At 45.1% G+C, this 121,896-nt stretch overlaps 1 protein-coding gene and 1 pseudogene across 2 annotated transcripts; both read right to left on the bottom strand.

Annotated features, from left to right (window-relative positions):
* Nucleotides 1–14,326: 14,326 nt before the first annotated feature.
* LOC125444644 (signal transducer and activator of transcription 5B) lies at nucleotides 14,327–102,017 on the bottom strand. Of its 2 annotated transcripts, XM_048517173.1 has the most exons (17): nucleotides 101,773–102,017; nucleotides 44,865–45,002; nucleotides 43,275–43,431; nucleotides 43,046–43,135; nucleotides 42,297–42,471; nucleotides 40,211–40,341; nucleotides 39,172–39,323; nucleotides 35,551–35,706; nucleotides 31,062–31,241; nucleotides 29,189–29,276; nucleotides 28,051–28,473; nucleotides 25,819–25,913; nucleotides 25,606–25,736; nucleotides 23,312–23,467; nucleotides 19,429–19,480; nucleotides 18,936–19,043; nucleotides 14,327–17,512 (listed from the first exon to the last, which is right to left on the bottom strand). In XM_048517173.1, exons 2-17 carry the CDS (start codon nucleotides 44,990–44,992, stop codon nucleotides 17,386–17,388), a joined length of 2,349 nt encoding a protein of 782 aa, XP_048373130.1. In that variant the 5' UTR covers nucleotides 44,993–45,002; nucleotides 101,773–102,017; the 3' UTR covers nucleotides 14,327–17,385. The 2 variants fall into 2 exon arrangements, with proteins under 2 accessions (XP_048373130.1, XP_048373131.1); XM_048517174.1 differs by lacking the exon at nucleotides 101,773–102,017 and having other exon boundaries at nucleotides 44,861–44,920.
* LOC125445365 lies at nucleotides 20,156–20,336 on the bottom strand (annotated as a pseudogene).
* Nucleotides 102,018–121,896: the final 19,879 nt, after the last annotated feature.

The following is a 121,896-nucleotide window of genomic DNA, read 5'->3' as shown; positions in this document are numbered from 1 at the left end:
CCCTCTGGGTACCATGGACACTGAGCCAATCTCCTCAACCAATTTCGCGCAGCTCCCTTCCTTTCTGAGGGGACCCTGCCGCATTTAAGCTAAACCGCTTTCAGTTAGATCCCAGCGTGCTTGTCATAAGCCCTGCTTTTGCAAGCTCCATACTCACCGGTGTTCCGACCGGATGAAGAGTGTCCTGGGGCCAGCGTGTCTCTGGATCTTGTGATCAGAGGACAGAAGCGATACGGCGCCGGTGGTCCCTGGATGCGCCGATCCAGCGGACTTCGGTATCGCGGCCCTTCCCCAGGCGACGGTGAGCAGGGTGGAGGTTCGAGGATTCCCGGGTTTCGGCACCAGCTTGTAGTCGACCCAGTGCTTTATCTCCTGACCTGGAGTATTCAGAAGGGTTGCACAGTACAGCCTCCAATTGGCTAGAATAAATGTATTGCCGAAGGCTTTTATGGCCGGATTCAACTGGTTGTTGTGGGTTTTCTGTGTGGCCATGGTCTGGTAGATCTTGTTCCTAATGTTTCTCCTGCATCTGTGGCTGGCATCTTCCAGGGTGTATCACCTCTGTGATACACCTCTGAAGATGCCAGCCATGGATGCAGGCGAAACGTTAGGAACAAGATCTACCAGACCACAGCCACACAACCTGGAAAATCCACAACAACTGGCTAGAATAAAGCTTTTTCTGTGAGGACTGGGAACTTGCTGAAAGGAAAGAAGAAATATAACTGGAAAAGAGAAAGCTTTTTAGGAAGAAAAGCAGCAATGCAAATATTGGTAGATGTTTCTTTTTGGCCATTTGTGCACTTGTGGTGTAGTCGACCCACGCGGTCAGCGTAGAGAACGGTGAGGCAGACGCCGGAGATTACACATCTGGTGTGGAGATCGCCAGCAGCGGAGACGGAGGCCTCCGTGTTCAGCTAAGTCTCCCGTCTCGTCGGTTCCTGGCACAACACATTGTTATTCTATTGAAGCGTGGTAGGAGGGAGGACCGGGGAGTTCAGGGAGAGCGGGAGGTCGGGAGGATCATCATGTGGATGCATGGAGCTCAATCTGGCTCACGTCTTGGAGAGGAGCGTGGCTGTCTGAGCCTTCCAATCCTCACCACAAGAGGCTGAGACCATTGTCCCTGCGCCCGGTGATTGAGCCAGGCAGTTCATGACCCGTGACTCATGGGGGGATGAGGAGTGGGGGTGCGGTGCGACCAGCAAGGCCGTAGGTCCGTTGGCGTCCCAACGTTCTACCACGGTGCTGCTGGGTCAGCAGTGCATCACTACATTGTGGTCTGTTTTGCATTCAGAATATGTTCCATTTGGGTTGCATTCTCTGCAATATACACGTTTCCTCCTCTTCCGAACTCACTGCACCTCAGATCAAAGAATCTCCACAATTTTTGAAACCTCTGAAAGTGTGATGTTTCCCTCAGTTCACAGGGAAAGCAAAGGGAGGCAGCATAGGTTTGACTAATACTGGGTTTTCCCGCTCTTCCTCTCCTTCCCCGGTCCACCCAACAGTAGTTCTTCCCTCTCTTCGAAGCAGCAATTCTCAACGATTGGAAGAGGCTTCTTTCTTTTTTTAAATTTTAAAATGGCAGTGCTCGTCTATTATTGGAGCAATATACCGGTGAAAGCTACATGAAATTTACATGGCAAAATAATGCTAGATCCAAGATGGTACACACACATATGAAAATAAAGTAGAGCATCCTCCCAGAGGGTGGTTGCATGAAGAGAACAGGTGGGTAAAATGGCAACTCGGCTCAGCTGGGGACACTTCTCAGCAGGAAAATCCTGTTTAAACCAAAAAAAGCGGGAAAAATCCACTGTGAAGATAACAACCGCATCTTAAGCACTGCATGCATAAAGGGCCTTTCTTTCTTCTCACCCGCAATAGCTTCGTTCTATAGAGTAGCTCGCTGGTACGATTCTGGCTACCCCTCAAGTCTGCCTCCCAGCCTGCCCCATAGCTTCACATTTCACATTTTTGATCAGCAGTTGTCCCCGCTGCTGCTTTCCTCAGCAGGAAGGCCTAGTCTCTCTGCCCAAAGCCAGCATGGGTCCACAAAAAGCCAGCTGGTCATGAAAATGCCTCCACATCCAAAAGGGCTTCAACAGGAACCCGAGTTTTATGCTGCTCAGGAAATTATTTTAAAAATTCAAAACGGCAAATCGGCTTCCAATCACAAAAATCTCTTAATGGGGATTAGAGGAGATTCAGTCATGGCCGCCACACATGACTCTTTTTTTTAATTTTAGAGCAAAAAAAAGATAATCCTGCTTTCTTTGCCTTCATCTTTTAAGCATACCCACACGTTTTTCTTAAATGTGTTTGGCAGTTGGAGCGGTTGATTCTGAAAAGAGAGACAGAGCAGCGAAGGGAGAGCAACAGTTCTCCAACATGGGGTCCAGGGGCACCACCACTGGCTGATGTGTTTTCTGGCACTCGCTTGTTTTTGAAGTCTGTTGGAGATAAAATCCAAATGATTTGAATAAAACAGGAGAAAAAACCCCAGGCCTTTCAGGTGGGTGGTGCATTTGAATTGCATGCCCTCAGCTTGGCCACAAATGCAGACCCTGTTTAGTCCTTCGAGCTTGGAAACCTCTCTCTGCAGCTGAGCACAGAGCAAACCTTTCTTTGGAAACCGCTGCTGGAATTTCCAGCCTTGCTTTGCATGCAGCAGCAGCAAGAGCAGCATGGAATTCTGGGAAGCTGCAGTTAAAATCCATTGGTAGTGTTCTGTTCCCTCACACACTGTCTGAGACTGCCTGACTGACTAACTAAGAGAAAAGATGTGCTCTGTGCTCTGTATACCACTGTGAACCAAATGATATAGAAATGTGCTCTGACTAAAAGATATTGTAACACAACCAAACTGTAACAAACCATGAGCTGTGCGTGTAACTGCCATTTGTGATACTGTGTATATAATGTATATCTCTCAGGTTAAATAAAGTTCTGCTTAAGCTTTAATGAACTTCTGAGGTAAAAAGGCTGGTCTTTTGACAGATGACTATTCTAATTTGACGTGCCGCACAATCCACATTTCCGCCCGCAACTTTGCTTGACAGGATTATATATACCAAATATATCTGTTGCCCTTCAACCGCAACCACACAGCAACATTTCCTCAAAAGCAAAGAGTCGGTTCTCATCTTCTCTGGCCTCCCAAACGCAACGGGTGGTTCAGGAATGACCACATCACCTTTGCATCTGCAGAGAGAACCCATTCAGAACCTCTCAATGTTTTGTGATCATCTGTGCTCCATGGCAGCCATTTTGTGAATATTCTTGCCTGCATGGCCACCATTTTGTGATAGCCCTCATGAATCAAAGTTTCTGTAGGCCCTTGTTAAAAGCATTGGACAAGGACATGGGGAGACCAAGGTTTAATCCTCTAGTCTGCCATGAAGCTAACTGAGTCTCTTTGGACCAAATGTGGAACTCCGTGGAATAAATGTTTTAGTTCCTGCCTCAAAACATTTTAAAGAGTTTGTGCGGAAAGGACCACTGCCTGTCAGGTTGATTTACCCCACAAGGTGTCTGTGAGGATAAAATGGAGAAAGGGAGACCCACATATGCTGCTGTTGAGGGTGGGATGGGATAGAAATATGAAGGAAATGTGCAGGAAATATATATGTATAAGAAGAATGGATGCCAGGGGTCAAACTACTGACCTGGAAACCCTCAGTGGAATAGCAAGGGGGGAAAGCGTTGGTGCGTCATCTGCCCCCGTCCTGCCCCAGAACGCCCCTGCCCCGCCCTGGAATGCCCCACCCCCAGAAACACCCTTGCCACACCCCCACAGGGGTGCATGCCCGGTGCATCGCGCACCCCCTTCCCCTTGGAGCTATGCCTCTGGAAGCCCTAAAACTCAACATGTGGGCTCTGATTGTGGTTCTTGAAGAAACATTTTGCACATTCAATAGTTCTGGAGAAAAGTGTTCTTTTTCTTTAATACAGGCTTAATGGTATGTTATTTACCAGGAGCTATTATTTACTCCATTAAAAAAAGTCACCTTCCTCATTTCACACATTAAGACTATATTAAAGGGACAGGACATTTTTCTCCAGGCATGTTGGCAACCCTGTCTGACTGGCAGATTTCTTTTTCTGGCATTGGTTCTCAGAGTAATAGGTAGATGTCCAAGAGTTGAAGCTGCTCCTTTCTACCTGGCCTATTTATTTGCATATTTATGACCAGCTTTACTCCCCAATGGAAACCCAAAGCAGTTTACAACATCATTTTTCTCTTTTCTAATTTATCTTCACAACAAGCACCCTGTGAAGTAGGTTAGGTTGATAAACCATAACTGGTCCAAGGTCATTCTCTGAGCTGCCATGACAGAGCAGGGATTTGAAGTTGGGTCTCTCAAATCCTAGACCAGCTCTCTGATTGAAAATGTTGAATGGTGACTTTATGCATCAACATCCTCCAAGACGTTCTCTCAGCCTTGCTCAGGTCTTGCCATAGCTTCCTTTACAGAATCAATGCATTTCATGTTGGGCTTTCCTCTTTTCCTGCTGCCTTCAACCCTTCCTAGCATTATTGTCTTTTCCAGCGATTCTTGTCCTCTGTTTATGTGATCAAAGTATGGTTGCCTCAATTCAGTCATTCTAGCTTCTAGGGACATTTCAGGCTTGATTTGATCTAGAACCCACTGATCTGGGGTTTTTTGTTCCTATTATAGGTGTCAAACACCTTTGGACTTTCCCTTTGTGTCCATTCATGTCAACAACTGAATGTCCTTTCGGCTTTAGTACATTAAGAATCATGCTACCTGTCCTCCATCATGTCCTCCACTCTTCCCCGGTAGCTGATTGCAATCAGATCTAGGAACTAAGATACGAGCCATCCTAGGCTTCAAGCACTGTATCTTTTTGTTTAGGATTTCAAGGTGAGGGTTGGTCAGAAGTGGTTTACCATTGCCTTCTTCTGTGCAGTACTAATGTCAGGGGGATTGTATCTAAATGATTGAGATGCATTCCTAGCTCAATGTAACTGCTACAAGATATATGTAACCAGCCTGCTATATGTTTTCAGTGGCGTTCTGGGACATTTTTTTCCTTGATTTTTGCTTTATGGCTTCACAAACTGGTAGATAACTAGGCTTTCCCCTGACACTTTGATCTCATGGGAACCAGGATTCTTTCCGTTATCCTGTGGGGGCAAGATGCCAGGTGGCTCTATCTCTCTCTATCGCCGACCTTGAAGTGCCTTAGCTCCAAACTAACTCTTTCTCACATTTCTTAGGAAAATGGGAGGGGGGGATTAACATTGGAATAAAGGAGGTAGCAAAAGCCAGGTTCACCTGAATTGACCTTGTCCAGCTGAGTGCTTCGATGCCTATCAATAAACTCTGCTGATCAACAATACAGAGTCCGTTTATTGCTTCAAGGTTCGAGACCTAACAACTGGACTATTGTAAAGGATTCAATGGTGTTGATGGTGAGGTAACCTTGAGTGGACTCCAGCCCGGCGATGGGCCAGATGCATCGGCGGAGACTTTATCTTTGCGCGGGAGATGAAGCCTCTGTTCCCATGGGAAGCAGGAAGGGGGGATGGGGTGACTGGTATTATAACCTGTGCTTCTACGGAAGTGTCATTCCTGCCACCGCGCGGTAATTTTGAGCTTCTAAGATGTCTTAATAAAATGGACTTTACTCCCAAAGCCTTTTATTTCTGCTGCCTATGGAATTCCTACATTGTGGCAGGAATCTTAATTCATCTATATTCCTGTGCAGTGGACCTCTTTGTCTTGGCGATGGAGAGGTTGAATTTGCTGGCGGAAGGTGCGGTAGTTCCCCCAAAGAGGGTTCGAATCTTCCCTGATCTGGAGGAACCAGCAGGAGAACGCGGCCTCGCTGGTAGTTTTTTCCGCCCTCGTATCAGCACGGTCTTCCTTTACTCCGCTTGGAACGAGGGATCGGACGGCCTACTCATGGGACTTATGAGTCGCTTGGGGCGCTGTTCCGCGGATCGAGCGCCTGTGGATCGGATCTCTACCTCGCTTTCATGTGGATTACAAACCTCAGATGCAACCTGTCATGGAGGAGACGGCTTGACCACCTTTCATAGCGTGGGCAACCCAGGGAATCCATTGAACGCATTCCTCGGACTCGATTTTGGTGATGCTCCCAAAGAACCACCGCGGGTACAGCACTGGGGCCCTCATTCAGCGACACCGACTAAACCTGGAATTGAGGCATCCCCGTATCGGCCTCCCCCCAATCGACCCCCCTAATCCCGGCCAGCTTAATCGCGACTCGAGGTGCCTCGGGAGCCACCGCTGCTACGTAAGTTCCCGCCGATAATTTTCCAGACGCATTTAAGAGTCCTAAGAAAGTTCGCCTTCCCAGCCGATCGCTTCTCTCTCCCATCGAAAGAGGACTGATGAGGAAGTGGGACGACTGGGCGCAGAGGCCCAAGCTGCTTGGAACCGCGGAATTCAGCTGTGGGAGGAGGAACGGGCATTGCTGCAACAAGAGCGTGAAACCCGCAGAGGGACCGGGAACAGCAACGCGAAGAAGTCCAGCTCGAAGTTGACCGCAAGCAAAAGACGCCAGCCCAACGCATACAATAATATGCCCAGAATCGTCAGTCCATGATAAAGTCCTGGAACAGTCCAGACTGGATTTTACAACGGCAACGCGAAGTTGCCCAGGTTCATGACGCAAAGTGAGTCTACCGGAAGCCCCCTTAAACGGGACCTAACTGGCTAAAATTGGAACGGTAGAAAAGCTGCTTTGCATGCCACTCCAGATGCATTGACTCGCATGAGGGATCTGGCTGGCGCTTGAGAGGGAACTAAGGAGGCAGCAGACTGGGAGGCCCCAAGTTGGAGTTTATGCTGTTACTGATCATGCCGGTGCCAGGGGCCACGCATTCGGGTCCTGCTACCCAACGCCAGCCAGCCTCGACTCTGCTCCGCATAACAGCTGCCTTCGCCCAGCCTGCTCAACCCACAAGAACTACCTCCCCAGCAGGCACCAAGAGCCGAACGGGCTACTATCACCGACACAGCCCGCTTCTTTGATGGGACCGCCTAAACTTCCTAACATCTTGCAACTCAATGCCCACTTGAAGACTATGATCTATACCGTCTGAACGCTGAAAAAATAAGGGACATCGCTCAGTCCTGATGGGGCAGCAGCCACTGGTTCGTGACTGTTTTGATTTGCAGGATGAGGGACTCTCGTTATTGCGCCCGCATTCCTCCGCTTTAAGAGCTGCTGCCGTGATCCAGGCCGAGAATGAAGCTATCCTCAAGCACTCATCAAAACCATCCAGCAAGGCAAATCCGCCTCGCTTGCAGGTAATTTGTCCGCGGAATTCGCGGCGCGGTTGCCTCGACTTCCTCCCGAGTGGCCTGAACGCATGAAATGCTAATACTCTCAGATGCTGTGGACAACAAACTACGGAACGTGTTTTAATTCGGTTCCTCGCATTCATTGCGGATTGGATCCAGTTGGGGTCTCTGGCATGCCTCGCTTTGAATACGCTGCCAAGGAGGCCGCTTCACTCTAAAACCACTACTGTGTCCACCAAATCAAGCTCCAGCCGCCCTAACGAAATCCACTGGAACGCCAGCCGCCGAATTAAGGTGTCTTTACCGCGGAGGGCCAGGTCATTCAGCTTCAGCCAACTGTCCTAAGAAGCAAAACTAACCGCCTTGTGCTCCGCTGCGACTGGCCTTCCGCTGCAAACCACCACCACGCGGTCGGGGTCAGCTTCCCACTGGCTCTCGCCCAAAAGCGGTGACCCATACACCCAGAGTGAGGAAGCAGCTACTTGCCTTCTTCAGTCCTTCATGGACATGGGCTCCTACTCCTGACGCTGTGAGTGAAGGCAGCCCCATTACTGTTCAAGCATTCCTGGCCAACCCCGCTTAAACACAATACCCTCGCATTATAGCCCTCGCCCTTGTGGATCTCGCTGCCCCACTGCTTAATGCGACCCCAGGTGGCAGAGGAGCTAGGTCTGGACCTAATTCCCTGGCTAAGCCTATACCATTCACCCAAATGGACGGGTAGCCCTCGAAATCCAAGGACCGCCCAGTTTAAAAAACACAGCCGTTCTCTCACCATTGAGAAAAATTATTTCATTTTGGCCAGTGGCCAAACACTCCATAGTTTTGGGCATGCCTTGGTTATTGTTACATGAACCAAAATTCATTTGCAAAAGAAAGGATCCTAGAATTAATTGACCCTCCCTGCGAACACATGAATTGGGAAGAAAACCCAACGCCTCTGACACATCCCTCTGGCTTCTCAGTGATTGCCCTCGATTCTATTGGCATCCCACCCGGGTATTATCAGGATCTAGCCAGAGTTTTTCAGGAGCAGGAATGTTACCAGTTGATACCCCACAGAGACACTGACTGTGTAAAATTGTCATACAACCAGGGGCGAACTACCCAAGGGTAGAATCAATCAAGATGAGTCCTAATGAGGAGAAGGAACTCCTCGCCTTCTTAGACAAGAACCTTGCTCGGTTTCATACGGCTACCAAACACACGCGACGCTGCTCCCGCTTTTGTTTTACCAAAAGAAAGATGGGTCTTTACGGCTTTTCAGTAATAGATTATCGAGGTCTCAATGCTGTCTCCCTGTCCAATAAATATCCTTTGCCTTGGATCAAAGACCTTTAGATGCACTCGCAAAGGACTTATTTTTACTAAATTGGACTTGAGAGAAGCTTACTACAGAGTCAGAATTGCTGAAGGCTATGAACACCTGATCATGCTTAACACAAAGTTTGGACAGTTTGAATATTTAATAATGCCATTCGTTAAGTGGGGCCCCGAGCTTTTATGGCCCTTATCAACTAAGTTCTCCATGATTTACTGTACAAAGGGAGTTGTTGTATACTTAGATGACGCTTTAATTTACTCACGTAAAACCATAGAAGAGCATGAAATGTTGGTTCGAGAGGTATTGAACGCTTTGCTTGACAACTCTCTTTGCCAAACTCTCCAAATGCTGTTTCCATCAGACCTCCATTGACTATTTGTTACCGATCTCACCGAGGGCTTAAAATGATCCTGCTAAAATTGACGCTGTCCTCCAATGGTCTGCCCCCCCACCAACCGCAGAACCCAGCCTTCTGGTTTTGCTAATTTCTATCGGACTTTTATAACCCCCCCACCATGAACTGACTCTCCCTCTCACAGACCTTCTTACTTAATTAAGGGTAAGGATCCACTGTCCTCACAAGGCCTCGGCCCGCCCCTTTCCTGGTCTGAGGGAATGCCAAACAGCCTTTCTTAACCCGTTAAAATCTGCTTTTACTTCACTCGGAATTTAGTCCTAAAGCACCCTGACCCAGGATTCTCCCGCTTGTGTTCACGCGGGATGCCTCGGACAAAGCACTTGGGCAGCCCTGCTGCAGAAAAAAAAATAAAGATGGTAGACTGGTCTCGCGGTGCTTATTTGTCTAAAAAGTCTTCTCTGCGCCAACTCAACTGGACTGTGGGAGACAAAGAGACCGCGCCATCAAAGTAGCACTTCCACTTACGCCACTGGCTGGAGGCTAAGCACCCTTCAAGTTTGGTCGGATCATAAAACCTGGCAGCTCTTTCCACCCTCAAGATGTCCGCGAAAACAACTTCAAGCAATGATTTTCTCGCCGCTTTCTTTTACAGTCCATTTTTTCCCAGGAAACCAATTGGCTGACGCGCTCGCTTCTACCCGGAGGGTATTTACGCGACATTCCACGCGACTGTTCTCCCTCCAGTTAAGGTTGGCTGTCACCGACCAAACGCCCGCTTCCTCCACCCCCCATTCCCAGTCTCGCCTCCTTTCCCGCGGAACTGGAGGAGGCGGCCGCAACGGTTCCAGCACGGCGGAGACTCCCACCGGCGCTTGAGAATGGAGTCGGCGAGGGGAATGTTACCTGCCCGCAGCAGGTTCTTGAGGTTTTGCCACGATGCCCGCTTCGGGCTGACATTTTGGCTTTTGAAAACTCTGCATTAGCCCGCAGCCTTGTGGCGCCGCACGCAAAGACATTGAGGCTTACATTAAAGGCTGCTCGGTTTGTGCAGAAGCCAAGACCATTCGAAAAGCCCCATGGACTGTTGAAACCTTCTCCGTAGCCTCACTTTGGGAGGTCATCTCTATGGACTTTATTGGCAGACTTGCCCGAAAGTCATGGCAACACAGTTTTATGGGTGGTGGTGGACTTATTCCCTCAAGCAAGCTCCATTTTATTCCATGCTTCCATTCCTCCGCCTGTTGGCACGGCTGTTTATTCAACATGTTTACCGGCCTCCATCTTTCGGCCTTCGCTAAGGTGGTCTCCCACCGCCGCCCCCAATTCATCTCAAAAGTCTAAAAGCGCTTTTAAGAAAGCAATGCCTCTCGCCGCTCGCCAGCCGCTTCTACCACGCTCAAAGTGACGGCGGTAGACGGAGAGAACGAACAGAACCCTAGAGCAGTATTTACGCAGTTACACCAACTACCACCAAGACAATTGCGCGAAGCCTATTCCGCTTATGGAGTACTCTATAACAATGCGTTCATAGTAGTACAAAAGAAAACCCTGAAATTCGTGTCTGGTCGCCCTTTCCCCGCCAAGGTTACAACTACCGCGAGCTGCTTTGGACCCCCCCAGAATTAACAATGGATTTCATCCCTAGCCGAGGGATGGAAGTCGTCCGTAGACCGCTTACAGCAAGCAAAGGACTCCCAAAACTGCGTACGGATAAACACCGGGCCGATTTTCTCTGCGCGGTGGGCTCCTGGGTGTATTTATCTACAAAAATCCTTCAGGGACGCATAGATATTCCAAACTTGGCAAGAGATTTGTGGGACCTTTTCTTTCAGATTACTAAAGTGATTAATGATGTCACTGCCCAGGATTTGTCAACTCTCTTAGTAACATCATCCAGCATCCTGTCTTCCATTCCAGCTTGCTCCGCTGAGGCTCCTTCCGGGATGCCTGGCACGACCCGGCCGAGAGTGGCCCCCACCGACTCATTATTGATGGCCACAAACACTACGGTAGATTGACGCTATCCTGGACTTTAATCGCAAACGCTGTACAGCCGGGTTTCTTGGGTGGGATATTCCTCTGGGTATAATCAATGGGTTTATTCCAAAACATTGAAGCCCCCACCCTTTATTGCTGCTTTCCACCGCTCAAGACAAAACCGGGGAAGGGTCTTCAGGGAGGCAGAGTGTAAAGGATTCAATGGTGTTGATGGTGAGGTAACCTTTGAGTGCATTCCTACAGCCCGGCGAGCAATAGATGCATCGGGCGGAGACTTTATCTTCATGATGAAGTCTCCGTTCCCATGGGAAGCAGGAAGGGGGGATGGGGTGACTGGTATTATAACCTGTGCTTCTGGCGGGAAGTGTCATTCCTGCCACTGCGTGTACTTGAGCTTTCTAAGATGTCTTAATAAATGGACTTTTACTCCCAAAGCCTTTTATTTCTGCGTCTATGGAATTCCTTACAACTATGTCTGTCACTAGCTATGTCTGTGAAAGATCCCCTACCACCTTCCATTACTGCTGCAGCCCAGTAGCTAACCTACAAGAATTTCTCCGCCCCCCCCCCCCCATCACCATTAGAACTGTCTGTTCTCATCTGGTGATATGACCATTGATCGCTGGAGGGGATGGAGGCATCTTTGTCCAGTATTTCAGCTGTGACCATTCCATCTGGAATGACTCTGCAAAGGGTTTAGCCTCTTGACAGAGCCTAGACCTCTTATGGTATTGCTCCCAGGTTTGCTGTTGCACTATGTTAAGGTGTATGTCCATGCTGCTAAAGAGTCATAAGCCTGCAGGGACCTCTTTAAGATAGTCTCCCAAAGAAACCAGGAGGGCAGAGTTTCCCTGTCAGTTTCACATTGTCACCAGATCCTGAGGAGGGCTGCAGAGAGCTCTGTCATCTCCCAGAGGGCAGACCTCCTTGGGTCAATACTGTGTCAAATGCCAACAGAAAAAGGGTCAAAAACTTAACCTTGGGCCTTTTAAAATGGAAACTGCTATGTAGCAAAAATAAAAAGGCGTTTATTCAAATTAAAATCAAAACTTCATAATAAAAGGCCCTAAATAGGCTTCCAAACATACATCAGTGTAAAAAACTTCTCCCTGTGATACACCTCTGAGGATGCCAGCCACAGAGGCAGGCAAAATGTTAGGAACAAGATCTACCAGACCACGGCCACTCAGCCCGGAAAGCCCGCAACAACCAGATACATCAGTGAAAATCACAGCATAACACATAAAGTTTTATGCAACACTTTTAGACCCAAATGCATTTCAGCCCCTTGGCCTTCTTCAGTGGTCAAAAATAATGTTACAAAATATTACAATCTGACTAATTGTCCTTGTCTCTATACTGTATCACTTGATACCTTTCATATTAACATGAGTTAATATTAAGACTTCCTGTCTGCAAGTTGCTTTGGAAATGTTCAGAGTTGAAAAGCAGCTACTCCCCCCCCCCTTACTCACAACTCCACAACTATGTTAAATAAATAAATCCTCCCAGGGAAAAAGCACCAGTTTTTCACTGTCATGCCAGGGTTTCAGAACCCTGATTCTCCTTATAAATAACCCTTCTTCCTCTTAGAATATTTATTTTCTTTTTTTACTTGAACTTCCCACCCTTCCTTTAAAGAAGCCAGTGTACATGACCCTCTGCCCAGTCCTAGCCCAACACTGTAACCACCGGTGGCCAAAATAATCTCTTTTTTTTTTCAAATATGAGCAACATATAATTTTTCAAATATGAGCAACAAAAATTATAAAACAGAGACCGCCATCTGGTGGACATAGACAGATCCACTCATTCTGTGGAGTTTAGTGGGAGAATTTTTGAAAGGGAGGCCTATGTAGGACTATTACTGTAAATATGGATGGTCAGGGAGTTGCTGCAGTCAACTGCAGCAGCTGAGGCATGTTTGTTTGTTTGCCAAAGGATGTGGATACCTGAAGCAAGTGCAAGTTGGTTGCTCTCTTGGAAGTGAAGGTTCAGCAATTTGAAGCACAAGTATAGACTCTTCAGGGCATTAAGAAAAATGAGGGCTTCCTGGACAGAGTGGAGCAGAATGGAGAACATGCTGGGGAGTTCTCTGAGGAGATGGGCAGCTCTCAAACACAGGAGGTGGGCATTTAGAGGAATGTGACATGTAGAGATAAAGAGACCGGGGAGCATTCTGGGAGTTAGAAGCTACAGGGTTGATTTGAAGTTCTTTACTTTGTCAGTGAGGACAAAGAACAGGCACAGGAGCAACAGAGAATGTCTTTGGAGAATGTGCAAGTGACAGAAGGTTCAGCCCATGGAATGGTCCCTGCAAAACCCCAAAGAAGATTTGCGGTGGTGGTAAAGGACTCCCTGCTGAGGGGAACAGAAATGGTGATTTGCAGGTCTGATGTCTCAAGGGGTGTGCCGTCTCCCTGGGACGAAAATCCATGATGTCACAGAGCAGTTAACAAGATTTGTCAAACCCACCCATCGTTATCCCTTCCTTTTGATCCATGTGGGAACAAATGGAACTGCAAGATGTAGCTTTCAGGACATCACAAGGGATTTTGAGGTTCTGGGAAGGAAGCTGAAGGATTTAGATGCACAGGTTGTTGTTTCATCTCTACTCCCAGTTGAAGGACACGGTCCAGGGAGGGAAAGAAGACTAGTGGAGGTGAACAACTAGCTCTGCAAGTGGTGCCGCCAGGAACATTTTGGCTTTTTGGACCATGGTCTGTGGTTTCATGAAAATGGACCACTAGCAATGGATGGGTTGTACCGCATAGCTGTAGGTAGGAACATTTTTGCTAGGAGGCTCGCGAACCTGATCAAGAGGGCTTTAAACTGTGTTTTGAGGGGCAGGGAGACAGTCTTCAAGCTGGCAGGAGTTAGAATGCTAGAGATAATGTTCCAAAGGTTATAGAGAGAAGTGAGCTACTAGTTCAGGAACCCAACAGTGGGAAGGAAAAACCTTAAATGAACAGCCAGGGTGAATGAACTTGTCTGCAGATGGGTGCCAGTGTTGCTAAAATTCCTCCTTTACTGTGTTGCTCCTGCTGCCCCATTTTTTAATAGGGAATATCCAACTTGATGAAGAATTCTGTGTAACCTGGAAGTTTGCTGTTTTGTGTTATTGTGGTGGGTCCTAATAGAACATTATTACACAAGTATTGTTTTTTGGAATGTTTCTGGGGCCCAGTATGGCTGAAGCTTTGTCCTAAGTGTGACAAAGAAACAATAGTCATTCTTCTTTTGAAAATACAACTATTAACAGTTTTTAAAATTTGTTGGAATGCAAAGGTCTCTTGGAAAGCAGAGATGAAAGTTTTTTTTAAAAAAATCAAAACAACGGTGCAGGGGGGTGGTTATTTATTTTAAAAAATGCAGACAATATTTTATTGTGTACAGACATCTTCCAACTCATTACTGTTTCATCAAAACCAAGTTTTCTTCTCTTTTGTTCTAAAGAAAATCTAAACACTGTTTGTACATTCTGTCCCCGGTGGTTCTCTCTTTTTCCAAATTAAGGACAAAAAATATATTTTGCTCCATAAAAAAGCTATTGTATTTCAGTAGAAAACTTAAGTTTTAATATACCATGGAAACTCGTTAATAGTTTTGGCAATATGTTTTGGCTAAAATAGTGCAATATCTGCAGTGTTTTGATCATGATCCCTGCCCCAGTGGCATAGGCATAATTCATGACGGATCTCTTGTGCACGATTATGAATGAAAGAGTTGTTCCTTTACATCAACCCCGTCCATATTGACAGGACCGCCAAAGGGTATTTCCCTGGTGAACATGCAGTGCTTTGCAAAATGATGCCACCACGTTCTAGTCTGTGACAGGCATTCAAAACTCTGTTTCCATCCCAGGCTGAGTCTGGGCAGAAATTTGATGTTCCTGCAGCAGAATTTGTCTGATTTCAGACTCCCCCCAGAGATTATAACACACTTATTCTCTCCTCACAGCAGAATAAACTTTACTTTGAGTCTCACGGTTTTGTTACTGACAGATCACCCTTGATCCATGCGCTGGCCCAAAACCTAACCTGTGACCTTGGGGCCACTTATTCTCATAGCCTAAGACACGTCACAGGATTACAGTGATGGTAAAATAGGAAAGGGAAAACCATGTACAGGTCTCTAAACTCCTTGGGAGGAATGGCAGGACAAAACCTTCATAGACAGAGGAGGGCTGATCTGTAGGCCTCAACAAATCCCCTGCCCCTGGCAACTAGTCCTTGTTTACACAAGACCATCTCCTCTCGCTTTCCTGGACCTGGGCGACAGAGGCGGAATTTCCTGAGTGCTTGTCATACTTTAGGTTACTGCAAAGAGTGTTCAGCCATCCCCTGTCTTGTTTGAGGTTGACTGATCTTGTGGTTAAGAGCTGTGGACTCCAATCTGGAGAACCAGGTTTGATTCCCCACTTCTCCACATGAGAGGCAGACTCTGATCTGGAAAACTGGGTGTGACTTCCCCATCCTCCATAAGAAGCCTGCTGGGCTACCTTGTGCCAGAGTTTTCTGAGAACTCTTTCAGCCACACCAATCTCACAAGCTCTCCGTTGTGAGGAGAGGAAGGGGCGGATTTAGTAAGCCTGTTTGAAACTCCTCATGGTTGAGAAAAAAGGGGTATAAATCCAAACTCTTCTTCAATGAACAACAAGCTAGTGGGAACTAATTCTTCGGCAGGGAGGTTTTGAAGGGCAAAGAGCAGGCATGGCCTTGGCATCCAGGGACATTGATCGCACCCCTGTGTAATAACAGCTATAAAAGAACACTCTTCAAAAAGGGAAGATGACGCACAACATAACCGAGGCCTGATCCTTGATTAGGATGGCAGCAGAAAGGGACACACTGTCTAAATCACAGCATCACGCCACACGAAGTGGCAGAGGCACCATGCGTGGGTGTGTGTCAGGAAAAGTTTGGCCTTAGCACTGCGTCTCCTCACTATTCAGTCTCCACTGCTTTGCAGACAGGAATCTGGACTCCAAAGCTTCACTGTTAGATTGCGGCGGGTGCAAATAGTACAGACAGATTCAAAAACTACCTCTTGAACTCCCATGTATCCCCCCACTGGACTGGAGCAGGAAAACTGAATGCTACAACTCGTCGGGATCAGTGGTGGAATAGGTTGCCGCATATCTGTTTTCTGACACACACAAACACACACCCCTACAAAACACAACGCAGGTTGGGCTGAAGGACGGAGCACTCAGCTGAACAAATACATATATGTATGTGTGTGTGAGAGAGAAACCCACTGTTTTGTGTTAAAATAGTCTGAACTTTATTGACTGGCAAGTATAAAAATAATGATTGGAGGGAGCAGTTCTTTTCCGGCCAGAGTGAGAAAGAGAGAAAGAGAAGACAAGCAAACCTGGCAGGATTTGTCTGCTCTACTTCTGCGCCCAAAGCACCCACCCTGTTCCTTTTAAACCTAGCAAGGAAACTCTGGAACTGATTGCTGGAGCCACCCCAGCCTCACACAAGAGAAACATTATTTCAGATTGGAGTTTTGAACTTGACTTTCAAATGGTACTTGTGTTTTTTTTTAAAGAGAGACAAGAAAGAAAAAACCACCTCCCTCTCAATTTGTGGAACTTGGGCTTACTAGGGAGTGAAACGTTGGATAACAACAAAAGCCAGAGTTGCCAGCGTCAGGGGTTAAGAGGCTAGCCATTATTTTGTGACAAGGCAAAGCAAGAGAGATATGGGGATGACAACAAAAGAGAACTTGGGGTGGGGCTGTCACTCCAGATGATCTGGGACAACCAGGCATGTCTACAGTAACCAACTAAAAGCAGGTCTCTCACAGAGTCAGTGACTTCTGCACACACCACACAAGCGCTTGCGTGCAGGAAACACAAGCGGTATGTGGGCAACACACACTGTTTATCCTGGGTGCAGCTGAGGGGAAAAAAAGAAACATCAGACACGGAAGAAAAGTTTACCACAAAAAAATATACTTCAAATAAAGCCTACATCTCTTGCACAGCTCGGCCCCTCCCCTCCCCAAAGGCTTCTGGGTAAAGTATGGCAGTGTGTTGAAATTCTAGGCATAGGAGGGGAGAAAATGATTCTCAACACAAATGTACGTCAAAAAACAGTAGCTTGGCAGTAGCTTGTGGTGTGCTGAAGCAGAAGGCCCGAGGGGAAGGCTTCTCAGAAGAGCAGATGGGAAAACCAAGCAATACACTTCACTGCTTTTTGTACATAGGCGAGTGGAGAGATGACATCCACTCGACCTTCAGACGCTCCCTCAGACAGAGCAGGCCGAGCCTGCCCCCCCCATGGGGCGAGGTAATGCTCTCCCTGCGGTGGCTTTGCTCCCAATTGGAAGTGCCCCGCCTACCCCGTGTTTCACAGTCTCTGTATGGTCTCTCCAGGGGAGGAGGGGAAAGGTCATGACTGCGCATGTGAGATCCACTGGCTGTCAATGGGGCGCCTCAGAAGTTCCTCCACATGTCGTGCCACGTCCATCGAGTCTTCTAGATCATACTCCCCTTCGGTATCCAGTATGGGGTCATGGCTGGAGGGAGAGGGAAAGGAAAGGCATGAATCAGTCGGTGTACAATCTGAGGATAGGTGGAGGACAAACCTCTTCTCCATTAGCAAAACCAGGGCCATTGTTTGTGAACGGACCACGGCACTCGACAAGGAGCAGCAGTGGCAGTGGCTAAGAATAGGTGTACTCTAATCTGGAGAGCTGGGTTTGATTCCCCGATCTGCCACTAGAGTTGTGGAGGCTTATCTGGGGAACTACATTAGCTTGTGCACTCCAACACACACCAGCTCAGTAACCTTGTGCTAGTCACAGTTCTTCGGAGCTCTCTCAGCCCCACCTACCTCACAGGGTGTTTGTTGGGGGGGGGGGAGGGAAAGGAGATTGTAAACCCCTTTGAGTCTGAGGGAAGGGTTAGGGAGGGTACGGAAATACCCGATGTAGCTCCGGAATGGAGCTGTGCACAGCACACAAGGCAGATCAGGGGAATTAGAAGAGTCAGGATTCATACCCTGCTTTTTTCAACCAGAAGGAGCCTCAAAGCAGCGTATTAACTCCTTCCCTTCCTCTCCCCACAACAGATACCTTGTGAGGTAGGTGAGTTCTAAGAGAATTGTGACTAACCCAAAATCACCCAGCAGGTTTCATGTTTAAGAGTGGGGAAACAAACCTGGTTCTCCAGATTAGAGTCCACATGCTCTTAACCACTACACTGCACCACTTCCAACTGATATTGAGGGAGGGTATTTGTTTTCAATTTCCCCTTGCACAAGCAGTCTCGCTGCATGCTGAAAACTAGTAGGAAGCCCTCACCCCAGGGGCTAGTTTCCTATATGCAGGGTGCATTAAAAATTGAGGAGTACTAAAAACTACACAGTTCATTCTAACCATCTCAGAACCTGTAACACTTTATTCCCACTTTATGTTTTGTACTAGGCTGTGAGTTTCCTGATGCGAAATGACAGCGAGGACGCCCCTGAAACACCTGGAGAACATTCGAGCAAGACCTGAAGGCACTGAATATTGCATGGGAAGAGGCTGAAACACTCACTCAAGACAGGAAATGCTGGAGAACACTGGTTGCCCGATATGCTGCTTAGCATGAGAGGATCTAACAAACTAACTAACTAGGTGGTGCAACAATAACAAGGAAGAGGGATGCGGGAGGCAGAAGGGACTGGATTGCTTGTAATGCTTTGCCCTATGAATTGTCAGGTCAGTTAACCAGATGGCTTGAAAGCTGAGAACTTCGAGTTCAAATCCAATGGAGCCGAAGGAGAGAGAGTTGGGAAGGAATATGGCCTTAATAGCGAGTTTGTTTGAGAATGGGAAAGGGGAAGCCACTGAAAGATGAGTGCGGGAGAGACCAGGCCCAGTTCCCTCTCAGTTATAAAGCCTGACCCCCGGTAACAGCCAAGGCAGAGGGTCAAGAACAGCCCCCCTTACTTACTTCTGTGGATATAAGTTGTAGTGGGAGGAGGAGCCGACAGCTGGGGATGGAGCTTGTTCCATGAAAGTGGGCCCTCCACTTGAGGAGTCTCCAAAAGTGGTTAGAAATCTGCAACAGAGAAATACAGCAGAAGGGTTAGGGCAGGGGTCTGCAACCTGTGGCTCTCCAGATGTCCATGGACTACTCATTCCAACCATCCCTTCTCTCTCAGGATGGAGCTGCCAATATGTGGATTTAAATACCTTGAGTTTGCCTCAAGTTTCTAAAACTGTGAATCCTAATGCAGATTCTTGAGGAATCTCAGCTCAACCTCACCCTGCAGTTGCCGGCCCCTTTCCTCAGGGTGGGGGGCAGAACAAATGGCTGAACAGAAAGGGCAAACTCTTGAAGGAAGGACTGGGAGGGCAGCCCCGCCTGATAAAACATCTTCCCTGCCCCGACTACCACTGATAGCCCCCTCCCTATGAACCCCTACTCCAGCCACAACACTCACTCTGGCACAATTTGCTTGATTTGTGGCTTCACGTATCCATCCACGGCCTTTGCTGCAAACAGAGACAGACAAAAAAAATATTCAGAGTTCTCGTAGAGGGCTAGGTGGGCTCTTTGGTGCTCCAGATTCACAGTACCTCTAAAGAATCAGAATCCCCGTGATTGTGGCATTCAGATGAACTGTCGCTGGATGCATCTGAGATTGAGCTGTCTGTTTATCGTATTTTTTATCCTACAGTTTCCTTACTCCATGTTGTCTTCACAATAGCTTTGAGTGGGCTGCCGGTCAAGATTGCTACATAAATTTCACGGCTGACTGGGAGTTGAGCCCATTTTCCTAGTCGTACTCTGATACACTAAACATTACACCACATTGGCTTACCAAGGCCCACTATCTCCACGCGTGCGCACTTCTTTTGCAGTGCAATCCTATGCAGAATTACTCCAGTCTAATTCTAATGAAAAAGAGAAGAAGCGTTTGGATTTATGTCCCGCTTTTCTCAATTGTAAGGAGCCTCAAAAGTGGCTTACAAACTTCTTCCCTTCCTTTCATCACAACAGGCACCTTGTGAGGTAGGTGGGGCTGAAAGAGTTCTGAGAAAACTGTGACTAGCTCAAGGTAACCTGACAGGCTTCATGTGGAGGAGTGGGGAAACAAATCTGGTTCACCTGATCAGAGTCTGCCGTTCATGCAGAGGAGTGGGGACTCAAACCCAGCTGTCCAGATCAAAGTGCACCTCTCTTAACCACTACACCACACTGGCTCACAAATTATGCAGTCGAGTTTCCCACATTTGGGGAAATCGCAGGGGTCAGCACACCCAGAGTGCCATGGATGAGCCTCACCCTGGAGAAACATCCTTTGTGGTAATGAAGAAGAGTTTGGATTTATACCCCTCATGTAAGGAGACTCAAGGTGGCTTACAAGCTCCTCTCCCTTCCTCTCCCCACCACAGACACTATGTGAGGCAGGTGGGGCTGAGAGAGTTTTGAGAGAACTGTGACTAGCCCAAGGTCATCCAGCAGGAATGTAGGAGTACGGAAACACATGTGGTTCACCAGAGAAGCCTCAGCCACTCAGGTGGAGGAGTGGGGAATCAAATCCAGTTCTCCAGATTAGAATTCACCTGCTCTTAACCATTACACCATGCTGATCAAGGTCTCTCCCCTGCCAGGTAAATATGAAATGAATAGGCTTAAACTGGAGCAACTCTTCCTAGGATTGCACTGTTAGGCTGCATACAGGTGTATGCATCTTGAGCACTGAGTCCACCACGGGCCCACACTCATCCCCTTCATGCACAGGGATGCAAAGTGAACTGAGCCCAGGAGAAAACAATCCTTTCTGTATCTAGTAAGGGTCCAAAGCGCAGAAAGACACTGGCTGATCCCCACGGCAGTCATAAAGTCACGTCCCTCAGACGGTACATAACTCCTGAAACGATCAAGAAGATGACTAAACAAAGTCATGGTCTCTGCTGGAGATGTCAAGAAGAAGTTTGGTCCTTTTTCCATATGTGGTGGACTTGCAAAAAAATTAGGAAGTATTGGATAAAAGTATATATGAAAATGCAAACAATAACTAAACAAAAACTTCCCTTTACTGCCAAAACAATGCTCCTGGGCATCTTGATGGAAAATCTTCCTAAGAAGTTCAATGAACTATGTTGGCACTTACTAACAGCAGCAAGAGTAATAATTGCATCTCCCTGGAAAACTGAAAAAGATCTTTCAGAAGATAAAATTAGAGAATATGCTATAATGGCTAACTAACAAACCTGGCAAATGGATGGTCAAAACAAAAATTTGATGAGAAATGGGAACTTTATTTCTTATTTGAGGGTGAATTAACCATGTAAGAAGAATAATAACAGCAAGAATATTAATCTGATAATTATTAAAAGAAATTGTCTAGTTATGATGCTCTAGAGAGCCAATGGACAGAAAGTAGTGAATTTTAAAACTGTGCAACATTCTCTCTGATAATATTACCGGTAGTTTTGTAATCTTGAGATTCAATGTGTTAAAGCTAATATTCCTACAGTCTTTGGGTAGCTGTATTATCTTTTTCTGTTTCGTCTTTGTTTTTTTCTTTTTTTCTGCATCATACTTTCTGTCTGTTGCCATACTAAGAAAATTTAAAAAATATTTAAAAAAACCTAGCAGGGCCCGGCCACGCGTTGCTGTGGCAATTGTCCTTCTCATCACAATCCGCAACCCACACAGATGTCCATGCAGATCCAATGATCCACAGCATAGCCTTTTGGGGTGGTCAAATGGAATCCCTCTTTCCCTTTTCAATGCACATCGTTATATGGTGGTGTCTTGTTTTTTTAGTATAAGGTAACCCTTTCCATTCCACAACGGAACTGTTCAGAGAGTGAATCCCGCTGTCCATGAGGCTAGTTGACACGCACAGTCCTGGCAGAACTGGGGCAAGCAGGCTATCCCAGTCAGGCAGCAGAGGCAGGGTGGTGAGGCGTTCAGATTGAGGCCAGCTCCCTGGGTTCTTAAAGGGCCACGTGCAAAAGAAGCGGAGCCACTAGTGTTGGTTAAGCCCCCATGCAGTGAGATTTCCTTAGAAAGAGCAAAATAGGCAAACTCCAGCTCGCTTTTAGTAAAAGAGAGCTGTGGCGAATATGGGTGAGGAAGTGGGTACGTGGTGGTTGGATGTGAGGGAGGGCAGAGTGAGGTGTGTGAGGTGTGTGAGGATGAGCTGGATGTGTATGAGAGTTGTGTGGTAGCAGTGGGTGAGGCACAGAGAGTGAAAGTTACCTGTGTGTGGGGGGGGGGACCCCACCTGACGTCTCACACGGCAAAGTGTGTATGTGTTTCACTTCCACTTGTATTAGCTACCAGTATTATCTATTTGCTGTTTGCAATGCTCATCTCTGCCCATCTGAGCAAACATTCTAAGCCCTCAGGCCATAGACAGACAGGCTGCATGAACATTCTAAGGGTGACAGTTAAACACAGCCAGCTTCATGGCCTGGTGCGCCAGGAAAAAGATGTTTTACCTGGCTCAGGTATGGACTTTCGGCGATTTGAATGTCCGATTACCTGCCCGCAACAGGGGGGAATGTCATGTGAAAATTTGGGGGCGATCCGTCCAGCCGTTTCGGTGTTAGGGCATCAGTAACAAAAACACTGTTAGCCTTTTATATATATAGATGAAGCTTAGCTACTCAGAGCAATGCTTTAAGTTTACAACACAAATATCCCCAAAAACTTGAAATCAGGCATCTAAAAAATCTTAAACAGGAACACTTCTTAGGCACCTGGGGAAAAAAACGATTTTAGAAAACCAAAAGCCTGGCAAAAGTATGTAAAGGAGATGAAAATATGTGCAGCAGTCTCAGCTGGGTAAGCGAGGTAGTAGAGGAGCAAAGGGCAGGAGAAGCAGATTCACCATTTGGCACAAAGTTTGCGTCTGCTCGTGGATAATGGGTTATGGCTGTATGTTCCATTATTTTGGTCATATTCAGTCATTGCACTGCTGTTATGGTTTAAAGTGGAGATTAGAGTAAGCCCCATCTGCACTGTTCCCAGCTGGTTTTATTCTACTCATTTTAAAGCTTTCCTCTGCGGTGGCAGCTTGTCTATTTTCACTGGGGAAATGGAACAAAACAAACCATTTCTGACCTATTACGTGCATGTTCCATCTACTGTTTAAATGATCTGATGCTCTTCATACATTCTGAAGAAACACTGCATTTCTGGCAGTACAACTAAGAAAACGGGAATGCCAATGATGATGAATTCACATATCAATCTAACTTTGTACGCAAGACCCCTCTCCTGGAAGATCAATACGAAAATTAAATGTAACCCGATAAAAGGGAGAACGGGCAACAGTTTAAAAAGTCTTGGTGTTGGAGACTCACCGAGGACTGGTGTATAGTATTTGGAGAAGACCTCTTCCTTGGGACGTTCAGGGTACACAAACTGGAGGTAAGTGAGGTCTCCTAGGCGGTCTGCCAGGGAGCGGATGGAGAAGTCACGCGTGGTGAAGGGCATAAGGTTCCAGAACATCCTTTCAGCTGTAAAATCCAACAGCATCACAATGTCAAAGTCAATAACAACAAGGAGATCCCATCAATCAGAGAATGAGACACACTTCAACATCAATGAATGATGCTGGTCCAGACTGCATGCAGAGCATTACATTTTGGGACTGCTATGACAGCTGAGAGCCAGCGTAGTACAGTGGCTAAGGTGTCGGTCTGGGAGACCCAGATCTGGGAGACCCAGGTTCAAATCCCCACTTTTCCATGGAAACATGGTCGGTGACCACTGACCAGTCTCATGCTCTCAGCCTTGACCCGGGCAAGTATTTGGATGGGAGATCCTCCAAGGAAAAGAAGGGGCATGATATAAACCACAGGCTGCATGCAAAGCATCACATTTTGGGACTGCTATGGCAGCTGAGAGCCAGCGTGGTACAGTGGCTTCCAAAAGGTGTCCAGAACAATAATAGCCAAACCCATTCATACATCAAAGAAGCTTTCTACAGCCGTGAAGTGGCGAACTTCTTTGGCACTCCAGATGTTACATGGACTACAATTCCCATCAATAATTAATACCATGCATGGCCAAGCTGATAAGAATTTATCGAATCTATCTGGAGATATAAGAACCGCCATAACTACAGCATCACCATAGGTCAGCTATGACTTGGAGGCACAAATAAAATGGCAGATCAGTTGTAACATGTCACATGAAGAGCCTGTGAGGGAACGCGTAGGAGAGAAAGAGAAGCTGCCTGTGTTTCCTAAACCAACCTTGTGGTCCAGAAGGGCGAAATGACATTTGGTACGTACCCAAGAAGGGTCCTCTTCCTCTAAGCACTACCATGACATCTTGTGGGTGATTCCCACTGTCCAATCGGGGAGGAAGGAAATGATTCTTTTTTCCTCTTCCTGTTTGGAGTGGGATCGCCTGTTTGGAGCAGGGGATGATCCCACTCCAAACAGGAAGAGGTAAAATGAATCATTTTCTGCCTCCCCAACTGGAGGGTGGGAATCACCCACAAGATGTCCTCCAGCTTTGGGAGAAACGAATGTACAATGTGATGTCCCAACCCCACTTTGCGTCTGCACCCACAGAGCAGTTTTGGTATCCTGATTTTAAATAATAATAAACAGCTGCATGGACACAGATACAAATAAATGCTAGTGCAGTGTTTTAAAAACATTACTTTTAAAAAAGAAAGGGTAGACCTCTTATGGAAGTTGCGGGGCTGGGAGGGATACAAGTGTGAAGGTGGGGCAACCCATTGCAAGTCTTATTTCAAGGTGTAAAGCTGTAGGACCCTGAGAAGATGGCAAGGCTTTAGGTAAGGTACACAGCAGGGATGCCCAAGTCATTAATGGGATTAGGTCTGTAAGGAGCCAAGAAATGTAGCCATGTGATCCTACAAGGTAACTTCAATTATTACTTTCCCCTCTGTGCAATACTGCTGCAATTCCTTCATATAGCTGACTATTTTTAATTCCCACAGAGAAAGCTATATAAACAGAACAGTCAACCACCAGTTTTCCTGAAGGGTCACTCCTACCCTGACTAAACACTGCTGGTTAGAAGGTTGTGTCGCCCGGTTTCTCTTCAACCTCTTCCCTTCCAATCTAGAAATGGGGAGGGAGAGAAAGAAGCAGACGGCACCTCTCAGCAGGCCAATTTTATCCTTAGACCTGAAGTTGTTGATTGCTGATACAGCCTGATGAAAGGACTTCCCTGATGCCAATTTACTAAGATAGGAAGTGAACCTGGCAAATCACCCACGCCCACCAAAAGAGAAGTTCTGAGCAGCCTTCAAGAGGAAATAGGACCTTTTGGGTCTAAAGGGCTGCCACACTTGAATGTGGCAGTGGGAATAGTTCAGGTTATCAAAAAAAAACCCTCTACTTTGGTTAAAACATAACAGCCACGGGATGAGGGGGACAAGAATACATAAGAGCTGGAAGGGATCTCAATGGTCATCTTGTCCAACCTTTTGCACAATGTAGGAAATACACATCTCTCTCCCTCCATTCTCCCTGTGACCCCTCCCCCTCCTCTGCCCCCGGGTGGGCAGGCCACAACCAGTAGCCAGGGCCCCTCCCCTTCCTCCAGGGTGGGTGGGTCATGACCAGGTACTGGGGCCCCTCCCCCTCCTCCAAGAGGAAGGCAAAAAACTCACCATTATCAAACTTCCAGGCGATTGTGATGCCCCCAATTTCAGAGTCACTAAATCTTAACAGGAAGGTCCCATTTGGCTTATTGATCAACAAATCGTGGGCCTGCTGTTTATTGACAAAACCTAGGATTGCCCTAGAGGGAGAGAAAAGGAAGAGAGTTAAGGCAAGGCTCACGGCTTGGGGAAGCTCAGAATGCAAAGTAGGGGAGCTGTTACCCGTCGTTCCAATGCGGCTTCAAGTGTTTCTTCAGGACTTCCATCACCCCGTCAAACCACTGCCAGAATGTGTAATTTCGCCCCGGAAGATTCTCCTAATGGGACAGAGAGAAAGCCAAATGTTTGCTCCTGCACAGAAGGTCTTGCCAATGCAGCCAGATAGCAAACAAATCCTTCAATCCTATGCTGAAGGTTTATGGGAAGCCCCCATGGACAAAGTTCACAGGCATACTTGTTAATCAAAAGAAGAAGAAGAAGAAGAATTTGGATTTATATCCCTCCCCCTTCTCTCCTTTAAGGAGACCCAAAAGGGCTTACAAACTCCTTTCCCTCCCCCCCCTCCACAACAAACACCCTGAGAGGTGGGTGGAGCTGAGAGAGTTCCAAAGAACTGTGACTAGCCCAAGGTCACCCAGCTGGCATGTGTTGGAGTGCACAAGTTAATCTGGTTCCCCAGATAAGCCTCCACAGCTCAAGTGGCAGAGCAGGGAATCACACCCGGTTCTCCAGATTAGAGTGCACCTCCTCTTAGCCACTACACCATGCTGGCTCTCCAGCATAACATGTGTACATCTCTTTAAGTGGAGATGCCTGCCAACTGAACAGAGCTGACTTGCTGGAACGATCTACAGGCCACTGTGGATTTGAAGAATTTGTTGAAGGTTTGTTTTCCAAGGAACATGTCATCTGTGTATGCAAACAGGGCAAAATCACACTGGGAAGAAACGAAGGAGAGAAGCCACATTTTCAATCTAAGTCCTGAATTTACTTGCCATGGAAAAGCTATGCAAGCAGCTGCAAGCCCAGTGCAAGTTTTGCAAGCAGGCTGTCATGCTATTTTGAGGTTTTTCATAGCATGCAAAACAGGAGCACAAATTCCAGGTGAACTGCTCACCTAGCCAATTCTTCACAAGCCTATCTTGCACCTGCACTAAACGCCACCAGCCTGCAAAGGATTTTAAGAACTGGTGTGGGGTAGTGATTAAGAAAACCATCTAGGAAGTCCCAGCTAGGGAGTCCAACAATTCAATGCTCCATTTCTCCTGGCTTCCACTTGACCAAACTGTTGTTTTTTAAAAAAATCTGTATACAAAAACCCAAATCTGTATCAGTCATTGGACTGGAACTCTTAACCTGCAAGCTGGTCTTGTTTGACAGCTACAACCAGTTGTGGGATTCTATTAATTTATCTAATTTATCCCCCCATTGGCCCCCATTGGCCATTTACCTGGTTACTGCAGGGGAACGTGGCCGGCGGGCGGGCAGGCGGAGGTGAAGGAAGGTGGCAGCTGGCCACTCCGGGTCTCTAAAAGGCTCGTCGCTCGCCCTCCCCTGGGGTGGTGGGATTCAGTCAGTTAGCTACCGGTTCGGATGAACTGGTGTGAATCAGCTGAATCCCACCACTGGCTACAAGGCTCTCATTTTTTTTGCAAATGTAAAATTTTCACATGGCCCTGACTACAGTCTGCAACCTTATCAATTCTTTCCTAGTCTCCCTACTCTGAGTGGGTAGTAACTGCTTGGTCCCAGAGAAGTCTGACTCCCAGGGTATTGCTGCTGGGGCTTACCAGTTGCTCAGCTAAGCCCTTTCTTTTGCACAAGAAATAAAGAAAGAAATAGTGAGCTGAGGATACCAGGGGGCAGCGGGGGGGGGGGGGGGGGCATGTGAAGTTTGTAGCCCGTGGATCCAACTATCAGCCAAATAGTGCTCCAGTTTTCCTTGAACTTTAGTGGCTCTTCCTCCAAAGGAAAAGCCATTTAAATTGGATGACAGTTCCTTAGGCTAGTGGGAGGCCTCAAACTTGGGTTGTATAGATCCAACCCAGACAATGCCAGACAGGGGAGAAGGTTGTAGGAAATCTGCAATGATCTTTATTATTATTTGTATCCCACTCTTCTCTTCAGCGGGGACCCAAAGCAGCTCATACCATTCTCCCCTCCTCCAATTTACCTTCACAAAAACCACCCTTTGTGAAGGCAGCTGGGCTGAGGGGGAGTGACGGCCCCAAGGAAACTTTGTGAGCTTCCATGGCAGGACCAGGGATTTGTGCCCAGTTGTCGCAAACCCTGGCGGGAACAGTGACCACTACATCACACCAGTGATGGGGGTTAGGAAAGGTTTGGAGGCTCCATTCCTTCACACCAGGCTCTCAGAATGGAACTCCGCCCTGTCTAGTTGCTAACAGATTGATTCCCAAAGTTGCTAACAGACTGATTCCCTGGCCTCCTTACTCGATTGAACTGGGCCCAGGAGACGCCCATGCTGTTGTACTCCTCGAGGTGGTTAATGTTGCTGTTGAAGAGCTTCTGGGCCAGGAAGAGGAGGTTGTCCTTGGTGAGCCCTCGGCTGCTCTGGACTTCGGCCTTGAACTTCATGTTGAGGGCCTCGCACAGCTGGGACCACATGACCTTGTCTGGCACGGCGAAGGGCACACGGCCTGGCTCGGCAAACGCGTTGTCCCACAGCACCGTGGCGGTAGCGTTATTATCTTGGCTGCCGTGCACGATCACCACGACGGGGAGGGACAGGGTCTTCACCTGGAAGACCAGCTCATTGCCGCCAACGCTGAACTGGGACTCAAAGAGGATGGTGAACTTCTCCTCCGTCACCGACTCTGCGCCGCGCCGGTCTGAACGTTTAATCCGCTTCAGTGACTGCGCGGTGAGATGGGATGAGGACGACAGGCACGGGGAGGGGGAGAGATGGACAAAGGCCAGGAAGAAATATTAAGTACTTGGGGACAGGTGGGGGGACGGCATGCAAAGGGAGACTGGATACGTTTGAACTCAAATATTTGGTTAGGCCAGTTTGCAGGAGGAAAATGTAGATTGCTCACTTTGGTCTGACTGGAGATTTAGGGTGCAAATTTCAAGGATTCCCATTAAAGGTTGGGGGATGGAAGGAACCATATACAACACTGATGGAAGAGCAGAGGAAAGGGGAAGGGAACATTGAAAAAGATACAAGGGGCTCCCCTCACAACTCGCTAGGGGCTCCACCCAGCCTTTCAGAGATGCTCCTTGACTCCCATACACAACCAAGCTTTTATCTTCAGAGGGCAGCCATGCTGGTCTGAAGTAGAACAGCCAGATTCAAGTCCAGACCAACAAGATTTTTGGCGCTATAAACTTTCCAAAAGGCTCCCTTTATCAGATACAAGTTCCAACTCTATCTGACAAATGGAGATTTGACACTAAAATGCTAATACTGCCCCCACCCCTTTTGTTGCTCTTTAGGGTGCAACTGGACTCAGTTCTAAATGTTCTAACCAGAACAGCTAACCAGAATATGCTTTTCAGCAGGAAAAAAGAGAAGAATGTGAAACTGGAAGACAAGAGTAGGAATTGTTGTTGGCATCCCATCTCTCACCATGTTCCGGAAGTGGGCACTCAGCGTTCCAGTCGCTTGGTGATATTCCATTACGCAGCAGTTGTTCAAGATATCGCCGCTGCTCTCGCTGCAAAAGGAAAGCAATAGAAGCTAGCAGAATATAAGCAAGTTTACCATGGGAGCCAGTTCATCAACTGTTCTAACCAAAGAAATATATACAAATACACAGACTACAAATTTCTTTCTTTCTTTCTTTCTTTCTTTCTTTCTTTCTTTCTTTCTTTCTTTCTTTCTTTCTTTCTTTCTTTCTTTCTTTCTTTCTTTCTTTCTTTCTTTCTTTCTTTCTTTCTTTCTTTCTTTCTTTCTTTCTCTCTCTCTTTCTCTCTCTCTCCCTCCCTCCCTCCCTCCCTCCCTCCCTGAGGGTGTTGAAGGCAAAACAAAGGCAACATGCACCCAATGGAGATTCTGGCTTCACTTATTAATTTTCAGTTCACCAACTATTCTAACCAAAGAAACATACAAATACACAAATTGGGTTTCTCTCTGTCTCTCTCCCTTCCTCCAACAAAGTTTGGGATAAGAGACAGCAATGGAACGTTCACCAATACTAATTCCTTATGAGAAAGTTGACACATCAGGGGTCCTCAGAATCATGCCTCTGGGCATCATGATGCCCACCAACCAGAAGCGGAGAGAGGGGAAACTCCGCCCGGGGTGTGAGTGCGCCCCATGCCCCTGCTGTGGCGCCATCCACCCAACCACGCCCCAGCCACGCCCCTGCTATGTCACGCGCCAGGGGCGTTGTGTCTTACCTGGCCCCATTGGCACTACGCCTCTGCCACCAACACCTTTTCTGGTGCCCACCAACCGGGGCGGAGTGAGGGGGAACTCTGCCCGGGGTGTGGTGCGCCCCGTGCCCCTGCTGCGGCGCCGTCCATCCCTGCCACGCCCCAGCCACACCCCTGCTACGTCACGCGCCCGGGGCGTTGCATCCTATCCGGCCCCATTGGCACTACGCCTCTGCCACCAACACCTTTTCTGGTGGCTGCCAAGTCTTTTTAAAAGTGAGTAGGGCTAGGTAGGGCTTTTGCCCAGCCAGGCTTCTGACTGGCTGTGCAGATTTTTTTGAATGTTGTTTCAGCAGTAGCTGACACCACAACACAAGGATCTTCACAGTGTTATTGACATTAAGCTGAAGCAATCACTTGTGACTGGCTTTGCCTCCTGCAGCCACCATTCTGTTGATGCTCACCACGCTGTGCCAGAATTCCAAATGTGGCTGCAGTCTGAAAAAGGTTTGGGACCTCTGGGATAGACTGCGCAACTGTTGTAAAGACTGTTAAAAGTCAGCTTCCGAAGAAGGAAAATTCACATGGGCTAGGTTACAGCTACTTGCTGTAACCAGGAAGTGACAGTCTCCAAAGCAATCTTTGGGAACTGTAGAGAGCAACTCCTTACAGTGAAAAAAAGTTTTCAAGCTCCTTGTTTCCTTCAACACTTGCACAAAAAGCTGAACATACTCATCTATGGCTCCCAGGAGGATATTGCCCCCTAAATATGAATGTAGTTACTTTCTCCTTCTAAGTTAACAGAATTAGACTGACTCCTTATTTTGCTATTTAGTTCTCACAGGCCGATTATCCACGGCAGCCTGTCCCCCGCCCTTCCCCCGCTCTGGCACAAAAAGTCACACCAGAAGTGAGGAAAGCAGGTCGGGACAAGAAATCTTGCCCTGATGCGCCTCTTCTCTTGGCATGCCACAAAGAGGAGATACATCAGCACAAGATTTCTTGCTGTGATGTGCTTCTGGTCCCACCGCACATCCTAGTGCCACAGTCTTCTCTGGTTCAGTCACTCATCTTCCCTGCCACATGAACTACACGGTGGGGGTGGGGTGGGGTGAATAACATACTTGCGGGTGCTCTCGTTCTTGAGCAGGGCTTTGGCCTGCTGCTCGCTGATGATGGTAGCCTTCACTTGAGGGGGGTTCATGTGCACATTTAACTTCCCACCGACCAGAAGCCGAACGGTGGCTGCAAACTTGGTTTGGGTTTTCAGCACCTGGGGAGGCTGCTTTTCAATAATGAAAGTGCTATTGGGGTAAGTGGGAGAGAAAACACAATGAACAGTTAGCACACAAGCAGTACTGGAAACAATACCCAGACATTAGGTGTTAACACTCAGAATTCCTGACCGCTCTCATGGTTCTAGTAAGAGTGTTCAAGTTCACCAGGACTCCTTTGCATGAGACAGGAAACAAAAGACTGCTGGTCAGAGGCGTAGCTACCACAGGGACATGTGGAAACAAAGGTCCCGGGCCCCCACAATTTGATCACCGGGGGGGGGGGGGATTTGGGTTTGTTTGTATTTTTTAAATATTTTAGTGTTTTTACTTTGTCAGCCAGCAGGGAGTGCACTTTTTAGGCTAGCAGCACCACAATTTCAGGCCATCATCAGGTGACACTCCTGATTATATCAGCCAGGTTTGGTAAAGTTTGGTTCAGGAAGTCCAAAGTTATGGACCCCCAAATGGGGTGCCCCATCTCCATTGTTTCCAATGGAAGCTAATAGTAGATGGGGCTACCCTTTTGAGGGTCCAGAACTTTGGACCCCCTGAACCAAACTTCACTAAACCTAGGTGGTATCATCAGGATAGTCTCCTGATGTGGTATTAGAAGGAGAGTCTCCTGAAGATAGCCTGACATTTTGGTACTGCTAACTTAAACATTGCTCCCCTGACAGCCACCCTCAAATTTCCCCCAGATTCTCCCTTTAAATCCACCCTTTGGGGTGGATTTACAGAGAGAATCTGGGCTCCCTAGATTAAAAAACACTGAAAGTATTGTTGCAGACTTTCACAGCTGGATTCAACTGGTTGTTGTGGGTTTTCAGGGCTGTGTGGCCATGGTCTGATAGATCTTGTTCCTAACATTTCGCCTGCATCTGTGGCTGGAATCTTCAGAGGTGTATCACAGAGAGAAGTCTGTTATAAGAGAAGTCTGGACACAGTGTGCAACAGACTTCTCTCTGTGATACACCTCTGAAGATGCCAGCCACAGATGCAGGCAAAACATTAGGAACAAGATCTACAAGACCATGGCCACACAGCCCGGAAAACTCACAACAACCAACATTGAATTGATACTGTTTGGAGGGTGGGTGGGGAATCTACCCAGAAAACGCATCATTTTCAGTGTTGTTTAAACTAGGGAGCCCAGATTCATCCTTTAAGGTGGATTTAAAAGGAGAATCTGGGTTCTCTAGGAAAATCTGGGCTCTCTAGACCAGGGGTCGGGAACCTTTTCCCCTCAAAGAGCCATTTGGCTCACCCTCCCCCGCTCACCCCCCACTCGCTCGCCCCCCCTCCGCTCCCCCGCCCACTTGCTTGCGCCCCCCCGCCCGCTCACACACACCCCGCCCGCTCACACCCGCCCCCCGCCTGCAGGCGTAGATGGGCCCAGCGGCTAGGCCTGGCCGGCCGCGGGCGAGTGATGCGCCCGCCCTGCTACTTGCAGGGCGGGGTGGGAAAGCAGGCCCGGCGGCTTTAGCCTGAAAGCGGCCGCCGGGCGACTGATGCGCCCGCCCTGCTGCTTGCAGGGCGGGCAAAGATGGGCCCGGCGGCTCGGCCTGGCCGGCCTCCTGATACGCCCGCCCTGCTGCTTGCAGGCGGTGCAAAGATCGACCCGGCGGCACCGGCCTGGCGGCCTCCCTGATCGCCAGCCTGCTACTTGCCAGGGCGGTGGAGAATCAAACCTGGCGGCCACAGGCGAAAAATGCACCCACCCTGCTGCTTGCAGGGCGGGCGAAGATGAGCCTGGCGGCCGCAGGCGAAAAATGCACCCACCCTGCTGCTTGCAGGGTGGGTTGAAGATGGGCCCGGCGGCTCGGCCTGGCCGGCCACCGGACGACTGATGCGCCCGCCCTGCTGCTTGCAGGGTGGGCAAAGATAGGCCCGGCGGCTCGGCCTGGCCGGCCTCCTGATACGCCCGCCCTGAGGCTTGCAGGGCGGGTTGAAGATGGGCCCGGCGGCTCGGCCTGACCGGCCGCCGGGCGACTGATGCGCCCGCCCTGCTACTTGCAGGGCGGGCGAAGATGGGCCTGGCGGCCGCGGGCAAAAAATGCACCCACCCTGCTGCTTGCAGGGGCCCGGGGTGAATGAATGGGCCCAACGGACTCATCAGGCTCATGGAGCCATGGGAACAGCGGCGGAAAGAGCAGCATCGCTGACTCAGCATGCGAGCCGCGGGTTCCCGACCCCTGCTCTAGACTAAACAACATTGAAAGTGATGCTGTTTCAGGGTGGATTCCCCCCACCCCACCCCCCAAACAGCATCATTTACAATATTGTTTAGACTAGAAAGCCCAGATTCTCCTTTTCAATCCACCTTGAAAGGAGAATCTGGGCTCCCTAGTTTAAACAACATTAAAAGTGATGCTGTTTCAGGGTGGACACCCCAAATCAGCATCACTTGAAATGTTTTTTAAACTAGGGAGCCCTGGGTGTGTTCAGATTTTGTTATTGTTGGGGCATGTTATATAATGTGATGGTGACTTTGAGATTAACTGGTGCAAAAAGTCATTTTTTTGTTGGGAGGGGGGCGGTCGCCCATACCTGGAGGGGGGGGGGGAGGGGTTGAGGAGGCATGGAAAACTCAGATTTTGTCCCGGGCTCCATTTTCCCCAGCTACACCTCTGCTGCTGGTCATCAAGTGTAACACTACGACATTAGAATGTGGCTTGGAATGAGGTCAGTGCGCACTACACAACCTCTGCCCTGAAGAAGCTTACTCTTGTATTAGCACTTCCTTTTGCACAAGAGTGATGGTTTCCAGTAAGCCCTTGCACAAACAGAAGAGCTGGCAGAAGAGAAAGGCAGCTCCATGGCAGACATTGGCATTTTTTGCACAACCCAACTAAAGTGTTTTGAGGCAGGTAATGAAACGTTTCCACAGTTTCCTGGAATTCCGCATGGTTTTTAGACTGAAACGTTTTCTTTCTTGCCTGATAAAGTTTTGTTTGCATGCTATTCCCAAGCGATTGTTTTTTGAAAACAGTTTTTTGGAAACGTTTCTTTTATGGAACCATTTTCATTTGCTGTGCAGATCTCTTTAAAACATTTCCCATGTCACTCTGCAATTCCTGGACTTTCTCATTGAAGCCATTTTCTGAGCTCGTGCTGGCCAACTCGTGCTGTATTTCTGTATTTTTTAAAAAAATGGGGAGGGGGGTTGTCTCCTTAGCTACATAGACACGACCCCTAGAGAATTGCAGCACAAGGCTTTGGAGCCTCTCAGCATCAGGATCTGTTTAAAAAAAATAGAAAGACCACAAAATGGCAGCCAGGAAGCATTTTTGAGGGCGTGAGTGTTTTTCTGAAAACATTTTCAGGGGCTTGTGTGGAAAGGGCCATTGTCCAGTCACTTGGAACTTCTCCTAAGATCTAATCTGAACCAGGTTTGTTTCCCCGCTCCTCCACATGAGGTCTGCTGGGTGACCTTGGCCTACTCACAGTTCTCACAGAACTCTCTCAGCCCCACCTACCTCACAAGGTGTCTGTTGTGGAGAGAGGAAGGGAAGGAGTTTGTAAGCTGCTTTGAGACTCCTTACGGTTGAGAAAAGTGGGGTATAAATCCAAATGCCTTCTAAGCCTTCTAAGCACGGACACCCCATAATGGGTCAAAATACTTGATTAATGAAACACTGCATGTCATTCTGGCTTAAACAGACTCGGACTTCCTCAGTCAGTACAATCACTAATAGCTCTACAGGAAACCTTATTGGAAATTTTAATTGGTTGTTCTTGACGTGTTTTATCAAACTATAAAGCTGGAACCAACATCAGTTAATTTTCACTTTTAAAATATCTGTTTACCTGTTGGAACCTCAGTGCTGACTCACCATCCAGTATGTGTAAAATTCAGTAAGACTAGATGCAAATTTGTCCATTTCACATCAGCTCCTCCATTTCCTCCTTCAATTTAAGATTTACACTTGAAAAGCTCATCATTTAGTTCACACCAAGCCTCAACTCTCCTGCCTTAACCTGCACCATAAAAATTTCCCTGTACAAATTTCCCTAACATCTTTAGTTGACCAAGTTGGTTGTGACCCAACTGAAATAAATGTTGTCAGTCTCTTAAGGTGCCACCAGATCTTGGCCCTGTTAACATACCTGGTCTGTCCAGGTTTGTAAGTGTGAAGCGTTGGTGCAAAATTACAAGTGAGAAGTCAGAACTGTATGCTACTGATTGCATATCTGTTTTCCAATACATGCCTTCCTGTTTGTGGACAGCTGGACAGCGCACAGGTTTGTTAGACCTGAACAAACTACAAGCTATCTACCCACAGACTCTTTCCAGAAAAGCTCTTTCCACAGGATACTTCACCCCTGGACGGATTACCTAGTGACCAGGGCAGAAATGATGTCAGTGATTGTGCTGTTGAGCTCTGCCAGCATCTCCTCAATAGGACCTGGAATGGGTAGCTGTTGGCACAGGTGTTCGGCACGGCGCACTTGCTGCCGGTTTTGGCAGATGATCTCAGCCAGCTTCTCACACCTGGGGAGAGGAGAGGTAGTTAGGAAGTTACAAAGGAGAGGTGGCCAGCGCAGAAGGCATCTCCCAGGTTTGCTCAGGGAGCTTCCAAAACATTCTTGCCACACCCTTGCTTTGGATAAAGGTTACATGTGCAAAGGGGAACTACAAACAAAAAGGTTGGATAAGAGGAACTGCTTCTGACTACCACTGCAATCTAGATTCCTAGGGTTAGTGCTGGAGCACTACGAGGCTGTGAACCCTGGTGCATGCCAGCAGAGGCAAAGCAAGGGGAAACTGTGTCTGGGGTGCACGTGCGCCCCGCGCCCCTGCCACAACGCCGTCTGCCCCGGCCATGCCCCTTCTGCTGCTCCGCCCGGGGCGTTGCGCCCCACCCAGTCCCATTGGTGCTACCCCACTGCATGCCAGCCCCCAAAGTATTGGGGGTTTCTTTCTTACCTCACAATCCTTTGTCTCCAAAAATCACTATTGACGTAATATTGTCTGGATTTAGGGGTGGTTCCACACAGTGATGTAGGCATAGAATTTTAATGGGGGGGTTTCGGGGGTGGGGCCACGCCTCCCCAAGCCCCACCCCGGCCTCAGTGCTTATAAAAGCAGCTCTCCAAGACCAGGGACGGCAGACTCCCCTCCCCCCCACCGGCTGGGCTCCCAACCGGCAGTCCCTTCTGCCCTCCCCTCTGGGCAGAGGCATAGCTAGGGGAAATGGAGCCCGGTGCAAAATCTGAGTTTTGCGGAGGGGCCCTCCACCATGGGTGGCCACTGTGATGCTGGAATCCACCCCCAAACAGCATCACTTTCAATGGTGTTTAAACAAGGGAGCCCAGATTCTCCCTTTAAATCCAACTTAAAGGGAGAAACTAGGGTCCCCAGTTAAAACAACTTTGAAAGTGATGCTGTTTTGGGGTGGATTCTCCCCCACCCTGAAACAGCATCACTTTCAATGTTTAAACTGGGGACCTCAGATTCTCCCTTTAAATCCATGCCAAAGGGGGTGGATTTAAAAGGAGAATCTGGGGAAATTTGGGGGGTGCCTGCTGTCAGGGGTGCAATTGTTAAGCTAGCAGCATCAAACTTTCAGGCTAACTTTAGGAGACTCTCCTGATGATACCACCCAGGTTTGGTGAAGTTTGGTTCAGGGGGTCCAAAGTTATGGACCCTCAAATGTGTAGCCATCTTCTATTAGCTCCCATTGGAAACAAAGGGGGATGGGGGCACCACCTTTGGGATTCCATAACTTTGGACCCGCTGAACCAAACCTCACCAAATCTGGGTGGTTTCATCAGGAGAGTCTCCCAACAAATCCCGGAAATTGTGGTGCTGCTAGTCTAAAAACTGCACCCCCTGCAGGCCAAAAACCAAAAACCCTCTAAAAAAGTACCAAAAAACCACAAACAGGGGGCGGAGCTTCAGACCTGTAATGGGGGTGGGGTTTGAACCTGAGAAACCCCCCCTACATCCTACATCCTTGGTTCCACATAAGCCAAAAATTTTAGGATGGATCTGCCAAAATTAATCCAGGGAGAATCCAAATTACACTGTAGTTAGTTCATGACATGGCAGTATTTTCTATATTGTGCTTCCATCTTGTTTTGTTTTTTTGGACAAAATAAAACTGCAGCACCAGCCTGTCCCATGAAGTCATTCAAAATGCTGCTGAGGTTTCATAGGCTCCTGTCCTCTCCTACTGGCTTAATTAACAACTTCTGACTCTTTGGGGCATTTAGAAAATAAATTATAGATTACCTGCTCTGTATGGTTTTGCGCTTTCTAGTCAGTGCAAACCATTAACATTCAAAAGAAATTGGAATAGTTAATTTGTATCATAAAGTGGAGAAGAGGTGGATATTGTAAGCCATCCTGAGGAGAAAAGTGTGATGTAAATACAAAGTAAATACAAAGTAAATAAAAGAGATTATGAGTAATGATTTTGGTTGACTACAAAGTAAAAATCAATGTTTCAACTTGTTTATTAATGAGTGCCAAGAGAATCAGCCAGCTGGGAGAAAAGAAGTAGTACCGGTAATCAGACTGAAAACAAAGATAAAACACAAGGAGAAACAGGATCTCTGCAGAAGGGAACTTATTTAACTATTAGGAATGGGCGTATGCAGATACGTTTAAAAAAAACAGAAAACAAATGTTGGGGAGCCCTGGAAAAACTCCTATATACTTTTTCTTTTGGAATTAACAAAATGTGCTAAGATTTAACAAACAATTAACAAAATGATTGAGAGGCAGGCAGTTCTCTCTCACACACACTTTTGTACCTGGTGTATTTGTACTATTGCTTGTAGAAAACTAACAATCCCATCTGAATTACACCCATCTAAGTCCACTGACTTTTATGCACTTAGAAGGGTGTAAATCTAATCCAGATGATGCTGTAAAGCATTCCCTTTTGTAAAAATTACACAAATATGCATATTAAAATGATTGCTAACAGCTATAAATTATGCATTTTCTGTTGTTAATGCAAATAAACAGATTTAAGTTTGTTTGTTTTCCCCATGCTACAAAAGTTTCTGGAAATTGTTCACTTCTTAGTGCAGTGACCTTTCCCAGTTCTGATGAAAGTAGGAAAAGGGATTCTTTAAGCAATGCAAAATGTTGCAATGGGGTAGCACCCCAGGAACCAACTGGGCTCACACATCCACCCGCCAGTTAGGAAAGGATACTAGGAGAGCTGCACCTCAGGGCTGTCTTGTAATAATGCTATAAAAATAACAGTAACAGTGTTACAGTAATAGAAGCCTTTCAAATTATTTTATATATTAACTGCATGCCACTGCATAATTGTGCTTTTATTTAATTACCTGATGCGATTGTAGTTTATTTTTACGGGCGATGCTGTAAAGGCCAACTGCTGAATCACCAATCTACGTAACCTGAATCTGAGTTAACGCTGGGATTGCAGTACAGAAAACAAGACAGCGACAGAGGCTGCTATACCAAGCACAAAACTCTGCGGCCTTATAGACAGAATGATCATGACAACACACAAGATGGAAGTCTGCAGTTCTTCACAGGAAACATCTGAGAAGGCAGAATTGGGATTGGTTCAGTAAATTCTACTGTGTTATCAAGTGAGCTCTGACTCACAAAAGCCCATAATGGCACAAAGTGACACCGTTTTCCTTGGTTCAGACACAGCTTTCTTTTAAGACTGACACTGCTGAAACTTGTACACTACATATGATTATAGGCACTTTTGCGTATATTCATGATATGTTTTGTAACATTGAGCAGGAGTGTCTGAACTCAATAATACTGTATTTGCTTTGGGTTTCACAAAAAGGATGTAAGAAATTTTGGCTAATTTACTTAGCCTCAAGGCAGTTTTCTTTGATTATCTGATGTGTTCCGTATTGCCAGTTCTTTTTGGTGGTTTGGACACAAAATGTGTAGGTAAGTTAGGAGAAACCATCCCTTCTTTTTATTCCCTCTCCCCATACCATGGCTACCTACCAAGCTTGCAGGCCATCTAAAGGGCCCTCAGGGGGGCCCCCGTTCCCCGCTAGCTGCTGCCGCCTTTTCCACTGGATCAGCTCATCATCAAGGATAATCGTCTGCTGTTTGCGGAGCAGGGTCAGGGTCTGTTGGTGCTTTTCAGCCAGCTCCTGAAGGAGGAAGAAGAAGAGTTTGGATTTATATCCCCCTTTCTCTCCTGTAAGGAGACTCAAAAGGGCTTACAAACTCCTTTCCCTCCCCCACACAACAAACATCCTGCGAGGTGGGTGGGGCTGAGAAGGCTCCAAAGAACTGTGACTAGCCCAAGGTCATCCAGCTAGTGCGCATTGGAGTGCCAAGCAAATCTGGTTCCCCAGATAAGCCTCCACAACTCAAATGCCAGAGCGGGAATAAAACCTGGTTCTCCAGATTAGAGTGCACTGTCATGATATATAAAACAAAGGTTCACAAGGTCATCTTCTAGGCAGTAAATGGTTTGCCCAGCAACAAGGACCAGGAGCCAGGAAGTCTGGGGGCACAGTTGACCTTTAATGTGATTGGTGCATTCAACTGTGACTCTGGTCCAATGGGAGACTGTTGCCGAAAAAAGTACCTGGCTTGAATGAATAAGAAAGCTGTGCATTGTATATATGCATTATTCTCTTCTATTCTAGTCCTCTAGTCTGTTCTAGCTTAGTGTTATAGTATTGCTGAAGTGTTCTGTGTAGCCTTGTAGTCTTATCTAGTATAGTGTAACCTTGAAACTGCTAAGTAAAAGCCTTCCTGATTGGAAAGAACATCTTGTGTGGGCAGTTTTTCCCCCCTAAGAGATAGGATGCTGCAGTGAGTACAGGAAGACTACTAGACCTTCTTCTCTACTCTAAGTAGCTCTGCTTTAAGTCTGTTGATATGCACCTGCCCTTAACCACTACACCATGCTGGCACTTAGCACTTTATTAGTACTTTAGCACTTTTAGATTAGCACTTTAGAGGGCAAGGGCAAGAGGCTGAATGGGAGAAGGAAAGGGAACAGAGAGTCAGGAGCGGCAGTGCTCACCACTCGATACTGCTGTAGCGTCTGGGCCTCGCGGTGCAACCACGTTTCCAACGATGCCTTTTTCTGCTGCAAAGTGGGCTCCCGGGACATGCGCTCCTGGGGGCTCAGCTGAGAAAGTTGAGTAAACTGGGCTGGGAGGGGGAAGGAGAAAGAATCAAGCTCTGCCTTCTCAGATGCCTCTTACTCCCAGGATGCCTTCCAGCCACTCTTCAGCTGCTTGTCAGAATATCTGAAGAGACTAATATAGCTAGAATCATAGAATCTTAGAGTTGGAAGAGACCCCAAGGGCCATCAAGTCCAACCCCCTGCAATGAGGGAACACACAATCAAAGCACTACTGTCATCCAGCCTCTTTAAAAACTCCAAAGAAGGAGATGCCACCACACTCCAAGGTAGTTCATTCCACTGTCAAAAAGCCCTAACTCAGGAAGTTTTTTCTGATGTTTAGGTGGAATCTCTTTTCCTTCACCTTGAACCCATGACTTCTGGTCCTAGTCTCTGGAGCCACAGAGAGCAAGCTTGCCTCCCTTACCAGCAGGACAGTCCTTCAAATATCTAAAGAGGGCTATCATGTCACCTCTTAACCTTCTGGCTAAGGCTGGAACACATTTAGGAAATCGGTATGCCCCTGCTACAGATCTGCTGGAGGCCAGTTTACAACTACAACGATCAGACAAAACTGATCAGGACAAGAAAACAAATCAACAGAACGAACTACGACAATAAAATAAAAACAGATCTGCTCATCAACAATGAGTGGATGCAAGCAGACCTTTCTCCAAATCATTTGGACTAAATGAAAAAGAAGGTAGGATTTGTCACCACAACAGAAACTTGGGCAAAAGCTTCTTGTAAAAACTTGTATTATGTTTGTAGGCTTCCGAGAGGCACCTGTTTGGCCACTGTGTGAACACACTGCTGGACTTGAAGGCCCTTGGTCTGAACCAGCAGAGCTTTTCATATGTTCTTATAATTTTATAATATAGTGGATTATTTAAAGTATAATAAACTGGGGTGTAGTGTGGTTTCTGGGCTGTATGGCTATGTTCTAGAAGCATTTTCTACCGACGTTTCGCCTGCATCTGTGGCTCAGATGCAGGTGAAACGTCAGGAGAAAATGCTTCTAGAACACGGCCATACAGCCCGGAAACCACATGACACCCCAGTGATTCCAGCCATGAAAGCCTTCAACAATACATATAATAAACTGTTTTGTTTCGGGGAAAATAATCCACAAAAGCAACCCTGGCCAACTAAAAAAGCCAAATCAAGATAGTCTAAAATAATATTGGTAAAATTGTCCTCAGGCTAGGAGCAGACCATGAAACTTCCGAAATGAGACCCATTAGTCAAAAGCCTGGGTAAAGAGAAGAGTTGGTTTTTTAACACCTGCCTTTTCTCTGCCCTAAGGAGTCTCAAGGTGGCTTACAAACTCTTTCCCTTCTTCTCCCCACAACAGACACTTTGTGAGATGGGTGAGGCTGAGAGAGTTTGGAGAAAACTGTGATTAGCCCAAGGTCGCCCAGCAGGAGAGGAGCAGGGAAACAACCCTGGCTCTCCAGATTATAATCCACTGCTCTTAACCACAATGCCATGCTGGCTCTTATAAAGGAACATAACGGAGTTGCAGGTGATTCTTAGGGGGAGGGTATTCAAAGGAGAGATAAAAGGTAAAATATGCTACTGAATTGCAAACCACTCATGGCGACCTCATGAAATTCCAAAACTCATGGGGTTTCCAAAGCAAGAGATAAGCAGAGGTGGTTGCCATTGCCTTCCTGGGAACAGTTCCAGTGTTCTTTACCAGAAGATTTACTCCAGTCTTCCTCCAAGTACTAAGCCTGTTTAGCTTCTGAGCGCTGATGAGATTAGGTTAGTCTGGACTATCAGAGCTGCTGGAGAAGAGATGCCGCCATGGAAAGACCCAACCTCTGGTCATTATGTGGTTTGCTTTTGAAGGTGAAGGCACAGAGAGCAGGGACTGGAGAAAAGGACCTTAGCTGGCATGCTTGTGCAATACAGGAAGAGGACTACTGAGCACTATCCCCCTTGTCCCCCCCCTTCCCCCCCCCCCCCCAACACACACCTTGTAGGCGAAGGCTCTCTTGGTACTGAATAATGAAGTATTCCTGTGTCTGTTGAAGCTTTTTCAGCTGGCTCTCAGTATCCTGAGTGACCAAGCGCAGCTCCTCAAACGTCTGGTTGATCTGCAGGTGCTTCTGGGAGAGGGCGTCGGCTGGACTGCTAACTTGGGAGAGGCTCTGAGAAAACGGGCAAAAAGGAAGGACAGTAAGACGGTGGAATTGTCAAGTGAAGGGGACAAGTCGCCCCAGAGCCACTTTTGGCACACCAGCCAAGAAGAAGAAGAGTTTGGATTCATACCCCCCTTTCTCTCCTGTAAGAAGACTCAAAGGGGATTACAATCTCCTTCCCCTTCCCCACCCCCCCACAACAAACACCCTGAGGTGGGTGGGGCTAAGAGAACACCGAAGAGCTGTGACCAGAGGCTGCAATGGGGACATCTGGGAAGCTTGCCCTGGGTACCACCGTTGCAGTCACGTGTTGGGGGCGGGGGTGGGAGGGGAAGCGCAGGCAGTTCATGCCCTGGGCACAGCCCCCCCCCCTTTCGTCACTGGCTGTGACTAGCCCAAGGTCACCCAGCTGTATTGGAATGCACAGGCTAATCTAGTTCTCCAGATAAGCCTCCACAGCTCTCAAGTGGCAGAGCAGGGAATCAAACCCGGTTCTCCAGATTAGAGTGCACCTGTTCTTAACCACTACACCACTGCTGCTCTGACAGCTTACAGGAAACAGAAAAACATTCTCCATACTCACATCTGTAGCCTCTCGCACCAGGCGCTGCTCATGATAGAGGATGTGTCGGATACAGCGAACCAGCTCCATAGGGCAACGCTCGTATGTGTTCTGTGCAGAAAGGAAGACTGAATGACATGAGACTCTGGGATAGGAAAAGCAGGGAGGGAGGAGCCACTGTATTAACCACCTGAATGACATCCATCCACTGTCCCCAAAATGTATCTTCTTCCCCGCCGCTGGCACCTACCTGCAGCTGAGTGGCATAGTGGCCTAGCTTGATCTTCAGAAGGAAGCCGTCCTCGCCCACCTGGTGGTCTGCCTTCTTCTGCAACTCTTGGATCAGCCCCTCTAGCAGCTGTGTGGCTTTGGTGCCCTCCTGGGGGTTGTCCATGTCAATGGAGTCCCTGTCAGTTGATGACACAGAGCAAGAGCATGTGTGTGAGTTCCCACCTCTGCCCATGTACCCAAAAGAAGAAGGCAACTGTGGCAAGGTTTGCCACCTTTTGGATGGACGTAGCCAAGTTCTACTGCCTGTATAGATGTATCAACAAAATGACCATGATGGCCTCCCTTGGATGCCATAAATGAAAATGTCCCATGTATTGTGCCCACCTGCCCAACAGCAAAGGGGCACATGGCCAGGCTTCTCAAGCTGATCTGTAAATCTGGTTCTTATTGGCAGAGGCAGCTGGTTCCTGAAAGTGTTCAGAGATAGAGGGCTCTTTCCATGAAGCCTTAGAGAGCCAGTAAAGTCTAACTCTGGTGGAAAAGAATATTCCCCAAGAAGGCATATGCTATCTAACACCGCCAAAAATCAAAAATCAAAAGGAAAGCTTAAGAACGTAAGAAAAGCCCTAATGGATCAGAAATCCAACAAAGTAAGGCAAACCACAAATTAATTAAGGAAGAATTGTTCTGAAAGCAAAGGATTATGGTATGCTACAGCATGTTTGCAGCAGTCTGCTGAAGTTTCCAAAATTCACCTAGGAGTGCGATCGGGATCCTGGATGCAGCTGGAGACGGTGCTGCTGCTGCTGCTGCGCCACCCCACTGTCTCCAGGGGGCCTCAGATGGTACGGGGAGGCAGAAGGAACACAAAGCATCCTCAGCTGCCCCGAAAACCCTCCATAAGGAGTTACACCAAAGTTTGTCCTCCCTGCTGCCGACATTCCTGGAGTGAAAGCCTTGTGGGAGACAACCACCACCTCCCGGAATGCCCTCCAGGATGCCCCAGTTGCACTGGCCTACCAGTTAGGTCAATGCAACTCTGGACGTGGCTTCCTGTTTGCCCTCCCAGCTGGCATAAGTGCCACTTACTCTGGTCAGGAGGGCAAACACAGTGGTGCAAGCCGGCGCCGTCTTCTATGGACATTCAGAGCCCCCCCCCCCCCCCAAATCTGGGTCACTTTTTGAAGTCATAGCATCTAGTCCAGAATCATGTGTTGCAATAATGACCAACTCAACAACAGGGCACAGCAGCCAAGGTCTTCTCCTGTGTTGTCTCCTGGCACTGGCATTTCAAGAATTAAAGAACAAGCAGGCATTGATAATGGTCTCCAATGGCCAAATGTCACAATTGCAGGAGGTTCCAGAAGCAGCCTGATGGACCTGGGAGGAATCATGGACACGCCCTCAAAAATCTGGGTCAGACAAGAGACAACTTGGACGGCACACCAAGCAGGTAGGCGCCCTGACAAGAAAGCCAGGGCAGCTTGGGAGCAGGAGAGACACTGAACAAAGGACTTGAAGAGTTTATATCCTGTCTGTGACCTCCATTCCACCCTACCTATGGCAAGGATGAAGGCAACCTTGGATGCCAACCTGTAAGCTCACCTACCATGGTTGGCTCTCTATCCACTGTGAAAGGTAATGGCGGACCTCAATGGGAAAGTGTTGTCCGTAAAGGGCTTGCATCTGCCGCAGGGCATCCCCCTGCAGCTGCTGCGCTTGGATCCACACTGCCATGGCTCCGGACCTGCGGAGGGACAGAGAGAGACTCGTTGAAAGGTGGTGATTCGATCAGCATGCAGACACGTTCTCAGCCTATGTACAGGTTTTAATGGAGCAACGAATTCCCACTCAGGTCAGACCTGATGTATTTACAGCGCCTTCCCCAAATAACACGTTTGATAAACTTCAATGGCAGACCCATAGAGATACCTGGATTTCTCGAGTACACTAGATTATGTTTTATCTTGTCTTTCCCCTTCCCCCATTTCACACACACAAAACATCAAATAAGAAGGAATGAACAGGAAGAACAGATGCAGAAAGAAACTTGAGGCTGTGGATGACCTGCAAAAAGTCACTTCAGTGAACTTTAGAAACATCAATAGGCTGCTGTGAACATGCTGTAGCATACCAGAATCCTTTGCTTTCAGAACAACTGTTTGCCCTACTTCACTGGACTTCTGGTTGGTGCATGAGGCTGGAATATCCAACTCCCTCCTCATCCGTCAAGCACAGCAACAACATGAACCATTCAATGCTCTATCACAGACAGCCACACCTGATTTATGCTTTCAGATCTCTCTTTGCTCAAACCCAACCTTCCCCTTGCTTCAGTAATGGTCACCATTAAACACAAAGACAATCTTTTTCTTTCACTGCATCTGAGGAAGTCAGTTCTGACTCATTCCGGAATAAAAACTGTTGTTCTTAAAGAGCCACTTTTTTTGTTTTGTTACGACGGACCAGCGTGGTTGCACCTCTGAAAAGCTGGACAGATTTATGATCCCTGGAGTTGTGTGATTTGAAGAAGAGGCATGGGATTACAGGGGAATCTTGTAATGGCAAACCACCCCAAAACAGAGTTTGCAAATGTCGTGATGTGACATCACCCCATGGGCCAGTAATGACCTGGTTCTTGCACAGGGGACTATCTTCACCTTTTTCTAAAGCAATGCACATGCTCTACTTGGCGCTCCAGAGTGGACTTGGTCAGTAAAATGAGTACGCAGCTTGCTGAGGGTAAAGTATAGATGACTGGGGAAGGCAGTGGCAAACCACCTTGCAAACAGAGTCTGCCTAGTAAACGTCATGATGCGATGTCACTCCATGGGCAGCAATAACCTCGTGCCTGCACAGACTACCTTTACCTTTTAAGATGTGATAATGTTACTAGTGGTGTAAAGTGCCAAGAAGTCATAACAAACTTCTGGCAAACCTATACATTTTTCAAGAAAAAAAGATAAGCAGAGGTGGTTTGCCATTGCCTGCCTCTCCACAGTGACCCTGGACTTCTGTGACAATCTCCCATCCAAGTATTAACCAAGGTTTCAGAGAGAGATCCTGATGAGGATCATAAATGGCTAGCCCACCGGTCCATCCAGGTCCAGATGGAATAACGGTATCACATCATCCCTACAAAAAAAAAAGAATTTTTTCCATGGCAAGAGATTAGAGGTGCCTTACATTTCCAGTGTTCTATGAACACAGCCTGCGACTTCTTTATTAAAATCAACATGATGTCTTGCAGAAGTGTATAACCTGCCCGCATTTCAGGAAAAAAAATCCGATTAAAAATGACTGTATTCCAGCCCTTGAGAAATACTGCTGAGAATTGCTGTATGGCAGCTGCCAGCATATTTCTGAACTCCCAAAACTTCCCTTCAGTTTCTCTTCCTGCCAATTTAGATTGCATTCAAAATTTGAAGCGTATTCCGGGAATCTGACCTTCCCTAGTTTGATAAAAAAAAATCTGTTGTGTATTTCTGAAGTTATGAGATTTCAAAACTTCAGCGTTTGGAAGAAAATCATTTACTGGCAGATTGCACAATACCTATCGCTCAGGGTGACCGAGGTCAGATATCTGAGAAGGAAGAGATGGCAAATGCCTGCTTGAACCTACCATAGTAGAGTCTCCTTTCAGTAGTAAAATGGCTGCTGTCAAACTCAACATCCTGGCAGAAGTTGATGAGAGGGATGGAAAAGACAGAGGTTTATTTATTGGTGGAGAGGAGGCTCTGCTTACCTTTGCATTTGTGTAAGAGAGTAAGATGCTACTCATAATGCATGTGTGTTAGCATGCATATTTTATGTGCTTGTGGAAGAGGAAGGAAACGTATTACTGAACTGCAGATATATAGTTGTGTATTACAGGGCAGTACAGCTGGTAGGCTATAGTAGTTAAAGTGTTGGGTTTGAATCCCCACTCTGCCACGGAAACGTACTGGGTGATATTGAACCAATCACTCAGCCCTGCAAAGCATTTGGATAGGAGACCTCCAAGGAATACCAGGGGTGTGGTGCAGAGGCAGCCAATGAACATCACTTGCCTTGAAATCGCTACAGGGATGCCATAAATCAGCTGTGACGTGACAGCAAAAAAAAAAAAAAAAGGCTGGCTAATCAGGTTAGCCTGATCTCATTAGATCTCAGAAGGTAAGCAGGGTTAGGGAATTCCAGGGTTGCTATGCTGAGGAAAGCAATGGCAAAACACCTCTGTTAGCCTCTTGCTTTGAAAACCCTACTGGGTTGCCATAAGTTGGCTGCAACGGCACTTCACACTCTCACACACACACACACACACACACACACACACACACACACACACACACACACACACACACACACACACACACACACACACACACACACACACACACACACTCACTCACTCACTCACTCACTCACTCACTCACTCACTCACTCACTCAGGTTAATAAGTAATCAAGCTAGGACCAGAATATTCTACTCTTTTATTTATTTATTTATTTATTTATTCATTCATTCATTCATTCATTCATTCATTCATTCATTCATTCATTCATTCATTCATTCGATTTTAGTATACCACCCCATCCCCAGGGGGCTCTCTGGGCGGTGTACAACATAGTCGTCATGCAGTACAATAACAAAAGGGGCAATTAAACAACAACCAATTAATACCTAATATTAACTAAAACAGTATAAGCTAATGGATTAAGCCCCATAGACTTTAAAAACTAATTTAAAACAGTGATTAATATATAAGAACAGCGCTCTGCAAAACCCTACCTAAAAATCTCCCGAACATAGTTGACATAATTAACTCCATAAATGTAAAGAAGCAATGAAATGCAATGTGAATAGTGGAAATATAGTATATATAGAGAAAATGATTCATACTTGTAGGTGTTAGTATTGTGATATTTGTGTAGAAAGATGGCAGAAATTTATAATCTGATAACATTTAAAATTTTTGGAAAAATATTTAGAATACAGTAATAATTATGATTGGATACCAGTTGGACATTATATGCCCCTATAGATCATCATTTGTGTAACTTTACTCTATCTTTACATTCAGAATTGTAATTAAGCAAAATTTCGTTCTTAGTTTCTATTTTTTGTTTGTTTAATTGGTTCTATAATGTTGTTATGTTTTTATATATGTGTGTATGTGTGTGTATATATATGTGTGTGTGTGTATGCATGTATGTATGTATATATGTATATGTATGTGTGTGTGTATGTGTGTATTTATTTATATATATATAAAATACAGTTAATATAAATAACTTAACTGCAATTATTTTTAGCATCAAGTAACAATGGAAGTGTTCACATCTGGGTTTTTGATTACTTGACGGCACTTAACAAACACACAAATGCACGACTTGGTTTCATTTTCCCCAGATAGGAAAAGGGACAGTAAGGGTACAGAGTGGTTCAGCAGACAGGAACCTGACAGGAACACCATTTAATCAGGAAAATATACTAATGTTTCCACCATAAAGGACATCTCATCTGTTTTCTACGCACATCAAATCTACTTCTCCATCAAGCCTTTGATAGCCCTGAGTGGAGTTTTCTGATTTTATGCGAGCGTGGGTCTTTTATGTGAGGATGGGAACTGAAATTATCAAATTCAGGGATTCCCAACCTTTTAAGCCCGTGGGCATATTTGGAATTTGGACACGGCATGATGGGTGAAGAAAAAAAAAGGTCGCCATAACATGTTTGCTGTAGGAAGTGGAGCCAGCTGCAAAAGGATTGCCACAAATTCAATTCAGTAACGTGGTATTGATCCTTGTGTTGTGCAGCCAGCTGTTGAACAAAGCAACATTTTAAAAAATCTGCACAACCAACCAAATCTCCAACAGACACTCAGAAGAGGTGTTCAACGTATTGTCGAAGACTTTCACAGCCAGACTCAACTGGTTGTGGTGGGTTTTCCGGGCTGTGTGGCTGTGGTCTGGTAGATCTTGTTCCTTTCACCTGCATCTGTGGCTGGCATCTTCAGAGGTGTATCACAGAGATCAAGGAACAAGATCTACCAGACCTCGGCCACACAGCCCAGAAAGCCCACAACAATCAGACACCCAGAAGCCCTGCTAAGCAAAAATCCAATCTTGCCCTACCCATTTCTTAAAAACACTTGGTAGGTGCCAGAACAGGAGTGGGCAAGTTCTATGGCATGATGTTGGGGACCACTGATCAAATTAATTCATTTAAAAAAGAGGGAACCTTTTTGCAATAGCCGGTCATGTGCAGGTTTATTTATAAACACAGGACAAACCCAGATCCTCTTTCCTTTTACTGACCTGTGTGTCATTACACAGTGAATGGAGACACAGGCCTCCTGTGCCTCCCAGCCCCCGATCTTGCATCCCTCTCTGCATCTTCCATCTAACCACTCTGTGCCCAATTCCAAACACGGTTATCGCTCCAAATACAACCCAATGGTGTTTCAGTGTTGCACAAACCCAGAGAGGAAACAGACTGGAGCTGAAAGTCCAAAGTTAGTATGGGTACATATAGGTCAATGGCAAAACGACAGGCCCACCCACATTTTTTTAATGGGTAAACAGCATCTATGGAACCCTTTAATTCCCTATCAGCAGTTCCATTTTCCTGACCTTAAACAACTCCCTAGAATTGCTATTTGTCCTGTTAAAAGAAAATAGACAGTTCGCTTAAGTTTTCCCCAGCGAGGCAAACAAGCAGCTCTGCAGATGTTTCTTGCGAAAAAGCGCTGAGAGGGGAATGTGTTAAACACTCCACACTCTCCCTGCCTCACATCACAACCCCAGTTCGAATCCTGCCCCCAGTTATAGATCTTCCAACATCTTTTCTAGTTTGACCTCAAGTTTTAAGCAAATTCTCCATGTGAAAGTTTGGAATGTACTGATTGCTTACATTGGGCAGACTGTAAGGGAAGTGATGAACTTAACACTTTCCATGCTTTTTCAGCCGGGTGAGTGCATGTGTAAGCCCCACAATGCCTCTCTTTAATCAAAGTCTTTTTGATCTTGGTATAAGATTCTCCACAATGGACAGAAAAAATAAGATTTGCCCACTTTTCATTGTATCAGAACTAGGGGCATATTGCCTGGAAAATGACTGTTACTAAACTCAAAGACTAAGAAAAAGGCAGAATTCTTAAAATACACATAATTAACTTGTGAAATTTGCTACCACAAGGTGCCACCAGTTCAGACAGCTTTTTGAAAAGGGATTATGCAAAACAGTGGCGGAGGATATTCCCCATGCTGTGCACGGAGGCGGTATAGCCCTGAATATCAGATACTGGGAATGAACAGCGCAAGAAGAGCAGTCAGCTTTTTGCCTTGTGTTGTGAGATTCCCAGGGGCATCTGGCCAGTGACAACTCTGTCTGATCTAGCAAGGTAATTCTTATTGGATCTCGGGAACATGCACCGAGTCAGACACTGAAGCCACCATCAAAACAAACAAACAAACAAACAAACAAATACATGTGATGAGAGGTTCAATTGAACGTTGCTATTCTTAGGGGCAGTAAGATTCTTCAACGGCCACAAGTAGGTGCCAGCTTCTATTTGGGCCCCAGGCGACACTCAAGCTCGGCAGTTTATTTTAGGCCACTGAGTATTTGAATTGGCACTCGCTGCAGCAGGCACAACAGACGCAAGGGCTGGGAGGACAGACGGAGGCAAAAGCCCTATAAAAAGCAGACCTTTGCCTTGTCACGTTCAGGACTTCAGGCTTAACAGAGTCGATTCAGGGGCCAGAATCCTCAGTGGTGATGCAATGACAGCCCAACAGAAGTTGAACTGCGGAGGAAGAGGAGATGCCGGCAGTCATCGCTAGTTCAGAAATAAATCTGTGGCAAGCATCTGTGGTGCCAAAGCAACCTTAGCAGGGCAGCCTCAGAAAGTCTCTGCTGGATTGCTGAAAGGACAAGTGTGCTTCTGTTGCATTGGGTACATGGAAATGGTAGAGAATCCAAACTTCTCTGTGTGGTGATGCCCTCCCAGTGTAAGGCTGGACACACTCAGACAAAGTTAACTTAAACAGAGAAACTTTATTGAATTGCGTAGCCCGAGCTCCACGGTGCTGGAACTGAGGATCTCCCCTCAGCCCCAGCATTTAAGGCCAGTTCGTAACAATGCGCCACCCAATCGCTACGATCCTTTCTCCCACCTCTGGTTCCCATTCGTGGCAGTTTCCCACTTCGGCGGCCCCCCGTGGGGACTGTTGCATGTTGGGACTTGTAGTCCTGACACCCAGTACTGTGCACATTCAACATGCTGCTTAACTGCACTGGAAGGAACTCATTTTGCACAATCCAAGCTTTTCAGTCTCAGTCATGGATTGCCTGGAAAATAAGTCTTTAAAATTACCAGTCCATCTGGACACTTCAACTAATCTAGAATGCTGTGGCTCAACTATCAGCAGGAGCTAGATGGAGCATGCACATTACTCCTATTCTGTCGATGCTCCATTGGTTGTCCATTAGTCACTATGATGAGAGGGAGGGTCATTGGTGTCCTTAAGACTTCCCACTGACTTATGCCCTGAGGAGCTTTTCCCATCAAAATGCTAATGGTTAATTATGTTCTGACTGAGCTGCCTTTTTGTCAGTATGCAATGCAGTAGCGTGAATGTGGTAATGTAGACTTTGTGTATACACTTTGCATTTCCCCACTTTTACAAATTAAATTAAACAATAAGAATAGTCTTTAGTTGTTCAACCGGGGCACTTCACAAACAGGAAGATTAGCATCTCTGTAGGGACTCCAAAGTAATCTTTTCCTTTATGTCAGAAAAAAACAATGAACTGGCACCAGAGGATTGTAATGTTTAAACAAAAAATCAATTTTTTTTATTTAGAAGAAATAAATCAGGAAGTTTTTCTGGCAATGGATAAAATTGAAATTACAAGAAGCTGGTTTCTTAGAGGTTACCATTTTACAAGTTGTTTCGGTATCTTTTTACAGTTGATATAAGGTTCACACAGGTTACTAACTTTAGTGTCTTCAAGGTTTTACAGTCTCTTAAATACTCCATAAACAAAGGACCCATCAGGATAAGTGTCCAGTTTTCTGTTTGGCTCTCTAGTTAATGTGCTAACAAAACCTTAATTTCTACCCTCAGGTAAGAATGATCTACACAGTCCCTCAAACATTAAGACAGTCTCTCCTCTAGAGTGTCTATCTCACACAGTGCTTATCAGAGAAGGCCTTGGAGATTTCCTCCAGGAAACCCAATCTACCAACTTACCAACTAAACCACCTTCAGGAGCTTCACTGCCCCATATCAGGGTAAGTTCTCCTCAGAGAAAATTAGCTAAGCCACCAGTGTGAATAATCAGTGTTACTGTGTTATGCTTAACTCCAGGGCGTTGGCACAGATTCCCTAACTTACCACTATCCTTGCTGGCATTTAATCAGAGTAGCTCAGCCCACTTAAAACTGGCCCTCAGCCTCCAGATAATGGACCTACAACAGAACAACCATTCACTCGGCTATTCAAATCTCTCAGTTCTCTGGCTACTGCTGTGCTGCAGTTCATTTTAGCCAATCATATGAAGTTCCATGTTAACTCTTTGGGCTCTCAACATTCTACTGCTTGAATGTGTCTTAAGTGTCTCTATATGTTACAGTCACCTAGCATAGCTTGTTACTGGCGATCACAAATAAAGCCCTTCATAGTCTTGGCCCCTCTGTGGGACCACCCCTCTCCCTACACTCTGCCATGACAACTTTGCTCAGGTCTATAGTGGCTTCTGCAGGTGCAGAGGCAGAGCGAGGGGGAACTGCGCCCGGGGCGCGTGTGTGCCCTGCACCCGTGCCGCAGCACCATGCACCGCCGCCCCAGATCACCCCCGCCCCCTCCCTCTGCAGTCCAGCCATGCCCCCTCTGCTGCTTCGCCCTGGGCATCGTGCCCCACCTGGCCCCGTTGGCACTATGCCACTATGCAGGTGCCTACCAAACGGGTAAAATCAACAACTACCCATACACATGCTTTCTCCATAGAGGCTTTTACCCTGTGGAACAGCCTATATAAGGAGCTCCCACAGACTATCAATCAATCTTTATTATAGTCATAGACCAGTGTAAGGTAGTTGATACTCACTCCAAGAGGAAGGAGCCAAAGCATTCTTTAAGGGAGGGAGATAAATCCATAGACATAGAACATATTAATCTGAAGGAAAAATTAGCAGACATAAAGATGACAAATAGGATCCAGTAAGTAATTTCTGAAGTACTTAATGTGCCATATTAATACTTATGCTATGGTTCTGTTTCTTTCTGGTGGTTCCAGACTTCTAATCCCCTCATGCTTTAATCATTGAATGTCCTTTTTTTTAACTCTATTGACTCACTCAGCATAATCAATCGTGAGTCCCTGTGAAAAAGGTGGACAATAAGCAATGTAAATAAATAAATAAATAGGTCAAAAAAAATTTACCAACCCACATATATCCGTGTTGGTTATTTGTGGCAAATTGATGGCCTAAAGGGGGGAAAAATATTTTTGGGTTTACAAAAGGCTACCCATTAGGTTGCACTGAGGCGATCTTTACAGAATAGGCAAATAGTTTTTTACAACCCATGTATTCATTTTACAAGCCATGTATTCACAGGCTCATGAGATTACAGTAATTTTGATATCGGTGATGATTCTGCTATCTTAGACAGAACTGGAACCTAAAGATATCAAGATTCTAGCCCTCATTGTGTAAGGAATGGACTTTAAGGAGAGGTAGAAGGGCAATTAGCCACTCTTTTGACAGTTCATACAGTGGTTGATTGTGTGACACTCAGTAACACTGAAAATACCACAATTCAAAGGTCCTCAGACTGGAGCTGAGAAAAAAAGATGGCACATTTCACACCTCCAAGAGCCATCGTTCAAGGTCAGCAGTAGATTCCTCCAGTGTCAGCTGCACTAAAGACACAGAAGCAATGTTGCTCTCATACTTATAAGCTCAGGAGCTAGAAAGTTAAAATCGAACAATTGGAAAGAAGAACAGGAAGGAAGATCCCTCTCAATTCCTCTAGAAAGCACTTTCCATTCCTCCAGAGAGCACGTCTGTCCTTAAACTATGCCTACTGCACAGGCATATAGCAAAGAAAATTTTCTTCCACTAGTAGAGCATAAAAAAATATAGGCTGGCATTGTTAATTTACACTGGCAATAGAAGCTCTAGTTAACACAGATATACCAGATCAACTAACAACCACCACCACAAAGGTGATATTGGGGCTACTGCAGGGAAGAACTGGAGTTCAGTCTAATCAGGTTGCTCCTAAGGGTTCATGCCTATTACTTCTGCACATTTGCAAAATAGACAGTGGAACTGAAAACACGCCATTGGATTCCATGGAGAACACCAGAAAAGATGCTCACAAAGAGGTACGTAGTTAGCATTAAGGGAAAGGGGGGGTGTCTCCTGTTGTCAGTATGCCCACAAGTGTGGATGAACATCCACTATGCAACAGAGAAGGTCATGCATAGCTCAGCCACCTTTGCTGCTGAATACCAAATATTCCATTCTGCATATTTGCTCTGGTAGCCAAATTAATTCTTTCTTGCATGATTTGACCTAAGAGGGCACAGCGCAGCAAGAGAAACACGGGAGACAGGACTTGGTTGCTGAATGGTCAACATATTCAGCACTGTCAACACCATATTCCCTTACAGGTGAATCCTTAAAGGTAGATGTCTTGGAGAATTCAAGGAAAGTGGATATTAAGTGGGAAAGCCAAGTGAGGCCTGGAAAGGTACCTTGATGATAGCACCCTTCCTTAATAATCAACAATCATATAAATATAAGAGCCCTGATGGATTAAACCATTGGTTCATCCAGTCCAATATCCTGTTTCAAATAATGTTACCAAACAGGGCACAGATGCCAAAGCCTTTTTCTGATGCCACCTCCTAGCTCTGGTACTCAGAGGTTCCTTTACTCACCACGGATGCAGGATTGGTCTCCCTTGCCTAAGGCAGCATTTGTTTTAGGTGCACCTCACGTTGCTCATAAGAAGACAAGAGTCACTGGAAAAGACAATGATGCTAGGAAAAGTTGAAAGTAGCAGGAAAAGAGGAAGATACAACATGAGATGGATTGACTCTATAAAGGAAGCCACGGCCCTCTGTTTGCAAGGCCTGAAAAAGGTGGTTAATGATGGAGGATACTGATTCATTGGATTGCCATAGGTTGGAAGTGACGTGATAGCACTTACACAGAGTGCTATTGGCATGTTTCCCTCATATCTCTGAGAGCTGGTTACTCATTTTGCCAACCACGGAAAGATGGAAGGCTTAGTCAACCCCAAACCAACATCTGTTGGGATCGAACTCAGGTTGTGAACACAGTTCTGACTGCAGTACTGCAGCTTACCACTCTGCACCACAGGCTTCTTACAGAGGCAATATCCCCTTCTCCTCAGTACCAAGTTAATCATAAACAAGGCCTGCGGAAGCAGTTGGTAGCGTCAAAGCTAGCTGTTCCTATAGAGTTTCTTCTTTCAGGGCCTGCAGTGTGTAGTGGTTAAGAGCAGTGGACTTTAATCTGGAGACCCAAGATTGTTTCCCCACTCCTCCATAGAAAGCCTGTTGGGTGATTCACAGCTAGTCACAGTTCTCTCAGAACTCTCTCAGCTCCACCTATGTCAGAACGTATTATGGGGAGAGGAAGGGAAAGAGTTTGTAAGCTGCTTTAAGATTCCTCACGGTTGAGAAAAGCAGAATATAAATCCAAACTCTTCTTCTCCTTTTGCTAGATTGGGCAGAACAGATGCAGCTATAACTCTTGGCCTACTATTTCATGCAATGCTGACAGAACTAACTCTGCAACTTATAAGCTCAATAAAAGCTGCACCTGTTTCCATGGTCTCCCTGCCTGCTAATCATCGTAAGGACATGAAGAACCTCCCCACTATTAGTCACATCAGATGCTTTATTGGCGGGGGCTGACATCCCTGGATATAAAGCACAGGGGTAGACAGGAAGGGTACATTATGCAAAATTACAACGCCTCTCTTCCAGCTGCTTCAGCGGCTGGGCTATTAAGGTTTGAGTCATGGTGCTGTGCCCTCTCCCCCCTCTTGTGCAGGTCACTCAGCCTCACATCTCCTGAACACACGTCTCTTCTGTACTGCTGCGTTGCTTTCTTGCTGAGCTGCAAGCAAAATCACGGTGTTGCCTCATGTGACTGCCATTGTCACAGGAGGCAGCACCATGTTTTTGCCTGTAACTCAGTGGGACAGTTGCTTAGCATTGCGTTCTTCCTTGTCTACATGGGCTCCTCCTCCTAAATGCAAAATATCAACTTGTTACATGCATTGTTGGAAGAACGAGCACCGCAAAAGGATTCTGACCTCCCAGCGGTCAGTGAGTTCTACAGAGAAGCTTCTGAATCATAGGCTATGGGGAAGAGTTCATGAGAAAAGTACCGTTGACGGGAGCAGCAGTGGTGTAGGTGCACTCTAATCTGGCGGAATGGGGTTTAATTCTCTGCTCTGCCACTTGAGCTGTGGAGGCTTATCTGGATAATTCAGATTAGCCTGTGCACTCCAACACATGCCAGCTAGGTGACCATGGGCTAGTCACGGTTCTTCGGAGCTCTCTCAGCCCCACCTACCTCACAGGATGTTTGTTGGGGGGGGGAGGGAAAGGAGTTTTTAAGCCCCTTTGAGTCTCCTAGAGGAGAGAAAGGGGGGGATATAAATCCAACTCTTCTTCTTCTTCTTTTGGGCCGCTTACTTGCGCATTGAATACGGGAGGTAGAGCTTCCACAAGGCCAATACGATGCATCCCACCAGCATCACAGGCTGACTGGTGCTTTCTGTGCATGGCTGAAATAAGACAGCCATGAGTGAAAATCATGGTGATCAGTGGCTGGCCAAAGGGCTGAAAGGCAAACTGCGAGAGATGCTGCACTCTTTTCTATTGCGCTTTGGGTCTATGTGGTGTAGTGGTCAAGGTGTGGGACCTTGGGCCACTCACATACTCTCAGCCTCAACCCTGGCAAGTATTTGGATGGCAGACCTCCAAGGACTACCAGGGGTGTGACCCAGAGGCACGCAATGGCAAACCACCCCTTGCCTTGAAAATCCTACGGAGCTGCCATAATGCAGTGTGACTTAATGACAAAATATATATATCTTGTGCTTTGGGTCTGTTATTGGGTGAGCATAGTATCCTGACTACATTACACCAGTGCAAACCCCAGCACTGCAAGATAACGGGCATGGCTGATTCATCAGAAAACTAGAATTGCAATGGTTTATAGTATATAGCTTCTTCCCCCTTCCTCCGTTGGGAATAATGCCACAGTACTCATTTTACTATGAAAGCAAATGTGGAATATGGAAGCTGCCTGGCAAACTGTCTTAGAAGAAGACTTTGGATTTATATCCCCCCTTTCTCCTCTGTAAGGACACTCAGCGTGGCTTACAAGCTCCTTTCCCTTCCTCTCCCCACAACAGAAACACCTTGTGAGGTAGGTGGGGCTGAGAGAGTTCCGAAGAACTGTGACTAGCCCAAGGTCACCCAGCTGGAATGTAGGAATGCAGAAACACATCTGGTTCACCAGATAAGCCTCTACCACTCAGATGGAGGAGTGAGGAATCAAACCTGGTTCTCCAGATTATAATCCACCTGCTCTTAACCACTACACCACGCTGGAGACAACCATACCGGACCATTTGCTCGGACAGCTTTGCTGAATAGCCACCCCTGCAAAGGTAAGAGGAATAAAAATGCTTGGGATGGGTCTTCCGTTTCAAACCAAACAGTAATTCCAAAGTGCCAAACAGGGAATCATTCCTCAAACTCAGACAGAAGGATAGTCCTAATTACAAAAGGAAGAACCGATGGGATCAGGGGATGGGATGGGAGAGAAGTCATGATTTGTAATGCAAACCTCAGTGCTTTCAAACCATAACATGACTAAAAAGGTACCTTGGGGTCCCAAATGTTTTTTATCATGGCCAAAAACTGTCACAGCCCCAGGAGGATGGATGGGGTCAAAATTAGAATGCTGAGGTAGACAGTCAAAGGTCCTGCTTTAGGGGTTATAAGGAGGCCTTTATATCCTCAGGGTGGCAACTTGGCTGAACAGGATCAATACAGGGAAAGAAGGGCCCTGGCCGAACAAAAAACCGAGCAAGCCCAGAGACCATCAACTCCTTCATATTGCTCAAGCAATAATTCTGCTGTATGAGAGATAAACAAATGAGGTGCATGTTTCTGACATATAATCATACACATCTACAATCTTTGTACATATCTACAAAAATACACAAGAATGTGAATGCACGAAGTGCCGTCAAGTCGCAACCAACTAATGGCAACCCAGAGGCGGAGCTACCAGAAAGCACCAGGCATGCAGTGGGGGGGGGGGGAGGGCAGAAAATTGCCCCCTCCCCCACACACACTTACCTTAGTGAAACAGTGCAGGCTGGAGAAGTGGCCTGTTCCCTTCAGCCTGAAAATAGCCTGGTGGGAATTCTCATGGGGTAGTTCCCAAGGTCTCATGGGATGTGTAGTTCCCACCAGGCCGTTTTCAGCCTGAAGGGAACAGGCCGCTTCTCCAGCCTGCACTGTTTCACTAAGGTAAGTGGGGGGTAGGGGTGGGGCAGAAAACACAGAGTGTGCACCAGGTGCAGTATGGCCCAGTTACGCCTCTGTGGTAACCTAACAGCGCAGTGATGGCGAACAATGATACAGGTATCAAAGATGACATGCCAGCGTTCACCAACATCTGACATTCTCCCAGTTCCAGTTTGAGTCATTTGTGTAATTATTTGGTGTTTCTTTATATAATACGTAGAAACCACATGATTGTATTTTTTAAACAGGCAAAGATGTGCCTGTTCAGGGGAGGGGAGTGAACCTCCAGCAGAGCCAAGGTAGGCATTTTCCAAATTTTTCACACGCCAACCCCAAAAGATTTGTCATCCCTGCAGCAGAGTTTTCAAGGCAAGACACCAACAAGAGGTGGTTTGTATTGTCGAAGGCTTTCACGGTCGGAATCACTTGGGTGCTGTGTGGTTTCCGGGCTGTATGGCCGTGTTCTAGCAGCATTCTCTCCTGACGTTTCGCCTGCATCTGTGGCTGGCATCTTCAGAGGATCCTCTGAAGATGCCAGCCACCGATCAGGCATGTCAGGGAAAAATACTGCTAAGACAACCTTTGAGCTCTAACAATACAGATAAAATGGTTTGCCATTGTCTGCCTCTGAAGAGCAACCTCGGTATTTCTTGGTGGTCTCCCAACCAAGTACTACCTTGCTTAGCTTCTGAGATCTGATGAGCATATTCCTAGGAAAACGGAAGTGAGCCCTCTCTTGCTTCTATCCAAAATAACTCAGGAGAGTTTCTCCGTGGGAGGAGAGAAGGCTGGGAGAAAGGGAGAGGAACAAGTGGACTCACCCCCACACAGGTACAATGAAATTGTTAGAATATTTGGCATCTCTTATGTAAGGAATTGCAGGAGCAAGATAGTTGCACCATTTGGTTGCTGCAGGGCAGCTGGGCAGTTAATTGGTTGACTGAGGGTGACCTTTAATGCTGTATATTATGGTGTAGTTTTTCCATGACAAAGATACACAAGAATGTGAATGCATGAAGTGCCGTCAAGTCGCAACCAACTAATGGCAACCCAGAGGCGGAGCTACCAGAAGGCACTCCTCTCCTCCCTTCTCCCTCTACCTTTTGTTCTTTACCCTATGCTGCACGATTGTACGCTGTGCTGTGTTGCTGTATATTTTTTCTTTGTTTGCTTATTGTGTAAGCTTGTTTGCTTGCCAGTGCTTTTTAGCACATGACTTTTTTTGTCTTCCTCTTTTTGTAAATATATTTTTGTAGCCTGAGTTTTTATATTTAGAACTTTATTAAAACTCCTTTTCGTTTTCTCCGCTAAAGAACTGGGTAGTTTCAGTTCTTCTATCAGAAAAGAAGGATGTCTCCAGGAGAAACATATCTCACCAGGACATGATGTGGTGAAGTGTGGGAGATGACAACAATGGAAGAGCTTTCACCCAGACATGTAGGCAGAAGCATAGCTCCAAGGGGGCGGGGCAACGCACCAGGCGCACGCCCCTATGGAACTGTGGCGAGGGCATTCCGGGGGCAGGGCGGGGGCGTTCCAGGGCAGGGGCGGAGGACACACTGGTGCACCAGGCGCTCCCCCCCCCCTTGCCACACCTCTGCATGTTGAATTCCAGCCCTGTTTTCTATGGTGGGAATGCAAACCTTGTTCCTACAGTGGGCACAGTTGAAACCTACAGCCTTCTTGCTTTTAGGTTGTTCTCTTTCACACTCTTGTATGAACAGGGAGAGGCCTGCAGGCAACATACTTGTATGATATGCAAGACACCCACCCCACCCCCAACCCCCCAGTTTTGCAGCCAGCCTGGGATAAAAAAGGTAAAGGGCAAGCACTGGATCATTACTAACCCATGGGATGACGTCACATCTGGACATGTATACAGGCAGACTATGTTTACAGGGTGGTTTTCTACTGCCTTCCCCAGTCGTCTCCGCATCACCTCCAGCAAGCTGAATACTCATTTGGAAGGCTGAGTCAACCTTGAGCCGGCTGCCTGAAACTGACTTTTGTCAGAATTGAATTCAGGTTGTGGGCAGAGCTTTCACTGCCATAGTGAAGCTGACCACACTGTGCCTCGGGGCTCTTAGCCAGGGATTGCTACCTGTTAAACATCAGGCAAACTGATGAGCTATATACAGACAGTCACAAGTTTGGAGACTTCACCCCCACAGTAAGAAGCCCACCATGCTTTTGTTGCTGCTTCTGGCTGTCGGGTTGCCCCCAATAGGAAAAGAGTATTTCCTTCCAGCATATCAGTTGCCTCTAGCAGATCAGCTTTCTCTCCCCCTCAACATTCAATAGCACCATTCACCCTCCTAATTTGACTGTCACAGAAGACCAAAGACAGTGCCAGGAGCCAATGGAGAGTAGCTCAGGCTTAAACTCCAGACTACTTACAAAGGAAAGAAGAAGAAAAGGCAAATGAAGTCTAACGAGTATTGTGCGCACACACACAAAGTGGGGGGGAAGGGACTCCACTGCAAGAAAGCCCATGTTCTATATTCCATCCTAAAGACCCCTTTTGGGTGGAAAGGTAAATATGAATATTCCACATTGCTGTTCTGATGCTGCAGCTAAATCATATTCAGCTCATAGCACAGATGGCAATGTCTACGGGACACAGACTGAGGATAAATGGCCCCAGAAGACTGATACTGGAAGACACTGACTTCTGAATTTTTATCTCTCTACAGCCCTTTTCGAGAGCCAGCATATAGTGTAGTGGTTAAGGTGCAGGTGTTGTGCAGGTGTAGGGGTTAAGGTGCTGGATTAAGGTCTGAGAAACCCAGGTTTAAATCCCCACTCTGCCATGGACATTTGCTCAGTGACTTTGGGCCAAGCACACATTCTGAGCCTCAACTCTGCTAAGTATCTGGATGGTAAACCTCAAGGAATGCAAGGAGTGTGCCATGGAGGCAGGGAGAGGCAAATCACCTCTAAGCAGCTCTTGCCTTGAACACCCTACAGCAGAGGCAAAGCTACCAGGAAGCAGGGTATATGTGTGTGTGTTGCACCAGGCGCACACCTGGGAGTACGGAAAATCCCCCCCATGTGAGCCCCGAGGTCTCATGAGAAGTGTAGTTCCCACCAAGCCGTTTTCAGCCTGAAGGAAACAAGCCGATTCTCCAGCCTGCACTGTTTCACTAAGGTAAGTGTGGGGTGGGGTGGGGGGTAGGGCACCACGGAGGGCGGGGCAGAAAACACAGAGTGCGCACCGGGCACAGTATGGCCTTTGCCCTACAGGGTCACTATAAGTCAGTTGTGACTTGTCCTTTTCAGACATTACATCCATACGGGAGTGTGGCAAACATGCATATCAGGCATGGGTACAGCCTGCAATACTCCTGATGCATGCAGACAATATGCAGACCAAACAATGAGCTTACAACTTTGCACTAAGTTATCAAGTCTTCTGAGCAATGACAAATTATGATATCCTTCAGCAAGGATTGAGATGGAAAAGGGAAGGAAAGATACAATTTCTTTTTTTAAATCTGGTTTTGCAGAGGTCAAGCAGTTAATTTTCACGCAAACTACACTTCCGAGAATTTACAACCCCAAAAAGAGAGAGGAGGTCAGCTGTGGTGAGCTCTCCCCCACTACACGTGATCAGCGAAATTCTTATTACTTTTCAAATTTTTATTTATTTTTTAACACATCTTTCTTTCTTTCTTTTTTTCTTTCTTCTTTCTTCCTTTTTTCTCAATCAAACTTTAAAATCGCCCTCCCCTGAAGGGCTCAGGGTGATGAACAATCATAAAACCATAAAAACATGATAAATAACAATATAAAACAGTATACATTATAAATTAATTAATTCAAATGGCAACAGTTCTCCACCCCCTTTCTGTGCGCACGGGAGGCCTAGATGTTACAGGGATCTACCAATCAGCCCAGGTGGCCAAACGCTTGGCGGGACAGGCCCTGCGGAAACTTTATAGGTCCTGCAGGTCCCTGGTCTCTCTAGGGAGCCTATTCCACCATGTAGGGCCCAGGGCCATAAAAGCCCTGGCCCTTGTCAAGGCCAGCCAGATGACTTTCAGGCCAGGGGCCTCCAGTAGGTTCTCATCCTTATACTACCTTTCTACCAGTGTGGTGAGAGCCATCATGGTATAGGGATTAAGAGGGGTACACTCTAATCTGAAGAACCAGGTTTGTTTCCCTGCTCTTCCACACAAAGCCTGCTGCGTGACCTTGGATTAGTTGCAGTTCTCTCAGAACTCTCTCAGCCCCACCTACCTCACAAGGTCTCTGTTGTGGGAAGAGGAAGGGAAGGAGTCTGTAAACTGCTTTGAGACTCCTTGCGATTGACAAAAGCAGGGTATAAATTCAAACTCCTCCTCTTCTACTGAGCTTAGGGTGCTCAAGATGGCTGACACATTAAAATATTAAGACAAACTTCTAAAATATAAAATAGAAAAACAATTAAAAACAATTATTGAACAGATCCTCTGAAGATGCCAGCCACAGATGCAGGCAAAACATCAGGAGAAAATGCTACTAGAACATGGCCATGCAGCCTGGAAACTACACAATGCCCCAATTATTAAACAAAACATATATACAGCTATATACATATATACATCCAAGGAGGATTTGAGAAGGAGGGGGGGGGTCATGAATCAGAGGAAGGGCCTGTGCCTTGCATACCGAAGGTCCCACATCAATAATCGCTGGCATCTCAAGTTAAAAGAACCAGGCAGTAGGGCCCCTTCCGAACATGCAGAATAATGCACTTTCAATCCACTTTTAATCCACTTTGCAGCTGGATTTTACTGTGCGGAATAGCATTTTACTGCATTTTACTGTGCAGAATAGCAAAATCACTTGCAAACAATTGTGAAAGTGGATTGAAAGTGCCTTATTCTGCATGTGCAGAAGGAGTCTAGGTTATGTGAGAGCCTTCTGCTTGAGACTCGAGAGAGACCTGTTTTGTTATAAAGCATCTTCTTGTGTGTTCTCACCCTGACTGAGGGACTCTCTACCCAATAAACCTGTTTAATGCCAGACAAAATACATCTGTCTTCACTTGTTGACTGTAGACAATGGTAGAGGAAGGATTTCCGTAACTGTGGTGCCATTACTGAGAAGACCCTTTCCCAGAGTTGCCAGCCCATCTAGCCTCAGACAATGAGGAGAAACAAAGAAGGACCCCTTAAGATGACTGCAGTTGTCAGGTAGGTTCATATGAGATCAGGGAATTCTTAAGGTATGTTGGTTCCAGACTGAATAGGGCTTTAAAAGTAATAACAGCACCTTGAATTGGGCCTGGAAGTTAATTGGGAGTCAGTGTTCGTAGAACAAGAGAGGAAAATGTGGTTAAATTGTACCTGACTTATGGTGACCCCACAGGATTTTCAAGGCAAGAGACAATCAAAGGTGGTTTGCCATTACCTGCCTCCATGTGGGCTGAGTGACAGAACTATGACTGGCTCAAGGTCACCCAGCAGGTTTCACGTAGAGGAGTGAGGAATCAAATATGGTTTTCCCAATGCTTTCAGTCATTATACCACACTAGTTCACAGTGCATTACTGTACTCTAATCTAATTGTTACAAGGGTATAATATCATAGCGACAAAATCTTTTTTGCCCAGAAAATTCCACACCTGACACCTGACTCATCAGCCAAAGCTGGCAAAAGGCATTTTGGACCACCACCTGCTTATTCAACGGGAGACCTTAGTGTGTTCTATGGGGCTAAGTACCGAGACTGAAGACCGATTCCAGGGCTGAGTCCTTATGAACTTTAACTGAGGGAGGGAGATGTACTGAATTTTTACTGTTGGTTCACACAAAGTTTGGCAGCATCTAGCAAAACTCAAATAACCTTCTGGAGGATAAGAAAAACACTCCACTTTCAACCATAGTGTGCTGTGACTACAAGATACCCAGGAGCGGAAAGTTCAGCCCTCAGCTCTTAGGCCCATTCCACAGGGGCCAATAAACCTGAGACAACAACGGGTTAAACCCGATGTGTGTGTGTGGGGGGGGGGGGGACTTTGCACGGTTCCCGCCCCTAACCCGGGTCTGCCCTGCATTCCACTGCCACAACCCGTTTTTTTTTAGAATTGTGATTTTCGCAATTCTTTTGTTTCAGCGCACCTTGCAGCCATGGCTGCAAAGTGCACTCAAACAAGAGAATTGCGATCTTTGTGATTCTCAAAAAACCCTTCCCCAACTCCCATCTGCAGTCACGCAGGCGAGGGGCGGGGAGATGTGCCTTTGTATGAAGGCACGTGCCCCAGCCAACACACTGGCTGTCCACGGGACAGCCACCCATGCGAATGGGCCTGGGCGAGGGCAGGTTCATGTAACCCACCTTTCCCCCATTTTAATTGGCCTATGCAGAAAGGGCCTTCGTCTGGCCCTACCTGACACTAACCCAATAGAAGCTAAGGGCAGACAGGTATTTGGATTTTTTTTAAAAAAGCAAGGCGAAAGGGCTCACTGCATCTGAAAGAGCTTTTCCTAAGCCAAGTGTGAGTTTTCAAAGTGCCGGCACCTAAGCCTGGTTCCCAAACAGCGGGAGACACACTGTCCAATATCTGAAGCCTGTTGGCTAGATTCCTCCTAATGAGATCAGGCATTAACAAAGACTTGATCCAGTAGGTTTGCAGTAGGCAAATATGGCTGGACATGACGACACAGCTTCAGTTGTCCATTAAGCTCAACAAACTGAGAAGTCAGACTTGCATATGAATCTGACTGTTAAGGTGAGAAGAACAAAGTATTGTCTTGTTTTTGCAGAGAGCATTCCTGGCACGATCCCACTGTCAAACTGATGCTCAAGATTATGTATATTCTGCAGTTCAGTGCCAGGTAAGCAAACCACAACATTAGTTAATAGACACAGTGTCCTGCATCTGAAGAAGAAGAAGAAGAAGAAGAAGAAGAAAGAAGAAGAAGAAGAAGAAGAAGAAGAAGAAGAAGAAGAAGAAGAAGAAGAAGAAGAAGAAGAAGAAGAAGAAGAAGAAGAAGAAGAAGAAGAGTTGGATTTATATCCCCCCCCCCTTTCTCTCCTGCAGGAGACTCAAAGGGGCTTACAATCTCCTTGCCCTTCCCCCCTCACAACAAACACCCTGTGAGGTAGGTGGGGCTGAGAGAGCTCCAAGAAGCTGTGACTAGCCCAAGGTCACCCAGCTGGCATGTATGGGAGTGTACAGGCTAATCTGAATTCCCCAGATAAGCCTCCACAACTCAAGCGGCAGAGCTGGACATCAAACCCAGTTCCTCCAGATCAGAGTGCACCTGCTCTTAGCCACTGCTCTTAGCCACTACGCCACTGCTGCTATCTCAGCTATGTCAGCTATGTCAGCTAATCAGCTAATCTCAGCTATCATTAAACATTTTGCTACCCAATATGACCGGGGGCGGGGATGTTCAAATGCCTCAATATAGGCAACACCTGGGAAAATCTAAGTAACCACAAGGGATGCCGAATAAGATTTTTTGTGGTCAGGAGAAAGACCTGGAGAAATTACCCTTCCCTATGTTCAGCAATAGCAAAATAAATTAATGCATTTGTGCATACGGATTATTATGGTATAATCTGTCATCTGCAGGTAGGCGAAGTAATACTACTGTGAGCCTCAACAACAGTGCTGTCCACAGGGTGGATCCAACCATCTTCCAAGGAGTCTGTCTCCATCTTAAATGGCTCTTGATCCAATCTAAGGCCATTTTTGCATGGTCAAAATGCCTTGTGGTAGATCCGTGCCACGGTGCTTTTTCCCGTTTCTGATTCTGTATGGCTCCCCGGTTCTTCCTGGGAGTTGAGGCAGGGCTGGTGGTTTATGCTCCAGCTGTTTCTGCGCGAGCCCATTTGCACAGCGAGCTCTTCAGCAATCTCTTTTGCGCATGTGCAGACAATCTCCATTTCCCACGTTCTCTGATTGGCTGGCTGATTCTCCCCCACATTTCCCCATTCACTTTCACTAGTTTAGTTTCAAATGACTCTGAACCCAAAACTTCTTCCCTGTTGATAAGAGATGTGGCTTTCATTGCTGTGGGGGAAAAACGCAGAGGGATAAAACGTGCATCTTAGACAGAAAAGCGGGGTGTGCGGGCGCTGTGAACAGCAGGACACCGCAAACGTCAGGCCGCCGATTCTCTCTTACACACAAGTTCAGTCAGAAAAGCAGTGTGCGCCTGTTGATTGGTGGGGCAAGCTAGAGCGGTGAGGAGGGAGAAATAGCCCTGGTTCTGCTGCCGTGGTGTTTTCACCCAGTGCAGCTTCGGGGGCCGGGAAGAATTCCAGGCTGCACTGGGATATTCCCCATGCTAACAACGGTACAATTTGGCCATGAAAAAACAGCCTAAAAGCCACTTAAATTGCAAGCAGGCTCCTTAGATTGGAGGAAGGCTTCAAATTTGAGCCAAACAGAAAGGTAGGGTACAACTACTTTAATAAATAAACTTTTTTCACTGAAGACTAAGGGAAATTCCCATGATCCCTATTTGAGATCTGTAACATGCCAGGTTGCATATTGTGGATTGAAGAAAGAGGCAGGAAAAAGCCAGGATTTAGTAAAGAGGCAACAGCCTGATGATTGATAACTTTACTAGACAATAATTTGGTCAGGAAAATATAAGCAAGCTGCTTTCCAAAGAAGCCACAGGAGACCCTAATCTTCCCATTGTATGTCCTATTAAAACCTATGATTAGAAAAAGAGAGACACAGGTCTCTATAAATAAAGGCTCCCTACTGGGCCTGGTAAGCAGATGTATTTAGCGATCTTTGTAAGATGTCATCAACTGATGTATATGTGAGTCTGCCAGAGTGAAGCTGCAGCCACTGTGTTATAGAACAAGCTGAAATTAGGTTTAATACACAAAAGGCCTGATGACCAAATGGGAAAAAATCCCACCAGTTAGTTAGTTAGTTAGTTAGTTAGTTAGTTAGTTAGTTAGTTAGTTAGTTAGTTAGTTAGTTTCTTTCTTTCTTTCTTTCTTTCTTTCTTTCTTTCTTTCAATTCAAGCTTCTGGCTCTGTTTCAGAAAAGTATAACATTCTGTTTATAATGGATTGCAAAAAGTTATTCGGGGTAGCATCCAAGTTCCACCACAGAAAACAAAAATGCAACTATTAGAATAATTCATGCTTGTCTGTGAAGCCAATCACACATCTCAAGCAAAACCAAAAAACATAATTCACTGCTTTGCTCAGTAGTTAGAAGCATATACAAAATTTGAGATGTTGTATACCAACACCATGGCATTAAGGTTCTACCAAGCCAGAGCAGTGGTCTACCTACCCTAGCGCAGGACTGAATTACAAAAGCTCATCAGGATCTTTTCCAGCCCTGTAAGCAGAGATCCTTTGTGCCACAGGTGCTGACTGAACCTGGAACCTTATATTGTGCAAAGGTAGTGAACATAAAAGATTGCCCTGTTGGATCAGCCCAAAAAGCCATCTAGTTGGGCATTCTGTTCTGAACATCGGCCAGTTAGATGTTTCTCAGGACATGAAGTTGACAGCTCTCCCCTACTATTCCCCTCCCCACCCCCAGCATCTGGTATACTATGCCTGTACATGGAGATTTCATTTCATTGTCATTGCAAAGTCAGGACTAACAAATCAACTTTTCTGGAGTTTCAAATTCTGGAGTCTCAAAATTAGATGGGGGGGGGGATCTCCCTTCTAATCATTCAGAGTTTCATAAACCTTTGAGCCACTTTTTCCTTAAACTAGAACCTCACAAACAACTTAGCCTTGGGGGTTTCCAGGCTGTACGGCTGAGGGGTGTGTGTGTGTGTGTTGTGGGGATTCTGGGCTGTATGGCCAAGTTCCAGTAGCATTTTCTCCTGACGTTTCACCTGCATCTGTGGCTGGCATCTTCAGATATCCTCTGAAGATGCAGCCACAGATGCAGGCGAAACGTCAGGAGAAAATGCTACTGGAACACAGCCATACAGCCCAGAATCCCCATAACACTCCAGTAATTCTGGCTGTGAAAGCCTTTGACAACTTAGCCTTTCCTCAGAGGAGCGTACAGTGCTATAGTCTCGGTACGTTTGTATTTACTACCAGACACTCAAATTTGTTTTTGGCAAAGATTTATTTTATCCCTATTCTAAGGCCCAGACTATGAAAATCTCTCTCCAGCTGTCATGACCCAGTTGCTGGCTGCCACGCTGCAGCATTCTTCATAAATTAAAAGGACTTAGAAAGTCATAAACCTGAAGGATTAGTAGCCAATATTTATGCCCATAATAGCTCGTGCTGAATAAAGGGGCAGTGGGCTCCATCAGAGAGACTGCTGCCTACCACAAGTCTGGTTCAAAGAGAAAAGAGACAGAAGAAAGTGACATGTTTAAGCGGAATGGGTTCATGAGCAGCTGAGCAGGGAAATTACATTCTTTTCTACATTAGAATGCTGAAAAGACTATGGCTATTTACCCAAATTTGGTCTCCTTTGCATTGTGTGTGCATTCCCTTCAGATTGGATTCTGGTTTCACCATGCAAAAATTCTCAGAAAGCTCTGAAAGTGTGACTTTTCAGGAAAAGTGAAGGGAATCCACATTTGTTTCACTTTCTTCAGGTTTCCTAGCTCCTCCCGGTTTTCCCCACCTACACAAGAGCAGTTCCTCCCACACAGTTTGAACAAAAACGCAACAGATGGCAGCTTGGTTCCACTGTAGACACTTCTGACTGCAGGGAAGAAGTGGGAGAAACTGGAGTGCTTTGAGGTAAAAATGGAAAACTATCTAATAGTCTAGAGATTAGTAGGTTTAAAAGGTATGTTTTTTTCTCTCTCTTTTTTCTTCTACTACCTAACCATATGATAATGAGATAAGTGTCTAAATACTGTATTTCCTTTCTTGTAAACATTTATACTCATCATTTAATAAAAATATATTTAAAAAAAAAAAAAGGATGTGTTTCCCTGCGTTGCAGGGTGTTGGGCTTGACGGCCCTTGGGGTCTCTTCCAACTCTATGATTCTATGAAACTCATTAAAACAGAAAACTGTAGGAAATAACGCTGCAAAGTGCATAATGCATGCCTAAAAGTCCATTAGGGCTTTGGGCAGGGACCATTAGACTAAGCTCAGGAACACAGCATTAATTGTGAGTAACCAAGAAACAAAAATATAATACATACAAACTCTAAACAGTACAGACAGCTAATTAATTTAGATTAAGATTGCCAGTTCCTGGTTGGGAAATACCTGGAGATTTTGAGGGTGGAGCCTGAAAGCGGGCAGGGTTTGAGGAGGGGAGGGACTTCAGGGGGGTAGAATGCCATAAAGTCCACCTTCCAAAGCGGCCATTTTCTCCCTGTGAACTGATCTCTGACAACTGGAGAACAATTGTAATAGCAGATCTCCAGGTACCACGTGGAGGTTGGCCATCCTAACTGGGATCCAGCACTTGACCAAATCAGAGAGCCAGAAGGAATCAAAAGACCATCTATGTCAACTTCAGGTTGGGCTGCCAACAGGGTGAAATGCCTTGTCCCTGAGATACCACGCTTAGTGGGATGTTATTTACTTCCAATGCCATAAAAAGCTTCAGCCGCCTCCACAGTCAGAGATAGCGAATCTCTGCATCTCAGCACGAAGGGACGACATTAGGAGAAGGCCTTGGCCTCCATGCATTGTTTGTTGGCCTATATTCAGGAGACAACTGTTCCTTCATCCACCCCTGCAAATCAACTTATGCAATCCAAATTTTGGTATGCCCCAAACAGGAAGGAGACTCAATAACTGCTTACACAGCAATAACTCTGGATGATGTATACGAGCAAGTCAAATCACGTGCAGCCAGGGCCAGTCTGGTAAAACACACAGACACGCTCTCCGGAGGGGAAACCACAGCCCTCAGAAATGAACTAGAAACAAAATAAAATTGAAAAAGTACACAGAATCATAGGTGTTACGGTGAGAAGAGGGCTGTGACCTTGCAGATAATTTGCCACTTTTAAACAACTGCCCAAATGCTACCATGCTTGAGCAGCACAGAAAAAAAGAACTGCATCTCTGAATAATAAAGTAAAATAAAAACCTTTCAATTCTCAAGTCTAAATTGTTAGACTTGAATAAATGTGGAAGCAAGGTTACACAGATCAATTTAAAGTTCCGCCTCAATGCAGATGCCTTTAAATGCTCTTAGACTGAATAGCATTTTTTTTTTAAAAAAAAATTGCAGTTCCAATTGCTGCTGGCAGAGTAACCGGCTCACTAAACCCTTGAGCTAAACAATGACTAGAACATGGTATTTTTCATTCTCCGTGATGAGAGATGCCCACGAAACCTTAATCCGGCTGGGAGATTCCAGGTCAAACCTGTCCTTAATCCCCAACATAATAACGCTGGATAAAGCAGCATCTGTCTGCACATAAACACTGAAAAATGAATTCTGATGCAAATTTCAGACAGAAGGCGCCGATCCCACCATTCCCAAATTATTACGCACAAGACAGAAAGAACAGCTTGAAACTTTCCCCTCTATTCTCACAACTAACTTTCTACTACGAAAATCGGAACATTGTACTCGCTGTGAAGGTTCCTTTTGTTTGAGAACCAGGCCCTGGTTCTTCAGTTTAGATCCCTCCACAGCCCCTAAAGAGCTACGTCGTGTGCCTTAAGCCTTTCTCCAGCCCGACCTTATGAAGCAACTTGGTCAGAAGAACAAAACTTAAACCTTAAGAGGAACAAATAATACTACAGGAAAGGGAAAGGAAAGAACAGGAATAGTTTCACAAACTACTTCTCTATTGGTAGATGCTTCCCCCACCACTGAAGCCAAAAATCCAAAAAAAAAAAAAACCTTGAGTTGGTCCCGGGTGTCCTCATTCTCAAACCAAACGTCGCAGTGAGTTTTCATGGGAGATGATAAGGACATCCTGACATGCTTGGGGTGCTACAAAGCCAAATGTCCAAGCTGCCAACCACAAATGCAGGCCTGTCTGCACCATCGACTGCAGCACTCTTTGACCAAACAATGCATCTGCTGCTGCCATAGTTTCTATTTTGCAATGCCTATCCAACGCTGACTTGGACGCTCAGGTTGCTGCTTTACATATGTCTTTCACTCAGGCATCTGTATGGAAGGCTGCCGTAACAAGCGAGCTTCTGGTAAACCACGCCATGATCCGTTGGGGGGAAATGAGGCCTTGCAATGAGTTGGCAGGAGAAGGGCCCTTAAAGGCTTGAGGGAGGAGCCAGGGGGAAGGGCCGAGTGGAACCCAGATTGGAGAGAGGGAATAAACATGATGAGAGACTGGATGGCTGAAGAGGATGCTCCCAAGTAGCTACGGCCCGACTCAGGACCTGCTACACCCAGACACCCTGTCTGAGGCTGGAGGAAGAGCCCCTCAGACCCTGGAACGGTCACCCCAGGCAGTGCTGGGGCTCAACACAATGAACAAGGTTACCAGAATGGAGAACCGTGGCTGCCTGAGCCACTTAAACCTCCTGTTTGGTACTTAGAGCTTTTATAAGATGAATTGCTTGCTTATGGAGTTAACATCTGTACTTCCAAGGATGTGTTTTAGGTCTCGGTTTTTAGTTGCTGGCCCTTCATGGACTGCCTGCCTGCCAGTATTTTTGGTTTATTAAAAGGACTTTGTAGTCAATAAAACCTTCAAAAGATATTTTAAAAGATTTTCTGTCTCCACGTTGTGAGTGTTCTCAAGGTCCTGACCCACACAGAGAGGAGAGAAGTTATCTCTTCCTCTACACATACGGCTTCTGCTTTCTACTTTTTTGATTTTGCATAGAGTTTTGGGGAAGACTGGGAGTCATGGCACAATCAGTCAGTCATGGCACAATCAGGGCATTTCTTGTCTATCCATTATCAGGACATAAAATAACAATCTTGCTACCTTGTCATTACCTCTTGCTGCAGGGGGATGTACTTGTGGGTGACGGAAGTGACTCACTATCTGTTGAAACAGGTCTGGGTTGAGTGCCCAGTCCCATAGATCTAAATGGTTTCTGCTTAGTCCCAGTCTGCTTGGGCTTTTAGTGACCCTTGAATGAGTTTTGTACTTATCAAGACTATGCAGATTTCATCCCACATCACCATATGCAGCGGTTCCTGCTGCAGCAATCTCAATTTGGTCCTCCTGTTAGCAATTTATATGAGCTTTGGCCGTATTACCATCTGTTCTTAAGCAGACATTAATGATCTTTATTTTGTCTTGAAAATGCTGGGTAGGCAAATTGTTCTTCACTCCAGTTTATGTTGCATTTGGATTCCAATTTGGTCCATGTGCCCAGTAACCATCCCAGTGAGCAATCCACTCCCTAGCCCACCAGACTCGTATCCCTAGAAAGATGTGTGTGTGTTGACTAGTGAAGTGTTTTTCCCCTGGAGGGATGGTTTTTGATCACCTACCAGGTGAAGTTCTTCTTCAAGAAACTGGATATACTTAGTTTGAAACGTTGTTTGAGGGCAATGTGTCTTTGATATGGAAATAGCAACCACTGAAATGGTCAAGAAACGATTGCTGCAATCATGGAACCCTGTAACTGAATTCAAGAGGCCCAGTTTCTTCATTATCTTAATTCTTATTTCTCTCTTCGCTATGTTATGTGCCCTTTCTGGAGGTAAAAATAGTCTGCTCTGTTGAAAGTCTATGATTGCCCCAATACTGATGGTGATGTAGACAACTTGTTCTTCTGGATATTGATTAGGAATCAAAGATCTGTAAGGCACTGAATGGTGATGGCTAGATCTCTGGCAGCATTTGTGTGGGAGGATGACCTGATTATAAGGTTGTCTAGGTTTGGAAGCACATGGATGCCCTCGTTCCTCAGGTGAGCTACTAATGGAACAAAGAACTTTGTAAATATGTTGGGAGCCAGATCGAAAGGAATGGTCTTGTACTGGAAATGGAACTTTCCAAAGATGAACCTGGGGAAGCGATGCTGGTCTGGAGATACACTTCTGTCAAATCTACTGATGGCATAAATTATCCCTTCTAAAGAGACTCTGTGAATAATTCTCAATGCTTCCTTCTTAAAGTATCAGTCTCTCACAAATTTGATCAATAATGTTAGATCCAAGACTGCTTTCCAGTCTCCATTCGTCTTTGGAGCTGTGAAAAAAATTGAGTAAATTCTGGAGAACTTTTGCACCAGTGGTATTGGTTCTGCTGGGCTTCTGTCCAGGTTACTGCATTCAGGGTATGCTGTCATTTTATTGTTTTGCATTCTTGATACCAGCTGGCTGACAACAGATCTCTCATGGCAACCGAAGCGATACGGCTGTCGTGACTTGTTCCAGGAATTTCTTCACAAGCCTCCTCTGAGGTAAAGTTCTCCTCCTAGGTAAAGTTATACTGATCTGAAAGGGCTGAGTTTCATAGCCACTGGAGTGTTTGACATCTTGTTTGGAGGTGAAAGCTATACCCTTTTTCTAGTCCTTTTTAATCAGTGAGCACATTATCTAGGATGTTCCCAAAAGCTTGCTTCTGAGGAACAGATATGTGGCCACATTTGATTTAGATAGCATATCCACAGACCAGGTATTCTGCTAGAGGTGCCAATGCTCTACCACTGGGCTCAACAGCCCTTGTTGAGAATATCATGGAATCTAGGCTATGAAGGCAGACACTCTCTCGAGCTATGAAGGTAGGCTAGGGCCTTCAACTCAGTGAACCCTCTTATTTATTTATTATTATTTTTTTATAGGCAAGCCTTTATTGGCATTCCAAAATACAATAAAACAATTGTCCATAAGAGACAGATAGATACAGCAGCCATTCAGAGACTTATCAATAGTTTAGTCCAAATGGACTCATCAAAAGTGCCATTCCTATACACCTCTCCACAGACCAAACTGAAAACCCACCAACAGAGCCCAGGCATCACAACAGCATACAGTATCAACACTCCACTATAAAACACAGAGTTTGTTATTATTATTATATTTATAAGCCACTCTTCCCCTTACAGGCTCAGTGGTTTATATCATGTAAAATACAATCAACAAGTTCAGATATGTTTCCGCACTCCTATATTCCTGCTTGGTGACCTTGGGCTAGTTGTGGTTCAGCCCCACCTACCTGACCAGGTGTCTGTTGTGGGGAGAGGAAGGGAAAGGAGCTTGTAGGCCACCTTGAGTCTCCTTACAGGAGAGAAAGGTGGGATATAAATCCAAACTCTTCTTCTTCTTATAACAATAGTCTGAAACAGATGGTGACTAAAATCTCAATATGGTAATAGGGACGGGGAATAGGAAAGAGGGAGGCCAAAACAACTTTCAGGGTGACATGACAGAGGCCCTGGTCTTGTGAATTTGCACTCACTACTCTGACAGAGCCATGACTTCATGTGACTTGTGTGGAATGACCTCACTCTTCCTTTCAATGACATCATTTGGTTTGCTTTCCTCTTCTTTGGGAAATGCTACTTCTGATGCCAAGCCATCCCGGCGCATCAACCACTGGAATTCTTAAGAGGATACTTTAGGAGAGAAGGCATCCATTCTTCTAGCTCCACATGCAAATGCTGACATGCTGGGGCAGCCCAGTCAATAATTTCCTGCTTTCAAAATCCTGGGCAAAGGAAAGGCACATCCTACTTCCCTAGGACTAGATAAGACTTAAGGGACCCCATCCTCATCCCTTTTTGGGGCCTTCAGTTGGTTCTCCTCCTAGGTAACATGGGGAGAGAAAGCTAAAGGACATTAAGGGCCCTGTAGAGTATGAGTGGGGGGCAATTACTCCTGTGTAAACAGCCTTTTAGACTGCTGGCTTTGCTAAGGAGGTTCACACTCTGACAATTCCCCATCCTCTCTACCAGATTGATTGTTAGAAAGTTCAGAATCTGCAAATCCCTCTTCTGATCTGTAAAAGCAACAGACAGAATGACTGCTTGAAGCCGTGGGACTTCCCTTAAATGCTGCCTTGCTAGGCTAGGCAGGGTTTTTGCTGGTGCCCAGTACTGGGCATGGGGGTGGGGTGGGGGCAGAGAGGTAGCTTACTAGCCTCATTGTGCCTCTTTCTAGAAGTATGCATGGGCTTATTGGAGTACCACCCTTTTTTGTCTCCATCTGAACGTCAGCAAATGCTTCCTGCAAGATTGGGCGAGAAGAAACGCTAATAATCTCGGGATCATTGACCACTTGATGACCCTCTGCAGGAGTCAGGGTCAAAGCTGCCCGCTCACTCACTCACTCCTCCAGGCATTTCTTCTTGCAAGCTGAGGCCTTCTGTAGGGAGTCCAGCCTTCCCCACTGCATACTACACTACATTTTCACTCCCTTCTGCCCTTCATCTCCTTTGCCCGTTTCCTGTACTTCTAGCCTTAGCCCCAAAGCTCTAGCGCAGCCTGGGGTTGTGGAAAACACTTCTGCGGGGCCTTCCCGATATGCTAGCCAAGCAGAATCTCCTGCAGCTTTCTTTCTTAAAGTGCTTTGAGTCCACAGCTCTGCCCCGGAGTTCCAACATGCCATAAGGTTGGTGGAAAGCACCTCTTGCTACGCTAGCCAGGCAGGATCATCTGAAGGGCATTGAATCTTATTGCTCTGCCCTGGAGCTCTTGCGTGGCCTGCTATGCTAGCCAAGCAGAATCATCTCCAGCTCTCCTGAAACACTTCAAGTCTTAAGGCTCTGCCCTGGAGGTCTAGCGTGGCATGGTGCTCTGGCAGGCGTTTATGCAGGACCCTCCTGCTATGCTGGCCAGGCAGCATCATCTCCAGCTCTCCTTCCAAAGGTGCAACTTCAGACTGAAGCCATAAATATCTGTTAATTGGTGGTGGGTAGGAAAAGGGAGACAGAAAGAAGTCACAAACAGCCTCTTTTTTCCCTGTAAGGCCTGGACAATGGGGAAGACAAATACTTTACCAAGGGAGGTTAGGCAGTTACGTAGCTACCATGGGGCAGGGGGCACCTCGCCCTGGGCACACGCCATTGGCGTCACGTGGGGGGTGGAAAATCATTCCCAACACTCCTTGCCCCCCTGAAGCCTGGAGCAGCCTGGTGGACCTGTCAGGCTGCTTTTTCAGCTGGATGCTCTTTGCAGCCGACTAAAGTAAGGTACATGGGGGGTAGAGGGGCCCCCCCACACCCCTTCCCCCATTGTGGGCCCAGCCAGGCTGCTTTTTCAGCCAGCTGCTCTTTGCAGCTGGCTGAACTAAGGTACATGGGGAGGGCTATGGGGGCCGCAGGTGGGCAGGGGCCAGACACCATTTTGCCCCCTACCCAAGCCACTGAGGTTAAGCACATCAAATCTATCCACTCTGTGAGAATTAGTGCTCACAGAATCCATGCACTCTCTGAGGAGGAAAGAGAAGTGAAGAGCACAGGCACTTCTCTCCTTACCATGGGCAAAAACTACAACCTAGTCCTCTGTCAGGAGGCCTGTTTATATGGGTTCATTGCTAATGCTGCTTTCAACTACTGGGCGGTGGTGGAATGGGTTAATAGCATTTCTAACTGACTTTTAACTGTCTGCTGTATGATGTTATACTGTACCAGGTGCTGCTCAAGGTCAGTGCCTGGCCATCTCTACTGTTATCTCTTTCACAGTTCCTTTTAGGCACGCTTTCCCAGGATGGGGGGTGCAAGCCGTTTTAATTACTGGGTTTTGCACGGGCAAACCTCAGTTCTGGCATGACCAGAGAAGATCCTCAATACTCAATAAACTGCTGTTCTTATACATGAGTTTGTTTCAGTTTTGGGGATTCTGACATCCTCGTCTCCTAGGATGGTGGGAAGAGGAGTACCCAAACACACCGGGATGTCCTCTTCATCTCAAACAAAACCACACGTGATGTTAATACACATTGTTTTGATAAAGGAAATCCTGATGGCACAGAATTTAAATCCTGATTGCTGACACAGAATGAACTATTACAAATACAAAGGCCGATCACCCACAGGTGCTCTGGCACATGGTGGGACTGGAAGCGTGTCGGGGCAAGAAATCTTGTTCCATCGAGCTTCCTCTTTGTGATATGCCGGGAGATGAGGTGCGTCAGGACAAGGTTTCTTGCCCCGACACGCTTCTTTTTGCCCCACACGCACTTCTCACTTTCTGCAGGGAAAGCAAGAGAACTTCTGGCAAGACTTTTCACTGCCAGAGTGGGGCGAGGGTAGGGAATAGCTGCAGTGAGTTATCGGCCAAAGTCAGTCAGAGTAGGAGGCTTGAGAAGGACATTTGGGAGGGCAAGGAAAACCCCTCTTTTAATAATTTTTTATTGTATCATTTGAATATTACATTTTATATTAATGCTTTTCTTCATTCGTTTTCAAACAATACATTTTCCCCCTTTTTCCCCTTCCCCCTATATTTTTTCATAATTTTATCAAACAAACAGCAGTAAGTTCATTCTTTGTAGTCTTTTCTCCCATTTCTCCTCATTGACTCCAGCTTCTTTCATCCAGTCCGCATATATGGTCCATATCTTCAAGATTTTGCTCTGTTTATCTTGCCACAGTTTATTCTTTGTTATTATTTCGAAAATGTCCAGTGTCACTTGTTCCCAAATATATTCCAACCATTTGTGGATCGTCCATTTTTTCTTTTCTTTCCAGCCTAAAGCTATTGTTGCATGTGCTGCTTTGATCATTATTTTATACATATAGCTATATTTTTATCTACCCTCCTATCCTCCATTACACCCATGAACATTAAATCATTATTTATCCCAATGTTAATCTTCACCAGTTTCTCGATATATAACATTACAGTTGTCCAAAAAGTTTTCACTTCTATACATTCCGTCCACATATGTCTATAATATGCCTCTTGATCACCGCAGTGCCATCATTTGGGACTAAGTCCTTTAATCATATATGCTAGTTGTTTTGGTGTTCTATACCATTTCAATATCACTTTTCTTTCCAACTCCATATATTTCTCAATCTTTATGTTTTTCCAACTGTCTATTAAATTTTCAGTTTTCCCAGTGACAGTTTTCCCAGAAAACCTTCCTTCTCCCATTTTTGATTCAGTGTTCTTATCATAAAGTCTTTGTCATTAACCATATACTTATATATATGTCCCAAAATTTTCCCTTTACATTTTTCATATAGTTCAAAACATTTAGCCATTATACATTATCCCCTTATTCGTGAAGCCTTTATCTTTTCCCAAATGCCCCTCAAGACCAACCAGTTCTCATTACCTCCTACCTGTATAAAATTTTGTAAGGTCATAATTTCTCCTCTTATCAGATTTGCAACAGTCTGAATTCCTTGTCTTTTCAATATTTTTATCGCTTTTTTCCCATCTTTTCCGGCCACACTTGCCAATGGTGCCACATCCAGAGTACCGGGCATCCATTTACCTCTCCATTTTTCCCATATATCTAATAACACCTTTCTTGGCCCTATTGCGGTTTGGTTCCCTCTCTTCAACTCATCATTAAATATTCCATAGGCACCAATCCCTTCATTTATTTCATTTTCAAATTTAACCCATCCTTCGACGTTTTCTTCATTTATGTTCATCAGATTTTTAATCTGGAATGCTTCATAGTACTTTTAGGTATCCCCCATCCTAAATAATTTTTCGTCATGTATATTATCTTATTCATAATTCTTGGATTTTTTTTATTAAACACCCAAGCTTTCAACTTTCTGTCCCATTCCTCAAATTGCTTCTTCTTGATTTCTAAAAAAAGAGTTCGAAATAGATAAAACATTTTCGGCATTATACACATTTTTAGTGCTTTGATTTTCCCTGTAATCAATAAAGTCTTCTTATCCCATTCTTTTAATTGTTTTAATATTTTTCCATCTTGCCTCATAATTATATTTAAACAACTTCTCCGTTCTATGTGTTATTATAATACCTAAATATTTAATTTTCTTTTTTACTAGTCTTCTATCTAATTGTCTTTTTTCCACATTAACCCCTATTATTTCTGTTTTTTCCATATTAATTTTTAATCCAGAGTATTTTTGAAAATCTTCTAGGATAATTTTTAATTCTTTCATTGTATCTGGCAAGAAAAACCCCAAGTCTCTGTTTGCCCTGATATCCAACTTGAACCATCTAGGAATTTCAAAGATCAGTTCAGCCTGTACAAACTTGGAACCAAAAATTGCTGCTATCTAGCTCCTAAAAACTGGCTCACAGGATAGTGAAGTTTCCTCTCTCCCTGCCTTCCTCAACTTACAACAGAGGCTTCCAAGAGTTCCCTGTTATATCAGAGATTTCTCAGGTCCAAATTAGCTCCTAAGATCAGGCTTACAACTACAAGTGAGAATATAACCTCCATCCAGAACAAGGGTCAGCTGGCAAACTTGCCAAAGACTACTTAGCAAGATGGATAAAATCTATAGCTTTTTTTCCCTTTTTGAAAATGTTTTATTCCAAAGATGCTTTGGATAAAACAGATGTACAGTTGAAAATGAAATCCAGGTTATAATGAAATCTGAACTCAACACTTTTTTCTTAAACTCAATTCCTGGTCCTCTGTTGAACATACAGCATCTAATGAAAAGGAGGAAAAGCCACAAAACATTTGATTGCAGGTCATGTATTTGCAATATGACACAATGGCCCATGTCTGGTATTTATTACTGCGGGAAATTGTTCATACTTATAAGAAACTCAAACTAGACCTTTATTGGCATCAGGAGGAAAAAGAGAGAGAAATATATAATGTACAGCAAATTGGGTTAAACAGAATAATACAGCTGACAGGAGTATCAGGAATATACAAGCATCACTTTTTACAAAGAGGGAAGCCCAGAAAATTATTTCAAGGTATTAACCAGGAGGCTGGCCACCCTTTCTGGTATCTTAGGGTCCTGATTGTTCAGGAGATAGTTCAGTTTGGAGTTTGGAGAGAACAGGGATGCCAAAGTTGGGGCCTTCAGAAAAAAGATAGGTCTGAATTTATAAGACTATCCAAACAGAATGATGTAAGCTGCGTTGGATGCCCACTGGAAAGAAAAGCAGAGTATAAAAGGAAGTAAATCGATAGATAAAATGGCAAGATGCCCTCCCTAAATGCAACTCAAACATATTTGAGCAATGGAACTTGAACAATGCAAAATTCTGCATCTGCAGGCTCACACTACATAGGATACCGAGCAAGGAGAAGGATTTAGCTTCTCTCATCCATGTAACCTTTTCCTGTTTTTCCTGCGTGAAAAAAGGATATCCCTTCATCCACCCTTTCACATATATAGAAATTTGTGAAACTTCGTGCCACAAACTTTCCTGCGGACACGTTCTACATGCAAAAAGACAGCATTCAACACCCTCTATCATCTACAAGCCAAACGTTCGATCTGTTTGCCTGTTTGCATCAAACAGCTGTTGAACAGCTTTACAGCTGCGCAGTAGTTATGGAGGTAGTTTCATTTCTTCGCAGTGATGGAGTTTCATTTCTTCTCCTTGCGGGGCACTTTGCCTCACTGCAGCTAGAGAGATGGTTCTAGCAGGTTTGTGGACAATCGTATCAGTCAATCAAACACCACGAAGGGAGAATTATGCCTGCCACAAGATTGCGAGAAAATGCTCATGAAATAGCATTAGTAACACGGACTTGAACAAACACCAAACGGTAAGGCTTTTGTACACAATGCAGTGTTGGTTTATAAGCATCAATTGACTGATTGGGCCACTGTTTATTTATATGACTGGTTGCTGAACAAGTGTGCAGCAACATAATGTCTATGGGGTACAAGGAAAAGCTAACACTACAAGTAAGCTGCTAGCAGCATTGTACTACATTGTCTACATGAAAAATACCACAAAAAGGCTTCAAGTGAATAGTAAACTGGTCAACAAAATAAAACAGACTCCTTGTTTATAACCACCAAACAGACCATCCACCAATCCAACATGTCTGAGAATTCCTAGTGGAAACAGCACATCCTCCATACACCCTAGTCGCTTCTAGTTTGACCTTGAGAAATAGGATTGCAGAGGGAAATCTCTTATGGCTCAAGAAGGCATGAAAAACATTATGGGGTGAAAAATAAGGGGGATAATAAATAAGATATTATAGAGACATCAGGTGGTGGAAAGGAGGTTAATGAAAGTATAGATGTTGACCTGTGTGCTTGCAAAGGAAGAAGAGAATACGTGCTATGAGTTGTAAAGTACGAGCAGAGAGAAAACATGCTATATAGTAGAGAGAGAAAACAGAATCGGGAAAAGGGTTCAGAGAACTGAGGTATGGAAGCGGCAGAAATATCACATTGCATGACACATATCACATTTCAATGGGCTTGAAAATGGTGAATTAAAATTCGAAGAAAACATGCTTTTCTGCTGTTTTAAGGGCACAGCCTCCTAGAGTTACTGATAATGGACAAATGGTTCTCAGAGGAATTTTCTTTGCACACACTGTCTGACTACATGCACAACAAAAACCAGAAGGGAAACAGAAAGTATCAGACCAAGAATTCAGGGCAAAATGCTCACACAGGCAAACCCCTATGAGAAGCCAAAATGATCTAAAGAATGAGAGTAAAAAAGAAAAACTGAACAGCAGAAGGGACAAAGTAGCAAGAAAAAAACTGAGGAATGACCATCTGTGCAGCTCCTCCTTGGAAATATTTCTCTATAGAATGTATTTAAATATTATTAATATCATTTTGCAAATGAGCTACAAAAGGAAAGAAGGGTTTTGTCTCTTCCTGATGTTGGCAAAAAAAATTGTATCACAGAAAGACCCTAGCATATATGCATAATCTAATATGTGCACACAGAAGTCTTATGGAGTAAGAAGGCACGAAAAAACATTATGGGGTGAAAAATAAGAAGGATAATAAATAAGAGATTGTAGAGACACCAGGTGGTAGAAATAGAGCATATGGATTCCAAGATCACCAATGGAGTCTTTCTGGGGTGGGTGGGGGGCATGGGAGGATGCAGTTCTTTAAGCAGCAGCTACCCCAGTGGTGGTGGGGAACATGCCATTGTTTCTTAATACGTCTGATCTTAGCAATGTAATCCCATTAAGAGTTTCAGCCTTCGTTGTTTCTGTCTCCCTCACTCCTGCCAAATGACAGGCATCACTACACAAGCAATTCATGGTTGTGGAGTTTGCAGGGCAGCATCCTGCTTTAAGTGTGGGAGAGTCTACGTAGGGGACAGAGTTGTGACTTTGCCCAGAGATGCTTTTTATGCTTCTATACTACAACTATGTGAACGGACTCCCTTGGTTCCAATGGTGTTTACTGTGAGAGGATTGTTTTCAGACATCACACAACAAATCACAAATCCATTCTGAAATTCTAGAATTTGGGAGTAGGGAGTAGGGAGAAAAGAACACAGTTATCCCCACATTGCTGAAGTTAAGGGTGCAGCGCCCCCCCTGATCTGGAAATCCGAGTGAAAAATTTTGGCCCTCCCTTCGTACCAGAGAATAAGTTTTTTCTTTTTTTTAATTTTTCAAAAGAAGTGTATATTTATGGTATTAAAAGATAAAATATGTTGATATTATACAATACTACACTGTCTCACCAAAAGATGACAGCAAATTTGTATATTTATCTGCGGTTTCCTGGACCTTCTTTGAAGTCGAATGCTCTGGGGCGGGGGGGGGAGAGGTCCTAGTGCCTAGTAGTTCACTAGGACCCCTGCGGAGCATTCTACTACTAAGAAGCTACAGGAAATAGTGGATTAATATACAAATTTACTGTCACCTTTACAGAGTATACACATATATTCTACGCATTTCTGAGTTTCTACACTTTTTCTGAGATCTGCCGGCCTTTGCGTGTCGTCTGCAGCTTATGCAAAACTCCCCCTAAATTCTCATTTAATTTGTTATGCCGATATATCAAAACTGTGATGGGGAAAGGCACGAAGTGGAAGGGATAATTGTTGTTGGGCAAGCTCCAAGACAGGAAGAAAATGTAGCCAAAGTCATATAAACAACAACCTCATTTTGCACCTTTTCAAGTATCTTCGATTTCTTGCAGGGGAAAAAAGACACGGTTAACAACAAGCCTCCGAAACAAAGTGAAATGATAACTTTTTGTGCCTCCTGAAAGTTCTCCAGCAATCCTCTTGGGATAATGAAGAGACAGAGAGCGGGACCACGTTCAAAGTACCCAGAGCCTCAAGCTGGAGATGTCACAAAGCATGCAAGTTGGCAGCCGGGGAAGGTCATGGCTTTATTTAATTTTCAAAAACAGCACAGCAATTCTGAACTGCTTTAGAGCACACTGCCTATTTGTGCAGGGTACAAAAATAGGCAAACATTTCATTGGCTTCCCTTTTGCCATCCAGCAGATATCACTGGCTAAGCATGCAAAACAGGCAGTGCTCCGAATCAACAATAGGACACCAAACAGAAAAGAATTTTGGGTGCTGTGTGGTTTCCGGGCTGTATGGCCGTGTTCTAGCAGCATTCTCTCCTGACGTTTCGCCTGCATCTGTGGCTGGCATCTTCAGAGGATCCTCTGAAGATGCCAGCCACAGATGCAGGCGAAACGTCAGGAGAGAATGCTGCTAGAACACGGCCATACAGCCCGGAAACCACACAGCACCCAAGTGATTCCGGCCGTGAAAGCCTTCGACAATACAGAAAAGAATTTTGCCCAATGTACAATTTTAAAAAATAAAGCGAACCATCTCGCCATCTAAGATGTTGTAAGATTTTAGAGAAGCATTTTCCCCTATAAACAAGAACTAAAGTATTGCACACACACACACACACACACACACACACATTTAAGAGGATGTTTTCGTTTCTCAAAGGGAGAGGTTGCCAAACTCGCCAACAATTGTTTCAGCCAAAACCAATTTAGGACCATTACAGGGAGATTACAACATTGCAGGGTGGGAAACTGTTTGCATGGAGTTGGGAAACCGACCTACTTTGCCAGAGGCTTAAATATGAAGAACAGACAGCAGTCCGGGGGGGGGGGGCGCAGGGGTACGAGGCACAGTAAAAGCTGCAATTAAGCAAACAAGGCGCTTGCTGTTCCACTGTCTGGGGCAGTCAGATGGGGGAATCTGGCTTTATCAGCTGCCCAAGCCCAGCCATATCATCCAGGAAACGGTGCTGGTAAAGAGCCACCCCCAACACTTCCCAGGATGGCAGGGAGAAACAGTTAAAGGCAATATGCCTTCTATCATCAGACACATGTTCACGGATGTCCCGGCGCAAGCAACCAAGCCAGCGTTTCTTTAAAGTACACTACAGACCCTATTCTTTTACCTAGCAGCATTCCGGCTCTCACACACGTATGCAAAGAGATGCTATCACAAAGGGCTGCCCATGAATTTGAAAATATATAAGGAGAGAAGGTCCCTGATATTTATTTTTAAAAAGCTGGATGGGAAAGAAGCAAACAGAAATTAACTTTCTGCAAACAACATTTTTTAAAATGGCAAAGACTGCAGAAGAAAGAACAAGTCAACTAATGAGGCATCTTGTCCTATTTGTGAATAAAATCTAATGGGAATAAGGGGCTTTTTCTCTCTTGATCAGTGCACAGCTTAGGACATCTCTGGAGGCTTTGAAAACCACAAATGAAAATGCAAGGGACCCCTGCCCAGTTGGCAAGTCTCTATGTGAAATGAACTTTTGTACAATGCTCAGCTCCTTGAAATTCCCTCCTTCCTGTGTCATGATGATGACAATCAAGCCCTGATCATAGAAGCGAAATTTTTCATAAGATCAGAAAAAGATCAGCTTTTATTACTACATACACACAGAAGTGGGAAGTCCCAGACTCTGAGCAAAAACATTACGGACAAATGTAAGATCTTTACCAGGAAATGATGCAACACCCAAGTCTGGATCACCACGAAGATACATCATTCCACTCATCACAAACTACACAGGTTAGGCCCAGGGTCCTCACCCTGTGTTAACAGTCAGACATGAGTTGCGGATTACCTTCTGCTTACTCATGCCCTGATTTCCCACACAGAGAGAAGAACTTCAACCTGCCCACTCAGCTCACTATCACTATTGAGTACTGCAAAGGTGTCCAACTCTGGCGCTTCAGATATTCATGGAGTACAATTCCCATCAGTCTCTGCTGGCATAGCCATGCCAGCAGGGGCTGATGGGAACTGTACTCCATGAACATCTGAAGCGCCAGAGTTGGACACCACTGGAGTACTGTAACTCAACAGTATCTCTGGAACTATTTCAGATAAGGAAAATAGTGCATAGGAAAGGAACACTAAAGTCTCTTCTTCCTGGACACCACAGTCATGACATCTTTTGGATATCATATTGAGGGAACTGAGGCAAACCCACAACTAACTGTTAACACAGGACAGGGACCCTGGACCCACCCTGATTACTTTATAATTACTCTGTAATGTAAAGAGACTGTTCATTTAATCTCTGACTGGAACTTCCTCACCAGGCTAAATAAATATGAATTAACAGTTTACCTCTCTGGAGCAAGGAACAACTTGATCAGAGGCAGCAAACCCACCTATTACAAGAAAGAAAGGTTCCGAAGACACAGAAAGATCCATGCCCTCTCTGTGGGGCAATCTGGAACAGATCCACTCATCATTTTTCACAGAAAATCGCCAGAGTAGATGCGACTTAAAATGGCTTGAAGATAAACTGGCACCCACAAATACTCTGCCCTCTTTCCGTGCGCTCTCGTCACCAAGCCTATCATTTGTGCTGGTAGTTGAGCAATAACTAGAAATATGCTTTTGAATATGCAAGTATCAGTCAGACTAGATTCTGTTAACATAACAGCCTCTAGCAAGGAAGGAACACCCTCCCATTCTACCTCACTCCCCATGACTTTTCCACACTGCAACCTTAAAACAGCTCATTGGTGAAATTTAACCTACAAGAGAGCCACATGGGGCTCAAATCGAAATTGACATTGTTGCCACATTCCTTCCACTCCCATGTCATATCAAGCCACTTACAAATAGTTACTAAGTTGGATATAAAACAGGTAAGGGGGAAAAACGTAAAGGGAAATGTTAACCAAAAAAAATGGGTTCATTATCATCTACAGAACCCACCCTTTCTTCTCTCCTCTTGGGAGGGTTTAAGAAGGATTTTAACAGGCATTGTTACATATTAATTGCTGTATCTTAATTTATATTATTGAGAGATTATTGTATTTGATTTATTTGTATTTGAATTTTATGTTGTTCACCGCCCAGAGCCCTTCAGGGATTGGGCGGTATATAAGTTTGAAAAATAAATAAATAAATAAATAAATAAGGTCCCTCCCTCACATTCAGAATAATGCACTTTCAATTCACTTTGCAGCTGTGCGAAATAGCAAAATCCACTTGCAAACAGTTGTGAAAGTGGATTGAAAATGCATTATTCTGCATGAGTGGAAGCGGCCTATGTTATGCAATGGAGACACAAGTGTCTTGATAAAATAGGAAACAAAACATAGAAAATATGTGTGTGTACGTGGGTGTGAGATTTCGCCATCAAGTCACAGATGACTTATGGTGACCCTGTAAGGTTTTCAAGGCAAGAGGTGTTTGAAGCTGGTTTCCTATTGCCTGACTCTGTGTGGGCTGAGAGAGTTCTGAGAAAACCGTGACTGGCCCAAGGTCACCCAGCAGGCTTCATGTGGAGGACTGGGGAATCAAACCCGGTTCTCCAGCTTAAAGTCCATCACTCTTAACCATCACACCACACTGTTCTCATAGAGCAGTGGTGGCGAACCTTTGGCACTCCAGATGTTATGGACTACAATTCCCATCAGCCCCTACCAGCATGGCCAATTTTTTCAAATAACTGAAATAGTCAAATACCAATTGGCCATGCTGGCAGGGGCTGATGGGAATTGTAGTCCATAACATCTGGAGTGCCAAAGGTTCACCACCACCGTCATAGAGCATGTGTGATTTCTCATGCCCCACACTCTCTAGTTAATGTGATAGGATTGTGTCAAAGTAAACAACTGCCATATGTTTTTTGAGTTCTGTTCTGAAAAAGGATTCTAAGCCTGGTTGGCTCACAGAGTAATTAGAGGCAATTTATTAATGCCTATGTAGTTTATGTGATTTATTACTTCTAGCACAAAAAAGCTGGGTGTAACTTGAAGCCAGAATCATTTGAAGGAGCATGGCTGGGACTTACAATCACATCTGGAGGAATTATCCTTTGCCTCAAAATTATTTCAGGTTTTTTTTCATAACATCCATCCTAATGAAGAGTTCTGGTGAGTTCAAGAACATGCCCACTGCTACGAGTCATTTGGCTAATCCTAACAAAAGGTATTCTAATTGGGTTCTGGGGTGCAGGCTGCCAAGGAAACATTGGGCGCCAGATTCATCACTACAATAAACTCAGGCATTTGACTATTTCACTTATTTGAAAAAATTTACATCTTGCCTCATCCCCTCTGACTCGAAGCAGAAATAGGTGCATAGGCACAAAAATAGCAAGAGTGTTCTGCAACAAGAGAAATCAAATACTGGTCAAACAAGGAAGAAGAAGAATGTGACATCCAGTTGCAATGGAGTCATGCCAATCTCATCCATGGGGGAATTCCAGGCAAGAGACAAGCAGAGGCGGTTTCCATTTTATTTTATTTTGCCTGTCTCTGCATAGCAACCCTGGACTTCCTTGGTGGTCTCCCATTCAAGCACTGAGCTTGACCAACTGAGGTTAAGCTGAACCATTTCAGCAGAGCAAACATTTTATAACATGAAACATTCACTGGACATACTATGAAACAACACTGTACTCGGCGGACAGAAATTCCTACAACAAATTTAAAAATGTAAATTATGCATGATGCAGAAAGGTTTGCACACAAAATTCATCCCTCTGCAATCAATCAACAGACCTTTATTAGGGTTACAAAATAGGGTATAAATGGGTACAAATAGAGAGTATAGAGCAGGGGTAGGGAACCTGCGGCTCTCCAGATGTTCAGGAACTACAATTCCCATCAGCCTCTGTCAGCATGGCCAATTGGTATAGAGTTTAGGTATAGAGTATAGGTAAAATTATGTTTGTCATCTATAAATAGTTGTACAATTCAACACTCCAGATCATTTACAAATACAGTTTGATAACATAACATAGAAATTTGGCAACTAGTTCAGTTATGGCACGAGAAGTATTATTCAATAAAAATAAACTGTTCTGTTGATCAGAAAGATCCTCTCGATTAACCATAAAAGGGGACAACGTATTTGTCCTAATTGTATTGAAAAAGTGACAGACAATATAAAGATATAGGCCAGCAGAGTCAGCACATTTCATACTGCATGCTCATAATCTCTCCAGATAGGGAATTTTTGAATGTCTCCCAGATGCTACTGTCAAAGGGAGTACGTTGCATCTTGCAAATGAAAGTACTCTATGATGGCTAGAAGTTAACTAGTAAAAATATTTAGCTTCACTACCTATATTAAGGGAGATTCCAAGGAAAAGAGGGGAACAGGATTTTTCTGTTTCCCAATTAAATACTGGCATTCACGACCAAATAGCATCCCTCTACAGTATGCAATCCTTTTTGTCCTTCGGCTCTGGGTCAGATTTTCCTTCCAGAATGACAAGTGAGACCAGAGAGGCTTTTCATTAGGGCTTATCGTGGAGGTTTGGAAAGGAAACACAAATCTTTGCTTTTATATACTACAACAGCAGCAAGAATACTACATGCGCAAAAATGGGAAATGCCAGCTATTCCTACAATTGAAAAAAGGTGGGTGAAGGTATTAGAATTAACAGAAACGACTAAGCTTACTCTGTTGCTCAAAGAAGGGGATTTGAACAAACTTTGGGTAATTGGAAACCTATAATAAAAATATAGATAAAAAAGAAAAAATGAATTGATGACTAGTGGTTTTGAAGTCTAATGTGTTTTAAAATTAAGACTTAATAGAGAAAAAGTATGATGTTTAGCAATCTATCAGTAATGTTTTTAGGGATATAATCTTGATTTTGTTAATAGAGACCAAGAAGTATAATTTTTTGGGAATTAACAATTGTTGCAGACGAAACTGTAAATCCATATGATATATAAATGTATCTATTTATATTTGTAATCTTTGTAACTTGCTTTGATTTTAGGTATTAATAAAAAAACTTAATGGCCAAATTTTCATTCTAGAGTGGTTTATGGCATCACAGACGCTCAGAATGCGGGATATGCCTAAACAGTCATCTTCTTCCTGCAATTCAGTGCATCTCTTACTTGGCTACCTGCTATCTCAACTATTAAAGGTCAATGCACATAAAATCACAGGGTTGGAAGAGGCCACGTAGGCCTTCTAATCCAAACGCCTGCTCAGTACAAGATCAGTCTAAAGCATTCCTGACCAGTGTTTGTCCAGCTGCTGCTTGAAGACTGCCAGTTTTCATGTAATACACTGGTAGGGTCCATGGCCAGGAGTCCTCACCCTTGCAACAGTCAGAAGTTGTGGACTCTCAGGCCGTTTCCGCACGGACAAACTACGACGTCATGGAAAAGGCAAAGAGAGCGTCACTGCTGCGGTTCTGCGGGGCCGTTTGCTCATGCAGCTTCGCTTGGCCATGCGAACGCTTCGCTGGGGATGCGCTGCTATTACTGACGACTTCACAACGATCTTTTTGTATGTGCGGAAACGGCCTCAGATGCTGCAAGCCTGCTGCCCAGTCTGGCCTCCTACCTTCTTCTCACACTATTTCCCCAGACATTAAACAATATCAACATCCCTTTTCCACACAATTCAGTCATACCCAATTTACAGCCCAATCCAGAGGGGGGATCTGACCCACCACTGGGGCCGGTGCAGCACCCAATCCGGAAGCCACTGTCTGTGCCTTGGTCCGCCAATGCAGAAAGCTGCACTGGCGTGGCTAGGAGCGTTCCAGGGGTGGGCCAGAGGATGGAGTCGATGTAAGTTGGCTTCCACTGCCTGCCCATCCCCCTCAATAATATTGATCCAAAAGTATTGATTTTTACATTAGTAATGATGCTAAAGATTTAATTTTATTTTGATTTCATAGCCTAGTGCTGAAAGTGTAGCGTTTAAGGGTTAATATTCATTGCAGAAGAAACTGGAAGTCCCTACGAAATAAATATTTTGTCTTTATGTATGTTTTGGATTTTGATTTTAAATTACAAACAACAAACTATATCAAATTAAAAAAAAGAAATTCACTCATACCCATCACATTTTATGTATGGTTGTGAATGCTCTGCACTGAAAACCTTCCCCAAATTCTGCACAGAAGCCAGCCAAAACCTGCAACCTGAATAATTAATGCAAATTGTAATACACGCTTGTTTGCACAGCTTATCTACTACCCATGAAGGGCAATAGAGCCCTGACCACAAGAATTTCTGATCAGCTGTTTTTAGACGTCTGATATTTCACCAGTTTACTGTCCATAACTTATCAAGTATATCTCAGGTTCTCAAAATGCTTAATTTTACATCAAAGACTGATACCCTTAGAGGCACACAGCCTGACAGCAGAGAGTACATGCAGCCCAATTATGGTAGACAACAAGCAAAGAGGGCAAAAATTGGCCTCTGGCTGCAATGCCAAGCTGTACTTTCCCCTGGCCTCATTACTCAATCGACACGCATATAGGTCATCAGATCCAGAACATACCCAGTCCAACAAAGGTGAACAAAATCATCACAGACAGAGTTAATACAATGTACTTAATCCTGAGTCAAAGTGGCATTTTGACTACTTCATCTTCAACTCTGCCTACACTTTCAAAAGTCAACCAACCAGAAGTGCCAAATGTTGCCAAAACAATATCACATTTCTATTTAACTTTTAAAAAATTCAATCTTTGAGGCCTATATGGCCTTGATTAGTTGTAGTGCTCATCTGCCAAATTTTAACCATGAAAAAGAAAGCTCCTGGCCTTGCAAATATCTGCATGATCTATAGTTAAACCTGAGCATACCACCCACTGGATCGGCAAAACTGGGAAAACATAATGAAGGGGCCTTTTCATACATGGAAGGGGGACCATAAAGAACTAGAACAGGCAATTGGTTATAGGGAATATCCAAGATAGCTTCTTCTAACCCTACTGAAACACACAAACACCACACTTTACCATACAAAGAGGGCAGAGATTAATAGTATTCTGGAACATGTATATTTAAAAAGAAAGCATACTTGATAACCCCTATTAATTCCCCCAAACTTTTTTATATAATGGCTCTTCTAACCTATCCCTAACTCCAGCAGTCAATCTAAATGTAATATAATATTCCTGATTCAAGGCAAGTAGCAAATTGGTCTTCTAATTATGAGACTCTGCATTCTTATGATATGTGCCGGGGCAGGGGGGGGGGGGGTTGTCTCCCAATTCTTTATCCCTCTCATGATTTTTAACCTGTGTGCATCCCAGATATGCCCACACAGGCACATATGTATACAAACACACACTCCCAAAGACTCCAACACATTTTTGGTGACATAGTTTACTGCATAGAGAGAACAGTTTTGTATGGAGCAATGTTCAAACGTATGATCCTCAGCTGTGGCTCAACAGCACAGGTTTACCTCCACAGTGAAAAGAACTAGGCATGGGAAACAGAACTATGGTTTGGATCTCCGGTACTAACACATTCAGGATTGCTCCTCACCCCACTACACTCCAGCGCAATCTCTTTAGTTTATGTAGCTGAAGAGACATCACTTATACCTGTGGTGGGGGCGGAAAGCAAAAACAGTGCTACGCACACTGCAAAACATGCCCCTCCTGTGACGCAGTTGTAGGCCAACACTCACTGACAGGCAAGTTCATCAGTTCTTGAAATGTATAATCCAACCCTATGCAGGCATGCCATCTATTACAACGACTTCCATTTTGTTAGCCATGCACGCACGCACACACACACACAAAATATAAGTACTAGTTCTTCATTTCTTCATTTCTATGGAGCCCGAGCACAGCAGAAATGGCGAAAAGATGAAGAAAAGCACTAGCTCTATGCACAAGCTCCACAGAGCTACATCCTTCTCCCTATTCCTGCTGCCTCATGTGAGCTGAGCTGGGTTATAGTCTTCCAGGTGAGGTCCTGACTTGAACTAAGGTGAGTCACCACAGCAGAACAACCCTCATTTTTGGGTTGCTTGTTAGTACAGGGATTTATTTAAGAGAAAGAAAATGAAAAAGAAGGGATGCAAAGGGAAACAGTTCTCCTATCTCTTTCCTCATGGTGCAAGTTCGGACAGCACAGCTTTTATCAACTCCACATGATCAATCCACACCTATCAAACTACTATTACAAGAACTCAGGTCACCTATTAGGTTTATACAGGGAAAGATATTCAGACCCTATACCAAATTGTTAACCTGTTTAACTGCAGCAGCTTGAATCGAAGTGACAGAACTTTGGAATACAGCTAAGATACTCTCACTGAGTGACTGGTATGCAAAAATTTGAGCCTATATGGATTTAGACCTTTTAACATTCTCTTTACAGGCAAATGATTCTCAGAACAAAGAAGACACTTGGACACCTTTGAAAAATTTCTTCTGGAATAAATTTAACATAGTGATGTATTCAAAGATATTTCTTCTCTCCTTACATCTGAGATAAACAGATAGATATAGTACTGATGAGGTTTACTTTATTAAGAAGGTAGATAATGATAACTGAACTGAAATATTACAAATATTACAGATAGTGAAGTAACCAACGGAGAAAGTTAATATTTATCGACTGTCCCAATTAAGGGAACTTTGTAACAATACTGTATTGTTTTACTTCTTTTCTTTCAACGCAATGTTTGTATTGTATCAGTATCAATTGTATCTGTTTTTCTTTTTTCTTTAATAAAATTTACCTTTTCAATTAAAAAAAAGCACTCTGGTTGCCTTAAAGCAGGAAGACAGACACAATGTGGTTAAAAACTTACAAGCGGGTTCAAAGGTCATTTCCGCTTGGTCCAAATATCCTGACATGGGCCAGTTAAAATGCTCGGTTTGTGCAAGTTTTCTACATGGTTCCTGGTGCGAAAGAGGGCCTGCACCAGTGTTGCCCTTAGCCCAGGATTGTCAAAAACTCCCAAATTGGCGATTCTTTTAAAATATCCCGGGGTGACCCCGCTGCTGTGCAAACACCGCGGGAGCAGTCAGTTTATTTTTCCTGCCTCGCCGCTCTGGGTCGCATGCAGGGATGCACTTGCAGTGTAAATACAAAAGACCCAGGCTCATGCAGAACACACTGGAGTGTTACCTCCTGGTCCTACCTCGGCTCCTGGAAAGAAACGGGCAGCCGTGCGAAGGGAGAAACCGGGATAAAATAGACCCAGTTTGTAAGATATCGGTTGTAACCGGGTATAATTGTGCCATGCTGAAATGGCCCATGTTGCAAACTGTAGTTCAAGGTGGGTTGTAAGTCTTCAAAGGTTAAAGCCAATCTGTTGGCTTTCAAACTGTCTTGCAGAGAATGTAAAAGTTCCTCAGAAAGAGAAGGAATGAGCATGATTCTAGTCAGGGTGGAAGTTGGAAACCATTGCTCTACAAGTTCCTTGAAAGTAGAGCTGCTACCTACTGCTGAGAAGGGAGTATCTAGATTTGCACTCCGATCTGCCACACACACGGGGAGGGGGCATTTCTCTTCTTCATCAGTACATTAGGCTGGTAGTTGGCATGACCAGCAGAACATTAAATCTTTCCCAAACCTCAAAATGTCTTCTTTCCAAATTCACTCCAGTAAACAATAATAAAGGTAAAGGTAGTCCCCTGTGCAAGCATTGGGTCATTATTGACCTATGGGGTGATGTCACATCCTGTTTACTAGGCAAACTATGATTATGTGGTGGTTTGCCATTGCCTTCCCCAGTTGCCTATACTTTCCCAACCTCAGAAGGATGGATGGCTAAGTCAACCTTGAGTCAGTCACCTGAAACCTGACTTCCTTTGAGATTGAGCTCAGGTTGTGAGCAGAATTTTGACAGCTGCACTGCAGCTTACTATTCTGCACCACAGGGCTTGCCTATAATGCATATACTAGTGGTTGGCATCTACTGCCTCCCCACCTAGACATTTGGTGACCTGTTACATCACATCATGGAATATTCATAAGGACACCTGCTTCCAGCTGAAGCAAGGGGAACATGGCAGGCTATGAGCAAGAAGTCTGGGTCTTAGGAAATGATGATAGGAAGGGAAAACCACAGAACAAGGAAGCAGTAAACAAAGGTCTGGTGTTATGTAGGTTCACTGTTATTGGCAGAATGGCCAAGAAAAGAAATGTTGGGATCTTGGAGAACATAAGGAAAGAAACCAAAGTTCAGTAAAAAGTTATTGCACTAACAAACTAACTCTTTGGCAGCTAATTTCTGATATATTAGAATTCTATGTGAAGGCATCAGTAGCATGTTGGTGAGATAGATTCTGCAGATATTTTGGCTTTTCAGCAGTACGATATTATTCTCCCCGACAAATCCACTGCTGACCCACACCAGGCTTTCCACACCCCTTTAAGGACTCAAGCTGTTCATTTAGCGAAATCCTGACCTCATTGAATACACGGCTACAGGCAAAGCACAAAACAAAAGCCGAGATAGAGAAGGACAAAAATGAACGAGCAAGCAAGAGATGCAAAAGCAGCACAGCAAAACCAAAGCGACGAACAAAATCTGGGTTTTCAATTCCACAGCACCTACCTCCACTGTTCTTTGCTTTGACTGGAGCTCTTGCACATCCCACTGCTGGAAAAAGGGGGGGCCTCACAAAATTTGTTTTAATCTAACACGACTCCAGCAGGGCATACTGCACTCCAAATGAAATCAACTCTGGAGATATTAAGTGTCATTGTAGTTCTCACAGTTCCACTTCTCTCACTGCACCGGAATCGTTCTTCCAGCCATCCTGCGAGAGTGAATCATGGTCGTGTGGAAATATCCCACAGTGAGTTCCGTTCCTTAGCTAGGCAAAATGTCACCACTTTGATAAAGCCTCCAATATGGCTACACTGCAGTAGGATCATGACTCAGAGAGGCTGCAAAAACGTTCTGGTTAACACAACGAGCCAAAATGGCTTCTATGTGATTTCATCCTCGTGTACAACAAGAAACAACAGTATATCAGCTCAGCAGGAGCAACAGGTGTAGAATTCAAGCAGCTGCATATCATGCATATACCGGAGGAGTAGCATCGTTCAAGGGAAAGAGACTGAAGACCATCCAAATCCCAAATCGCAATAGCATAACCATCCCTTTACCAGCTGTCTAGGTAAGCCCACGCAATCCAGACTGTCTAGGTAAGCCCACACAATCCAGACTTCATGTCCGTACATGAAGCAGGTGTGCCAAAGCAAACAAGAATCCCATTAAAAAGGGAACCTGCAGAGAGAATACCTCCAGGTGTCTCACGCAAGCACATCGGGTCAAGTAAATGAAGCGTAAGAGAACATTCAGAATGGCTGGCTGCCTATGTTTCCCCATATCCTTCAGTGCATGGTCACTTCTACTGTGATAACAGACCACTTCTGCTGGGAGCCTGCAGTAGAAGCCAAGCATTCTCACTAAGCAACCTGTTCAATTGCAATTCACTTTACAGTGAAGGACAATAAAACAATTCCAAAACACATAATACAATAGGTAAGAAGAAGAGTTTGGATTTATATCCCACCTTTCTCTCCTGTAAGGGCACTCAAGGTGGCTTACAAGCTCCTTTTCCTTCCTCTCCCCACAACAGACACCTTGCGAGGTAGGTGGGGCCGAGAGAGTTCTGGGAGAACTGTGACTACCCCAAGGTCACCCAGAAGGAATGTAGGAGTGCAGAAACACATCTGGTTCACCAGATAAGCCTCTGCCACTTAGGTAGAGGAGTGAGGAATCAAACCCGCTTCTCCAGATTTGAATCCATCTGCTCTTAACCACTACACCACACTGGCTCTCTTAAATATCCATACATACATACATATTCATTCTCTCATTCTCACTGTATAGGTTCACTTCCTTCACACTGAAGGCCAACAGTTTGCATTTTGCTTCTGAAATGTCAAATTTACAGGGAATTGTTTGACCCCTAAAGAGGGGAAAGTCACGCAGATGTGGAACAAGCTCAGGATACCTCTATGGTCTAGAGAAATTATCCCCATTGTTCTGAGGAAACAAATTTAGGGGAGTCCCTGCTTTACAGCCCTAGTCCACAGCAACACATAGGAAGCAGAAATTCAATTTTGCAAGAGGTGTGGTGTCAACTTTAGGGTGCCAAACTAGGAACCTGGAAAACTAGGTTCAATATCCCATTGTGCAGTTGTGGGTGACCATGGGCCTCTTTCTTAGCAATACCTGCATCATAGAGTGATTATTGTGAAAGTGAAATAGCAGGTGAGAACAGGGTGAGAGGGCAGGCTAGAAGTGTAATAAAAAATATAGTGACGGCCAAAAGCCATGCCTATAGCTTGCTACAGAGTGGCTGAAGGCACAGAACTTCTGTCCATACAAAAGAAAGTATAGTAACCACAAACAGTTTTCACAAATGGGAACTGGAGGCCAAATAAATACCCATCAAAATACATAATTAGAAACAACATCTGTAATTCTTCATTTAACCTTCAGTGGAATCAACATATCAAAACTGCCCATACAAGAGTAGAGAATGACAGAGCTGACTACTCAGGGATGTGTGTGTGTGCGTGCGTGATCTAGTCACAGCTGACTCATAGGGATCTCATAGGATTTTCAAGGCAAGGGATGTTCACAGGTAGTTTAAGATTGCTTGCCTCTCTGTGGACTGAGAGAGTTCTGAGAGAACTGTGACTGGCCCAAGGTCACCCAGCAGGCTTCATGTGGAGGAGTGTGGGAAATCTGCTGCTTTTAACCACTGTACCACGCTGGCTCTGGCCACTCAGGGCTCATGTTAAGTATATGCTCAGCCATAACCATTTATAATGTCATAATTTTATTACAAGAAGATATCCTGACATTATGGGGAGATGGGAGGGTCAAATAAAGTTGTCACCAGGAGCAACTGGCAGGGACAGATCTGTGTCCATTCTGTCCCTAAATGCATCTCTTTACTACCCCCCTATAAGAGTTACAGCTATTCACTTATCTCTATTGGCACTGGGGCTAAATTTGGACTCTGCACCTAGCAACCTCATTGTCATGGTCAGGTTTCAGCTTCCCAAGAGTACAATATGAACCTATTTACTTTGGCTTACGGAACAAAGCAAGTGACTTGTCATGAGAGACATGACAATAAGGGCCCAACATCTGCAGAAGGAAAAAGCTACTGCTTGTTCAGACACAGACCTGTCAGTCTATTTATGCATGAATAAATCAATAGGAGCCACTGAGAACACTGCTTATCTTCATTTGCACAATCTCACCTTGAGCTCTGTTTGCTGGCTATGCTACAGATAACACAGACTGGTAATTCATGCATCATTTATATACACGCATTTTGGTGTCTTTGTGTACATATATGTAAGAATATACAACCATGCCTCAAGTTTCAGCGAGAAAGAGAGACTACAAGTAAGGTAACGAATTATTATAAATTGATGTATTTATTTATCCAATTTATAAACCACTTTCCCAACAGGCTCAGGTTGGTGTACAACAATAAATTAGCAATTAAAATTAACAACATAATGTATTCATATATATGATCCATCTACATCACCTGAGATCTAAAAACTAACCACCCAAGAAGGAAGAAAGACAGCAGAGGCCAGCTGAATTGGAATTCCGCTGCTGCCTTCAACCATACACTTGGCAAAACAGTTCTGTCTTACAGGCCCAGCAGAACTGTGACACATAACTAATAACACTTGAATTCTCTGCTTTCTCTCAAGAACTCAAAGAGTTAAACAGGCATATGGGCCCGGTGATGTCATTTTATCATCACAACAACCCTGTCAAGTAGATTAGTCTGATCCAGCAGTGTTAGACAGCTGCAGAAAAAAAATAAACAGGGCTTTCATGAAACCTTCCTTAACATACATCCGAGGAAATGGGCTCTAATTCTCAAAAGCTTATAGTAGACTAAAAATTGCTGGTCTTCAAGATGCCACAGGTCTCCAAATTTGCCAGAGAAGCTGTTGCCCACAATTCCGTAATGCTTGTGTGCAATGTTATATCATCAATGATTAGTTGGGGGTGGGTGGTCTCAGCTCTCCACAGCTTCTCCAAACCAGCTGATGGATGCTATCACCCTATCACCAATTCACCGGCTCAGGTTATAGCTATAGAACATTAGCTATTGAATCAGCATAGAATGACATTTGTGTTTAAAATACTTCATGCAGGGGAAACTGAATCCAAACACACTGATTCCCTCGTACACTATAGACTGGTACCTAAGCAGTGACATGAGAGTCATGTTTAGCTATTTGAAGGGATGTCATATTGTTGAGGGAGCAAGCTTGTTTTCTGCTGCTCCAGAGACTAGGAGCAGGTGTAATGGGTTTAAGGTGAAGGAAAAGAGATTCCAGCTAAACATCAGGAAAAACTTCTGGACTGTAAGGGCTGTTCAACAGTGGAATGCACTACCTTGGAGTGTGGTGGAGTCTCCTTCTTTGGAGGTTTTTAAACAGAGGCTGGATGATCATATGTCAGGAGTGCTTTGATTGTGTGTTCCTGCATTGCAGGGGGTTGGACTTGATGACCCTTGGGGTCTCTTCCAACTCTATGATTCTAAGCTTCTACATCCAAACCTAGCCACTGTAGTATAGTCACTGCATGGCACTGCCAGAACAGCATGCAGCAAATAGGTCAAGATGATACAGAGGAAAGAAGCAAGTCATATATTACAAGGGAGCCTCCCGGAGTCACCATTCATTCCTCAGTGAAAATCTGATTGTCAGACCCAAGGCATGAACAAAACAAAACCATGTGGTGGTGTTAAGAGCTACTCTCTATCTTTCAACCCAACCTAACTCAAAGGGCAATTGACTCACTCACTGAGGGGTATAGAATGAAGTAATGACTGCTTTGAAAACCATGTGTTTCCTAAACAATTAAGAACGCACACACCCAAAGCAAAATTATCCCACAAATTAGAACATATGCAAGAAAAAAATTGCCTCTATATGAGAAAAACTGGGTAAGAATTATCCAGATACAGGTTAAGGAGTATGAAAGCAACAGGAAAACACTATCAGGCTCTCAACAGTCACATCTACAAAAACTCAAACACAAAAGAAGTCTTGAAGAATGCCGACAAAATTTACATTTTTTTTTTCACAGAAAATGTCAGGTTGGTCCCCAAAAGCAGTGATTCACAAAACACGTTTTTGTCACCAAGAAATTCCCACACCATTCAGTGTAACACACAAGCTGATATGCCAATTATGACTGCAGAGACTTCTTGTAAAAAAATATGACAAAAATGTAAGAAGAGTCAAACAGTGGTCGCTCTGTTCCAGCACTATGTTTCACACAGTGACCAGCTGTCCTTGCTCTGCAGAGAGGCTAAGATCTTCCAGCACAGTGTAGTGGTTAAGAGCAGTGGACTGTAGTCTGGAGAACTGGATTTAATTCTCCACACCTCCACATGAGCAATGGACTCTAATCTGGTGAACCAGTTTTGTTTTCTCACTCCTACACATGACCTTAGGCTAGTCACAGTTCTTCAGAACTCTATCAGTTCTACCTACCCCACAAGGTGTCTGTTGTGGGGAGAGGAAGGGAAAGGAGTTTGTAAGCCGCCTTGAGACTACTTACAGGAGAGAAAGGTGGGGTATAGATCCAAACTACTATTCCTCTTCCTCTTCTTCTTCCACTGATGTTGCCTCCCAATAATGGCACTGAGGGGTTTACTGCCTCTGAATAAGGAGGTCCCTTTGATGATCCTAAAATATTTGTACAAAGCCTCCATGTTGACCCTTCTCCATGAACACGAGGAGAGTTCCACGCAGGATACAAGCTCTCTCAAACATGTACCTGAATTGTCCAAACTTCATTCTTTTCTCCGGAAGACAATGCTACCAAGACACACAGGAAGAGGTAAATGTGGAGCAATATATCAGGCAGAAGCCCACAAGACACTGCTTCGAAACTGCAGCAAACGTTTGGGAACAGCAGAGAGGGGAAGCTGCATGGCAGATTTATGGCTTCGTCTGCTGGGAGGTAAACACTCCTCCACTGGGCAGCACGCGATGTTTACAGCTCAGCGGGGAAAGCGGAACGGAAAACATATCGTCCCCAAGAACAAAACACAGGGCATCATCGGCCGTCCTGGCAGGACGCACATGCCCATACACCAGCCTCCATATGGCACGAAAAACACACACACCCCAAAGTGTCTAGCTCTGTAATGTCACTTGGGTTTCAGCCTATTCCAGGGCAACAATTAGCTCTGGAGTTCACAACTTAATCTAGAGTGCTGTTCTTTCAGTTCTTAAAGGATTAGGCGCCAGCAAGGCCCACAGTAGGGGCAGCAGTCGGGTTAGTGTGCCACAGCAGAACAAAATCAAAGTCCAGCGGCACCTGAAAGGCCACCAACGTTTAGTTCAACACCAGGGAGTCGCAGCAGCCCCACTTCACCCAACAGGGCTCCGGTCCCAAATTCTTGGTTTACGAAACAAGCACAGAGTATACTTAGCTCCGAAAGCCATTTGCGCATTTTATTCACACTGGTGGCGGTGCACAGAGCCTGAAACAAATAATTCCCCCCCCCCCCCCCCACACACACTTTTTTCTCACTTTGCAATGCTGCTGGGCCTGCAAACCTGGTCACTCCCAAAAGAAAGGCCAGGTGAAAGGGTTCTTTCTTATTGGTCTTAATGAAAAGGTAAGAGACGGTTTTGAGAGGGATGGGGGTTATTATGGGTTATTTCCTTTTCCTGTGTCAACTCGTGCCGTCCTTATTCACTCCCCCCCCGGGGGGGTCTCTCACCCATGGCAGGGGCCGTCCAGTATTGATCTACCGCCATGCATTCAATAAACACTCCCAACAAGAAGGCAGCCCCACTTCCCTCTCAAGCAACCATGCACAAGTGACACGCGGGTATGCCGTTCCCCCGTTCCCCTCTAGAGCTTGGCGCGAGTGTCTCCGACGGGTATGCACCCATGTCCAAAACACCCAAACACGCGTCTGTCGTCGCGCGCACAGAAGGCGAAAGCACCACTGCGCTCGGAGGCGGCGCTGCGCTTTGGCTCCCTTCGCTTACCTGGCCCGGCCGGTGCCGGCTCCCGTGGCTGGACAATCAGCTCCTCTCCCCTCCCGAGGTCGACTCCGGGCCTGGCTCGACCCCGCGGCCCTGCCCCCCTGGCACGGTCTCGGCTCCAGCCACAGCCCTTCCTGCCTCGGCGGCCCGCCTCTCGCTTTCCCCCGAGCAGGCCCGCCTCCCCGCCGGAGAGCGGGGGCTGAGCCGGCCGGACGGCGGAACTCTTCTCGGTCGCAGCAGGCAGCAACAGGCGGCGCCTCGTCCTCCCCAGCGCCACCCCGCGCAGCCCGCCTCGCCTCGCCTCGCCTCGCCTCGCCTCGCCACGCGCGCCCCGGCCCTTCTCCCCGCAGCCAGGCCCCCAGAGTCCGCCAACACAACAACACCCCGCCGTCATTCCAGAACCCACCAGGGGCCCAGAGACCCTCCTCCAACACCCCACCGTCGTGCTGGAATTAAGATCCCACAAGGGGCCTTCAACACCCCTCCCTCATGCTAGATCCCACAAGGGGTGCCGCAGAGTCTCTCCACCAACACCTTGCTGTCATGTTTGAGTCCATAAGGGGTGCAGAGACCCTCCTCCAACACCCCGCCGTCATGCTAGATCCCGCAAGGGGTGCCGCAGAGACCCTCCTCAGGTCTGGAGAGGGAGAATCTTTCCTTCCAAATGCACAACTTGCTTCTCTCTGGGCTCCTACATTTAAACAAAATAATTCCTGCTTTTCTGAAAAAGAGATCAGGGTTGCCTGACCAGGCGCACTCTCGTTTGTACCTTTGCTACTATCCCTGGTAGGTTAGGCTGAAGGAGAAGCCCTGTGGACGAAGGGGAGTAAAGGTGTATACTCGATTTGTCAACAACAAGGTTTATTTACTACGGTCAATCACCCAAATGAGCAAAAGATACCCAAAAATGCATAAAATGGATATCGATTTATAATTATTTATAATTTATAAATATAATGATTAGCATGAATATGATATGACATAATTGGACAATCAAGGATCACTAAATCATACAAACAATAGTGATGTTAAAAAAGATTCCCCAGAGGGTTTAATTAGGTCTCTCCTTATCTTAGCTGCCAGTCACCCATAACTGCCCACTTTACATGTTATCTCCAGGTTCTTATCTGCAAGCATATTAGAAATATGTAAGGCTCTATGTCTGCCCAACTGACTTGAGTTGTCTTAATGCATGCACGGAGTAATTGTTTACATTATATTCCATGCATATATTGCTGAACATGGGATTTAAATCCTATATCCATGAACTGATTCCAGTTTCTTTTGTAAAGTGAATGTGCATCGGCTCTTTCTTATAAACAGGATGGGTATGTACATGCAGGTTGTACCCAAGTTTATGGTAATGTATGAACAGAGCTAGAACAGGCATTCAATGAGACTGACAGAGTGGGGATTTGAACCATGGTTCTCCCTTTTTTATCCACACAACACCTCTGTGAGGTAGGTTAGGCTGAGAGAGGACTCAGTGCTGGGATTTGAGCCTGGTCCTCCCAGATCCCACTGTAATATTGCCCTGTACCACACCAGATCTTGTAATTTTGTATGTTATGAAAGGTTTGGAACAGTGATCCAACTGGAGTATTCAGGAAATCTCTGATCTCTAAGTCTAACCCATCTTGTGCATTTTTATCTCCCCCTTCTTTCTAGAACAGGGGTAGGGAACCTGCGGCTCTCCAGATGTTCAGGAACTACAATTCCCATCAGCCCCTACCAGCATGGCCAATTGGCCATGCTGACAGAGGCTGATGGGAATTGTAGTTCCTGAACATCTGGAGAGCCGCAGGTTCCCTACCCCTGTTCTAGAAGCTCAAGGTAGGATCCCTGGTTTTCCCTTCACTGGTTTCATCCTCACACCAATCCTGTGAGGTAGGTAAGGCTAAGGGGGAGGGTCACCCAGTGAGCTGCATGACAGAGTCAGGATTTAAAACCAGATCTGATCTGCCACACCATTTTTTTTTGCCATCAAGTCACAGCTGACTTATGGCTGCCCTACAGGATTTCCAAAACAAGAGGAGGTGGAAACTGGATTATTTTATATCCCACTTTTCTGAAATGTAAGGAGACTCAAGGTGGTTTACAAACTACTTTCCTTTCCTCTCCCCACAACAGACACCTTAAGAACATAAGAAAGAGCCTGCTGGATCAGACCAGAGTCCATCTAGTCCAGCACTCTGCTACTCGCAGTGGCCCACCAGGTGCCTTTGGGAGCTCACATGCAGGATGTGAAAGCAATGGCCTTCTGCTGCTGCTGCTGCTGCTCCTGAGCACCTGGTCTGCTAAGGCATTTGCAGATCAAGGGGGATCAAGATTGGTAGCCATAGTTCTCCTCCATAAATCTGTCCAAGCCCCTTTTAAAGCTATCCAAGTTAGCAGCCATCACCACTTCCGGTGGCAGCATATTCCAAACACCAGTCACGTGTTGCGTGAAGAAATGTTTCCTTTTATTAGTCCTAATTCTTCCCCCCAGCATTTTCAATGTATGCCCTTGTGAGGTAGGTGGGGCTGCGAGAGAACTGTGACTAGCCCAAGGTCACCCAGCAAGCTTCATGTGGAGGTGTAGGGAATCAAACCTGGTTCTCCAGATTAGAGTTCACTGCTGTTAAGTCTTAACCACTATACCACACTGGCTCAAAAATGATATGGGTTGGTTTACTAGCACTTACCTATGTGCCACATCCTTGGAGGTTGCCCATCTAAATATTGGCTGATTTAGCTGCTTTCATAGTTGGTGTGGAGGCCAGCCATCTTTCTTTTAGATATAATGACAAATTGGCAGCCCATGAGGACTAACAGGAAGGGAGATCAGCTTGCAAATCCACCCCCCACCAACCCAAATATTGAAAGCAACGTTTTTAAACTGCCATCAGCCATTTTCCTGAAATTAGTCCAGTTTGTACCCTTCATTAATTTCAGTATCACAGTCAACTTTTATACTGATAGGAGAAATCATCTTGATCTTTTTTTTAGGCTGTGTAATGTTCAAATGTTCAAACCCACAAATACTCCAATATGAAATATAAACGGAACTAATGCTCCACAAAAAAGGAGAAAAAGATTTCATCATTTGAAAAAAATTCAAGCAAGATATAATTTGCCTACAAGAAACTCACGTTAAAAAAAAAGGATGTGAAAATTTTGTTCCACAAAACTTTAGGTGATCTTCAGTCAGTATCCAATAGACAAATGGGTGATGTTAAATATTACAGCTCATTTAGATCCCAAATTGGTATTAGTTGATTACCGTGACAGAGAAATTGGAGTAATAAATTAATTTGACTGATGTCAAAACTGTAGTGTTGGGAATTTATGCTCCAAACAAAGACAAAAGTATGTTTAACTTCTTATTGGTCAGCTTTTAGAATTGTCATATGAAGTTTAGTTCCTGCTGGGTGATTGGAATGGAGTCATACTGTCAAAACTGGACTGATTTTCAAAAATGTAATAAAAACACACAAGATAAATTGTCAAAAACTTTCTTTGACTTGGAGGATAACTTGGATCTTATTGATACATGGAGGCAAAAAATGGTAATTTAAGAGAACTTTTTAAAAAAGACCTAGATCTTTCTCAAGAATAGATGTGATATGGGTCTCCAAGGACTTGACATCTAAAGTCTCTAAAGTAGAAATCTTCAGAGATCATAATCTTGTAAGCATGGTAAGAAAAGTAAGATCTGATACTTACAGAGGGAGACTAAATAAAATGATTCTCCAAAAAGACAGTTGTTCAGGATTGTAAGAAAAAAATTAAAAGATTTTACAAAAAATTTAATCTGAATAAGTAAACAGATGGGAGGATGGTTTGGGATGAAACTAAGCTTTTATCAAAGGTTGCTGTAAACAACATAATTCTGAGCTTAAAAAAAGGAGACAAGAAATTATACAAAATGCCTTAGAGGAGATTAAAGAAAACAGGAGAAACTGAAAAATAATACAGGAGACAAGAATATTTTGCAACAAATTAAAATTATACAACAGATGATAGGTATGTAAATAGGAATTGAAATTAGGGGGGAAAACCCCTGACATTTGCAAAGCAAAAGAACTTTGAATTTGCAAATAAACCAGAAAAAATGGCTGGTGTATAAAATGAGAAAAGAACAGGAAAAGAAAATGATTCTGAAAATACAGACAATATAACAGACAGTGTGTCTATTCAAAAATATTTTACAACTATTGTAAGAATGTATATATAATGACAAGAGATCTTGTTGACAAAAGTAGAAGAATATATTGAAAAAGAAAACCTACCCAGGATTACAGAAGAAAGAGACAGATTTTGATATTATAACAGAGAACTGAGACTATAAAAAATTTAAAGTTCTGAGTCCAGAAGGTATACTGGGTTTGTATTATAAGTATTTTGAAGATGACACTTTACAACCATTGCAAAACACAATTAACTCCATTTTGCAAGTAAGAAAGAAGCCAGAATCATGGGAAGAGGCCAATATAACATTGATGCCTAAAGAAAAACAAGACTTAACTTTAGTTTAAATAAATAAATATTCAGACCAATATCATTATTGAATGACTAGAGCAGTCCAATCCAGAGGTCTGGAGGGGTGGGCTTTTTGTCAGCATGGGGAGGCAATATAGAAAAGTAACCCCCCCCCCTTCCACAAGGCTCCATGGACCTACACCACCCAAAAGCAAGCACGCTGCTTTCACTTCTGCCAAGCAAGCAGAACCACATTTTGATATTTAGGTGAGACAGGGTATAGTCATGATATGAGTAAAGATGTTCTCTCTCATAGATCAGTGGAAGAGCTTACTCATTTAGCATAGTAGTAGTCAGCAGACATGTTAGTAAAAATACAGAATAAGTGAAATGCAGGGGACACTTTAGCTTATGCTCTCAGCCTGGGCAAACCAGTTTCAAACCAGTCTTTCTACCTTAGGAGAATGTAAACTGACCATTGGGATTCTCAGGGTGATCAGTTGCCTTGATTGTTAGTAAGTGGCAGCCACACCATGCCAAACCTTAAAAGAGGGTAACTGTTCAATCCTATGTCAGGTTTCCTGGCGGTGGCTACCATTGGTTTCACTTGTGCCTAACTCTAAAATCAATCTTTTGGAATAACAAGCTGGTACTGCACAGAACAGTACTGTCCTTATAAATCACCCTCAATTCTCTGCTATTTTATGGCTCTCAAGAAGAAGAATCTGGATTTATAACCCGCTTTTCTCAAAGGAGTCTCAAAGCGGCTTACAAACTCCTTCCCTTCCTCTCCCCACAACAGACACCTTGTGAGTCAGGTGGGCTGAGAGAGTTCTGAAAAAACTGTGATGAACCCAAGGTCACCAGCAGGGCTAGTATTTTGCTTCTAAACTGTTCACTCTATCAGTAGCAGTTTGTCATTTTTATTTGCTCTTCTAGTCTGTATCTACATCGGTGCCTTCCTTTGCCTTGTTAGTGCCCTCCTATTTACATGATGTCATCTATTGCTCCTGTTTTTTTCCCTTCTACTTTTTTATCTTCCCCAATCATTTTCTTTCCCTCTGTTACTGTGTTTGCTTCTTCCCTAGGGCTTTTTAGGGTTTTTATACAAATCACTAATAAGTAGATCACTATAAATTTATAACAATTTGTTGCAACAATGTCTTGATTTCCGAGGGTTTTTTTTTAATTTGGCCGTTTCCGCACGGGCATTTAATGGCGGCCTGGAGACGGCAAAAACGCTGTCTCCAGGCCGACATTCGCACAGAGGGCGCAGCTGCACCGCAGCCGCGCCGCCCGACCGCCGCGAAGCCGTTGTTTCCCCAGAGCGCTCAGAAGCGCTCTTGTTGGGGAAACGCCACCCCGAAGCCGAGCGAACGGCAGCGGCTTCGAGACGCCTCCCCCACCTGGCACTTACCTTGTCCCCGGGCCTCCGGCGCGTCGCCGAGGCCTGGGGACACGCCCCCCTGCCCTGCGCCGCTGGAGCAGGCGCGCAGGGCCAGGGGGGCGTGTCCCCAGGCCTCGGCGACGCGCCGGAGGCCCGGGGACATGCCGGGTCGGCCGGGCGCCGGTGCTCCGCGGTGCCGGCTGCCCGGCTCTTTCCAGGACCGTCTGTGCGGACGGTCCCAGCGTCGTCGGGTCGGTGTCGGAAACGCTGACCTGGCCGTTTCCGCATTCGTGCGGAAACGGCCTAAGTTCCCTAGCTCATTTTGTGGTGGAATTATAAGGGCAAAGGTGCTGGCTGCACATTTCTCCTTATGACTCTGTAATAAAAAGGTTATAGACATTTGGAGAAATGTCTTCATGTGGATGTAGGCCTCCACACCTCTTTACGTTACTTTGTAAAAGTTATTAATAAAATAGTCTCGTTTAGTTGAATTACAAAACAAAGCTTTACCAAACAAATTGAAGACATGAGGCTTTAGTGGAATGCTTTGGGTTCTTATCTGGATTTAATTTCTGAACTGCTAATGCTTTTTTGGCTTAGCTATTCATCTTTAAAAATAAATAAGACACTCCCTTTTTCTCATCTGAATAATCATAGCTAACCAGTTCTGGTGTGGCTTCATGGAGACTATTGAGAACCGAAACATCTTGGTCATACACTCAGTTTGGTTTTCTATTACTGCTCAATTTAAAAATTCTTTGGCAGTGGTGGGAATTTCAGTCACTTCTATATCATGGAAAGACCACTTCTTGTGTAATTTAGATTTACAGGAACTCAGGACCTCTATAGGGTGGGTGGGTGGGGAACCTGTTAAGATACTGCTTCCACTCTTGGAGGCCAGTGGATTCAGAAGAATTCCTTATGCTCCTCAAAGAATTTCCGGCTGACCTGGGAGATTCTGCCATCAAATTCTAATGAATCCTTGGAATCCAGAGATTAAGTCATCATCCTACTGGCACGATTGCTCCTGGGCATCCTTTTTTTTACCAAGCATAGTTTGTTCCACACCTCAGTTTGCTGGGGAACTGGGAGTGTTGAAGTGGGCTGTCAGATGTCTTGAGCATTAGTGGAGAAAAACTTGGAACAACAGGGCTTTGGGGTGTTATGGGGTTTCTGGGCTGTTTGGCCGTATTCTGGTAGCATTTTCTCCTGATGTTTTGCCTGCATCTGTGGCTGGCATCTTCAGAGGATCTGAAGATGCCAGCCACAGGTGATCCTCTGAAGATGCCAGCCACAGATGCAGGCAAAACATCAGGAGAAAATGCTGCTGGAACACGGCCATACAGCTCGGAAATCCCACAACACCCCAGTGATTCTGGTCGTGAAAGCCATCCACAAAGCAGGACTCTGTTAATCAGTTATCTAAAATAGATAAGTCAGAAGCTCACTTGCAAGGCACCACAGATTTAAAAAATGCTAGCATTTTCACTTGGATGCCACTATTTATGCAGGAAAATATCTGAATTTTATCAGAGCTGAGTTGTGGTACAGGCTAAAGATGCATGCAAGTTGCTTGGAGGCCCTGCTACATCTCTGCTCAACCCTGTGACACAACCCCAAACCTGCTCAATGAAGGAGTCTATACTTCGAAAGAAGAATTCTCATTTATTGATGGCAAACATAGGAAAGCTGTTGACTTATATTGTCAGAACTAAGTACATTGAAACAGGCAAAGCATTATATCCCCCAGCATAGATCCATCAGGCCCATAACCCCCCTTCCATCCCCGAAGTGAGAAAATACTGGCACTCATATTCTTCAGCCAGTGAGAACTGGGATGAAACCACTGAAGCTTCCACCCCGACCCCTCTGCAGACGCAGAAATAAAAGCAGACTAGCGCAGAGAAATTTTCCCAGATCTACTAAGGCAATAGGCATTCAGTAGACTGAGATATGGCAGCAAGCATTCAGGAGACAGAAATATGGCAGGACCCAGGCTAGGCCTGCCATGACTAGAAGGTCATGACACCCTGTGCTTATCAAGGCTTATTAGATCTTTCTAGTGGGGATTGCCTAGGTGGGTCCATCATTTAACATCTACACCCAACCATGTAATTCAGACCACTAGTGACAGCTGCCACCAGCATCACCTTCTGGTACTTGCTAGCTAGTTAGGACAATTGAAGGAAGGTATTATTCAGACTGCCAGTAGTGAAGCCCTTCTTGAAGATCCATCCAGCTATCCAAATGATACAAATTATGAACTGGTTGCAGATATTCGAGGTTTTGATCAAGTGCTGCAGCAGATGCGGGCTGGGCAACTCCAGGCTTTCTTGGTTGTGATGGGCTGACCGATTTCAGCCCAGTGCTTTGATCGCAGCCATGACTGCAATGAACTCTCTATAGATTCACTTCAGTTTGGAAGCTTTAGTTCAGAGGTGTCCAACTCTGGTGCTTCAGATGTTCATGGACTACAATTCCCATCAGCCCCTGCTGGCATGGCCAATTGGCCATGTTGGGAATTGTAGTCCATGAATATCTGAAGCACCAGAGTTGGACATCCCTGCTTTAGTCGGTTCATAATGCAGCTGCAAGAATGCTGACTGGGAAAGATTACTGGGCACATAACTTTGCTGGTGCTAAAAGAACTACACCGGCTCCTTGTTGATTTCTGAGGGCACAGCTAGATGGGCTGGTCCTAATTGTTAAAGTTTTGTGGGACCTGGATATCTAAATGACAACCTGCTCCCATAAGAACCACCTGTTGATGAATTCTTCTTTGGATCCCTTGCTCTGAATGCCCCTACTTTTCAGAAATCAGTGTTTGTGGAGATGGGCAGGCCAGGCCAGAAGGAGGGGTGGTAGAGCCGTGGCTGGGGACACCGCCACAACACTGCTTCCAAAGAGGCAATCAGCAGTATGGGCTCCGGGGGAGAAAGAGGAACTCCTTTTTCTCCCATGAAATCCCACTGCAGCATATGACTTAGGCAACCCTTTTTGGTGGTGTACGTCTGCACTGATGAAAGGGGCATTCCCAAGAGACTGAAGACAGCTGCACCCACCCCCAAGAACGCCCTCAGAACAGCCCCACCCACACCGTGTGAGCATGGCAGCTTCTGAGTTGGGCGCCACAAAGTTATGCAGTGCTCTGCCACTAGCGTACTAGCAGCTGTGGGGTAGTGGTTAAGGGCAGGCGCACTCTAATCTGGAGAACCGGGTTTGATTCCCCGCTCTGCCACTTGAGCTGTGGAGGCTTATCTGGGGAACTAGATTAGCCTGTGCACTCCAACACATGCCAGCTGCGTGACTTTGGGTTTATCTCAGCTTTTCAGAGCTCTCTCAGCCCCACCTACCTTGCAGGGTGTTTGTTGTGGAGGAGGGAGGGAAAGAAGATTGTAAGCCCCTTTGAATCTCCTTACAGGAGAGAAGGGGGGGGGGGTATAAATCCAAACTCTTCTTCTTCCACTGGTGTATTTGCCTCTTATACTGCCAGAGAAGGCACTGCATTGGCACAACCTCATGTCACTTCCAAAGCTCCATTTAGATCCACCCTCCCCTTTGGATTGCACAGTTAGATATAAACCCTCCATAGTTTTTTGTTCACAGATTGTTTCCTTTTTTTACTGGTCTGCCAGCTCCACATTTGTGGCCTAAAATGGGGCAGGTAGGATTTTTGGCCTTGGGGGCAAGTTGCCCTACTGGACACACCCACCTACACTTCTCACCTACTTCTTGCAGGCAGACAAAGCACCACACCTGCCAGTATTTTACAATATATACAAAGGTCCCTTTTCTCTTACCCCTCCTCTGCCCCATATTTCGCTACTAAATTTCTGTATTGCATTTTGTGCTGTATCCAAAACGGAACAATACATTTCTGCCCTTCTGGTAAGCATCTGTGTTCCTTCTGCTTCCTGAGCTTGCTCTTGGAAGCCCAAACTAAAGTGCAGCTTCTCGGCAGAATAGATGGCTGCTGTTGCCTGGTTCTCTCTAGAACCATCCATCAGGACTGAGGGCTGCTGTTTGTAGGTCACCTCTGAGCAGCTGAGGTTCACACCTGCAGTGGTAGCAAAGAGACTGCCAGCAGCTGCTCCCCTCAGAAAGGGGATTACACCAATGCCACTCTTCAAACAGAAGCAGGCAGGAAATTTTTGCCTCAGCTGCTTTGCTGGGATGGGGTTGTCAGCCTTAAAGTGGTGGTTGGAGATCTCCTGGAATTACAACTGATTTCCAGGCAATAGTGATCAATGTATTGTCAAAGGCTTTCACAGCCAGAATCAACTGGCTGTTGTGGGTTTTCCAGGCTGTGTGGCTGTGGTCTGGTAGTTTTTGCTCCTACCTGCATCTATGGCCGCTTCCCACACATGCAGAATAATGCACTTTCAATCCACTTTGCAGCTGGATTTTACTGTATGGAATAGCATAATCCACTTGCAAACAATTGTGAAAGTGGGTTGAAAGTGCAGTATTCTGCATGTGCGGAAGGGGGTTGTGGCTGGCATCTTCAGAGGCATGTCACAGTATGATGGGTTTCTCTCCATGGTCATAGATGCAGGCGAAAAATGAGGAGCTAAAACTACCAGACCACAGCCACACAGTCTGGAAAACCCACCACAGCCAGGTAGAGATTGTCTTTATGATGAACTAAGAAATAGACTAGGAAGACGTAATTGTTGCCAAAGAATACTTAAGTACAGCCAAACTTTTCCAGTTCTTGATTTCAGACAGGGACCCAGAAGTAATGTTAACTGTGTAGCAGAGGCCCCTTCCGCACACGCAAAATAATGCATTTTCAAACCACTTTCACAACTGTTTGCAAGTGGATTTTGCCATTCCGCACAGCTTCAAAGAGCACTGAAAGCAGTTTGAAAGTGCATTATTCTGCATGTGTGGAATGAGCCAGAATGTTTAGCGCCAGTTACAGAATGAAGGACAAACAACGTCCTACTTTGGACATCTATGAATTTTTAAAACAATTCATACAATTTTTGCCCTCTTTTTTAAAAGTCCAGTGTATTTACTGAATTTTTGTACTTTGTTCTCTGTGTATAATATCTAACATGCCAATAAAGGTTTGGATTTGGTTTTGGATCAGTTCACTTCAAGAAAATGGCCACTTTGGACGGTGGACTCTATGGCATTATATGCCACTGAAGTCCCTCCCTTTCACAAACTCTGCCCTCCTCAGGCTCCATCCCAGGTATTCCCAACCCAGAGCTGGCAATCTTAGCTGTGGGCCCTTCTCCATGTGGGTAGTACGTAACTGCCTTAAAATTTTTTTCCTTTTATTAAGTTCCTTTTGCTCACCTTTTCACCTTGAAAAGATTCTCACTTTCCAAGAGTGAGTGTACCAGACAGATATTATAATAATAATAAGCCTTTATTTGGCATAACAATAATCATAACACAATAAAAAACCTGAGATAAAAGGTATACAAATACAAAGGTTTAAGATAAAAGGTATACAAATACAAAGGTTTAAGATAAAATATAAATTATTGATTGTGCATCACCTCCAGTAAAAATTGTGCAACCAATTCACAAGTTTCATTGTCAGAATTGTCCAGAAGGAAAGGAAGTCTACTTGATTCTTCCATTTCACTAGGTATCCTAGAAAGAATGTTGGAATATTTTGATCTGATATTAGCAGATTTAGGGCAGCAAAGCAGTTGATGTGCCAATGTTTCAATTTGTTGTTCACCACAAGAGCATACCCTTTCGCTCATTTCCAAGTTGTTAAATCTACCACGCAATAAAGCGGAGGGGAAAACATTGAAGCTGCAGCAAGTGTGAGGGCTCTTCTCTGCATTGGATTAGTCAAAAAATACAAATAGGGAGCCATCCTGTTTTGATATAGGGGTATTGAAAGATGTAAGGGTGAACAAGTTTTCATAGCAGCCCTAAATAAATTCATCCATTCGCTTTCCAACAATTTTTGTTTTAACTAAGCTGTAGGATTCTGAACTAGATAGCGGGAAAAGCTGAAGTCGAGAGATATACCAAGTGATTCAATCTTTCTTTCGATCAGAGAGAACCATGGATTAGCCTTCCGAGTATCAGACAAAAGTAGGTGAATCAGCGAAGTGCTCATCATGCGAGAAATGCAGGCGAAGTTAAAATTTAAAAGCTTCCTCAACCAAGTCTCTATAAACTTCAAATACCTTTCTTTGGGCTCCAGTTCTAAACAGAGGGTCGCGATAATGGGTGCCACAATTTGGCAGGCCCATACTCTTACGGAAAAATTTGGATTGGACAGCATTCATGGAGTCATTAACTGCTTGGGAGCCAGATAGGTACTCCATAAAAGTAACCGCGCTTCTATCTTAGAGTTAAAGATTTTTAGTGCTGCTGGGACAAGGGAGTGGCCCTTTCCATAAAAGAAGCCGCAATGGCAGAATAACTGATGGCAGCACCTGCAATAGCAGCTTTTTTGTAGGGTAAATCCAGGGAGAGGTTATAAGAAAATGTAATTCCAAGCTATTTGTATTGTTGGTCCCGTTCCACTGGCACTTTATTAATTTCCCAGTTATGTTTTTTTTGTATTGTTTGGCAAAGATCAAAAATCTTGGTCTTTTGAGAATTGATGACTAGTTCGTTATTCGTACAGTACCGCCCACATCTATTCAGCAGTCGCACTAAGTCCAACTTTTGAGCCGAGATAGAAGGATGGTATCATCAGCATATAGAAGTATTGGAATATGCCTTGTTTCCACCTTTAGGGGCATGGCTACTAATTTCCAATAAGGCTGATGGAAGGTCACTCAAAAAAATAAACTGAAAAGGGTTGGTGCCAACACACGTTTTCCGTTCCTCACACCTTTAAAAGGTAGCCAGGAAATCAGTCATGAGACCTTCACGTGAGCACTTTAACTCTGCAGCTTGTGCTTGGTATATGTTGCCTGATTAGAAAAAGAAGTTTATTGTCTATTCCTTGTATAGCCAATTTATTCCAAAGATCGCCTTCTAGAGATCAGGGTCAAAAGCTGCCTTCAAATCAATGAAGGCAGCATAAAGTTTGCTTCTTGGACTTTCGGAGTATTTATTAACCAAATGCGTAAGAAGCCTAGCATGGTCTAACGTGGATTGCCCCCTCGTGAAGCCTATTTTGCTCTGGGCCATCGATGTTCTGATGAATCGTCCAGGCCTGTAGTTTGGGTAGAAGTGTCTTAGCATATATTTTCCCAATGACTGATGTCAAACTAATTGGGCGGAAGTTGGCGTGATCCGATGGGTCACCTCTTTTTATAAATAGGTACAATGACTGCAGATAGCCATGGCTTAGGAATGAAGCCTCCTGAGTCATTGATTTGGGTGAATAGATTGGCTAAAAGGGGTGCCTCCACCACTCTATATGCTTAATTTCAGTATCTCTGGGGAAATTATATCTGGGCCAGAGGCTTTAATGGGGTTTCAATTCAGTTATTAGATCCATGATTTCCTGAGTTGTAAATAGGAGGCCATTTGGAATCATCTAATGATGGAGATGGATGATAAATGTTACTGGTCTCTTCCTTTTGGAACAGCTTCGCGAAAATGATCTATCCAAACCTCAGGGAGAGAATGGAAGAAAACGCCCTCATTTTATTGGAGTCAAGTTCCGTTTGTCAAGGTCTAAAACTGCCTTCGAGTCATTGGAGATTACAGCTTGATATATGTTTATCCCACTGATTCTTACGCGATACTCGAACCTGTTTCTCTTTCATTAAAGAATGAAGAGTAGTTTTATATTGAACTAGCTGATCATACGTAACACAGGATTTCTCAAATCTCTTTGAATTGTTGGTAAGATGTACCTAATTAGTTTGTTTAATTCATGGCACTCTTTGTCAAACCAGGGGGCACCTCTAGTGCTGTATGGAGGTTTCTACTTAACGGATTCTACAAGATAGTCTGTGATATACTTGATTAATGTTTCAAAAAATTGCCGAATTGCCACACAAGCATGCGAACCTGCCTTATAAAAGCAATCTCTAAGAGATTACCTAGATGCTTTGAGAATTAATTAGCTCATTGGTAGGTAAGGGCCAAATGGGATGTCCAGAAAATGCGTGGGTAAAATACTCTTTAGATGTATCCATGAGGGAACGATCCACCCCCTCTTCCTGATGGAGAACAAAGGTTAAGTGAGAGGTGATCTCCTAGTAGAAGGTCTCCCTCTATCTTAAAAGACTGGACTGAAGTTCCACTTAATTTTGGTGACATAAAACAATACAATCTATAACACTGTCTCCCCAGCCGTACTCAACACAAATGTAGGAAATTCATTAGAACAGTCATAGCATTTTAGGACCATTGGAGCCATACACATGTTACATGTTTGAGTAGCCAATTCGATCAGATTCCTAGCAGTGTAATTGGTCTGGGTATCCCTTCAGAATGACAGCTTCCTGATGGAAGTAAGAGTGAATAGACATAATGGATTATCATCATAACCTCTTCACGCTCCAAATATGAGGGGTTAGATTTTCATTACCTGACTCTTAATTGAAAATCCCCCCAAATATGGTAATTTCAGTTGAAGGATATTTTAGTTCTAGGGCTCCTCAACAAAGCGAGGGATAGAATTTTGCCCACAATGTGGGTCATCCTGTTTTAACGTTATTATTCTGCACCTAGAGCTTGAGTGCTATACGTATTTAATGAATATCAGTGATGATTTGCCCCAACTAATCAGCAAAATGCCTTGAATTAAGTGGGAGGGGGTTGATAGAATTTTTGCTGGCAGAGAGACAGAAATTAAAATGCAGAGACCACCAGAAGGCCGGCCGGGCCCATTGCATTTAATTGCTGGGGAGCAGAAGGCCCTGTAGCCCTCAAAATCTATGGGATGATATAGCCAAGTTTCCTGTAAGAGAATTAGATCTGCTTTTCTCAGATATTTGAGAAAGTTTGGGTTCCCGCATTTATTCCTCCACCCCGAGATATTCCAAGACAGAACCGAAAGATCAAATTGTTTTTTGGCGTCAGGTGGAAGAATCCAGGGATGAAATTGCTGGTAGAGACAGATATTTTCAGCTCCAGAGGTACAAGCCACAGAGTCTCTCTGCAAGAATAATAATCCCAAAGAGGCAGCCATGTTAGTCTGTTGCCACAAAGTGAAACGGAAATCAAGAGGCACTTCAAAAGAGAACCTTTAAGATGCCGCTTGATTTCTTTCACTCTGCAAAAAAAAAAAATGAAGATAAATCTGTTTGTAACACATTTCACACATCAGAAACACCAGCCACATAAATTGCTGTTCTATCAGTATGAATATAGCATCTGGCTCAAGAGAGTTCTGTTCAGGCCCACTAAATGTTTCTTCAAACACTCTCTCTCTCTCTCTCTCTCTCTCTCTCTCTCTCTCTCTCTCTCACACACACACACACACACACACACACACACACACACACACACACACACACACACACACACACACACACACACACACACACACTGCATGTAATATGCATATGTACCGGTAATTAACACTTTTAAACGATTGAATAAGTTGTGTTGCCTTCTGTGAACTGTTAACAAATAATTACACTTTTGCACTATCTTATCCTATTATCTATGCATTCTTCCTAGAAACCCTTGTGTTGTCAGGAGCCAAGGGAGTTCACAGCCAGACATGTTAGAAAGATGGGCTCGGAGGCATGATGAGAGTCATTCCCTGGCAAGAATGGTGGAAGGGTGAGAAACCTTGAAGGGTGGGTTCTCCTGAAACAAGTTCTTGCAAATTCTCATGCTGTCGGTATTCCAGTAAGATGGAAATGTGGTAGACAATTCACGATGATGGGGAGAATTTAAACTCCAACAAAGGAAGCCCATTACCCATCTAAAGAAAATAGATTCATAGCCTTTATTCTCAGCCTGTGTGCCCTGTTGTCAGACAACCAGAGAAGATGTTTGGCCACTACACAGGATCCTGGACTAGATGGACCACTGGTTTGACCCAGTAGGGCTCTTCTTATGTTCTTGCTCCTCATGTCAATAAAAAGGCACGCTGGCTCAGTGTTTTTCCGATTTCCTAATTGTCTTCCAGAATAGTGTAGTGGCATAATACCAGACTTGGATCCAGAAGGGCCCAAGTTCAGATCCCGACTCTGCCGTAAAAGCTTGCCAGGAGGCCTTGAGCCAGTCATGTATCTCAGCCTGGCCTACCTCACAGGGTAAACCTTAGAATGAAAGATGCCACCCTGGACTCCTGGGAGGAAGGGCAATGTTTTCAAAGTACTATATTGATAAAGAATCACAAGGTGATTCACCTCTAGGCTGGTAATTAAAACAAACAACTACAGTTTTGGCACAGAGATCAAAGGAAAACGATTCCACACCTGCAGTTTAGATATTGGGTAGAAAGTATGATGAATCAGGAATAGCGTGGAGAAAATATGTCCCACCGTGCAAAAGTGTTCATGTCTTATCATTCTGCCGAGGGTGTGAAAGCTGAGAGGAAAGTCTGGCCTGAAGCACCAACCCTTTTCTCATTCTCACTCAAGAATGCCCAAAATGTCTGGTTTGTGGCTAGAGTGTCTGAGGCAAATATTAAGGTGGATTAATAAAACACTAATCTTACCCCTAAACCCCTCCACCCCCCATCCAGACGCCATAGCAAATCTGTGATCAAACTCTAGCAGGTGAGATTTTCAGACAAGTTTACTTCTAAAAGACCCTCTCACTAGAAAAGACAATAATGCTAGGAAAAGAAGGAGGCAGTGAACAAAAAGGAAGACTCGATATGAGATGGATAAACTCAATCAAGGATGTCACAGCCCTCTGTTTGCAAGGCCTGAGCAAGGCTATTAACAACAGGATGTTTGGGAGATCATTAATTTGTAGGATTGCCATAAGTTGGAAATGACTTGACCACACATGATGCACACACACAGTTCAAATGTTCCCTGGAAGCTAAAATGGCCAAGCTGAGGCTACTGTACTTTGGTCACATTATGGGAAGATAAGACTCACTGGAAAAGACAATAATGCTAGGAAAAGTGGAAGGCAGCAGGCTGTTAACAAGAAGACATTTTGGAGATTAACAATTCATAGGGTTGCCATAAGCTGGTAGTGACTTGAGTGCACATGATGCATGTGTGCACACCCAGAAACCCCCTGCTTGTCTCTCTTCCCCCTCCCCATGCCTCTCCTCTTCTCCCCTCATCAGGTTTGTCCCTCTTCCCTCCTGCACTCCAGCCCCAGGAAGTGCCTGGGTTTGCCTCCCCCTGCCCAGCCCTGACCCACTACTCACTGCCTGGGAGGAAGGACCAGATTCTGCAGCTACTGGAGGTGGCAGAGATGGCAATGTGCCCAGAGGACAGCCACGTGATCAGGGATGCTCTTCACCTAGGTGTGCTGGGACCTGCCAGAGGGGAGGCTGCATCACCAGACTGCGCCTACCACCCTCTGCAATGTCTCTCTCTGTATGTGCATGCGCATGAGTACTGCTCTCAGCCTCCCTTGGAGTCAGCCTCAACACAATGTGTTTTCTTGCTTGCTGCCTCTCATCAGTAGATGTAAAGGCCGACAAGGAAGGGTGGTGCACACAGCAACCAGGTGGGCAGCACCATCTGCAACCTCCGGCAGCCCCAAGCAGCAGCCCCTCTGCCTGCCCCCAGGGCAACTGCCTGCTCCCCCACCCCCCAAGATCCAACCCTGTGGCAGCATTTGTTATTTAAGGGCTGAGAATGGGACCCAAGTTTGCCTTCTTCCCGCCCAGTGAGCGATACAATAAACACGATAGTACTCATTGTGGTTGGGTGACCTGTATTTTTCTGTTTCCAGTTTCCAAGAAGAAGGAGCCCTTCCAAGAAGTGTAATACTACGTGCTGCAAAAGCTGTCGGGAAATTCTTTGTGCATCTGCAGAATTTACCATTACAAGATGTTACCAAACTTAATGGTTCAGCAAAGTATGAAAATGATTAGGAATGCAGCCAGTGACAGTGACTGTGATAGCAGCTAACATTAGAAGCTAATTCTTACAGTGTGGTGTCGTGGTTAAGAGTGGCAGACTATAATATAAAGAATCGTTCAATTCCCCACCCCTCCACATGAGGCCTGCTGGATGGCTTTGGGTCAGCCACAGTTCTCTCAGAACTCTCTCAACCCATACAGAGAGTTATTCTGCGCTTTGTAGCTTTTTGGCATTGTGATAATTAAGCTAATTGCTTCTGACTATGTTCAATGTATCTTGCTCTCACTATGTAGTAACTCTTAGCCCCAGATATCAGTAGACAAAGAGATCTTGACTTATGCAGACACTAGACTAAGAATGTGTATTTGGGTATTTCTGATATGAAACAGTGCCTGAAATGTTCTGTTAGTTTTGGATTGGGTGTTTCCAATCTGAAACTAAACATGGAATTTCAGAAGTATCTGAATGCGCACGCCTATGCTAGACTTCTGCTTCCTATCTCAGCAATATGTGCGCCTTGCTTCTTTTTCTGGGGAGACTGTAGGCACCACTGCTGTGAAATCCCGGTCTGACTGGCTGCTCTGCCAAATCTTTTAATGGCATTCATCTGCCATTTACACACTTGTGATCTCCTTTGCATTGAGTATGCAGTAATGAAATCATAGAGTTGGAAGAGACCACAAGGGCCATCAAGTGCAACCCCCTGCCAGGCAGGAAGACACAGACAAAGCACTCCTGACAGATGGCCAAAGAAGGAGACTCCATCACACTCCAAGGCAGCACATTCCACCTCTGAACAGCCCTTACTGTCGGAAAGTTCTTCCCTTCAGGCCGGGTTCTCTGTAATGCCTAAGATTTTAATTTGATCATACAATTCTGGGATCAGAGAATCTTTAGCTGGCTCTCTGAAACCTCTGAGAGTTCCCACTTTCTTTCACCTCTGGCAGGGTGCGGTAGGGAATTAGCATGCAATAAATTATCTTTGAGTTTTCTTGCTCCTCCCCACCTCCCTCCCCCCCAAGCAGTGGTCCAACTCTTTTGGGCAAGCAATTCAGAGAAATCAAAATAACTTTCTTTCTGTATTGTTGAAGGCTTTCACGGCCAGAATCACTGGAGTATTGTGGGGTTTCCGGGCTGTATGGCCGTGTTCCAGTAGCATTTTCTCCTGTCACCTGCATCTGTGGCTAGCATCTTCAGGGGATCTGAGGATCTTCAGATCCTCTGAAGATGTCAGCCACAGATGCAGGTGAAATGTCAGGAGAAAATGCTGCTGGAACACGGCCATACAGCCCGGAAACCCCACAACACTCCAGCTTTCACTGCTATTCTTTCACTGGGCAATAGACCACTGAAATCAACACAAAATGTAAAGTGTCCAGCAAAATAATGCTAGACCCTGGACAGCTCAAAAACAAAACAAAACAAACAGCAGGCCACCTCCCCAGCTGGAGATTGCATGGATAGAATGGGTGGGCAAAATGGCGGCTCATTTTGCAACAGGAAAATCCTGTTTAAACAAAAACAGAAACACCCGCTGTGAAGCTGACAGATGCAGGGCAAGCACTTCATGCTTGGAGAGCCCTCGTGGTTTAATTCTCAGATGTGCAAAGTTACAGAGTCACTCAGATGTCCTAGAAAGAATATACATACAAGGGCACGTGATTCTGCAAAGACCATTTCAACCACATCCCTCCCCTTCCCATGATGCAGCCTTACGAATGTTTTGTTTTATAATGTTGTATGTTTTACTGTGAGCCGACTGGAGTCCTGTGGGAGATTTGGCGGGATATAAATGTAAAGAACAAACAAACAAACAAACAAACAAATAAATACATTACAAACCCTAGATAAATCGGGAAGCACCTGGGTCTCCTGCTGAGATAAAAAAAAATGGCCTTGGTAAAAGTAAATAAACTGATCAGTCTCCACTTTTCTCTTAGATATAATCAGAATCTCTTGGCAGCATCTTTGTATTCTCCTTTTGAATGTCTCAATGCTATGTTTCAAAGTGAGGCTTACCTTGAGGGGATAGGGAACCCCAGCGTAATGGTTGGCTTCTTTGATATTTGTAGTACACCAGGACTTTCCCAGCAGGCTACTGAAGAAGCAGGCATACTCTCCCAGAGGCTAAATGTTATCTTTTGATTTTTGGATGCTAGGAAAATACGATTTCCCTGCATTACCGTGCTTCCTTCCTTGGAAGTTGCACTCTAGCCAGCCTGGCTGAGGTTGCTTGGGATGGATCGCATCCCCCGAGAACTGGAGAAAGTGCCACCAAAGGCTCCATTGGTATTTGGCACCGGCCTGGATGCAGCTCTACTTCATTACATCTCAAATAAGTAGACTCTTCCTTCTCTATTTCTCAAAAACAGAATGCGACTT

Source organism: Sphaerodactylus townsendi, linkage group LG15 (assembly GCF_021028975.2).
Source record: "Sphaerodactylus townsendi isolate TG3544 linkage group LG15, MPM_Stown_v2.3, whole genome shotgun sequence".
Classification (NCBI taxonomy): Eukaryota; Metazoa; Chordata; class Lepidosauria; order Squamata; family Sphaerodactylidae; genus Sphaerodactylus; species Sphaerodactylus townsendi.
This window is presented reverse-complemented; position numbering and strand designations above follow the sequence as displayed.

Bases quoted from the DNA above. Each gene is read 5' to 3' on its own strand.
- LOC125444644 (XM_048517173.1), bottom strand. From the start codon at position 44,992: ATGGCAGTGTGGATCCAAGCGCAGCAGCTGCAGGGGGATGCCCTGCGG. The intron at 35,707-39,171 runs GTAGGTAGCCAT...TCCTCTCCCCAG, and splicing joins TTAGATGGCCTGCAAGCTTG to GTGTGAGAAGCTGGCTGAGA. The intron at 23,468-25,605 runs GTGAGTTTTTTG...TGGATTTTACAG, and splicing joins CGCCTGGAAGTTTGATAATG to CTGAAAGGATGTTCTGGAAC.